This window comes from Megalops cyprinoides, chromosome 2 (assembly GCF_013368585.1).
Source record: "Megalops cyprinoides isolate fMegCyp1 chromosome 2, fMegCyp1.pri, whole genome shotgun sequence".
NCBI classification, from domain to species: domain Eukaryota; kingdom Metazoa; phylum Chordata; class Actinopteri; order Elopiformes; family Megalopidae; genus Megalops; species Megalops cyprinoides.
Genome location: NC_050584.1, coordinates 42,455,391 through 42,599,569, shown reverse-complemented (window position 1 = coordinate 42,599,569; position 144,179 = coordinate 42,455,391). Strand labels below are relative to the sequence as shown.

Below are 144,179 nucleotides of genomic sequence, written 5' to 3'. Positions count from 1 at the left end.
CCAAGGATCCTGCCTTGAATGCTGGTGTCTGTACTTCCGTGGTTGACAGTGTTGACTGTCCTGCAGTTTGATATTGGGTTTTAATAAGGGAAGCTACACGTAAATATGCACGTAAATATGCAACGTATCACCTGATTTTTTTTGTGCCTTCTGCTGTGTTGTAGGAGTACTTTAGCCTGCACCACATTGCGGTGGTTGTTACTACTCAGAAAGTGGGAGGTTAGCCAGTGCCAGGGAGTAGGTGGAAGCCTCTGCCCCAGCAGCCTGGCTTATAATGTGATTCCTTGACCTGTGAAAGGAGGGCAGTGGTCCCCTATCCGTCAGGAAGACGCATGGCCGTTGGAGCAGAGTTTAATACAGGGCAGCGGCTGATCACAGGAAACTGAAGACATAATGGAAGTTTCAAGGTTTCCGATAGCTGGCCGTCCTGAAAAAGCCCTGTGGGGGTCTTGGTGCGCGGGTTATTCTGGGATCAGGCTGACTTGTCCAGGCTTGCTGCTCTGGCTGCAGCACCATATGGCTGGAGAGTTGTATTCTGGGAGCTGCAGGAGATATTTTTGAATCTCAGATGCAGATGCATCTCTCAGAAGGTGTCCACTCCTCTCCAAAAAAGCCTTCCAGCGTGAAAGCTGAGGGCTCCTTTGCTGTTACTGAGGCTGTTGCCTCAGTGTGTAAACTCCACTTGGTTGAAGAACACATACACAGGGTAAGGTTGGTTGTAAAGAGTAGGTTTGGATATCTCAGCAGTGCCAGTACCACATAGTACTGTCATTCATCTATGTATAGGAGACATGAAGTTTGTGGTATTCAGCCCGTAAACACATGAAGCATAAATGTGTTCAAAGCATGGTCTATCAATTAGTAACCCCGTTTTATCCATAATCGATGTTGATTATTGAAGACGTTGGTGATGAGAGGGTGATTTGAGCAATATTACATGAACTCAGATGTTCATAGCCATGGATTTTTCTTTCTCATGCTTGCCCCATCTGCAGAATCCACAGTTGAGTCCTGTGTTCTCTGGGAATGTGCAGCCAGTAAATTGGTGAGAACTGAATGTTGTGAGAAAAGTTGTATCATAAAAGTGTCTTATTTTAATAAATAACTCAAAATCAACCTTGTACATGGAGGTCTTCCCTACATTTTGTGTGTGTTGCTCAGGCCTCTCCAGATGTGTGTGGTGCTGCGTGGATTTCATTGGATTGACTTTCATCCCTGCCCAGAAAGAGTGTCTCAGCTCTTTATCTATTTGTGCAGCACTTGAATTGATTGACCCCTGCACATTTTACAGCTAATTAGCTCTCATTTGTACACGCTGTGGCATACTTATGATAAAGGTGCTCATTAAATTTGCCTTTGCACCAAGTTGATGAATGAATGTGTCCTTTTAAGTCGTGCTCTCAACTTTGAACAAATGGATGTCTGGAGGGGTACATTTCCATGTTTCAGAGGTTAAAAATTAATATTTCTGGCACATGTTTAGGAAGCGGTGCCCTATGCATTTTCAGCCATAGTTAACTATCAGTATATTGCTTTTCTCTTTGTAATAACTTAGTCTGTATATTCAGTTTTATCCCTGGAGTTTAAATATTGAGAATGACTCAGTAGTTTGATCTATTGTGTTTTTTCCTAGCGTTTTTGCTTTTATAGCATGTTCACACAGATAATGTAATTAGGTATAGCTGTAGATCATCTATACCTGAGGCAAGACGTAGGCATTTCTCCAGGAAATTGACCCTAGCCAATAGTATGTTGACCAATCCCACATATGATAGTAGGCTTGCTTAGACCTCAAGCATCTAGACAGAATGCTTCACAGTCAACTGCACTTCAGCGTAGCTTGGATTTCTATCAGTTGAAGTACAAAAGGCATTGCATTGCATTAGAATGGCATACATACAGCTAAGGCAGGTCTGAGAACAGGTTATAATGACAAATGAAAGAGACTGCACTAAAGAATTGAATTACAGATTAGTCTGGAATTGCACATCTAATCAACTGGAGGCTGGTGTTGTTGGGGCAATCTATATCACTAAGGTAATATATAAGTCTATGGGAAAGTTAATTTTGTATGACAAAAATAATCCTTTATATACCATGACACATTTGAGGTGAGCCCACTTGGGTAAGTGAAATGAAATCAATTGAACCAGCATGACAGTAACACGAAGAAAGGATGTATTTCTGAGAAATATTCTGCAGGCAGGAGTGATGGAAAAATAATCCTTGATATACCCCTTTGGGGCAATAAATTGTCTCTTTTGGGGTCCCTGTCTAAAGTCCAAAGCAGTCTAAACATCAATGCCCTAATTATCAATGAAGAAAAATATATCCCAGTCCAAGCTCAATATCAGTACCATTGCTAGGTCTTCATCTGTTCTAAAGTTCAAATTGGCAATTGTCATCCTAAATTCTGTTGTGTCCAAAAATCATTAATCCATAATCCAATACTCCATATTCTGAACATTGTCCGTCATGCTTTTCCCTCAGCGGTACTTCCCCCTTCCTCTCTGTCAAACCAGGCTGCTTAACCCCAGTCTGATCACTGGCAGTGTGAGGCAGTTGCGTGTGTTTAGATACCAGAATTCCTTGTATGGATCAGGGGTGGAGCTAACAAGCAATGATATATCAGCCTCCTAGTACTGTTCCCTGGACCATTCCAAATCTGATGCCACCCCCTGTCCCCCATGACTGCCACCCAACAGGATTCCCTCCTGGATGGGGCATCTGTGTTGCCATGGGCCATTCCTGAACTGTGGAGTACAGAAATGGCAAATAGTTGTAATGGAGGAAACCAGAAGGCGACCCTAACATGGATGTCTGCTTTACTGGCTGCTGCTCTGTGGTTTGTTTATGCCAGTCCACTGTCAAGTGTCTTCCCAAGACTCTTGACAGTCTGGGAGGCTGACACCACTACCCCAAGGGGAAGCCAAAACTACAGACTAATTAGCAGCGAAATGCACCTCAGAAACTTAAGTGGAACCTGCCGCTAGGTCAGGAATTTATGTTCTGAAGTTGGTACTCTCCTGGACTGAACCTCCAAGGTTGCATACCTTGGTCGTACATTCTCTCCAACGGCCTTGGCCTGCTCCTTATGTTCCTGGATGCTGGGCTACATGTTACCAATCCCTCTCTTATCACAGCAACATGTTTGACCAGGGGCACATAGGAAGGAGGTTGAGCCTCCCTGGCTTCTCTTGCAATGTCCAGCAATTCCCAGAGCAGTCTTCCATAACTCAGACTTTGCAGGTGAAAACCCTGTGAAGCTCTTTGCAACAAATAGCACACATGGTAGCAATGGCACTCCAGAGTAGCTCAGTGGTTGCCTTGAGCACATGCTGACCTCTAAAGCCTGGGTTCGATCCCTGCTGTGTCATTAGCTGACAATGACTGGGTTCATACAGTGGCGGAACAAATTGGCTTCGTTCTGCCAGGGATAGGGGTGGGCAGGTCGACAGGCATTGCCTGTCTCTCTGCTCACCCTGCAATTCAATCAGGCACCTGTGAGATGCTCATATGATGTCAGCAGAGGAGTACCTATCCTCCAGACAGTACCCCCTCCACTGTAGTGCACCGTGTGACTTGCAGAAGGAAAAATAGCTGTTGGCTGTGCGCAAGTGTATTGTAGGTTTGTATTCACTTTGCTTCAAAACCCCTTCATGAATGCAGAGGTTGTTTCAGTGAGACAAGCCTACTATGATTGGCGATTCCAAGATAGGGTTGCATAAAAGGGAAAAGGCACAAAAAATAGAAGGAAATTGATCCCATTTCCTTCAGTAGGCTTCCATCATTCTACCCAGTATTGATTTCAGTGTGGGGATAAATCGTTCAACAAGCCCATCTGTCTGGATGGTATGCAGAGGACTGTAGCTGTTTAATATTCGTTAACTGACACAGGTCATTGATTACACAGGACGTGGATGCGGTATGTTTGTCCCTCAGTATCTCCCACCGTTTTCCCCACTCTGCTGAACAGAAGGAGGAGTTCATTGGAGTACCTTTGGAGGCCATTGTTCAGAGAGGAATAGCCTCTGGGCTGCATGTCACATAATCCAAGCTAAACAGAATGTACTAGTGTTGTTGTGCCGTTTACATGAATGGCCCCCCAAGCTCCATGGCAATTCTCTTAAATGATACAGTGACAATAGGCAGAAATGATCATGAGCAGGAAGAAGAGTGTTTTTGTAATTCACGTTAGGAGGCGCTCTCTGACACTCCGGACAGCTCCAATGATAATTCTCTTCTGCTGACTCAACACTGGGTCCGTAAAATCCTGTATGAATCCAGTCTAGGAGCTCAGTGTTCATACTCTGGACATGATGGGATGAGCTGTTTCACCAGGTTTTCTGTCTCACTGAGTTTGATTTTAGTTCCTCTTACTTTCCCTCAAGGCTTGCTCACTCAGGTAAGAGAAGTAAAATTAATCCAGCCATCACAACAACAATAGAAAAGAAAATTTTGTTTATTTCTTGAGAATATTCCACAGGAATCTGGCAGAAAAAGAAGTTAAGAAATACCCCCTTGGGGTAATAAATCAGCTCTTTTTGGTTCCCTGTCTACAATCTAAAACAGTCCAAGCATCAATGGCCTGGCCTTCAATCAAGAAGAGTATGTTCCAGTCCATGCTCAAGATCAATATAACCACTAGTTCCTTGTAAGTTCATCTTGCTAATCGTCATCATCAGTTCTGTTGTGTCAAAAAACGGTTGATGTATAATCAACTTCTCTTTCTATACTCTTCCATACACTGTTCTCCATGCTTGTCTGCAAAACCAGTCTGCCAGACCAGTCTACTATTCTCCAGGTTTATTACCAGTAGTGTAAAACAGCTGCCAGTCACGGAACTCCTTATATGGTCTGGAGGTGGAGTTAATGCATCGGGATGTATCAGCACTATTCCTGGGGCCATTTCATGTATTTTCCCACAATACAAAAATGACTCCTACCAAACTTATAAGCAAAAACATGATATACAATACATGCATATTGTTGTTTTCTAATACAGAGAAGTGCACTGTGTGAGCTTCTAGTCATTCTTACACATCACTGTTGTTTGTAAACATTAAAGATGTACACTGTACATTTATGTGTCTAGTATTTACCTGGTCTCTTTCAAGACCTTTACACAGTGTCTGCTATTTTGATATGGGGAGAATAGCAATGATAAGTAATAGAAACAGTAATGACTGTAAGAGAAAAAGCAGACATTTCTCTCTTTGGCAGAATGGGTGTCATAGCCAATCAGAGAGAGAAATAGATGTCACCAGACAGATTGGTAACCTGTTTCTCTTTATTAACTTGTGTGTTGATATCCTGTCTGCCTTCAGATTGTTCAAATTAAAATTTAGGTCTACCCAATCATTACTAATTATGCCTCCAAGTCATTTTAACCTTTTACTTATTAGCGGCTAAAATTGTAACCCAGATCAATAACCACTGTTTGCCTCAGTACTACATTTTAAATCTGAATCGGCAAATAGAATGAAGATGAACTATGGTTTGTGGGTTTTCATGTTTGTAACCTTAAATGTAACCTTAAATGTCAGTCTTTTCATTGTAATGAATGTGTCTTGTGTATTGTTTACCTTTAAGGGATGAGCCCTGTAAGTAAAAACAGTTTTCTTGCGTAAAATTTACATTCCTCTACAACACCCAACCAAGCATCTTCATTCCAGTGTCAGTTATCATATCCCTTAGACTAACAGTTTTCTTCTCCTTGTTTTCAATTTAAAAACTAACAGATCTGTGAAGCACCATAAATACACACCTAGAGGTCTTTGATGACTCTAGCTTGCTTTATTTCACCACAGGAGTAATAGAATGTCGATACAGATTTCCTTCAGACCTCCTCTATGCCATTTCCTAATTGGTGCAGGAAGTCTCCTAAACATGTCCATAAACCACAGGCATAAATAGCAGGCTCTGTCCAGTTCTTCCCTTTCAAGCCTCATATCTGTATATACAAAATGTACCATTGCAAGTAAGTGTATGTTTTTCAGTTAATTATTGTAGTTTCACAAAATGAACAGGTAGATCGCAGAAATGAATGAGGGTACTTCATCCAGGTCAACAGATTGTATTAACATGTGTTTTGGTTTTTCGTACATATGTTCATGCTGAAATATAGATGGCCAGTATTTCTGAACACTTATCTTTTCCCCAGATCAGACCGATTGGAAAACATTCACAACAAGAATGTGATTGAAACCTGTTTATGTTGGAGCTGTTGTCAGATCAACAGGGAAAAATTGACGCACAGGTCACAGAAAGCAAAATGAAACTAGTTTGGGGTACATTATTGCTATTTCCAGGCCTGCTATCAGCTGAGAGTGGAGAGTTGAATCTGTACTGGAAGGTGTTTTTCCTGCAAGGTGGCTCTCTGAAAGGGTAACATCATCTCTCTCTCCACCACAGACCTCTCCCTCTGTGATTTATGGGTAGTGGGATTGGTGGCCATGGTCAAAGGCACCCAGTGGCCTTTGTTTTTATCTTTTGACACTCACTGGTGAAGGATCAGCATTGACTTGGGGTGACCAATACATTTTGTAGCATTACGGCGCTGCTTTTTTAACAGTTTACTCGGCAGTGCAGGGTGGCTTGAAAGGAATGTGCTTCCTCCATAGACCCTTCTCACCTATGTGAGGGCAATGGATATGCATGTGGTCAGTTCTTAGGTTGCCAGGAACTCCCTCGCATAATCATCCATCAAAAACATGTATAGATTAGTATCATAATATCTGTTTCATGCCACAGAATAAAAAATAGGCTCCAAACTCAAAGTATTGGCTGTTGATCAAATACTATTCCTTCATAATATGAACATTACATTTTTTTAAAGTAAAACAAAATGTGCTTTATGTTGCAGACTCCTTTTGGATGTGTGTATCACCGTTTTCTGCCAGGTCCCTGTTTGTTTCACAAGTTATGTTCATCTCTTTGGATCTCAAGGGTGCCGACTGTTTGGGTGGTGTTGGAGATTTCAATCTTGTCCATTCTGCCAGTGTCATTAGCAGAAATAATTTTGTTTTCCTATTAGTGGATCTCAACAGAAGTCAATGCGTCTTTGATCTGAGGGCTGTGTGGGTTCTGATTGACTTTATACTGCTTCATTGTGAGGTGCCTGCATCTGTCCCTCACTCTAGCTCTGATGAGGGTACTCCAGCTTGGCTCTTATCACAAGGACTGCAGCTGGGATGAAAGCAGTCGACGAGCGATTTTGCACGTCCCAGGAGGAATGGAGTCACAGTCATTCTCCATTTCAGACTTCTTTAAGCACTATTTTCTCTGCCTCACCACCATCCAGTGTCTTTGGAGCTATTTAAAATCAGCTAGCCAACAAATGCTCTCAGAGGAGCACCATCTTCTTATCTGTCTTTTGTATGTTTGAGATTAGCATCCATGGGCTTTGGAAATAAATTTGAAACTGAGGCCATTCTGGGGCCATTCGATTTCAGTCTGGATCCATGAGGTGCTGGAGGACAAATTCAAGACATCAAAAGAAGATATTCTTCAGAATATTTACAAAAGGTGCCTTTATTAATCTGGCATGTCCGTATATAAAACTAAAAATGGCAAACATGTTTTGCCTGTAACAATACATTTACTTTAAGGCACTGATCCAAGGGGAAAAGTGATTCATATCACAACCTTTATCTCAATGATTTCAAAACTGCTAGCAAGAGGATTAATACATGCATCACTTCATAATTCAATGCCACACATAAGTCTTCAAGTGTTACTCCAGTATTGTTGGGTCAAGCTCTTGTATCCAGCTGGGTTGTGCGAAAAAAAAGAGGTGATGTTGCTGAAAGTTTAATTTCTTGGTTCTCTGCTTGCTCTTTCACCTTTCATCGCTGAGACTTTCCACACAGCCGGTTCTGACAGTGTGCTGTGTGCTGTGTAATAGGATTGTAGGGGAACACCTCCAAGAGGCCCGAATCCACAGCTTTGCCCCCAGGAGGCCCCAGTGGGTGCACAAGCAGATCAGGGTCGCAAGGATTAGGAAACACTGAGAGGTAAACACTGCCCTCTCACTATCTGGACAGGCTCAATGTCAAGCAACATGTAGTTTTATTTCATGTATTTTTTTCTTCACACTGTTTTTGATACATTGTTTGTTTTTGTGCTGCCAGTGTGAAGTAATTACATCATGCGTATGTTTCATCCATGTGTATGTATACCTTTGTAGTCTGCACATTTAGGCTCTGTTGCCAATAAAACAAATCGATCCCGATTATCATAATGAATTTTAAAAGCATTTCTGCCTCAAATATTTTGTTCTACATTGTCATTGTAGTGGAACACTCATTTCAGGGTAATCAGTTAGATAAATAAAATGAACAACCTGATAACAGGCAGTTTTGAAATGACAATAAAAAACCACAAACTATGAATTGGGGGTTTTTTGAGGCTAAGGTTTTTCTGTTTTTGTCTGGCTCATTAGAATGCTTTATGACCCTGTGGAACTGGTATGTCAAGGCTAAACACCCAGAAATAAACACAATGTGTTAGATTAGCCAACAGTCTGTCCAGTGTTTAAACTCATGGGGGAATTTTTGTTTTGTCTTGACATACAGTGTATGATTCTATCAGCCTTTTGTTGAGAGACAAACTAAGGGATTGGAAGATTAGTAATGCAATACTGACCTCAGTCACTAGGGGGAAACCAAAGAAATGATCTGGTTGTGTCACAGAGGCCAGGGAATGGCATTTTCAGACAGTCTTGCCTTTTATGACATACTCAAAACTCAAAGCCCACTGAGTACCAGCCAATTAGGTAAATTCCATCAGAGGGCTTATTTCCGATTAGTTTTCCAACAAAATGAAAGTAAAATATGAAATTGTAGTGATATTATAAAATTGCTGTACTGTGTTATCCACTATTGACTATTCTATCCTGACAGTTTGATCGCTATTGGCGAAAACAGCAGCAAAACATCTGGCCTCAAATTTAAATCAAGGTAGTAGCTGGTTTTCCAACTCTTCACTCCTGGCATGATGGCAGCCACTAATAGGGTGCTCGGCTCAACCATGCCAGGTTTGTGTGTCGGTAACTACTGGTAGAGCGTCCCTCCCTGTAGGGAGCCGAGGAGTCCCGGTGAATGATGGTCATACACAATCGTGGTGACATCTCGATACAATAGATCACTTAGCCCACTCTCTCAACCACGCAGCAAGGCCCCTTCTATTTATCTTCCATCTTTAGAGACCACCCCTTCTGCGCTTCAGTCCATAGACTCGCAGGACATCTCCTGCATGGAAGCTTCAGCCCCTGGTGTGCGAGTCAAAGGCAATTCCATTTGGCAACCCCCCCCCCCCACCTCCCCTGCCCTTTTCCTAGCAAAGGAATGTGCAGCCTGCAACTGGTCTCTCAATTGATGTGTATACTTTCAATCCTGCTGGGGTCTATGAAGCATCCAGGCATTAGCCATATACCAGGGCTAGTGGTTTGCAGAGGTCCCTCCTGAAGAGTAACACTGGAGTACAACCACTTGTCTTTTGGATCACTGACAGGCAAGCGTGTCCAGCAGAAACATTTTGCCCCTTCTGTACTTTGGCAAACACCAGGGTTAACTCCCAGTTTTCAGTTGAACCTCTCTACCAGCTCATCAGTATAGGGGTGGAGTAGCAAAGTCAGAGACTCTCCGCTGACATCACATCTCCACAAAGAGCTGGGACTCAAAGTTGTGACCCTGGTTAGACTGGCGTTCAGCTAGCACCTCAAACTGGACAAACACACCCTCAACTGGTACTTCACAGACTGTTGCAACTCTTCCTCTTAGGCTAGTACAGTGTATGCTTCTGGTCATTTAGTTTCATTAGTCTATATCCACAAATACATAGCAGTTACCCCAAGGCGTGAACGGGACTGCCCATTGACTGCCACCCAGTCCATAGGCATTTCTATTCTGTACTAATGGAGTGGCACCTGGTTGTCTGCAGGACTTTTTCCGATGGTGCATGGGTTACATCGCAATGATGTTCAATATTTCATTGACAACTGAACAAATAAAAGGACTGGAAAGACATTGTCTGTCACACCAAAATGACCGACCCATGGCTTAAAGCATTCACAAATATCTTTCAGGCATGGAGTGTAGAGGTGTACAAACTGACTGTGATGGCTCTTTGTCCACCGTCATACCCAGCCATATTCAATGTAGTCACAAACAATTATTTTTACATAACTCTCCACAGCATTATATTTACCAGCCTTTTTTATTGTCAGTATGGTTCATTGTATCTGCATGAGATAGTCTTTCATCTGTGCAGATACTAAGCTATGCCCACAAAACAGAAATTTCACATAGCAATCATACATTCATCTCACATTTGACACTCATGGCATGGTCGTCTCCATATCTCACCATCATAGCTCTTAGGTCTAACCATGCCGAACCACCCCAGTATCAAACATTTTGGCAGATTTATTGTTCAAAGTATGTGTGTGTGTGTGTGTGTGTGTGTGTGTGTGTGTGTGTGTCTGTGTGTGTGTGTGTGTGTGTCTGTGTGTGTGTGTGGGTGTGTGTGTCTGTGTGCATGTGTTCTTGTGCTACATTCTTTTCATTGCCAGAAGTAGGAGGTCATAAGCCATTTGGGCATTAAGTACACTTTTCACATAGATTCTTGGCTATGCCTAGCCAAGCCCGGTATAAGTAAATGTCATTGTTGTCTCTAGATTTGCGTTACCTTCGTTTTCAAGAATATTGTGTCAGTTGTATCAGCATTGACATCTCTCAAATCTCTCTTGATTTATAAGCTATTTGGCTTAAAAAACATTGCCTTTAGTTTTTGCTGTTTAAGGTTACCTGCTGAAAAATGTTGGATTACGCCTATATTGTTATGGCTGAGTACTGGCTTTCATTTGGCCATAAATGTTGGCGTCCTTCACATAACCTAAGCCGACATTGCTGTCGGCAGACGCAATAACAAGCCTGTCTGCCCTTTTACTTATATACGGTATTGATTTCCTCCCTGTATCTCTCAGTTTACAGGTCTGTGAGCACGTAGTGCAGGCTCATGCAGAGAGAGAGATTGTGGATGCGTGGCTGGGCTTTGCACCTCCTGTCTCAGAACACAGCTCCTCAAGCACATTAAGGGGCCTTGCACCGCACCTATCAGGCCGGGGGGTCGGCAGGGGGTCTCTCAGCCAAACAGGCAGACAGTGTCTGGACACCAGGTGTACAGGTCTGACCACACGCCAGAAACGTTCATTTAGGCCAAGTTTATTTATTGTGTTGTGTTCACACTCATGCAGCCTTAGTTTTTCCTCAGCTTTGGAGACAAGAGAGCAATATGCCTGTATATTTTTTGCCCGCTTTACATTCAGTGAAAGAGCTGTGTTGTCTCAGAGAAACATCCAGCGCAGTGCCTCAATAGGAGACTTTCCACAGTCCATACAGTAGCATTTTGTTTATTCACATTGACTGGTCTTTGTTTATTGATCTTTGGCCTTGGGTAACAGATTCACATGGATGGGAACTTGAAGAATAACTGCAAAAAAAGACTTCGAAGTAAGAGGTGGCATGGAGCCAGTGCAGTGTAAAGCTGGATTGTTAGATAAGCTCTTGATGCAGGTCTTTCAGGCAGTTCCACACAGAGCTGGCAGTGAACTTTCATAGATCTGGACAGGTTTCCCTAGCTACAGGCAGGAGGGTGAGTTCAGCTCAGGGCAGCATGCGCTGCTTCTGTTTCCCGTACAGCCTGGTGTGAAAATGTCAGTGTTCTGCAAAAATTGCACCTCTCAGAAAATGTCACGCTGCCCTCTAGCAGTTCAGAAGATGAGCTTCACTCTCACTTTCTTCCTTCATTTCTTTTTCCAGTTTTTCTCTTTTGCTCTTTCATAGCCATTATGAGAGGGATGAAATGTAAGAAAGTAAGAGGAGCAACATCAAGCAGACTTGCTTCTAAGATTTAATCATTGCAATTAACTGCTCTATAAGGGTGTAAAATTCACCCTTCATTCTCCTTCTGTCCTCTCGTCTGTCTGCAGATTTCATCAAGGTAGATCATTGTGTATTCCTGTGTAACTATAATTATCTCAGCAACACAGGCAGTGCAGTGAACTCCCTGACATACCAATCTGACCTCAATGGGTTCAATCTCTGGCACACCGATCCTTCAGGAGTGAGGTGTATCGGAAGTGACAGGCACCGATTCCTCCCTGAATCAAAACACAGTTAACCTTCTTGGTATTTTATTGTTTCAATCAGAAGAGGTGGTTTGGAGAAAACCCCCCTCCTGTGCTTCTTTGCAGTGGTGAACACTGCACAGGTGGATGATTGATGGATGGGGATGTGGTGCTAGAGTTCAGAAACGAGTAGCAAAACTACAAAAGCTATGCCCTGGAGCCTCAAAACCTCTCCAAGCCAAGGGTCCTAACAGCCATAGAAGGCTTCACTTACAAAATGATGATCAGTCGTATGAGAATCATATAGAAAACTAACCACTCATCTCCTTACCCAATCTGAAAATGCCATTGGCGTTCTCTCTTCCCCCAAGTCTCTGTGGAACATCAGGTTTACAGTTCCCTTCAGGAGGGTCCTACTGCTGCTGTGGGATGATGTGCATAGCCATTAAGGAACAGGACTCATGACCGAAAGGTTGCCAGTTCTATTCCCCACTAGGGCACTGCTGTTGTACCCTTGGGCAAGGTACTTAACCCACAATTGCCTCAGTAAATATCCAACTGTATAGTTGTAAAAAACTGACTAACCGATGTAAGTTGCTCTTGGATAAGAGTGTCTGCTAAATGCCAATAATTTAATGTAATGTTATGACACTTAATCACTCACTCCTTCCCTTTGTCTGACATGCAGGTTTGTTCATGGTCCCCTGTATTGCTGATATATCTGCGTGGATTTCCACCCAATAGATCAAACTCAAGCTCAGTCTTAACCTCTCCAAGTTAATATGCTTAAATTTAACCTTGCCAAGCTGCATTTCCTGGCATAGAGACTGGCAGTCCAGGATCTTACCATCTCCCTCCCAAAACACAAAATACCATGCAGGAATAATTGATAACACTAACATTCACCCTAGTGACTGACATACAACTGCCATTTTTCTTCATTTTTTTATCATCCACCTCTTCAACAACTAGAAACCACCCCACAAGTGCTCCACCCATTCACAGACCCAGCAGACCCAGAACCTGCAGCTCTCTGGTTTGGAGCACTACAGTTCCCTCCTGGCTGGCCTGCCTGCCAATGCTATTGGAATCTTCCAGATCATCCAGGTCATCATCCCATCTGGTCTCCTTTCTCCACTGACAAGCAGTTGCAGCCGGCATCTGCTTCGCAGCTCTGGTGTTGGCATGCTGCACTCTCAACTCCTTCTCTCTCCTTACACCTTTGTCTCTAGTTTCTGCTTTCTTTGTATCCCATAAATATTACATACTAGCTCATCTTGCCAACATATTTTGATAAGTCCTCTCCTCAGAACCTAGCTATTTCAAGAGAGGATTTTGAAGGGTTGTTAGTTTCTGACCCATTTTATCTATTCTTGTGTATTGGACTTTTGGGAGATTGGAGCCGTTTTTTCCTCTGTTAAGAAACTGTCCATCCATCTGGCAATGCTGGTGCCAATACCAATGTACCCTCACAAAAATGTCTTTTCAAATAGAACTGTTTAAAATTGGATCATTTAAGGACATTTTTGTATAGCACTGACAATTTTCCTGAGAAGAAAATACTCAACTGGCTCCTCTTAAAAATATTAACACACTATAGGAGAGACAGAAGAGTAGCAGTTGTATAGACTGTGGTTGTAAAGAAGGTAAATTCACTTAACATAATTAGATAACCCACAATAAATTCACTAAGGAGGTAGAGGAAATCCATATTACCGAAAAGAAAGGCTTGTATATTCTGAGAGGATGTTTACGTATTGCAAATGCACAGGGAAACATGGGAAAACAGGTTTTCCGGAAAATCCTGTTAGCAGCTATTATAGGACAAGGGGAGCACATCCCTCCCAATTAGTCCATGATGAACACTAACTGTTAACACATGCCTTGATACACTGCCCTCAAAAATAAGCTTTGCCTAGAGTTCCTCTTATCTAATGGAGACTTGTATATTTGTCATAAGTCAACTGTCATAACTAAAACAAGGCTATTTTCTTCTTGTGTTCTCAAAACAGTTTATTTATAGTCTGTTTTCCTTTGCTGCTGCTCGTAGTCCTGTCTTATTTCTGCCTTGAAACAGCAGTCACACAGCTGTCCTGTTAGACAAAAGAAAAGAGCAGCCATGGACAAGCACTTGTCTGTAGACTACAGACCCCTCTGTCATCTTGAAATTATTCAGCAGACTCAATATTTTATACCTTTGCTCTCCAGTATGAAAACAGAACTAAATACTTTTGTTTACCAATGTTGTCTGAAGAAAGCAGAGCCATGAGCTCCTCTCTATTTCAGCACATCGGTGTTGCAGCGGTAACCTCACGTGGTCAAGGGATAATAGAAGTAGCTAATGAATGGGTGAAGAAGGGGCTTTAGGAATTCACAGCAGTTCTGTTGACTGACGGAGCCATTGGCATGCAACCCTGGACTGAGGCAAAGAGGGAAGATAAAGGCCATTCACACATCCGTGCCCTTCTTGTGCCAAACAGGAGCGGAAGAGGAAATTAATCAACATTTGGCACATTGTTCTGTATTTTACTTGTGCTTGATTTTGTTTACAGGCACGCACGTACAGGAAAAGAACTGAGAAGGAAATAATTTTGTTGGCACTAGTCACCAGCAAAATCAATCCTAGTAATTACTGGTATAACCAAGAAAACAACACTTCTTTGATCAATGCTAAATGGCGTCCCTTACAAGAACACAGAACTTGTAATTATCACCCAGAGTTTGGCAGTCCCTCCAGGACGGTGGTAGAGCTTAGCTGTTTCCCCCTAACAATCACAAATACAGAGCTGTGCATGAGATTTGCTCAAGGAGCGGTTTGCTCTCCTGCTCTTTCGCTTGCGCTTTGCAGTTTGATTTTGTGCAGGCTGACCCTCTCTGAGGGCCAGATTATGGCCCCTGTCTTTTTCAGAGCACGCTGAGAGGGTGCTCCTCTGAGGAATGGATCAGGGCCCCTGAGAGGAGGACGGGAGATAGGCAGCTTGTCAGGGCACATCATCATCCTCCACACTGGGCCTGAGTGGGCAGTGGCTGTCATCACCATAACTCCCTGTGTTCTGTAAATTCTCAGGAAAATTAGGTATTACTCATGCGTTGTGTAGATGGGAAAACGTCAAGTGCTTTTGATTTGTTTTTGTTTTTTATGTCCCTTTTTCAGTCATCTCTAAAAATAGGCCTTTGATTGACAAAAGGAAGCACTGAAATCCTGGGAACACACAATTATTGTTAATGGACTGCAAATGTTAACATAGGCACGCTGGTAAGTGCCTTTTAATCCAAAGAGCAGCATCTTTGTCTGAAGAGGAAAAGAGTATTAACTGAGCTAATGTTACGTTGATTGAAGAAAAGGAAAATACAAATTAACATATAAATGTACCTAAATATACACTTCCATTAAATACATAAATGTATATGTATGCGTGTACATGGAAGAACGCAATAAAAACACCACCAGGTTATATTTACTCTATGTTGTTTCTTCCCATCGTGACAGGTCTGCTTTGATCTATGTAGCACACTTCCTGACACCTAGTCACACCGCCCCAGGCCAGCTGACTTTGACCTGACCTTGACTACTGTTGCTTAAAATGGAGTGACATTGACACATCCTCTAAGGCGTGGGACTCAACCACCTCTGGGAGTGGGCACCTTTCCTCGATGAGGCTAAGCCTTCAGATGGATGATGTAGGCATCTGTGTGAGAACGGGGAAAAACAAGCCTTGGAGTGTAATCGGTCTCCTGATAACGCCGCTGTTCTTTTTGTGTGGGAAAACAAGAAGCCCTTGCATGAAGATATGACTGAAGGCCATGTGTCTTGACCTGAGTGGAGAGCATAAAGGCAGCAGCTTGCCCTGAGTGGCTCGAGTGGCCCTCCTTGCAGCTGGCATGGCACTCTCAGGCAATTAGATCCCTGCTCTGCTGGAGCATATGCTGCCATCTACACTGCTGAATCAAGAAGTACAAGTAGTAGTGTCAAACTACCAGTAATGCTGACTGTGAGATTCATAGACACTATTATGAATTCACTCTAAACTGTTGGGAATCATCTTCACGATGTAACTGCTAGGTCCGAAGAAGAACAGGAACTCAGAGCTTGGTCTGATCAACAAGCACAGCAACATCGTGAACACATATTCTGAAAACCTCTGCTTAGCACTCCAGATAGCTGGCACCAGTGGGAACATCGTAACTTTGGTTACAAAACCTGTGAATGGTATGTTTGGAAGTGCCACCACCCTTGATCTGGACAGGATATACCTCAGATTTCAGAGTGCTAAAAACCACAGCTTCATAAAACACTTATGTATAATGATCCTCATATTTCCCAGCTCTGCAGTTCATGTGCAGTTCAGGATGGGATTTGACTTAGGTCCTGACCCATTCTCTTTGGCTCAAATGCCATAATATTTCTTTTAAAAATGTAATTGATTACTTATCTACTTAGCAGAGGCTCGTATATAGGGCGAGTGACAGTTTACACTTTGCATTCACCCTTTAAACAGAAGGGCTTTTTTTACTGAAGCTATTTCAATTAAGTACCTTACTCAAGAGTATGATAGCAATGCATTGCATGAGACTTGTTCGTGCAGCCCTTTTCTCACAGATCTAACAGCTATGAGTGCTGCCTCAGCTGCATAGCCATTGTCTCAGGACTCAGTCCCAGAGCCAAACCTGGTAGGACAGAGCCACACAAAGACAGACCATGAGAGCACACATACATACTCACAGCTTGCCTGTTAACCTATTCAGCATGTTGTATAATTGTGGAAGGTACAGTAGTACAGTACAGTACACTGAGAAAAAAAGAACAATAGTAAAGGCCAAATTGATTCAAATGAAGAGCTGAAATGTGCAAGTGAAAGGTCCGCTAAATATACTGCAAGTATATATATGTGTGTGTGTGTGTGTGTGTGTGTGTCTGTGTGTGTGTGTGTGTGTTACTAAACAATTGCAGGCAATTATATGTATGACAAAGACAAAGGAAAATACAGTGTGTGTTATAAAAGAAACAAAAGTAATATTAAAGAAGTACTAAAAGAAATGAAGAGAATATATTGTTAGAAGACAACTAACTGCATGAGAAGCTATTGTCTTGAAGTGATAATATAATTTTTCTTACCTTTAATTAAGATAATGGATATAACAACAGATTAATTAAAAATTTTTTCTCTGCATAGTATTTCTTTAACAGGACAGTAACCTTGAACAACTGCCACATTAGGCGTTTTTTGTCATTAATGTCTGATCTCAGATTTAGGTCTGTTCATGCTGGTTTTAGTCACAGAAGGAGTGAGTACCTGCAGCTTCCTTCAGACTAGACTCTAAAAACCAGACAGAGAATTCAGGATGTGGAAGGATAGTTTATGTACCAGTCATGCAATTTCATGACATTTTAGGACATTTAACTATGAAATGTGCTCCACCAACTTGGGGGATGGAGTAGAGAGCGAGGTCTACACAAGCTCTGGGTGACAACCTAAGTGACTCTGAGCCCTCTGCCTGTCACTTTGCATTTTGTTTTTAAGGCCCTGAACATAAAAGAGGAGCCATTACAGTTAAATGACCTTGGATTTTGTGACGTGGACCTCAGCACTTGGTTCCAGGAAAAAAGTTTTTTGTCTAGAACTTAACCCTGGTATGTAACAACAGCAGCGCACAAGGTAGCCATTCAGAGATGGCGTGAAATATAGTCTGAATGGGAGGAAGCAGCAAAAACACAAACCTGTGAACAGACATGGGAGACAATACAAAACACTGCCGTTTATACTTACGTCAGGAAGGTGACTAAATTGTCCCCATTGCAATTTCCATTTGTATGATGCTGTTTGATGGGAATAGAGGATGTAGTGAGTGATCAGGGAGCAAGTCAGGGAGAGCGAATAATCTTGGGCACGTTATTGTTCCCAAACACTTTGACAGATATGTGTCCGTTTTGTCATGTCCCTTTCCTTGTTATACAGGATATACATGGCATTTATTCCTTTCCAGCTGTTCGTCATTCAACAAAATTACCATGAGACCTCCTTTTATTTGGAAACTTACTGCAGTGTCTTTCCAGTTGTCTGTGGTACACTTTGCACGACATGCATAGAGTTTCAGTACGGGAGGCGCAATGGCACAGAGATGCTACACTCCACTTAATATGTTCTCAAGGCCCAGAACTGAAAAATTTGGCATCAAGTTAACATCTTCTAAAGCACAGTCCATGTGAAACAGTACTTTGCCCTGTGACAAAACTTTTCCCCATTTTTTTGCCTTCGTCCTCCACAATGGTGTGGGGTGAGGAGTGGTCCCTTTCCTGCCCCCACAGCCTGGCACAGACTAAGCGGCACACCTGATGCCAACACCAGTAACTGACACTGATAACCATCGCAGCACAGCCACCAGTCAGCTATGCAGCAGATGGGGCCTCCAGCGCGGTGCTGTCACACAGCTGCAGCCATACTGAGGGGTGCGAGCTGCCCGGGTTGGGGCTGTGGAAGTGGGGTATGGTTGTTGCGGGAACACATCTCTGACATCACAGATGTTCTCTGAGGTGTAGCATCAAAATGCCGCAGCACAATCTCTTATGTTTCCACACTTTAACTGGCAACCCTCAGCAAAGTTCAGCAACACATCAATGAAATGGCAAGACACAAACACACTGGCAATGTGATGAGTGAATGCTGTTAGTATGATGTGGAAGGCTATTCAAAGCCATAAACTGTTTGACAGATATGGTAGAGACAAAAATGAACCACATTTCATATCCCTCAAACATAAAAGCACTTGTTTTTGTGTGCAATAATTATTTAGGAAGAGTCAGATAGGAAACTGCAAGAGGGGTCACAATCCATTAAAAGAACGCCTTGACTTGTGTTTTATGTGAAGCACTGTTGGCCATCAAAGGTCGTTGGTGATGCATGTGAGCTGTAAGTGGGACATTGGATAGTACCTTTAGAGATTGTGGTGGCATTCCAAGACTGGGTAGGTAAACATTGTGCTGCCAGGAATCATTGTCACTGACTGTTGTGCTTTATGAATCAACAGCTATGAGTCAGATTCCGTTCACTGCACTTCCTATTTTGTATCTGACATCATAGGTGCGTCATTTATATCACATTGTTTGCTGTTAGGCTCCTTGCACCGTATTCTGTGCCAGAGTGCTGAACTGTACGAGTATATACTTCTTGTTTACTGTGGTGTGCAGCAGGTGGTATGCACAGCCATGTGTGAGTTACTGCGACCTGCTTGCTCTCTGTTGTGTAGGGTAGTAGGTGCTGCTAGTGCAGTACCCATGTAGATTGTGCTGTATTCTCTGATGGCTGTCTGCAGTGTGCTTTTTCATTAACCTAAGGGCTCCACTCAGTATTGTTTCTTATCATGTCTGCATCTGTGGAATTAAAGATGAGTCTCTCCTGAGTGGGGAATAAACATTTTTTTTCTCTCGTTCTGAAATGTGTTTTTGTCTGGTACAAGGAGACTTGGCTAAAATCAGGTTATACCTGCATGTTAACTTTGCATTGTTTTGTTCTTGGTTCCCTACCAACACTGCCCCAGTCTAACAGATATCTGGCCTGCAGCCAGCCTAACTATCAGCCTTGTGCCCTAGTGAAACTTGTGGTTGGTCCAGATGAATATCAACTGTAACAGATCTGATGCAGCTGATGTAAACCTGTCTAAATGTTTACTACGTGAATGTCTCACCCAGATGAGAGACATTCCATTCACATTTACTTTGTACTTCCTCCTTGTAATCCTCAGCCAGCCACATTAGCAGACTTTGTCCATTTGTAGTTAGATAGGGTGAGCCAAGTTCCTTTGCCCAGCAAATGATGTCAGCTTGACCAGATGATGCTTGATAATTGAAAACAGCAAAAATCTTTTCCTAAGTTACCATACCTATGAAATGCAATAGGAATCCTCTTTCTTTTGAAGCCTGTGGTAGATTTATTAGCGTCAACATTTATAGGCGCCGTAGCCACTCCCCGAAAGTGATGGAGGAGGAACCATAATTATATGCCCATTCATAAGGGGACACACTTCTAATGCCCACAAGCACTTGCATATACACACATGTACAACATCACATGGGATGTCTCATAGGATGGCCCTCCTGCAGCTGCAACAGGGGTGTGTTAAATGCTAAAAAGAACATCCCCAACCTAAGAGCAGGTTAAAGAGGATAATCCTAGAATGTTTTGTCTGCAAGCGTATTTTAGGGGATGACCTTCTGCTCCCCTGTGAAACACCCTGCAGCAAATTTGAACACAACGCTGAACAGGCATTGCACTTTCTGACTCCCACAGTGGGTAGGAACAGAACCAAAAAGTGTGACTGGGGGAGTGGCATTGTCATTCAAAAGTTTAATTCATCATCATCTTCAATAAGGAGAAAGCTGTAAACTGTGGTTTTCATTCACACATGAAGATTATCATTTGTGTGATCTGTTGTGAGTAAGCACAATTAACATAATGTATGAGGCTTGCACCGAGCTTAGCTCTGGAGAAAACTTTCAGCCAAAGATCTTGAACTGATGACAATCAATAACATAATCTTTGTTTCCATGGACATGGAAAATATACCGTCATTTGATCTGTTTCTCTTTCCTCAATGACAAAATGACTTAAAAGGAATGATGATCTTAAATGGATATATAAACGCACACGGAATGGCAAAGCTGTGTGCGCATTCCGAGTGGCAACAGTGTAGTGAGGTCAAGCAGAGTACTTCTTCTCTCTGCCTGTGATGCTGGGACCTTCCTCTTGACAGCTTTATGGCAGTGGACTGGTTGCTCAATCTTTTTCAGCAACCTACCCCCCCCGGAAAGAATCACATTTGGAAGAGAAACAGTGGGTGTGTGAGAGAATGCTCCTGGAAACGACAGCACAGACAACACCACGTTTCAGACGCGCCTGCTCCACTCGCTGTCTTCAAACCAAGGTCATCAGGAAAATAAATTACCAGGCAGAGGAGATTTTGTTTGTTTGTCTCAGTCAACCTTGGTTGGGTTTATTCTATTACCCCCCCAGCTCCATTTCTGCTATTTATTTAATGTTGGAAACAAAATAACCTGTCTGCTGCTCTCTCTGTGTTTGCCCTGCACAGATGAATGTTTTCTAGTGACATCTGTTGCTGGAAAGAGGTACCACAACACAGTAAGGGCTGCAGACCAGCAGATTGGTTGGTTACTAGGACAACCCAGGCAAAGTGTTATACAGAAGTTGCAGGAGCTGCGCTAATGTCTAAGACTTCTGATCTAAACTCCTGAACAGGCCAGGATAGGTTCACAGGGACACACAAATGTTTCTAAAATGGAGAAAAAGATCTTGAGAGGCATTCTTATTTCAGTTTTAGACTTGCACATACATACTGTTGCAGAGCCACCCAGACCTGGACTGGTGTCTCTTGTTATAATACTAAATCTCAACAACTGCAGTTAACGGTCAGATTTATTTTGACCCTTGCTATGCTTGCTCTGTAATGGCTGTTTACATATCTACATATCTTGAGAGGCATTCTTATTTCAGTTTTAGACTTGCACATACATACTGTTGCAGAGCCACCCAGACCTGAACTGGTGTCTCTTGTTATAATACTAAATCTCAACAACTGCAGTTAACGGTCAGATTTATTTTGACCCTTGCTATGCTTGCTCTGTAATGGCTGTTTACATATCTTCAAAAAAAAATCTCATGCAATGGTCAGATGGGCTCCCTTGTTCTCTGTCACTCCTCTGACCCTGTCCTGCACTTACTGGTAACTTAAGTAAGACTTCCTGCAAAGCAGTGATAGGGCCTTTCAGGTTAACAACTCTGGATGTCCCTCTGAAAATGGCTGATACCCTGCTGTCAGAATCCAAAGGCTAGACTGATGGGAACAAGAGCACAGAGAGCACCTTCTAAATGAAATAAAGTGGAGTGCATAAAAACCGGACCTTCATAAGGGATTAGAGCTTCCATTAAAAAGACAATCTGTAAAGGAGGGATAAGGGGGTTGCTCTGTACACATCTGGGTTCCGCGTGCTTCTGTGTGGGACATTTGTTGTATCAACTCTGACAAAGTTGTGAAGGTATGCCTGCGTGTCATTCTGATTATTTGGCAGGGATCAGTCCTTACATCCGTCACAATACTGATCCTATCGAATGGGTGTGTGTGTGCTTTTCACACAGAGCAGGTAGAACAGGAAGTTGCATTTGAGACAGTGGAGAATGTGTCCACTGGAATGCTGGTGGTGGTGGGAGGGGGGGTGTTGTAAAGTGTTACCCACGCCACACCCATTGGCTTTTTGCAGTTACCAGAGGAAGTGCCTTGAGGATGTATCGTGTTTTATAGCTTTGAGGCGTGTGAACATACTTTCAGATCCTGTCACAAAGTGACATTTGGCCAGATCCGAATAATCTGGAAAAAACAGACACTGGAAAAAACTGTGTAAATATACACCAGATCAGGAACAAAAGATTACAACACTGTTGTTACCACAGAAAGTAGAATACGAATTAAAGTTAGCTTTAAAAGTCAATGGCAAAATAAACAATGTTATGTCGTAGCATAATGCCAACCATAAGATTCCTTTCATACATTACTATTACACAACTTGCTATCTAAGTAAACAGTAGCATCTGCATTAGGTGATGATTTTGAGGTACTTTTGCTGTACCACTAACTATCCACTGTGTCATGCATTTTCTGTCTGTCTGTATTCTTTTTGGGTCAAGCCTAGTATTTGAATATATCATGCCTCCTTAAGATTTCTGTGTACTTGACAAAATTGCCATATTTTTAAGAGCAGAAGAATTATAATGTGTTTTGTTGTTCTATATTGGGAACATGAAGATAAATGAGAACTTGAACACAGAGATGCAGAATTTTTCTGCAAAAGATTGCTCGTACACTTATGACAACTTAAAAACCACATGCAAAGAAGGATTGACAAGGTTGTCTGGGATATTATCCTGCCTCTTTTTAAATATGTAGACTTAATGGAGTAAACCTACCTTTTTAGGTATGGTCTTGAAGGGTAGGACTGCATAATGCTCTTAAGCACAAATGTTTTTTTCACATTTGAAATAATGGGCTACAACATACAGTATATGGATCGTATAGACTGTAGAGAACTGTAGACAGACTTGCAGAATGATATTGGGGAGTAACACAAAAAAAAATTAATAGCATATGTCGATCACATATGAGTTGACTCAGTATTGCTCAGTTGCAACTGAACATTATGTTGCCTTAAGTCTAAACGGACTGCAACTTTAATTTTTATTCCAACATTTTACATACATATTCTCACTGCCCTGCATTTTAAAATCGACTTGCAAGTCAAATTAAACAAAAACTGTGATATTCAACAAGAAAGTATTTCTCTCTTGTTTTGAATCCTCTGATGGAAGCTGACCAAATACACTCACAGAATGCAATCAAATCTTTGATACTATCTGGGAAACTCGGAAGTGTGGGACATTCTAGACAACACTGACAAGATTCCTTTTTATCAGAAAAAGAAAACTTCTCTACATTCAATTTCCTGATTTGAAAGGAAACTTGTCCTAAATATGGTCCTTTGTAGTTATCAGAATAAAAATATTGTAAATCATACTATGTGTATGAACAAATCAAATGAGACATATTGTACACAGCAAATGGTAGTAATGAGCAGTACAGTCAAAGAAAAGGAACAAAAATAAAATCACTGGGGATACTGCTTTAGATTAACTGCATTAGATTTTGTTGAAAGGGGGGCAAGGATTGCATAAGGATTAGATTATATATAGTGCACACGTATGGTTTAGCATTATGTTGTAATGAGTCTCAGTTTTTTTTTTATTCTGTGAAGCAATATGTTCAATAATTACTTTCATTTACTCGTAATGTGATTTACAACCGATCTTTGCCTGAAATTCAACAAAGATGAAGTCAATGATCATTTTAACGATACTATCGATACTATCTTCTTGTCACTGTAACAAATGCAGCCAGCAATTTGTCACGCAGCCCACTGTAAGCGCCTTGATTAATTTGCCACTTGACAACAGACTTGGAGCAAGTGTGACGAAGAAGCTGATTAAAGCCCCTGTAATCAAAAATGTTTAGAAACGTGTTTTTTCAGTTCCGAGACTTAGAATTTAAACAAGCCTTGATTGTTCATCTTTTACGTACGATATCACCTTGCTCAAGCTACCAATGACTGGAAGACGCGCTCGTCGCTTTTTTATACGAAATTCTATTTATCTCCAATCCATGCGTTTCCATTAGCTCCACTTCACGATCCAGTCCAGACTTTCCATAATACTCTCCATCTGCCCCAGCTGACTGGCAGTACTTGTTTACTGGTGGAGAGAGACAGAAAGAGACGGAAAAGGGGGGAACCTGAGAGAGGTACCGCAGGCGGGGGGAGAGAAGTTTTTCGCTTTTAGCGGATTCTCATGCTGTTGAGCTTGTTTACCTTGCTGTCCTGTTTCTTGCAGACGAAATAATTATTTCTTTTACAACCCAAATAGAAGCCTCGACGGGTTATGATTACCTACCCAGATTTCTAATCCGAAAGAAATAGCCAGAGGATACGGCGTGGAGTTTTCACACTTCGGAGCCTTGTGGTGGAAGCAGCGGCTTTTATTTGTTTTGTTGAAAGAGTCTCGCGTTTCCTTTTTTGGCCGTTTTTTTCCTCCCAAATCACTTTGGAACAGTAGCGAGAGTTCAAAAGGAGACTGATTCGCCGAAAAGGAAAAGGAACCAGGACGATTTTTTTTAAAGCGAATCACGAGGAGCTCCTGGGATGTGTTTATTTTTCTATTGGACGTTTTAACAAAACGATCTTCCTGTAATACAGGAAAGAAGGGGAATACTTGGCAGTGTATAAAACGCAACGACCTGTGGAGTAAAACGTGCAAGATAGCGGGTTAGCTAGCTAGCTGAATGCTATCCGGGTCTCAGGTCGGCAGAAGTTCGGGAGAAGAACCCTGATTTGGTCAAAGACGAATAAAATATAGCTATATTAAAATCACAGTTTCCATCCAGAACGCGGTGATTAATTTGTCAAAATTATATAGCCTGCTTGTTTACCGAAACCGTGATTATTATTCAAGAATATTCAAATTGGTTGCTAGCTAATCAGGGTTTCAGCGAGTTACTACTACCCCTTCTGGTACCTCCTCTCTACCCAGCGGTGTGGGATTTCTTTTTCTCGACTCAAGAAGGATTTTGTCAAACAAACTTTAACAGATGAAAGTGGACGACAGTCCTGTATAACTGCAGATGAAATGAAGATGAAACTTTTTAGTCGCTTAAATGTTGCTAGAACCCAAGACCACATTATTTAGCGTCGATTTTGTCCGAGCAGAACAATAATTAATAGTTAATAAGACATTGTGAATTTTGAAACAACCACGTTGGACACCCCCCCCCCCCTTCGGCCCCTCTTTTTGGGGGCTGACTGAAGTTGTATTTTTTCCGATTGGATATAGTTTGTATGAATTAGATTTTTAATACAGAGAAATTGGAATCAAATTTTGGGTTGCTATTTTTAACAGCCTCCACATTTTTGGATATAGCTGGTATAAGAACATTACCGGAGTCAGAATGCGGCTGAAGACCTCCGCGGTTGTTTTGGTCACTTTTATCTACGCTGTCTGCAATTGCGGGATAACAAATGGAGAAAGTAAGTATCTAAGTTTAATTTCCTATGCACGCAGTTCAAATTTGCTCAAAAGTGTGGAGATCAATCTTTATTTTATTATTATTTTTATTATATCGCATTTGTTGCAGGGGTTTATATTTTAAAAAGTAACTAAATGACATTATGCAAGACAGCTTTCAGTATAGCACTGCAGCAAACTTTAACTGAAACAAGTTTACATATAGGCAATTATTTTTACGTACCAGTATTACACGGACGATTATTCCTCTCATTAGCTAATTATAAGAACCCCCCTACGCCCCCTCAAAATAAAAAAATGAGGCCTTGTGCACATACGTCAGCCCGAAGGCCAGATTAGCTCTAGTAACTGGAGTAGGGTGGTCTGATGCAGCTAAACTAAACTGGAAGTTGCGGGATTCGTTTGTACGCGTAGGCCTCTTCTCATGTTGGACTAGGAATGTAAACAGATTTACGAAGATTCCGATATCCCCTCAGTGTTCAATTGTACGGTACCACCATCGTAGCATATACTCGTTTTTCTTAAACGCAGGTGTATTTATTTGCACCGAAAACATTTTGTTTTGGGCAAGCGGTGGATGTTGTTGGAATAAGGAGGAAAACTGTGGACATGTTTGACATGTTACAAGCGCTAGCTACCTAGCTGTTAAAATACTCAGCAAATGCCGTTAGCTAATATTGGCTAGCTTGCTACAATTGAACATTTCACTGTGCGAAACGGCTGCATTTGTACCTTCTCTATGCAGAACGTGGCTGCATGCGAAATCAGGATTTATGAATGGTAGCTAAACATTATTACTACTAAAAGAAGAACAGAGTGTATAGTCTTGCAAACGTTAAGAGTGAAAAATACACCCATAGCTAGCCAGCTTTGAATTTTCATTTTGGTATGACATTTATGTTAACTGCACTGAGTCGAGTTTTGCTTTTAAAAATATTAAAAATATAGACTATACATCTTGATTAAAATTTTAGATCCATCATGTAGCAATCGAGCCTAGCTGGTATGACGTTCATTTGTTTAGGTTTAGGGTTGAGAGGCGCTACTTATCGATAACCAACGACTGGGATTGGCTTCCCAGATACAGCTAGGCTTACCTGAATAGTTCATGAAGGTGTGCAACTCCCGAAACATTATCGTAGAAATGTGAAAGTGAAATACCTTGAAATCGTGATTTAATAATAAACAAAATTCTTTAAATATTAAGTGTTTTAAGTGATTGATTTGATGTTTTGTGCTTTAGACACCGCAGTCAGTTATTTAAGCATATTGACCGAAAACGGCATTGAAATAACATCAGAGTATTAAGGAGTGGAAAGCCCACTTGGGCGACTGAATTAATTTCTTACCCGATCTAGATGCTTTTCATTGATAGTTGAAAGCATGTCGCCAGGTAAACGAAATCACTGACTTGGAAATGTATGATACGCAGCTGCTGATATTTCCTCGAATTGGTGAGTTTTCGCCACGGCCACTGAAGAGTCGGGACAGGTGCGAATAGTCGCATTACCATCAATGTCTACACACTATCTGTGATTTTGTGGTTTATGTAGGTAGACTATAATGTAAAAGCCCTGTGTGTGTGTGTGTGTGTGTGTGTGTGTGTGTGTGTGTGTGTGTGTGTGTGTGCATTGAGTCGAGTTGACCATTTCCCTACAGATGAAAGTACACCAAGTACAGTACATGAAGGTTCTGTGAGAATATTTGGGGGGGAAAAAACTTGTTGCTTGTACCAGCGACATATCAGTTCATATAAATGTCTATTAAACTGAGAAAACACGTGGTATTAATTGTATTGTGTGTGATGTTATCGCCATCAAATAGCGAAAATGAAACGGGATAGTCAAGGGGTCAGCTTTTATTTAATTTCGAGAATATTATACCAGTAACCTACATTCTTTTTTAAATCAACCGGCCCTTCTATGTTAAGAATAACTTATCTGAATTTACACAGCAGGGATTTGTCTTTCCTGGGATTTGGGCTCATTTCCTGCAGTCTTGTAGATGATGGCTTTGCTAACTACAAAACAGTTTATGGCATTGATGTACTAGGCCTACTAATTCCATCTCAATAGAGATGACGTCTTGGCTATATTTAATTTTAAAAGCATCACTGGCTTTTGGCATACATTTGTTGCTTTTACCAACCACATTTTACTTATTTTTAAAATCAGATCCAGGCATATCTTTTCTCTTTGCAAGCGTCACTTGCAAGTCATATATGTCTGTTTTTTCCCAATAAAACCCCATCTGATTCTGCTTGTATTAACTTTTGAGGTGTATCATAGTACAATACCCCTCAAGAGTAAATAAACTATCATAGCATACAGATAATAGGCACATTTGTTCCAGGTCTTACATTAGTTATTCAAAACATGTATATAAGTTGTGGGTAGTGTAGCTCTTCACTGTGTAATGTGTGGTGTTTTGTTTTTGGATTGTTAGACATGGGTGTCTTGACACTTTAAAATTGTTTTAGCATTGCAAAAGAATACTATGATTAAATCTAGAAGTGTCTTTGGAGTGCTGCTCTGGGAATGATTGTGTAGGTGCTTTCACACATGAAAGTAAAATGTACACACAATTGAATATTAGCTTCTTTGAAATAATGTGAGCTTAGTGTTAGGTAAACAGTAGAACTTTGTCATCTTGTGTTTTCATTCAGCGTAGAACACACTATATTTCTTGTGTGAGCTGCATGGGGAAAAATTACAAGTGGAGAATTGTGTGCTTAAAGATTTCATAATTCCTATGTTAGTTTATTTAGCTTAGCACCTCTGAGGCTTAAAATATACTTCAGCAATGCAATCTTATATGTAAGACAGGAATTCTGAAGAGTGGCATCATCAAATGCCAGCACACCTTATTGACCACCCAGTATATTTGTTTGCAACTCGGGATACTACAGATATTTTTATGTAGTTTTTTTGCTCTGTAACCAGAACAAAAGAAGCAAGTGCTAGGTTGTGACATACATAGCATCCTGTTCTTAAGATAGCAATTCAAGGCACCGTGTTTAATATGAAAGGCTGTGCTATGCCCCTGAATGTGTAGCTACTTATGTTAAAAAAGAAATGTTTGCAACACATTTTTATAATGAATAAAAGTGCTTTCAGTACGAATGAACATTTTCATGTCATCTTTGAACTGTTAAAGACTTTCAGCCTTCATTTCTGTGCAACTACTAATTGTGTTCTTGTTTGATTTTTGAAGGACAATATTCCTCCTAGAAAGTGCAGCTTCTTATTTCTGACCGTCTGTATTTAAATGGAGAACATGAAATAGACTTGTATTATCTTGTAGCGTGTGTATTTGTGTGCGCAAGCATGTGTGCGTGTATGTATTGGTTCCATTTAGTAGCAGAAAGAAAGTTGTAGAAAGAGGTTCATTAAAGGATGAGACTCATTATAAAGCTCATTGCAGAAAGATACTCTGGTCACTCATTCATTGGGAAAATTCCTGACAATGACAGCATTTAGAACATTGGCTCTCCTGCTCTTCTGTTTGGAAATTGAGTTATGATTTATCTTTGTATCGACATACTGACCGTAGCAGACCACTCAGTTAAATTTTTCTTCACTCAAATAAGATGAATTTCTTTCAAATATTCCTCTAAAAGTCAATGAGGTTGGTTAATATGTAGCCCTTTTGGTTCTGTGGAAGTGTTGAATTTGACGGTGGTAGCATTTCATTTTCTTCTCTCACAGAATGTTTATGTGGATTTTTCCGGTGAGACACAAACACAGAAATGAATGAAACATCCACCCAAGAAGACATGATGATTTGTAGACTGAAACACAGTGAACTGACTCAGTTATTCCATGTTAAATAATGAAATGGTTCCCTGATAAAAAGCAGAAAAGGTTTGTACCTGTGTGTAAATATTATTAGAATGACTCAGCAGAATGCAGCAATCTTAGTTAGGCTCTCTCAAGCAAGATAAGAAATGGGGTCTGGTACCATGGATATGATCAAAGAAATAATAGATATTCTTCTTTTTTTGGTAAATGTAATGCAGAAAAGTACAATGGACGGGACGATTTTGGAATTCAGTGGGTATTGAGAGCTGTTTTTGTGGCACTGCCTGGTTCTTGTGTTCTGAATCACACGTGTGGTAGGTTAGCCTTTCAGTTGATTTATATCATACACATATATATGACTAGTACATGCACACCCTCAGCTTGCCTGATAGGGGGGTCTGCCCCTGCAGGGTATCAGCGCAAGCATTCGGGATGCTGACACCTTAATTACGGAAAAGCATCACTAAGCCTCACTTGTCCTCCTGCTTTATGATGAAAGCATAACGGAGCATTAGCGGGACTCAGGCTTGATCCAAGGCATCAGACGATTAGCCGTGGCTTTCGCTTTTTTGCCGGCCGCCAAATTGGCTTTTTAAAAATTCCGCTTCCCGCTCATTTACCGCATTGTCTTACCGCCCTGTTTTTCTTCAGTGTTGTCCTTTTCACAGGCTCCCTCTGAGCAGCTTCTAGTGCGGGACCATAGGGAAGTCCCTGCTGATATTACACAAGGTCTGCATCCATTGACCTCAGAGGGAAAAACACATGAATATAGTGCTCTACTTTCAGACAAGGTGGCCCCAAAACCATAGATTCATTTTCAGGCTTCATTTTAGTAGTAATAAAATAAATAGGATTGACAGCACAAAAAGAGATTTACAGTACAAAATTGCCAGTGTTAACGTCCAAATGGGCTGTCAAGAGTAATCACAGCCTTTAAAAGTAGATTCCTTAGTGGATATTGTGTCAAAATGAATTGCATGTAGGTTTGTTTTTCACATGATCATCATTAATGTGATGAAAATAAAGTTTCCCAATTTGCATCTTAAAATGTGTTTTGAATGTCTAAAAAAAGCCACTTGTGCATTTAATGATGTGCACAAGTATTAAAATTGTAAATAAAAAGGCCATCCAGTCAAAATCAGTGCCCTTCTATACTCATTTTGCTGTCAGTGTTCGTTGGGTCCTTTTCCAGGGGAAAAAAATCGTAATATGTGTGTCTCTAATTTAAAAACAAATGTAGAGATTACTTAAGCAGAGCAAGGGTTAACAGCCTGAACCATGCATATTTGAAGTGTGCAGAAATCAGCCAGCGTGTTGACAACACTGTGCTTTTTTATTTGCTATAATGGAATGCTGTGAATTGGCTGATTTTTCCCCTCCTCCCCCCTTCATTGTTGCTACATTTTTTCAACCACATATTTCAGGTCGATGGCATAAAAGAGGGTTCTGGTCGCTCAGCTCTGCTGAAAGTTTTGTATGGTAAACTGAGGTAGGTCTTTGCAATTTACAAGCTGAATGAGCCGTTATTGACTTGCCATTGGTTTTCCTGATAGATCTTCGAAATGTCAGAAATAATTAGGCACCTGAGGGTGAGGCCTCCCTCTTACTGTGTAGTGACACAAAGGACAAAAGAGTGGGAGATAATGGAGGTTTCATAAAACCAGCAGATCTCTGCTGTCTGATTAGACAAAAACAAGTTGTGCAATTGGGCGGCTGGCCCCCTTCTCGTTCCTCTCAGGCCTGTGAGTGAAGCGCTGTAGGAAACAGTGAAAATATTTGAGGGCCTCTGAAGGCCTCTGGGTCTGACAGACGCACGCTGCAGCCACTCCACTTCAAATACAGAGGCGGCTTAAGTTATCCTTTCAGTAACGCAGCCAGTGAATCAGACGGCCGCTTGTAAAACAAGATTCATGGTACATTTGTTCATCTGATTACATTTAGCCTAGGTCTCCAGAGAGAAGAGAAGGGCCAGATTCTATTTTTAATCAAATAATGGGTGGGAATACTCGTGGCCTCTCTAGGGACAGCATTCCAAACACTGGAGCTAAAATACTGCGCCGAGTGTTTGAGCGCCCGGAATGGCGTTTCGGGTCTTTCGGCCGTGCAGCTTGTATGTGTGCTGCTTTTGGGGGGAGAGTTTGGCCCTCTGCAGCGCGCGGTGGTATTTTACATTTTCCCCCGCTGACGTCCGTGTGGAATGTGTTTGAAGTGGCCCACCCTGTAGGTGCTCCTGCAGTTGGCGGAAGGCGGTGGGGGGGAGAGAGAGAGCGCAGCCCACTGTCTAACAGCACAACCCTTAACTGACCTCTTCTCTCTCAGGTCGCGTATCTCTAAATTTGCGATTTGCCATGTGAACACCATGTCCTTGTTGGCCAGTATCGGGGTGGGCCTTTTTTCAGTTGCTAGTCAAGGTTCTTAGCCTATATGGGTGGTCTGTGAGTAGGCAATGTTCATGGCAAGTGTCATTATTGTTTTTTTGCGAATTTTGACTTGAACGCATTCCAGTGCCTTCAAGATTTTTTTTTAACTTTTAGTACTGTATAAATATTGCACTTTTGCCCATGTCAGACACAGATTAGATAAACTGTCAGATTATATTGCTTGTATGAATTACATATTTGTGAATATGAATGAAGCTGAAATAAATGCTTTCATATTGTGTGCAGAATTTTTTAAATCTGTTTATACATCTTCAAAGTGATGTGTAAATAGAGGGTCAGATTCTCATTACTGCAGAGGAAATGGGAGGTTTCAAGCAATCCTAATGCCGCCTGAAGCTGATTGTGTAAGACCGGGGTCTGACTGCTCTGCAAAACGTCCGCGTTAATGCGGCCGGAGCTCGGAGATGTCGGTGGAGGTAATGTGCGTAGTTTCTGGCCTTTAAGATAGGCCGATCGTAATCTCCCGGAGTCATGCGAGGTCTCCGGGAGGCAGCTTTCGCTGACGGTTCCCCGAAAGGCAGCGCGGAGCGGGCTGCTCCCGCTGAGTCTGTTTGACGCCGCTGCGGTGGGATTTGCTGAAAACATGCGCTCGCGCTCTCGGTGATTACATATACGTGTTTACATCCTCCGCTCTGCCCAGGCGGCCCGTTGGCGACGAGGGACTTTCTCCGGCCGCGCTCTTGCCTCGGCGTAAACATTTTCATTCAGCCCCACTTAATAAAAGGAGGGCATCTAATCCAAGGTCGTTTTACTGCGCATCTTGAAAGAAGGCCGCGTTCACGCCAGCCTGATGGCTGTATTTGAAGGGCAGGTTCTAGAATAGTTTCTGCAATGAAAACAAATAATTGAATCCTCTGCTGAGTCTTGGAGGCAGTAGAATTTTCAGAAAGTCCAAATAAGTGAGACGAGTATGTATTGATTCTGGTTTTCACCTTTGGTAAAATTCATTGAATTGCAACCCCGTCAGTTATCTCTGCTAAATGATTGTGCGTCAGGATCGTGGTGAGTTAAGTGAGAACGGAATAAGTTCTGAGAGGGGAAATGAATGGTAAGAGTCCCTTTCCTTAGTGTTTCATGAAGGGGTCTTATCTCCCAAAGTACCCTTTTCAACCTCTCCTCTCTCTCGTGGCCGTGATTTATAATCTTGTTTGCTTGTGAGTGTGTGTCGGGAGTCAGGGCGGCTTAATGGGTAAAAGCAGACCCCTTCCCTTCCCCTCTTCCCATGACCAGTTGTGATATGGCTGTGAGACGAAAAACACAGCCTGCTCTTTGACTCCTGCAATGCATCACCGCTTGATGGGGGGAAAAACAAAAACATCCTTATGTTCGCCTCAGCAAGAAGTATGGCTTTCCGTTCCTGGTAAAATGAAATCACCTATTGATTTTGTTGTAGGAATGGGTTCCCCTCTTTGTGGTTTGTTTAGATAGTTTTCTTTTGTGCTTTCCCTTAAATTACTCCTGACTGTGTTAGCCACTCGGTTGAGCTCAAACATAATACCTGTAATCCGATGATACTGAAAAGTGGAGGCAAAAACTTGAATGAATGAGTGAAATCAGTGAAGTTTTTGTTAGAGATATGAACTCTAGAGATGCAGTATGGGCCCTTCTGTGACATAGTAGGATGGCTTGATCAGAGCTGTTTGCTCTTTGGATCTGCCCCAGCGGACAGGTATCAGTGACCTGCTCTGCAGAATCCAACATAGCTTTCAGTGCTTGGGGTCACTCTGTGTCATGTTGGAAGACTTTGGCAGATGTAACGGAAGAAAAAAAAATTGCTATGACCTGTTCATTAATGTGTTTTGTGCAGAGCGACGTGGCCTTGTAACAGTACCTGATGGGTTAAATGTATTTTAAGGTCTGTCATATGACCGAAAAGTGGACCTTTGACTCATAGCCCATTTTCAGTTGTTAATCACTGCTTACTCGTGGGTCGTGCAGAGGAGAGGTCCTGAAGCTAGACAAGATTGATTGCAGCAATAAAACTTAGTAAAACTACAGGCATAAATGGATCAATTAAAGGGCAACCGTAAAAGTAAAATCATTTACATGTATACATTGTCTGAGCCCATGCGAAGTACGGCTTGGAATCAATGGCTGTGGAGCCGGTGGAGCAGGCGGATCCACGTTGATCTGTAATATCTGGGGTTTCTGTGTTGGTTCTCAGTGCCAGAATGAAGTCAGCGCAATTAGACAACACAGGCCTTCTTTCTTCTCCAATGGTGTGTCTTGCAATGATGTATATGCCAGTGTGGCGGCTCCCCCAGACCCTCAAGTACTCGGTCATAAAATCTGTATGATACTCAGGCTTATTCTGGCAATAAACCTTTCGACAGGGTTAAGAGGGTGATGGTAATTTGTTTTATTTTGCGGGTGAATTAAATTAGGTTTCTTTTTCTTTTTTTGCTACTTGGGAAAAAAAAAATAGCAGTATGTTGTCTGCAGCTGCTCCCGAGAGACGGGGCCGTTGCTAAGAATCGCCGTTTTCTCTACTGCTTCTTTATCTTCGGTTGCCCTAATATAAAAGATCATAAATAAATGAATCAATCTGGAAGGTGAGCAGCCCCCACCCCACCCTATGTTTAGAATACTGATGCATTGTTCCAAGAAGACGTTGTGAAGCTGTGAATTGGAGTCGCGCACATGGTCGCGTCTGTGAAACGGACCACAGCTGCTTGTCCACACCGCTTGAGCGTGTGTGAGGTTTTCGGACAAGGACAACGCTCTTGGGGCAGCGCTTGAAAGGACCCGCTCATTTTGGAGGACTGCATTTGCCTTTCAAGGGCTTCTCCCTGGAATTAACCTTGAGGTTTCAGAAATTTTTTTTTCCTGCTCTCAAATTGCCTTTTTCAGTCGTGCCAAAATATATTGATAGCCATCTCTGGAACACTTTTAATTCCTTCCTCCCTGGTTCCCTTCCTCTCTGTTAAAGTTATTTTAAAGAAGAAAAAATGTCCCAAAAAAGTAATACAAGAAATTATGTGACGTTCTTGGGCAGATTTTGAAGAAATTGGGGCTGATTGCATTGCAGTGTTTTGTACATAATTGAAACCCATTCTTCTGTTTAGGGATTATGCTACTGCAGCCCCTTTAGGGGAGCATGCTTATGTGATGGGAGTGCTAATAGGGCTTGTAATCAATACATCACAATTGGAATGGTTTTCAAATGAGTGAAAAATGGGTTCACAGTATATGCAGCATGTTTGCACCCAGGAGGCAATGTGAGGTTACATACTTCTCTGTGCTTTAGTTTAGATTGTTCAGTATTATTTTAGCTTCATGCATTTAGCTTTTTTCTGAAAATATTGTATGATATTGCAGGTGTTGTACAACATTTATATGCAATCTTACCTATAGAATCATGCAATGGTTTTCTTGAATATAGAATCACTGCAGCTTTATTTTTACTACTTTTGTAACACATTAGAGCACAGTTGTGATTTACTGTTTTGGCAGAAAAGCCATGAGTTACTACCTTGAAAACAGGTAAAAGGTTAGGTTTAGGTTATAAGTTATAAGTTTTTTTCTTTGGTAATAGTTTTACAACTACCTCCATGCTCCATGCTCCTTAAAAGATGTCCTCCTCAAAAGATGAGGTAGCCTTGAAAAAATATGTTTGAATGTGTGTCCGCTTATAATTACTGTAAATGAGACTCATTGATTTACTCATTTGCTTTTGTTTGACAATGAATCTTTCACTTCAGTTGTATCACTTTTATGGGAGAGGTTGGCTGGTGTTTTGTCAAAACATTCCCTACCCAAAAGCTTTTAAATGTTTGAACTCTTGCCTTACCTACTTTAACCTACTTTAACACTCATTTTCAGTTTTATTTTTTCCAAAACAGCCACAATCCTGCTACTTATACCATTCAAGTGTTTCTTATTGAAGACATGCTGTAGCACTCACTTGCATCGTTGCAAGTCATTTCAGGACTGTTACAAATGATATGCCACTCAGTCTCCAGTATTTCCTGTACATATAGTGTTTTCTTTCTCTCCATACTGTGGAAATGGAGTATTTTTTCTTGCCCTTTGGGTCTGTGGTGCTTCGCTTCTTTCTTCCTTCAGTGCAGTCAGCATGACCCAGTGTCAGGTGAAGGGTTTGGCCGAGGCCTGGACCCTCAGTGTCCCTATCAGGCTCCTTGGCAAAGAAGGATCAGGAGTCTCTTACAGACACACAGTCTGTGGCTCAGGAATCATTCTGTTTTCAGAAGGACTGCCTGGAGACTGGCAAAGTTCACTGTTGATTTAAATAGTGGAAGAAAAGCTTTTTTATGGCATCAACCTTACCTGCCACTTTTTAAGCCTCAGTGTTCACCTTTCAGCCACTCATCTCCATGGAAAGCATCATATTCCTTATGTTGAAACCAAGTCTGTTCTTTGAAAAATGGAAGAAATGGTTTAACGTAGTTATAATTCAATGCACATACAGAATTTGAACTGGGAAAAACTGTGTGAATTCAAAGGAACATGTTCGGTGGACATGACAAGCACACAATCAGTAAATGGCCCTTGCCAGACTGATTTATAAATGTTTGGTTCATTCAAACAAACACTCCTTGTGTTATAATTTCTTGTGGAACAACTGTCGTTGCTTTCTAAGCTTAGACGTTTGAAAAGGACATGAGAATGATCTAATGAAAAAGGCCGAGCCAGTGAGCACAAGAGGCACTCCATCTCCTTAGAACACGGTTTGTTTGTCCGGACCTTTTCTTAATGAAATAGCCATTATTGGAGAAAGCCCTGCACATCTGGGTTATGGTTGTTGGAGCCGTAAGCTTGGATATGGATCTGGAGCCTCCTGCTGTGCTCCTCCAGGAAAAGGGATCCGCAGTGTGGTGGCTGTGCCATCGGGGTCTTACGAAAAACCTAAAGGGTGACCCCACCCATTTTCTGTTTTCATAAGACTTGCATATGAAGACACACAGTGTAGACCTGTCCCATCTGAAAGCGTAAACACTGAAACCTTTGTATTGATAGCTGGTAAAAGTGTGTTGCGGTGATGTGTCTATTTTAAAGTGGAAAATGGGGGGGGGGGGGCGACAAAAGCGCAAGCGGCTGAATCGCTCATTTCAGCTCGTCAGCGTCAGGCCCGAGCGGCGAGCACTCGGGGGCGATTTGCGCCGGAGCCGCACGTAGGCTGGGATTCGTCCATTTCCCTTCCTTCTGGGAGGTGAGGGGGTTTGTTTCCATTGATTGATTTGTTTTTCACGCTAGCAGATGCACGCGGGGCTGCTAGGCTGTCGTCACTCCCAGTTGCACACGCTGCACAGATAGCCTGTTCGTGTGAACACTAAACTGTTGACCCTTTGATTATTATTTTTTTTTAACCTGCCTTTAAACAAAAAAAACAAAGACATGGCTTCATATCTCAGTCCTTCAGCAAGAGTCACATGTTACGGGTGGTCAGTGTGCCTGCAAATGTTGAGCTGAGGCTGTAATCTTGGTTGTGTATCTGTTGGGCAGGAAACGCATCCATATCTTCAGCATTTGTGTGGAACAAGGTGCAAGTTTGTCTGGCTGTGGACAGGCTTTTTTCTCTGTCAACGGATAGGTTGACATTTTGTGTTTGTGTTTGTGTTTTCTATGGTAGTTGTCACATCTCTAATAACAAGCTGTAGTTTTTCACCTGCACTTTCAAGATCTGTGATGTCTGTTGAATCAGTTAATTTGTTTTGCCATTTCAGTTTTCGGATGAAAGATTTTGTGTGGTTATTTCTTAGTAGCCTTGGTGCGTTTTATTATTTCATGAGACGAATGAATGAGAGCAGTACCAAACGACGCAGAATACTCAACATGGAGAAAATGCAGGGATTGGTTTCATTTATCCTTTATGCTAAACTGTTACACTTGGAATCTGTTGTAAATTAGACTGTGAATGTTCTCATATTTTACCTCAGGCATATGCAATTGATACCTTTTACACTGAAATCACAGACATGTCTGAGAAATGATGCGCTGTCTTTAGTCTTAACTGATCGGTCGTCCATTATATCATTTGAACAGAAGCATTACTGTTCAAAATCTGTGGTGTGTATGTGTGCTTGCTTCACCTTGAGATTTTCTCAAGTCCCATCTTTGCTATTGAGAGAACCACTGAGACAGTCGAATTTGTGTGTTGTGTAAATTTTTAGATAATTGATTTAAGGACAGTAGTGAGCGGTTTGCTTAACCTGGTTAAAGTAAGTTAAAGTAAAATGACTGAATTATGAGTGTATTATGTATAACATCCTGTAGTTTAGTGGTTGACATTCAGATAAAATGATGGAACATGAAAAATGAATGTTTGACAACTAGGGCTGTCAAGCGATTAAAAAAATTAATTTAATTAATTAATCACAAAGCCTGTAATTAAACGAAATTAATTGCATATATCAATATTTGCTGTGAGAGGCATTTTATGTTCAAATTTTGCTTTATACAACAGTTAGTTCCGACCAAGTAATTTGATTGGACAATAGGCATTCCATGAGTGCTGATATTCAGTATAACAGCACTGGCACTTTTAACTATACATGTATCACTCCATTTCACAGATGATCCGATGTAATCGTTGATTACACCAATGCGAACTTAATTCGCATTTACCAGCAACGCAAATGTGGATACGTTTCCGCGTATGATATAAAAGAACCTAGCTAGCCTGCAGTTGGATATGATAAATGCTCAAATGCACAGTGACGTATGGGGTCAAGGGGCATCATAGGATGCAGTTAATCCGAGTTAATTTTTTTGACGCGTCATTTTTTCCGTAATTAATTCATCGAAATTAACGCGTTATTTTGACAACCCTATTGACAACAGCACCTTTCTAAATGGTTAACTAGAACCAGACTTGTTTTGGGGAAAAGTGGGGGGGTGGGGAACCCCACCTGTTTGGTTCGACCCAACAGTCATGACACAGAACAACACTAAATGCAGAAGACTGAGACAGTGTCAGGCGCCCCCCCCCCCCCCCCCCCCAATCCCCGTGCGTGTTGTTCCTTGCACGTCAGACGTTTCTGCAAGGAGTCTGTTCAGTGGCAGTTTTCAGAAACGAGTCAAAATACTGCAGCACGCCAACTGCCAAATCCATGGCTCCTGCAGGGCCTGGCGGCTGGCCAGGGGGAGAATTTAACCATGCTTTACGGTACTGTTGCCTAAACAGTAAATCTATTGTTAATTATAAAAAGTACGCTTCTACGGCTTTATGTATTTATTTTGAATCCTGTGTGTCCTCTATCCCGTGTTCTTGAGAAAGCGGTAAAGTTTGAATTTGGCGTTTTTTTTTTTTTTTACGTCGGCGCAGCACGGGGGTGGGGCAGATGGAGGGGCACCTGGAGGGCTCTGTTACCCGCCGCCTGTGTGCCAGGGCCGCGAACCCCCCCCCCCCCCCCCCCCCCAAAAAAAAAAAAAATCAGCAGCAGCACTATGAATACTCAGCAAACACCAGTGGTGACGGCTGGTGATGAGAACATGGAACTGGAGTGATTTATTGACGTGAGCAGGAAATTGAAGTGATTTATATCTTTTGTGTAGCATAAACGGAACAAAAGCCTGCAGTTGATAAACAGCAACAGAAAAAAAATAAATAAATAAATAAAATAAAATCCCTCTCCTGCTCCATGTGCAGTTTGATAGCAGCGCTGTTCTCCGAGACCAGCGCATTTTGAAGAATCTGTTCCATGCCTTTTCAGGGCGCTCTTAAGTAATGTCTCCTGACGTTTCTGCAGTTCTCCGGCCCACTTACGCGATGTTACCTGTCAGAGATTTCGATATGTAGCTGCTTCAGCCACTCACTGTTCGAGGCTTTCATTAAATGGCACTTAAGTAGCATACTTCAATATAATAATTAATATTGCAACGCTGACAGTTAAGTCCGGTGCAGCCTGGTGTCTTTAGGAATGCATTTTCCGAAGTGTATTACATGATTTGTTGGTTTTAGGGCATCAAACACGTTATTTTGTGTACATATACATATGCATTGTTTTATTGATTAAAGTCAATAGATAGCATTATGCTTTGTTTTATAAATGCATCTATGTAATTATGGTGAACAAATAATAAAAAAAAAAAACAAGGTGGAAGGTACTGCATAAATCACACCAGTCAAATGCGTATATATGTATATTCTCATTCCTAGGGTTTAGAGTGAATTAATGTAATATCAGAGAGCTAGTGGCACAGTTGGAAACATTTATGAATGGAGAAGGAGTCCCCTCAGGGCTGAACATGCTGAGAACATTTGCTTCTTGCCTTATAACTTACCACTTACAACCTGCAGTGAGAGTGCTAGTCTTAAGTAGAAAAGAAAATGACAGCATGAATCACTCTGTAATAGGAGTTTATTTCCCTGTACTGTAGTTATTGTGAGAATTTATTTATGTCTTACTAGCTTACTAGTATTTATAACTAGTGGAGTCTGATTCCCCACCCACCCAGAAGAAAAAGAGAAAACATCAGCTGGGTCCTAATTCTTCATGTCCCTTATATTATGGCTCCTATAGAGTCTTGTATGGAGAAACCATGTGCTGTCCTATATGAAAATCATTGAAAATCTGTTTAGCAACAGGAGGGCTTTGATGGAAAAGTAAAGGCAGGAAGTGATTTTGAAGAATCTGCACATTAATGCACATTGCATTTGCCATTTACCCGTCTGTAAGCAGTGCACTATTCACATGTTTTAATATTGTTCTGTGTCTGTAAGCCATTGTTGCGGCTATTTAAAAAAAATGTAATGCAACTAAATTATACAGATTGACTGAGTTGTGTTCAGAACACAGAGCGCCAGAATCATTCCACAGAATGGCTTACGGAATGTGAAGTCCTTGTGGACAACATATAAGCTCTGGACTTCATTTCCCACCAGCCCCTCTGCCTGTATTTACAGTTGCATTTTTAAGTGTTTATTGTAGCCTGTTTACTTCACAGTGGTATGATGTATTTACATTATGGAAAATGCTCTGCTGTGCAGGTTGTGATAAAATCAACCATTTCCAAAGTTTGACATTTACCATTTCCTGGTTCCAGGTCTATTAGGCATGTATATGTTGCTTTCATTTAGAGATGTGTAATTGGCATTTAGTTTCAGCCAAATGAGTCTTGAGTGACGTGAGTGTCAAAGCATTAGAAATATACATTTCACATCATAGCCCAATCTTTGGACATTGTTTTTTGAGATTTAGGACAAAGGCTTAAATATTCTGGGATGGCTGGCCACCCTGTTATCTCCCTGCATAATTACGAGAGGTTGCTTGAAAAGGAATGTGTGCCAGAAATACTGAAGCAGAGATGAGTGACTGAGATGGAGAAGAGCAGGCAGACTGGGATGGGGTTGGGGGGAGGGGGGGGCAGTGGGCGGGGGCACTGACTGGGCATCTTCATCTGTGGGCAGACATAGGCTTTCCACCAGCAAGCAGTCTGAGCTGGTGGTCTGCAGCACAGACAAGCACCCCATTAAAGTGACCATTTTTTCTCCCTTTTTTTCCCCTGCGGTACTAGAGTGGACCCAGTCCAGACTCTGGGGTAGGGCACAAACTAATGCTGGTATTCATCTTCTGTAAACTCTCCCTCACACGCAAACACCCATATTAATGTGCAGAGATACTGCTGCTGTCATACGCATCTCATTGCAAAGTCATGGGATCCACTGCAGGTTTCAGCTGCCTTGGGTTCCTTTTGAGTTTGTGTCCTAGAACTGCATTCACAGCGGCTACACTGTTGGGTCGTTAATGTTCTTCCTGTGAATTTGAGTGCGATAGTGGGTCTGAAATAATCCATACTAATTCTTGAGTTTACTAAACTTATTTGACCAATCAAAGGCGCATGCGACTTTGCTTTTTAAACTCTGATTGGGAAAAAATAAAAACAGTTGGTCTTGAAAAGATGAAACGTCGTTGTTGTAAGTCTATACTCACAGCTACAGTTAATAACAGAAACACCGTGCAGACTATAGCTATTTTTTTCTAATTTAACAATCTCAAAACTTTAATTCCATGTTTTCAGCAGCCTCCCAGTTCGTAGTTGCACCTACATTGTACAAACCTTGTGGTGATACCTAGGTTTACAAATTAATTACGGTGTGACCCCTTAACCGTTATCACCATTTGCCCTGCTTTTGAAGAATGATAACGTTAAATAGTGTTCTAAAATTGGGGTAGGATGGACTTTGTTTGAACTAATGAGTAAGCGCTTTAACATTACTGTGTAAAAAAAAAAAAAAAAAAAAAAAAAAACGCAAAATTGCACTAGTCCCTTTTATGTGGTTTTATGTTTCCAGCCTGGATCAGGGATAAGGAAGTCAGTGGGAATGCATACCACAATCTTTACGTATTGTTGGCTCGTGTTTTATGACCATTGTGTCTGTACAGTAGGCGCGGCCAGTGGTTTAACGTGGTTTGAAGTCGTTTAACATCCATTTGTGCTCCAGAGGAAAATTCTACAGTACAGTAATAATCTTCCCTTTGACTTCACTAACGTGCCTTCCCTATGCAGCGTCAGGCGTCGGAGCCGCTAAGTAGTGCTGAGTGTACTCTGCAGCCAGGAGCGTCAGACCTGCGTCGTGTTTTATGCGGGCACATAATTAAGTGTAATGGTCTTCTGGGCTAGCCTGAGCTCTTTATTGCTGCGTGTGAGAGGAAAAGAGTGCCTTCAAGGTGCCATATTCTTCTTGCACTCAGCATCACAGTTTCCATGACACCGTTCTTGAGAGGCCATCAGATTGAATAGGAATAGTCTTGTGTAATAGGAAAGTGCTCTTTTCCGAAGTCCTTGTTTTCATTGAGGTCTTGCTAATTGATTTTGCCTTTTTTTTTTTTTTTTTGTAAACAGTGCTGCCCTCTCTCTGCCCTCTCCCCTGCTTTCGGCATTGTGGAAGTGGCCTTGAACACCATGAATATTGCACAATGTTATTGATTTCATACAGGTGTACATACATTATTTTATATTTCCTCCATTGTATGCAGTTTGCTCTCTGAGCAGGCCAGGCCACGTGCTATCAGAAAATGGCCCCCGGAAACATAGTATGAGCCAAGAGCATGTAGTCTTGAAACACCCAGTGGCCACTGTTACATTAACGCTGACATTTTCAATGCAGTGTCCTGTAAAGAAACCATGGCCTGGTCAGAGCTTTTTTTTATGCTCCCTGTGTAATTTTCTTGCTTTGCACCTAAAAAAAGTCCATTTCCTGCAAACTGTGGCTGGATGTAAATATCCTAATAGTCTCTTCTGAAAACCTTTTCAGTTTGAATTTATTTTGCCTTACATTTATTAAATGGCTCAAAATTCTGTAGGTTTTTTTTTCCATTTTTGCCTCACATAATTTATTCACCTCATTTTTCTCAGGAAAAGGCCTTTCTTAATGGAATTGTTTTTCCATTAAATGCGCAGCATAGTCTGTTGCAGTTCAAATCCTCAGAACTGACTGGATTCCCAGACTATGCTGCCCATCTCTAGGAAAACAGCATGTGCTTAGCTGTGTACCAGGAAACCAGCTTCTATTGTTCACCCCAGCAGATTCTGCCATGCTCAGACCCTGCTGTTAGCTAGAAAGATGGCTAATAAGATCCACCCTGTTTCTCTGCTGTCGAGTAAGTCTTTCAACCTCAGCTCATCTGCTGGTTTACTAGGCGTCTGCTGTTCGTTACCTGCTTCTGTGTCCTGTATTTTCTCTGTTTCAAAACTCTCTAGCTATTCCAGGAATGCTTTTTCCTGGAATCGTCTTTTTATATGATTGCAGCAGTACTTAGCGTACATTTAAAGGTTTTTTTTTAATTTGTCTTTTTTTCCTCTGGATCATATTTTACATGTGATATCGAAACATTTAAGAAAATCTGCACAATGCGATTTAACAAGAATAGTAGCAAGGGAACAAGTCACCTACAGTGACCTCACTCTCTGATCTGGCTTGTATGCACTTTAAATTATAGACCATGCTCAAAAACCTTAAGTCCTGCCCCTCATTTCCACATGAGGGCCAGCAAATTCCTGGGGAGGGCGGTTTTGTTTTCATCTTGATTTTTTTTCCTCTGTTCTCTTGCTAAATCATTTGGTACCAGCGCACCACGAAATTGTGAGACCAAAAAGCCACATTAGGGAAAATGTTTGACGAGAAATCCGCCCTCTGCTTTTGAAATGTGAAACAATGACTCGTGACCTTCCACACCTCTGCCACTGATGTCGAAAGGGAACCCAAAGTCATCGCTGTGCTTTAATTTTGGTTGTCCCTTGGCTAGGGATCTGACTGCATGGCCTTCGAATGTTGCCCTTTTTTCAGTGCTGCAATTGGCCATGCTTTGGCATCTGTCCTGTACAGTAACCAGATACTAATTATAAATAGGCTCTTTTGAATGGGAGGCTAAGTCAATTCCAGAACAGGTGCCTTATGTTAGATGGCCTTTTCCTCAAAAAGTATTGACTGAATGCATCTAAGGATGTCGGTAACTGCACGTCTTAGTTTAGTTGATTGGCCAGTCAGTGTTAACAAAGTTAACTTCTGGTATCAGCAGAGGTTCTGTTGGATGGGATGATACTACCAGTTCAGCAATAATTGTAGTTTATAACTTGTATAAATTATATATAATATATAATTCATAAACTGAAAATATTATTATATGCTGTGTCTTGTAAAATCATATTCACTGTATTAGCTTCCATTAATCTCCAGTGGGAGGAGATGTGTAGGCAGTCCTTGCACCTTGCTACCTCAAGCCCCCAGTACAGGGGAAAAGTGTTTCAGAAAGTGTACCTTTATGTTTCAGAGTTGATGTTCCGTATCTGACATTTCACTTAACACAGTGAGCATGTAAAAAAGGAAATTATTTAAAAAAACAACGGTTTATTGATTGCATTGAGATGTGAGTCAGCTGGTTGTGAAAGCTGGATTCTGCAGTATCCCTCTGTTTTTGTTTTGCTGCTTTTGTGCAGTTCATTACAGAAAGACAGGAAATTACTTTGTCCGCCTGCTAATTGAATGATCGCACTCCGAGCATGAATGGAAATGGCAATCTGGACTGTCTGAGCGAAGTCTGTTTCCAGCGCCATTCCAAGTTTGATCGGTGAATTCAAGCTGGTGTCTGTGGAACACGCTGGGAGTCATCTAAGGTAAAATCTTGTGTCTTTGCGTGAGCACACACAAGAGCGTCTTCGAGTCGAAATCAAAAGAAAATGCAAATCTGATGAAAGAAGTCTATTATTTGCACAGAATGTGTGTTTACAGCCAGGTTGAGTTTCATGTAGCGATAATACCAGGCTGGTGACCACGCAGCCGGGGCCAACCAGCCTCTCTCTTGGAGCACTCCGGAATTCCTGACATACGTTCCAGTGCCGCAGTGTTCCAATTTCTAAGTGCCAGTTACTATTGGTAGAAGCGTATTAAATTCTCAATTGGGAATGCGGCGCTAAAAATAAGGCTCCAGCTGCAAGTGCACGCTGTGGCGGGAGGCGGAGCCATGTGTGCAGGGGAGGGTCCAGCCTTTTTCTTTTCTCTGTTTTTTTTTTTTTGTTGTACTGCTTCTATGGGTTCCTCGCCCCTCCCACTCCGCCATCCCTCTCTGTGCACTTATCAGCCCGATTCATTAATTTCCCAGGGAGTGAGGGAGCTTTGTTGCAGGTGAGTCGCCTGCTTTTGGGGGGGGGGTTTGTAATCGATCTGTTGCTCGGGCTGAAGAATGGACCGTACAGTCCTGTCTCGTCCTTTCTCCTCCCGCTCGTGTTTTTCGGGCCCCATGTGGAAGTGTCAGACTTATGAAGCCATTGTGTGCGTGCGCTCAAGTAACAGTACGCCATTGGGATTGTCATTCATGCATGTGATTGCTAACTGTCCCGGAGGCTTTACGTCACCCGGGAGAGGGTCACGTTACTTCCGAAATGCCCCCCTAATTTACAGTCCTCTGTTCGGGAGGGTCATTGTTTTAAAGCTGCAGTGCCCCTCTGCCCCCCCCCCTGTCACTGTTAAATAAAGATGAGACTCCATTTCACTGTGTTCTCAGGAGCCTAATATTTCATGGTAGTTGTCATGGTGTTTTGCTGTGTTACTGTAGGATTGGAATAAGGGGTAGTCTGTGCGGTGACTAGAGCTGTGCGGTAGTAAATGTCCATCTATGCACCAGATGTAGGACTTCTAATGGGTTAAACTGGAACGTCATAGGATACCTCTGGCAGTGGTGCATGTTACACAGGAGGTGTCTTTCACAAAAAGCGAACATTTTACAGAGGTCTGTGGCCCAGGGTGGATGCCCTAGTATGATAAGGATTGCAGTTGCCTACCCATCAGTGAGCTGACACGTTGCTGTACTCTTGAATTATTGTTGATAGTAACAGTTGTCTTTTTTTGTCAAACAAAGTTTGTACGGGTATATAAACTGTAGGTTGTGAGAACATTTCCCAGTGCTTTGTATCTTGCTGCATTCCATCAAACTGTGTAGCTCATACTGTCTGTGTGATTATCAGGGCTACTGTGCCATTTTCTGTGAGACGGATTGTTTTTGTGGCCATTCTAAAGCCTCAAAGGAGATTCCTTTGTTTCAAAATATTTTTTGAACAATTCAACAGCCATGAATTTTTCCAAAAAAAATTCAAAATTTGAGGCAGTCTCTTATTGTTAACTGGTGAGTGAAGTTTTGTTGTGTTTATTCTGCGTTTTCCCTAAGAAACGAAATGATGTGGTAGGGGGGGAGAAAGAAAGGGAGAGAGTGACTGGTTTGCTTTTGCTTAATTAAGTTCAGAGGTTAAGCAGAGGGCAGCAGGTGCTTGCTTGGAAGCGTCATACCATTTGGATCACTTTGGTCATTTTATATATTATTTATTATTTATTTTTTTTTTTGAAACGAGCCGTGCATTTGCAGATGTTATCTGTGGAAACTTGCTTGTTTACAGTGCAGAACTAAACTGTAACAACAGGCTTTTAATTCAGATTTGCGTTGCGATTACTATCTGCAGAGGGAAATAAATGCTCAAAGCTCGGCTTCATCGTTTTCACAAGTTGCTTTTTTGCTAGTGCGCTGCTCTGAGATTCTGGCTGCAGTGAATAGCATTTGATTGAGAATGTAGTGGGAGCTTTGGGAGCGGTAGCCTTTTTTTCCCCCCTGCCTTCTTTTTAAAGAGGGGAAAATTCTCCTCTGAGGAGTAACATAAACAGAGTCCAAGTTCAGATATGACGTCATTATGCTGACAGCCGTAAATCAGGAGGGGGGGGGGGGTGATCACTTGGTGTCCCCTTACTTCCCAGTCAAGTCAGGTCCTCTTTCTGTCCGTCAAAGGTAACGGATTGGTGCTGGAGAGAAGGGGAAGTAGGCAGTGCTCAGCATGTGTGAGAACAGCTTGGTGCTGGACGTCCCACAGGCACTGATAACCTGTGTTGGCCATTAGCAACTCATTAGACCACCCTCATTGCCTGACAGTCATTGGATGGCTGCTTTTTATGTATGTGGAACAGTTAGTGATACTTCGTGTAGTTCTGTAAAAGTGTCAGAATTCCAAACTGTTGTGTGTTTTTTCCATCCAATTTATATGCTTACTTGAATTTCAGCAAAGTAAAAAAATATATTTTTAAAAGAGCTATGGAAAAATGAATTTGTTCAATACAGTTGGATTAAGCAAAATTTCTTTGGTTTTAGTTCAAATTAAATAGAAATAATTAGCAAGGACATTGAAGACCCTGGTGGTGCTTTTGGTCTGTGGTCACTGCACATGATTTCCTCAAATGTGACTCATTATCTGTTATCATTCACAGACACTAAGAAAACATGAATTCTGTATTAGCTATTTATACCTATTTCATTCAGAGTGTGTGAGAGCAAGAAGTACACTTTGTCATTGCACTTAAAACACACCAGTCTGGTTTAGCGCAAGGCCACCTCCTGAGGTGGTCAAAGGGTTAGCAGCCTAGTTTGGTAAAGTGAAAGGCATTTTCACCCAGTGCCTGACAGCAGCTCTATATTTCTGCTGTAGTCCGTCCCCTGTAGGCACAAATCTGTGTAAATATATAAGAAACCAGGTTCAGGTTGTGACTCTGGGTGTGTGAATGTTTACATTTTGCATTTTGTCACACAGCAGACAGTCCTATCCCAAACAACTTACAAAGAGTACAAAGTACATCTAATAAAGTCACTGGAATAAAGGAATTTGCAGAACACAACTGATCAGTTTGGGAAATATGTCAGTCCCTTACGCAGTAATGTATGACTGACTGACAGTGCAGATGTTATTTTTAGCCACTGGCCAACTTTTATATCCTCTGTTCCTGTGTTTATGAAGAACCTGTTTGTTTATTGTGAAGTAATTAGCCAGCTTCGTCACACACTTATAACCTGCATCATTGACTAAACTTCTGTAGATTATGGAAGGGATCCCTGATTTGGTTCTCATTTCGGATATTGTTTCAGCACAAAACTCTGGTAAAGAGTGCAGTGTATCCTTAAGCCAGTTCCCTAATGCTTGAAAACAAGAAGAAATATCTCAGAACAACAAATCAGGAAGCAGTCCTGTCACAGGATGAGATCCATCTCATTTTTGATGCTGTTAGAGGTGTTTATTTGTAATTCTGGCATGTTTAATAAAATTGAAAGACAAAAATTCATTTTTATTCACGTTTGTCACTTCGGTTGCCCACCAAGCATACTAATGATTAATTCTTCGAAGAACTGCCTTGTAAATGATTGATGCCTGAACTCCTCAGAGAAATGCGCCTGTTATTACTGTTAGAGTAATGTAATTTTATAACTGTAACGTGCAGCTTCTGTTGTATGAGGTTTTTAAAGAAAACGTATAGAGTCTTGTTTGTCAGATGCACCTTCAGTTTAAGTAATCAAAAATAAACCAGCTGTTTTTATCCATTGACATGACAATAGCAGTGACTATTGAGACTGCCTGCCTCTGTTTCCAGCAAACAAGTTGCTTTTGTTTTCATTTTAAGATTTGGCAAAATGAAGTTTAAATGTTCGTGCAATGAAGTTAGGAGATTACATCAGTGCTGATGATCTGCCTGCAGCTTTCCAAGTATTCCAGTTTTCAGTTGCATGACCTGTAATTCAATATATATGAATTCCTTAAGTTTACATTAGTAGTTGTTATTGCTAAGAGCTCATTGGGAAATCAGGGTTAGCTAGGAAACCTTTTAATTGGTAACATTCCAAAATTAATTGCATCTAAATTTAGTACATTAAAGGTTTTGGTGAGCTGAAGAAGATGCTATTACCTTGAAAAGGCTATTTTAAAATGCACATATAAATGCAGCATTAGCTGTTTATTCAGTCATTTTGGTTTATTTAAAAATCTTTAAAAATGATAACATTTGAACTGTAACTGCAAAGCACAGAATCCTGGATTTATTTGCTTTACTTCTCCACACTTTCCATCCAATATGAATTTGCTGGGAAAGGGTTTTTTTCACCATTTTGGCTTTCTGAAATTTAAGAGTTAAGGAAGATCCCGTGAGATGCATGTAAGCGCAACAAAATATGCATGTTCCATCTCTGCAAAACTTTAAGTTAGCAGGCCTGGTCCTTTGAAATACTGTGCTTAACTTGAAGATGAAGAGAGACTCCCTCCCAAAAAAGATGAGCAAAGCTGAATGGAAATAGTCCCATATTTTAACATTTTCTTGCCAGATGTGCTAATGCCCTTTCACTTCAGCCTGCTTAGCTTAGCTTAGGTGATGATGACAAATGTTGTGAACCTGGAGTCAAAGAAAATGAGCTGTCAGACACGTTTGGTTTTTCAAAGGAATTTTTTTTTGCGTATGAGTTGTGGGCAATACTGTTAAAGACATGATGCAGTGACATCCATTTTTACACTATGAAATTTAGTTCCTGTTGCCGTTTTAAAAGCTGAGCATGTAGCAAAAAGTGCATATTGTTTGTCTTTGAGCAGGTAGTATGGTGACTTACAAAATCATTCGGGTATAGATGGATACCTGGCCAGAAAACCTTTTCTCAGGACATTGTACAATGTTAATGAGCAGACCATCAGTGTCGTTAGAGACTCTGGTCTACTGGCTGCGACTTGTTGCTATGGAGAGATGGTGCCTTTTTTATTGTGTTTGTCCAATTAAGTCTTGAGGGACCTGATGTAACAGTTTTTTCATATGTCTGTATTGTTTTTGCTCAGGGCTGTGTAATCGCAAGTAATATTGTCGAAGTGCTTGCGACATTCTGCATGCTCCAACTGCTGGTATTGCCACACAGTGACCCGTCTAGTTTAAACAAAGGCAGACACAACCAATTAGTAATGACCACTTTCGCTATCTGTAGGGTAGGTTCTTTGTTGCTGTGGGTTAATACTGTGTCAGCCAAGGGGGGTTAATAGCCTGGCGAATACCCATTATTTAGCTGTAATAGTTTCGTGGAAATGGGATAGTGTCCATATTCCACATTCTACTAGGTAGATATCAGTGGTGGAGCTACACCTGTATTCATTCCAAAAATAAAAACCATCTCCAAATAAAAATAATGTTCTGCCAAGTTATCATGGACAACGTAATGTTGTCCACATGCCTGTTAAAATTTGCTGTCAGTTCTGGTACTAAGTATTCTGGGATGATATCAGTGAGGCGCACACAATCAGATTGCATAGTTATTTGTATTCATGTAAAGCAGTCCTCTTCGCATCTGTGTGACCATGTGTGGAAGGCCCTTCCTTGTGGGGCTCTTTGTGTCGCTTTGCCATTCCAAGAAAAAAGTGGTGACCAGCCAACCAGACCCGTAGACCAGCCTTTATGTGATGACTGTTCCCTCTTTTTACCTGCAGAGATCACATCTCTCATCCTCCCGCATGCATGTAACCACACCCTGTAAACACTCATAGACACATGCACACCTGATCATTTTCTGTTGTTGTTTCCCTGTAGTAATGTATACTGTGTATTCACTTTAAAGCTAAGTTTGTGTTGGTCCTGAAAACTAAAACATGCAGACTGACCTACGCAGTGTGGACATTGAGTGGATATTAGAAAGCTCCCTGCAGTAGGCTGCAGGAGTACTGCATTGACGTCTGCTTTTTCAATCCTGCACATGGCATTTCAAAGCTCAGTGCAACAGAGGAGCTTTCTCTGCAGCGGCAGCAGCGATGTGTTGGATATGATGTTTACATTTTTTTTTTTAACAAGAGAAACGCAGGAGCACATTCTCACGTAAATGTCTTTCTGGGAACACAAGTGCTGACGTCAGTCACTGTCCAGATTTTTCGATAACGGACGGGCATGCAGGATAATAAATAAGACGAAGACTTGGGAAGATGCTCAAAAGGCATTTCAGAAATCCCTGTTGTAATGATTGAATCATGATGCTGGAGTGAATGAAGTGCTGCTTTTTATTATCCTCCAGCAGATGCTCCTGCTCTGTGTGGATGTCATAAGTATCTCCAGCCTAATGAATTCTCCCTTCCTCTTCTTGTTGCGTACACAGTTAGATTGTGAATGAAGCTGGGCAACCAGGAAGGATGTCAGCACCGTTTAACTCTTTGTTGCCTGTTAACCCCGCTGAAGCTGTATTATTCTCTCATTGGAAGTCCGGTGCGGACCAGATAAGACCATATGATGCATCCTGAAAGAATGTTTTAAAGAATTCTTTAAATCAGCAGAACCTCTCAGTCCCTGTGTGAATTATGCGCTGTAATTCTGTTTTCATATTTTCTTCTGTACTGTCTACCTCTCTTGAGATGATGTTGTCCTTTTGGGCTCCCGCTAATTTTTCAGCGCTTGTATCAAGTTGTGTTTTTGTTAAGTTAACTTAGTTAGATGATGTTCAGGTAGACCTGAACCCGACCTGATCCTGAATTATTTTGATTCTTCTAATCTGAATTCTTCTTTGAATGGTTATCTTTGATGAGTGAATGCATAACACATGCTGCGTAACTTAGAGATGCTAACTGTCATTTCCAATCCTCTCTCCTTTCTCTCAGTTTGCCAGAGCAAGGACATCCGGAACAACGTGACCAACCTGCAGACGCTGGAGAACTGCACGGTCATCGAGGGCCACCTGAAGATCCTGCTGATGTTCAAGACCAAGCCGGAAGACTTCCGCGACCTGAGCTTCCCGCGGCTTACGGTCGTCACCGACTACCTCCTGCTCTTCCGCGTCTACGGCCTGGAGAGCCTGCGCGACCTCTTCCCCAACCTCACGGTCATCCGGGGGAACAACCTCTTCTTCAACTACGCCCTGGTGCTCTTCGAGATGCTGCAGCTGAAGGACATCGGCCTGCACAGCCTGATGAACATCACCCGCGGCGCCGTGCGCATTGAGAAGAACCCCGACCTCTGCTACCTGTCCACCCTCGACTGGTCCAAGATCCTGGACTCGGTGGAGGACAACTACATCGTCGCCAACAAGAACGACCGGGAGTGCGGTGACGTCTGCCCCGGCACAGCCAAGGGCAAGACCACCTGCAACCAGACCACCCTCAACGGCCACTTCAGCGACCGCTGCTGGACACAAGACCACTGCCAGAGAAGTAAGTGGCCCCGATTGTTCTGCAGTCTATGTGATGAAAATGAAAACACTGTCAGTTGCTACAAAATGAAAATTAGTCTTTTCCCATGAAATATCAAAGGAGCAATGTTTATTCAACCTGGTAATTCCTTGATTTTGGCAGGTAGGAGTGTTGCTGATGAGGGAAAAAAGCAACATGTAGATCATTGACATTGCTCAAGATATATTGCATACAGGTCTTATCATTCTTGTTGTTTTTCCTTTTTGTCAGTTAGCCAATATTATCAGTAGGTTTAAGTTTTTTCAATGGTACCAATGTACATATTTGGACAATAGCTAGGTTCTAAGCTTATGTGATCATTGAGATTGTTTGGATCATAAATGTTTCACAGTATGATTTTTATGATTATCCCTGGGAGTCTCCAAGTGGCTCAGCTGGCAGGGCATTTTTGTTAAGGACAGCCTAAGACCGACAGCCTGGGTTTGAAACCAGCCATGACATTTGCAGAGAGTGGCTGGGGTTTCATAGCAGCAGAACCAATGGGTTTCATTCTGCAGGGGATACGCATGCATAGGTCGACCAGAGCGTGTTCATCTCACCACTCTCAGGTGCCTTTGAGTTGCTAGAATGACTTCAGAGCCTGTCCCCCATTGAGCGCCCACTACACTGTAGTATGCTGCGTGGCTTCCAAATAGCTATTGTGTGCGAAAAACAGCCGTTAACTGCATGGGAGTGTAGCAGAGGATTGCATTTGTCTTGCATCAGTGCTCCTGCGGTTGTTGCAGTAAGACAAGCTTAATATATACAGTTGCCGATTCCAAAAATAGAGTTGCATAGAAAAGAGGAAAAAACACATATTTTTGTATCCTGCTGACATTTGGTCAATGATGCATTGTGTTTTTCAGTTGTGCCTTTCTCCTGTGGTTCCATGGTTCTGTTACATAAGTGGCTTTAAGGCTCTGATGTGCTGTCCTTACCGTTTCCTAGAAACTTACTGATTTTTCAGGTCACGTGACGGAGAGTTTTTCAGATATCTCTGACTTTTGCCAACTATTCATGGATTTTGATTAAACTAGCGGCAAATGTTGTCCTTCCTGGTTCCTGGAAGCACATCAATTCTTAGGCCAATGTGAAAAGTTTGCAAAGGCTTCTGATTGGTTTTTGATTTTTTTTAATTTCTAAAGAGGCATTTGACACACGTCATCCTTCATGAGAACCTTGTTAGAGTTCCGATATTTAGGTGAATGGTCAAGTCTACATTGGCTCCACATGTATTTTTATTATATGGTGTCTAAGCTGTAATGTGTTTTTTTATGAACTGTCATACTATTCCTTCAGAACATAAATGATTTTTAGGTACGCTGTCAAAGGTCAAGGTCACAATGGCTCCTGATTTTTTTTGATCTTTAGTATTTAACATTGCCACTGGTCTCTGCATTGTAATGGACTTGGTCACCATCTCATTGATTGTAAGTGTCTAGGTACCGTACTTATAACTTACATTTCTGTTTTCCATTACCTATAGTGTGTGTGTATATATATATATATATATATATATATATATATATATATTAAAAAATATATATATATATATATATATATAATTTCACAGTCCTTTTTCCTCTTCTATTTCATACAGATGGGTATGCACACACCCACCAAGAATATTTCCAGTCAAGCAGGCCATCATGATTCAGGTTGAATTATGGTTGAATTATGTCTTAAACAACATATTAAAACAGACAAAACAAGTGCTCAGAATTTAATCTGTGGTGAAGGTTTGTTTTGTCAGTTAGAATCGGATCTGTTAAAATTTTTTACTGTCTCTACTTATGTGGTCTTGAATTTCACAAATAATATTTATTAACTGGATAGCGTTAGAACAGCTCATAGGACTGCCTTCTATATAGTACAGATCTGGGCATTATCAGTATTTTATCCTCAGCCTCAGTCATTACACGTTTGAAGGTGAACCATAAACAAAGTGAGATGTACCTTGCACACATCAAGTAAGTGGCCCAAACAAAGCTGCTTAATAAGTATTTTATCCATCTAGTCAAATGCTTTCCCTGTTTGTTTTTTTCTTTTTCATAGAACAGCCATAGGTCCTTTTTTAATATGAAGATTTTTCTTTGACGTCTCACATCATAAACCTCAAGAAAAACTGCATGTGCTCTGGTAGGACCTTTGACAGCTTTTATTGAATGTCTGGTACTTTATTGAAAAGTATCTTTCTGTATTTGCATATGCGCACAACAGCTAAAAGAAATGGTGATCTAGAAGACTGACTAGACTTTTTTAAAGGAACAAATTTATATTTGACTGCATGGAAAAATCTATATCATCACCAATGTATAAATCATGTCTGTACTTAATAATGCATGTTAGAAGGTGATACACCCAGTACATTTAAGTTCAATACACTTTCATAGAGCTCCCGCCAGTAGCAGTGTGTCCACCTAAGAAATTAATTGCCTGTACCTGATCTGCAGTTCAAAACTGTCTGTCAACCAGGTAGGCTATGTCTGTATGAAAGAGAAAAACTTGCTGCAGGAAAGCAAGGGTAATACATAGAAGGGTATTCTTCTGCCAGTACAGTTTTTACATCTTAACTCCTGCTGTCACAATCTCTCACAATCGCTCCTCTGTCAGATAGATCATTGCATTATTAGTGTTTTGTATTCCCCCTTTTCCTGATGAAGTCCAGTATTTGCTCACATTGTACTCTATTCACCCAAACTGCAAAGTAAGAAGCCATAGCATGACTCCTAAGACAGTCATTAAAATCTTTAAAGAAGCTTTACTTTTTGTAATAGTCCATGTGTTTTTTCATCTTCCAGGCTATAATGAAGCTTTCAGAAGTTTGGAAATTTATACCTGATTTTTTTGGTACAATATATTTTATGGTGTGCAGTTCAAGTCAGTTTACAAGCATATTCTTAAAGATGTTATAGAAGAAACAAATTGTCCAATGTCAGTATTACAGGTAAAGAATAAGTCTGGGGCTGAAATTTGTAAATATGTATCTTCCTTTTTGGACGTGGTTAATAGTATCACTGCCATTTTTCATTATTCCATTTGAAGTGTACATGTATAGCTACATTTTACATTTCTGACAGGATACCACCTGTTGTTCTCCTTCAAACCCTGTTTTCGAGTCATAGACAACACTAAATATTAGGATCACCAGAAATCCGCTTTATTCTTCTGGGTGGACTTAATGACAGTGAAGTGTTTTGTTTGGACATTTACACCGTGACTTCATGGATACGAGAAACGCACTCTGAATGATCTGGCTTAAATGTGGTGAACACAGGTCTGAGCCACGGGGATAGCTTTCCATAAAAGACCAAAAAAGGAGTAGGAAAAGCGAGGAAAATATGTGCAGAGTGAACGGCTGTCAGGGGGAGAAGGCTGTAGTACTCGGCAGCAGTGTCTGATGTCCTTTACTCTGGAAAGGGCAGCAGGCAGGTCTGACGCCCCTCTCTGAGTCATGTGATAAGCACTAGTTTAGTCAAGTGTTGTGTCAAAGCAGGAGCCATTTCCAGAATATGATGCAATGCTTCTCTGTTAGGGGAGTGAGCGTGTGTGTGTGTGTGTGTGTGAGTGTGTGTGTGTGTGTGTGTGCGCGCGCGTGTGTGTGTACGCGCATGAGTCCTCCAGTCGAGGTGAGGCCGTGGAGGGAGGGCAGCTCCCGTTCCCCAGCCGACACATGTCCTCCCTGATCTCTCCGCACAGCTCCTGACGCACGCGGAGCTCTCCTTAATCTCGGTCAGAACACCTACCCAGAGCACTGCGCTCACGCCCCAGACAAGCGCTGGCTTCAGCAGCCGGAAAGCACTTACACATGCAGGCTAGATGGTAAAAATGTATTTGCTTGGTTGATTGCGCAACGCAGTACACACGTAACCCTGAACTATGTGTTGAAACAGAAGCGTGGCACCATTTTTTTTTTTTTTTTTCCGCCCCTAAAAGACAAACAGGTCGTGTTGTGCACATCAAAGGTGTTCAGCTGCCTATCAGCTTTGTTCAATTAAAAGAATAGTGTTGAAATTGTGCTTGGAGATAAAATATTTCCACTTCTGTTTTATCTGCCTGTTTTTGACCCGCACAAGACTGAACAACTAAGAATTCCCCATACATTTTGTTTCCTTTGCTGTTTCTCCTCTGTATGGTGTTTAATCAACACTTACAGCTTAATCTTTGACGAGTGTTTAAAAAACACTTCCTTTTTACACGCGCGCACACGCACACGCACGCGCACACACACACTCTCATTTGCTCACAATCACAGTTTGTTGAGGAAATGAAATGTTTTCTGTTTTCGCTGTCTGTTTATGGGTTTTTGACCTAATGTTAAGGTACCTCACCGCACAGATCAGCCCAAATTAGTGGCTGGCTGAATGAAGGCAAACAGACGCGCGTTGTGCTTGTCGGTGCGTTAAGCTGCAGGTCCCATCCCAGCAGAAACGTGTGAGGATCTGGTCACATCGTGTTTGGCGCTTGAAATAACAGCGTAGCAGCGGCAGAATGGTGTCATTTTGCATGTCTTCAGGATCATTTATAACACCACGGGGTGGCCACACCTGTTGAGCGAAAAAAGCAGGAACCTAAACGGCGAAAGGCGACAGACAGGCTGAAATAACCACCTTTCTATTGTGACATTTCCTGTTCGGGTCAGATTCAAGTTGTAAATGGAACGTTTGCAGGTAGCGGGTTGTGGAAGGGTGTTTTGGTTGTAGATTTTGTAAACCGTTGGCAAGCTGCAATTTCCCCTGCTTTTACAAGCTGTCAGAAGTCTTTGTGGGTTCCCTTGTTGATTGGATGGTGTAGCGCAGGTTATTTTTTCATATGAAAGTGCATACTTATAGAGTGACAAAGTGTATTCAGATGTGGAGTGGCAAGACAACAAACACTGTAACTGAAAAAAAAATGTTAAATGAAGTTGATGTGTTGTACGGTAAGGTATGGAAGATCAGCATTAGGCGGCCATAAGAAATTCTGATCTTATGGACATGATTTTGATTCTTTCAGTCTTTAAAAGTACAGTGATTTGGTTTGGGTTGGTACAGCTTTCAGCTTGGTCTTTTGGGATGTGTAGTCCGTGGCTCTTGCCCAATGGCGTCTCTCTTGCATATGGAATTTAAGCCTTTCTGTTTTCTACGTAAATATACTTACACAAACATGTACTTTCCATAAACGCTGTGTGTTGTAGTTTTAAGCAGCATCTCTGTCAGGAGCGATGACAGGGAAAACCCAGGGAAGACGCTGCGCAGATTAGACCGCTTGCATTTTCCTGGAAATGTTGCAAAAAGGAAAGGGAAGGAGAAAGAAGAAAGCAGCGAGATGCTGATTTAAAAAAAAAAAGAATTGCGTCTCTGCCTTGAGTAATGGGTGCCAGATGGCTGCGGACAAGTGGATAATCTCGGCAGGGCACTCATGCCGGCTTTTGCCAAGTTGGGGGCTTTGCAAGGCACATGTGGGGCTCGTGGTCAGGGGCCCGGTGATGTCCGCTCTCGATAAGGGCCGCGGGGTAGATCGACACACGCGCTCCTCCTCCTCCTCCTCCACCCTTCCTTCCCCTCTCTGCCCCTCTGTCTCCTTGCATGGTGCCTCGGCGCGTGTGCACAGGGCCCGAGGACAGCGGCACACTACGCCAGCGGAAGAAGTATTCCCGCTCCCTCGTCCTCCACCGCTCTCTACTCCCACTTCACTACCTTGCTGGAGAGGTTTGCTTTTTTCTAATTGAAAATGGCTTTTGCAGTCAAATGTGTGACAGTTATGTTTCTGTATGCTACAATTAACATACTCATACTCAAAAGCTGTACTACTTCCATTTGGCTGGAAAAAGCAGTGCCACCCCTTCAAACAATATTCAGGAGCCTGCACAAAGGTTGTCATGTGATCAAATGATATAATAATATAAAAATAATAATAAGTAATCATGCACACAGGCAAGCATACACAGATCAAATACACTTAAAATTTGCCCCTCCAAAACATTTTTGACATGAATAGGCCTATTTAAAATGATTTAGCACCTGGTTGGTTATTTATGGCCTTTAGGCTGTCGCAATCCAATACTTTTAGCGTATACTTTTCTCTGACAAACACACCTAACTGCTGTTATTATTCTTTATTAAACCTCTGTTTGAATGCAGTGTTAAAGTATTTCCTAACACAAACATTGCCTTTGTTAGGTGAAAACAAGTTGCACTTGCACCGTGGCTAATCAAATTTTCAGCCGCATTGTTATCGTCATGCCTGTGATTGATCCCGAGAGTGATTGATTCACTCTCTTTATTGTCGCATTATTTCCTGTTGAATTTGTCGTAGCTGTTCCGTGGTATTTTCAGCTCTTATAGTTCACACTGTTATTGCTATTACTAATTTTTGAATGAATCTTTGAATTGATAGTCATTGTAGCAGCTCTCTAGAGTCTTTTCTTTATCCCCTTCTGCTTTAGAAGGCTCCTCTCTCTGTCCCTGTAAACTGAAAGGGCACAGGAGTGAATAGAACAGTGAAAGAGAGGGGGCTCGGAGCACAAACAGCAGATCTCCTGCCTAGATAAGTGATATCTTTTCCTCTGGCACACAGTGTACTGTTATTGTGAAGTGTTGTTCAGCAGCGTAGACATCAGCTCTTGCGCAACCGGGAGTTTTCCAGGTCAAAGTTCAGCTACGGAGGGCTGTGCTCTTTTGTCGGCTTTAACTCTCTCCCTTCCGCCGCGGTCGCGTTTGCCAAATTTGTGCCTTGGCTTCCTGAATTGAGAGCGGTTAGTCTTTGTGGCATGTGCAAGTAGCCAAGGCAGCGTCTTTGCCATTTTGAGAGCGCACCATTGGGGGGGAATTTAGCAGCTTGGCATCCAAATGGGACAGAACTGCTGCCGTTTTGAAACTGTACTGAAACCTGTCTCACAGAACGAATGTTCAAGAACATACAGATGTCTCTGGACTCAGCTGAAAGTGCCAAGTCAGTCTCGTTTTGTGCTCCAGAGCTTTGTAATTGTATAGGCCATTCACAGCACACAGGACGGCAGCAGAAGAGGCGTCCTATCTGCGTGAGTTGTCTGAATACACGGTTCTGCCCCAGTTCCTGTTCTCCATACAGCGTTCTGCTCCAGTAAAATGGTTCACCTGACCACTTAAGAACAGAGCTGCTTCGCTGCCCCGGTCAGCCTTCCTTCCTCATTCCTCCTTTCAAGTGTCTGTCTGCGAACAAGTGGCGGGTCTCTTCAGAGTTACCCTGCTTCACCGACCCCTTTTCCCCTGAGTTCTGGCCACCTCACCTTCGCTCGCTGAAATTGGTGCCACGACGCGGTTTCTTTTTTTAAAAAAAAAAAAACGTTCTTTTGAACTGCGGAGCTGCGGAGGAGAAAAAGGTGCGAAAGAGAGAGAGAGAGAGAGAGAGAGAGAGAGAGACGGGCCACGCCACGGAGCATCTCTCCGAGCGGCGAGGTCCCAAAAGAGAGCGGATAACAAAACACACAGAGGAAGACAAACAGGCCCAGCTTCTCTAGCAGCGGCTCCCAGGTACACACAGTATTCTTGTTGGTACGTGCTGCCTGAGCCAAGAAAACGGGCTTTCCAGCTGCACATTCATCTTGGGAAGAATACATGGTCTGGCTCTGGAGAGCAGACGGCTCACATTTTTCCCGGGTTCCCACAGGACTCCGCATTCTAGTACCCCTCTGAGATGGAACTCGCACGGACATGCAGGGTGACAGGGCATACCTGAGGGCTCGGCCGAAGGCGCTCGGTTTAGAACGGACCCTCTCTTCCTATGCAGAGTTCAGGAGCGAGACAAAGGGGCCTTATGTTGCCCGAAGGACCACAGCTTGGACATTCGATATGGCGCTCTGCAATGAGAGGCTGTGGTTTCCAGTGGAGAGGATAGTTCAGTCCACCCCTGTTGTTTGAAAGTGCCTCTGGGGTCGCCCACGTTCCAAACAATTTAGGAAGGCGAAGCTGAAGCGTTTTGACACAGATTGATACCCTCTGTCTGGCCGCTGTGCCTCTTCGTCTTACAGTGCAGCTGAAAGTCAGACAGAGTTAATGCACCAGAGTCAAAAGGGGAGGAATAACACTTCCATTGTCACTCTCATATGGTGAGCAGCTTCTGGGTGAATCTCCAGGCTGTACCCTGGATATCCCGGGGCAAGGTTGCTTTGATCTGCCCCTTTGCATCTAATTCAACATAACGTCCTCCCACAAATATCCTTCAAGCACAGAGGAAAATGCACAAATTAACCGTGAAAATATCAAGTACTGTCAAACCCCAGGAACACGGAGGTGCTGCAAAGCTAACAAGGACAGATAGATGCCATTAGCATGCTTTTACTAACCTGTGTGCCAATGAAGCTTGACATTACATTGGTGGTTTGAGGATGAAAAATAATTCTTCAATCTTGAGGAGATGTCAGACTTTAGAAGTGACAACGAACACAGTGAGCACTGACAATTCTCACCCCCTCGTCCTCAGCAGGGTGGAGAGTTGTCGCTGTCACAGACATTCTTACTACCGACAGGAAAAATGCATAACGCGCTAATCACACAGGCGGGAATGCCGTCACTTCACCCCTGCCCAAATGCCCAGGTTACCAGAGTTTACTCGGTAACCTTGCTGCATTGGAGTAGCGCTTAGTTAAAGGTTAAAGGCACAAGGATGTGAGAGCAAACACAATAGCAAGTGCACACACACACACACACACACACACACACACACACACACACACACACACACACTGGAGCAGCAGTCATTTGCACTCCAAAGGAAAACGGACGTCATGCGGGACTGCGGAAGGGCGGGAGAGAGGCTGCCGCAGAGCTCTGCACCGCCATGTCGGGAAGGGCTGCTCCCCCGCTCGTCTGACAGGTAGCACCGCCGCGGTCCTGACTCATAATTTCCCCACGGCACCCGATGCTGAGAAGCGCCACGCTGCTCCTCTGTCCCAGGCTCATAGGCTAATAGCGCCCTGCTAAATCCTCATTAACTTCACATTTGACGCGAAGGCCTCACGTCGAGAGCGCGTGCGGTTGGCCTCTCTTTGCGCACGCCTCTCCTTTCCTCTCATATATCTGCTGTCTTTGGCTGAGGTCCTCGATCTGCTGCCCTTCTGCCTGTGGTGCTCTGCTAAAGTGATATGCACAGGTCCTTCTCATGCTCTGTTTTTCCAGGGGATTGTCGGTTTGTTACCTTGGAAACATAGTTTTATGGACTGTTCACACAAGCGCGTGTATAAACATTTTTTGTCATGCATTTTTAGTCACTTTCAGGATTCATTACGTTACATTATTGGCATTTAGCAGATGCTCTTATCCAGAGCACCTTACATAGGTTACAGTTTTTACACGTTATGCATTTATGCGGCTGGATATTTACTGAGGAACTTCAGGGTTAAGCACCTTACCCAAGGGCAGCAGTGCCTCCAATGCGTTATCGAACTGGCAACCTTTTGGTTACGGGCCCTGCTCCTCAACGCTACGCCGCACTTCCGCCCCCTTGCCGCCAAGGTGAATTCATGTCCATGTTTTCTCAAGGCTTGCTTTGTTTTTGGCTGCCTGAGGGGTATGTTTTTGCCACCTTTATCACCTCTCTTTACAAGCACCAGGGGTGAGCAGGTAGGTGTATGATATGACAGTGGTGACCAATGCCGAGGTGATAGTAGACAGGGCACCAAGCAGGCATTCGGCAGGTGCTTGGTTCTTTTCACATTTTGTCATGAAAAATTTGAATCCTGTTAGCACACGATGAAATAGCTGACTGAACAGATGATGATGGAACAGCAGATGACAAACTCAGAGGTGGCTACCCATCTGGCCAACAACCAAAATGGTAATGCCTCTGACATGCAGCCTGATTAAAGAATACTCTATTCAAAATGTATAGTTTGTTTCCAGCACAACAGAGAGAACTGAGACTGTTTGGCATACATAGGTCCTTTTCTAGACGAAAATATACAAAGCCCAGATGCATACAGAGCTCCCTTGTTTATGAGATTGCTTTAGATCTGGTTCATTTCTGTTTGTTGTCCAATCACTGACAGCACTTCCCAAAGGAACTGTACTTTTGATACTCTGAAAGACACAGCATTGTACGCTCGGCATTGAGGCGTACCATTTGAATATCTGTTCTCTGCCGGCTGGAGAAGCTCTTATAACTCCAAAGGCCTTAGATTTGAGTGCTGGAGGAGTTTTGTTGTCCTGGTGTTAATTGTGAAGTTGCACTTGGAAAAAAAATGGGTTGAACAACAAAAAGCCGTTTGATGTGTGCAGAGTTTTTGCAAATGACATGTAAAAAGAAGGGAAATGCTGTGTTTGCGTGCTTTGAGTTTATTTGTGAAATATCAGACTTCTTTTTTTTTTCTCCTGGTTCTGTTCCTGGCCGTGTTCTGGGGAACGTTTAGGCTCTCCCTGTGCAAGCGTCAGCAATGCGTGCCGGGCTCCGCCCCTCCTCCGCACGCTCCCTCCAATCCCCTCAGGACCCCTGGCTAGGTGGCCGCCACGGCCGCCCGCCACGCGCCTGCTCTCTGTTTCAGGACACAGCTCGGTCTCCAGGCGCCCAGGGGCCTTGGGCCTGACTGCGCTGCTTTGCTGCTGCCTCTCATTGCAGGGGATAGCGGAGCCCAGTCGGTAGTCACAGGAGGTCATGAGCTTGGTATGCGGTTGGAACAAAATAGAAAAACCACAAACTCTTGGCTCCGCTCGCTCTTTCTAAATCATGTCTGTGTTAAACTCTTTTTCTTCCTTTTTTGAGCTAACCCTCTCTAATGGGAAGCAAATTAAACTCTGTTCCTGGAGCTGCTGTTACCAATTAGCCATTTACTAATAAATTACACATAGTGGAGCGTGGAGTAAAGTGGCTCTCCCTCGCGCTTTTCCACCAGTGGATAATTACGCGTTCTCCATGTGAACGCACGGTCAAGCCAGTGAGGATGCTCGCTAGCAGAGGCTGATTAAATTTCGCCTCACTTTAACTCAGGATGCCAGGTGCTTTATTGGGTCCTGCTTTCTCACACACCTCTGAAGGGGGAGGAGGACAGTGCCCAGACTCCACAGCAGAGATTGCCATTTAGGCTGATGGCTGAAGTGACGGGTAAAGGCTGCTTTCCGCCCCAAGTAAATGAGGAGGTTTGATCAGATGGATGTCAGGCCGTTGTGTAAGACGAGGCTTCCCCCGTTGCCGTGATGGCTGAGGTACGCCAGGCGGGGAGTGTGCTTACCCTTCATATTGCCAGAGCTCTGGAAAGAGACAGCGCATAGGCTGTGGACGTCTCTCCTCCGGCCCAGCTGCCAGAGCCATGAGAGAGAACAGCACAGGAGCCAGATCCTCTTTTCTGAATCCGAGTCTGGCTCCGTCCAAGCAGAGATTGTTCCACTGGCAAGTGGCAGGCAGGGGGGAGGGGGGGTGGGGGGGAAGAAGTCCCTTGCGTGGGCCTGAGCATGCGAGATCCACACTCTCGCTCCTGTGCATTTGCCAGAGGGGATTAAGCCAACGGGAAAGAGGTGCTGAGGAATGCCAAACCAAGACCAGGAGTGCGGCACGGTGCAGTCCAGGGGCTTACAGGCCCTGGGGAGGGAGGCTTCCAAAGGGAGAAGCCTGTGCCCTTTTGTGAAAGGTGCGTGGACAGACTGTCGTGGCCACGCCCCGCAGTCGTGCTACTGCCGCTGCGGTTCCTGGCAACTCTCTGTACATCCCAAGCAGACGTGGGTGTACGTCTGATATTTTTTTTTCCAGAATATATTTAGAATCGCTGTTGCTGTCCAATTAAATCCTTCTCAAATCAATATTGATAAACATTTTCCGTATAAGCCCGCGGCTGCCTTTTAAGTGAACATTGTCGGTAGCTCTGTTTACTTGCAGTTGATGTTAGGCTTTAACGAAGACACCTGCCGAGGGGTCTACGCAGGGAGTCTTTTCTGTACACCGCCATCAGTGGTGCAGCAGGAAAATGATCTCTGAAGTGCAACCAAGCCATCAAAGAAGGTGAAAAAAGCCCTCTCAAAGTATCAAAGCGCCACTAATACCAGTTGGGTAGATGCCAGGGGATGATGACTACCCCCCCAGCCCTGCAGCTCAAAGTGTCCCCATAAGCTGGAATGCCCATGTGTGTGGGGGAAGGGGGGGTTTTGGTTTCTGTTGCCACTTGCACTTTGACACACATCCCTTTTTTTCTGGGGAGTTTGGAGGTGTCCTGTGCCTCAGTATAATTAGAGTCGGTGGGAGGCGTTGCACGCGTGTGGCCCGGAACACGTGTGTTCGGGACCCCTGGTAGAGACATGCGGCCGGGAACGGAAGGACTCGGTTGCCTGCTAGTTTGGACGGCATAACACTGCTCCGCGCTTGGAAACGGAGGAAGAGAATTACCCTCTCGCTTTCTGACAGGGCTGCGCTCTTTGTAATTTGGTTTTGATTTAGGTCCGTGCGCGTGTGTACGTACGTGCGTGTGTGTGTGAGTGTACGTGTGTGTGTGTGTGAGTGTACGTGTGTGTGTGTGTGAGTGTACGTGTGAGTGTACGTGTGAGTGTACGTGTGTGCGTGCGTGTGTGCGTGCGTGTGTGCGTGCGTGTGAGTGTGCGTGCGTGTGTGCGTGCGTGTGTGTGTGCGTGCGTGTGTGTGTGTGTGTGTGTGTGTGTGTGTGCGTACATGTGTGTATGCGTGCGTGTATGAGTGTATGTGCGTACGTGTGTGTATGTGTGCGTGTATGTGTGCGCGCGCGTGCTGGGCTGCGGCTCCCGTAGGCCCCCGGCATGTTTTTCCTGTTATGAAAGAGACGCCGCTTTCCAGGCAGAGCGCATTCTATCCACGTTTTTAAATTCTCATCATTATGGGGGGACTCTGAGGAGATTAGAAACGCAGCCCTGAGAGGGAGAGAGAGAGAGAGAGGGAGGGAGGGAGCTTCCTCTCCCAGTTGCCATTAGTATTTGGGTTAGAGAATATGGATCATATTTGATTAGCATGAACAGCATGGTTTTTAAGAATGGATTTAGCAGCTGCGGTTCCCTTCCGATTTGCTGCGCACTGCGCCCGGAGCAGATCCACTGCTGGCTTGATTGTACTCTTTCAGTAGCTCCCATTCATTAGCAGCAGGAAGCCCCGGGGGATCTGGAAGAGGCTCTGTCCTCCACATTCTCAGTGGCAGCTCTCTGAAATGTTTATTTGCATAGCACAACTTGTGCAGCATTTCCCTATTCTAATGCGAGCCGCTCCCCACAGTTAGGCTGGGGAAAAAGAGAAGCTTCTGAGGACTGAACAAAACGCTACATTTCAGGCCGTCTCCGTCCCATCAAACGGGACATGTTTATTAGTGTTTTTTGTGAATTTGTATGCAGAGCTTTCTCCTTTATGATTTTTTTTTTTTCTGTCTATCTGATCCTGGTTGTATCGGGCAGATTCCAGTCAGATTATGATCAGTTCATAACACATTGCACAACTAAAACTCCTTTTCTCTCCTCATTTTTGATCATATTTTATCTCATTATTTCTGTTAGTTTTGAAGGCTTGTGTCAGCCAGAACAAAACCAATGAATCTGCAGATGCCGTGTTTTTAAACTAGTCTATCTTAAGAGAAAAAAATGGGAGCGCAAAATTATTGCAGCCACGTCGTGAATGATTCATCTGTGAAAGACGATATGAGCCTATTCACATTCCAGGTCCCCCTGTTTCCAGAACGAAGGTCAGACCACTGCCATCTTCAAAACCTAGTGGAAAAAGAACCCGGTGTTTGGCTGCATGGGAAGGCTTTGTAGGAAAGGATGGGGCTGGAGGAAGCTGGCGCATGGTATTTGTTCACAGCTTAATTATTCGTCTGGGTTCAGGAGGCCGCTTGGAAGTTGGCCGTCGGCGACCAGACTATGCGCAGGTAGCCCCTGCCGCGCGGCACGTCAGCTCTTAATTGACGCGTCTCCTTTTAGCCTCCGAAGCCCGTTCCTGCCCGCCGCCGCCTGTGTCCATATTGAGAGGCCCGTGTTCCGCTAGGCAGGATGTCGGCAGACAGCGCCGTGCGGCTGACCACTTGCCAAAGAGAGACATATTGCAGACGAGGGACCGCTGACATTCTCCCGGTGAAGCACAGCTCTGGTGGTACCCAGACTGAAATAATATTTTGTCCGTGAGAGGTCCAGCAAACTGGGCGTGAAAGTACTGACTTTGAGTGTCCTGCCAAGTCTTGAACTCGGGGGCTTCCTGAAATGCGGCTTTTTTTTTTTCTCCCCCTCCCTCAAAGGCGTTGTAGACTGATTTATGAGCACACCCTCCCCCCCCCGCTTCCATCCGCTGTTCACTCGGAGCGACTCCCCCTGTTATTGTTGTGGTAGTAAAGTCCTGTCAGTGTGATAGGGGCTTGGTTGCGACAGCAAAACAAATAGGCAGTAATAATAGTTTCCTTAGAAACTAAACCTCTCAAATGCCCGGCGACCTCAGTGGTGTACAGAATTCTTCATTATATTGAAAAGCTTTGACAGTTATATTAATAAGATAATTAAAATGAATGTTGTCATTGTCACAAGCACGTTTCTGTTGCAGTCAGAGATTTATTTAAGATGTTTGAAGAAAGTAATGTGGCAGAGTGTCTCTGAGCTTAAGTCCCTTTGCCTTCTCAGAGTGTTCACCAAATAAATTTAGAGGACTTAGTGGATTTGAATCATTCACATTTGCCAGAAAATTTGTCAGTGTGTACTGTTCTAAACTAGATTATAAGTATGTGGGACCTTGGTTGTGTACCAGTTCATTTGAGAACTGGGTGTAATTTTTTTCTGTACATTAAATCGAACAGAACTGAGTGAGGTCTTCTGTGGCAAACTGCCACCTTCCTGCTTGCGTGGCACGTCGAACTGATGTGGGTATGCAAGGCAGGCCTTTAAGCACACAGATTATTCCAAACAGGTCCTCCGCAGTGGATCAGAAAACCCACCCTGCAGGGCCTCTAGATGTTGAGAGGAAACTGTACCTTGAGAGAACCTGTAATGTAGTGAAAACTGAAAAAATAAACGGTGACACCAGAAACTGAACCTAAGACCCTGAAGCCTCAGGGCACGGTTGCTGTTCCCTATGCTGCCACTCTTTCAACAGAATGCTTTGTTTTCAGACTGGCGTGATAAGCCCCCCCCCCGTACAATCTTAATATTAATGTGCCTCACGGTAGGGTTAGCATAGTGGAAGCATTGTTAATATTGTAGATGGGGAAGATGTGGTATCGCACAGGCTGTGAAATCACTGTTCACACAGTTCCCTATTAATGACTTATGAGAAGAGCTGAACAGGCCTGTTCAGCACTGCTTAAGTCAGGCTTTAGTTCTGTTTACAGCTGTATTTATGTATCTATATGAAACCTCATTTCTGGGTTATGGTTGGGTTTCTGTGTGGACAGTGGAGGGTTCAAGTGCAGCAGAGCTGCAGCAACACGGAATTACTAAAGGAGTGACAGTGTAGCATAGTGGTTAAGGAGCAGGACTCATGACCGAAAGGTTGCCGGTTCGATCCCCGTTGAGACACTGCTGCTGTACCCTTGGGCAAGGTAGTTAACCCGTACTTGCCTCAGTAAATATCCAGCTGTATAAATGGATAACATTGTAAAGAACTGTAACCTATGTAAGTCGCTTTGGATAAAAGCATCTGCCAAATGAATAAATGTAAATGTAAATGTAAACGGGAGCATGATGTTAAGCCAGCGCTCTGCGTTCAGGTCACTGAACCCGTGTGCTGGAAGCGGTAGTACAGACGGGGATACAAATGTGGCCCTTGTGCAGTTTTGATGGCCCCCCATTTCCCTTGTAAACTTCACCCATCCGTTCCCAAGGATCAGGAGCTAGGGCGGTGGGGAGGGGCTGGGCTTTTCGGGTCTGGCTCACACACAGCCAGAGGTGAGTATTAATAACTGAAGGGAGGCCGGTGGATCTTGTTTGTCCGTGCTGCTAGGCAACAGGGGAGCAACTGTGATGTAAGAGTTGGGCGTGTGCGCAGGTCGCTCCCAGCAGAAAGGGCAGGCCGCCGTGGGGGGACGTTCCGCGGCCGAAGCCCCCACAACCTCCGGCACGGACCTCAGCGGCTCCGTGCTGGAGGAAACGCTGGCGCCAAGTCAATCTTGGCGCGGCACAATAGTTGTTTAAAAAGTTCACAGAATGTGCTTCCCGATTATTTCCTCCTTTTGTGGACCGCTTCCTACTCGAGGGTTATGAATGGACCCATGGGGAGTGCTCAGGGGAGTCTGGGAGCATGGTGGCTGTCACGGAGCGTGAGCGGGTGCGAGGGCTCTAACCCCGGGATATCGGAGAGGGGCCGATGAGACGAGGTCCATCGCGTGAAGGAGGGAAGGATTGCGTAACGAGCCGGCGAGCCGAGCGCATCCTGCTTCATCGTGGGGGGGGGGGGGGGGGGGGGGGGGGACCTGGATTGTTTTCAAGTGTTTTTGAAGTATCGGGTGACCTGTGCTGCCAATAAAGCAGGCCCTCACCCGCCGCATCCCCAACCTGATCTGACGATGGAAGCCCGAGGTTAATGCCTCTTCAAAGCAAGCTCCGTCGCTCCCTCTGCCATCAGGGCCGGCAGATAGCGCTGGAAGATTACAGGGAATGAGGGGAGACTGTCGCTTTAATCATGGGTGGATATAAATACCAGCACTGTTCCCCCGGTGTTGTGTCAACGAGGGGTTGTATTAATCCATAAACAGGGTTTGTGGCCCTCGTCTGCCGCCGCTGTTTGCACCAGAAACACAACAAGGTCCTCTTTTAACCCCTACGACAATTAGAAATGTCAGTGCGTTCCCTTTCTTGTCAGAACAGAATTCTTAACTCGGGCTTGTATTAAGCAGGGTGAAGAGATTTCCCCTGTCTCTTGCTGGCATTTAGTACCTATTTCCAATTCACCAATGTCCACACTTCTAACGTTTTTAAAGCAACTGATTTTTTTTTGGCCATCTTCCTGTTTAAAGCGTATAACACAGAGTAATTTAGCTCCACTTTAGCTGTTACAAGTTTGCTGTGAGTTATTGATTGTTTGAAACCACCACATGCAGTCTGGTAAGGTCCGGTTATTGACAGATTGTGTGGTGCATGCACCCGAGCAAAGTAGCAAGACAATAGCGTGCTTGGTAATACTTATAGTCACAATCATAGCTGCATTCTGAGATGGTGATTCATATTACCTCTCCCGGATCTCGAAATGCATGTGCTGTGTCAACCCAAACCCCACTCTGGATTGTGCAATAGCCAATTCATGTTGTGTGACAGGTGTATTGACAGTACGCCTGCTTGGGGTTTCTAAAACTCACCCAGTGTGCTCCGGGCTTAAAACTTAGCTTATCCCTGCCGCCATCGCCACCACTTTTGCGCCAAAATGCCTTACACTTCAACAGCAGAACTACGGCTGAAACATGACATTTTGGCTAGGGAAGCTGTTCTAGTATTTGAATGCCTTCCATCTCCTCCCCTTTTTTGCATGCCTATCTGATAAAACCTTTCACATGCAAAAGTGGGCATTATTAAAATGGTTATGACTTTGATTAGGAAACCCATTTGATCAACACCAGTGGATCTCAGGGATGACAGAAGGTAGCCTGGTTGAACTCTGCAGTCTTTTTGATGGTGCAGCATACGTGTCTGCAGTCAGTGTGTGGCACTGATATGCCAGGCAAAGTTGTGAGGTTTTGAACAGATCTGCGCAGCCTGGCTACCGGCTAGATAAACTGTGCAGTGGAGACGCTATAGCAGGCTTGAATTTTGTTTTGCTTTTGTTTTTTTTTTTTTCTCCAAAGAAATAGGATACCTGAAATGCAGGTAGCAGTGCTGGAGGTCCTTTCCATTCAGTCAGTCTGATAGCCGTATCAGAACCGGGACTTTCCAATACGCCAGTGGTGTGCCAGCTCCAACCTGGGTCGTTCTGCGCAGTCATACCGGTCTTCCTAGCTTGATTATAAAGTCCAGCAGCCCTCGAATGACTTGACATAAACACCTGGCCACTGCTGTTCAGCCCTGGCAGTGCTCTTTGATGCCTCTTTGACATGTCAAGCTTAAACATAAGCCTTTTCCAACAGCCCTGTGAGGCCTATGTACTCATAGTAGTGGAGTAAACACTTCCTTAATCTAACATGCTTTTGAAGGCTGAGCATGAGATCTTGTCCCCAAGATTTTCCCTGTAATGTTGCAGTCATTTTTAAGCCACAAGTCCAGTTAAAATGTCCTATTACTTTGCAAGCTTTTATGACCAAGATATTAGTCAATTTGGGTGAAGATGTATTGCAAATATTTGAAAGTGTACTTAAAAAGTCTTATGTGGGATAGTCCTGACACTCGATACATGTACTTTTGTGAGAGGGGGGAACAAGAAATACCAGAAAGTTCATTTTTTCACTTTGAGGTGGTGCAATTTGGGTGCTGGTGAGCAGGAGTCATTGGAGAGACACTCCAGGGAATTAGAGTGAACTCATCAGGCAGAACCCTCTTTTAAGGCAGGGCAAGTTTATTTATATAGCACATTTCGTGCACAAGGCCATTCAATATGCTTCACACAAGGCATATAAAACATTGGATAAGAATGGACAGAACAAGATAAATAAAAACAAACAAAAAGAGGTAATGCAGCTTATAAGGGAGAATAAACAAGAATTTAGCAAACATAAACAAAGAATTAAAATTGAAAGTAAGACCGTACATAAAAGGAAGTAAGCAAAAGTAAGGGAGTAAGTAAAAGAAGCTCACTCAGTTTCCCCTGTAGATATTATTCATTTGACTGTGTAACAGGAATTGAGGATGTCTTTTTTTTTTTTTTTTTAAATGCTTTTTAACGTTTAGGCACCCCTGTTTTTTTAAATCAGCAATTGTACAGTTGGTTCCTCTCACCACGACAACCTCCTCCTCATACAGGAGCACTGAAGTGAAACAAATGTAGTACTCTGATACACTCGCAGACAGACACCAGATACTTCTTTGAACTGCATGCACACGTCACAGTGCACCACAGTGAAGTAGGCACTCATTGGAGGGTAGGTGCTAGTCCACAGATGTTATCTGAGGAGTGAAACGGCCCAATTGAGGAGAGAAGCCAATATGGAGCCGCTTCCTCACCTACAGCAGAGCACACTGGGAAAATGTGAAAGCTGAAGCAGTGTTGGATGCATGGATAAAATGAATGACAGTTACAGGGATAGAACCAGCAAACCTGCAACCCTGAACAAAAACTTAATGTTTAACATTAAACGATACTGGGTGATATTGAATGATATTCCAGGACCAGTGGGGCTTTCTCTTTCCCCATTCCATGCTTTCCAGTTCAAGAGGTGGCCATCTTGGACAGAAGTAGCCTACTGTATGGAACACATTTTACATGCAGCTGCATATAATTGCAGAGAAATGAGTGCTTTGACACACAAATAACTTGGTTTCAGACATTGCTATCAGATGTTTAAGTTCTGTGTCATAATGTACCTCTAAAGTCAGTGAACACCAGTCAATACATCCATGGGAGAAAAATGCAGTGCGGCTGTTCGCAGAGAGATTGCAGTATGGTTTAACTTATGTAAGTGGGCAAAATTATTTTAGCTCGACTAGCTTGCTAAATAGAGATCCTGAAGAAGTTTAAAGCATCTAGCTAGCAGCATAAATATAAATCACCTTATGTGATTTATACAGTCGTGTGTGCAGAGGTTTTTCCCATGAGCCAGCTGGCAGCAGCAGGCTTAGATAAGATCACTAATGTAGCTAAGCAGGCTTGCTCATTGATCTCTTGCTAGCTGTCACATTGAAATAGCTCAAAGGCTAGCTTTGTTGGCTAAAATGCAACCAAGCTAATGTTAGCTGACTAGGCAGGTTAGTTAAATTGAATTTGCTGTGAATAAATGTCATTATCCTTTTCACATAACATCTGATTCTCCTGCATGCACATCACATTCAGCCATGTCAGCTACGTAAACATATAACAATATATATATATAAACAATATAATGTAGTGTTCATTATATATGCATAAGGAGGGTGTTTGTTCGTGTTTTCCTCTTTTTTGTTTATTTTGTGATCTGTGTCGATGAAGTTAATTGGTGCTTTTTTATCAGGGAAATCCTATCAAAATGGAAAAAACCACTTGTTACCACGAACATATTTCATATTCATAGTAACAATGATTAATCGATAATCACCCTTTCCAGCCATCAACTGATAGACAGTCATAAGTGTTTCTTTTACATCACTAGCTTTTACTTTACATTTACTCACGCTACAGTAGATTTGAGGGACTTCAATTCAGGTCTAAATGGTAGTCTCTTGTCTTGTCCACCTGTCCACTGTATTGCTGAGCTGTAAGCACCCCAGGTTAAGCTGCAGAAACTCCTTTCTTTGACGGTTTGACAAAAACCTACAATGTTTCATATTCAGACATCCAACCCCTTCTCAGCTTTACCCATTTGAGGGGGGTTATAGTTTCTGGCTCCTGAAATGTACACTGCTCTGTTTTTTGGTTTTTTAACAGTGTATTAAATTGCTCAAGGGTACTTAAATGTTGACTGAGCAGAACTCCCTTTTTGTATTTTCTAGTGTTGTAGGAGGTGTGAGGCTCTTAGCCTTCCCTAATAGCAATAGTTAGAGGGCTGTTGAATTGAGAGGGTGACACAATGACACTTGTAGGGTTTTCTCATGTATTAAGAGAAGCAATACTGAAAGGCTACATGATGGGTTATTTCAGCAGCCCAGCTGACTTAACCTGCCAGCATCTCTGCTGTGTTGGGACTAAAAGCAGTCCCATATTAGATGCTGTGAATCACTTTATCTACCTATCCTATTAAAATCAGACAAGGTGGTGAACCACAATGCCTGGTTCCACAGTATTGAGGTTCACTAGTTTTGAACATTCACATATCTAAATGCTCAATGCACTGGAGCTGATTTTGACTTTCACATGCAGACGCTTCTGAGGGTAGTTTCTATCTGTATCCCCGAGCAGCTGGTGTTGTCTGGTCTTGGATCTTGCGTCTGCAAAACGTGCCCCTAACTGCATTGATGAGGTGGAGGCACTGCTTATTGCCCCGCTGTTGTTCAGAGAATGTGACCCCAAGGCGACCTTGGGGTCCCGGGCTTAGGGCACCAAGCAGTTTACCATCCGGTGCTATGGCGTCTACACAGAAAGACATTCCAGGGAAATGTCACCGGCGGTAGAGGGGGGCGGAGGTTTCGGGGGTGGTTCACGGGGAGCTGAATTGCTATAGGTCCGTGCAATGGCAACAAAACCTTACACTTAACATCCTGGAAATGCCTATTTATTTGACCTTAAGCAGTAGCGGCTAAACAAAACCCATTGTCTTCTATGGCTGATTCGTCACTGTTAGAGTCATAAACACATTTCCTGTAGCCCTTCTGCTACCTAGAATTTATTGTTTTGTTGGTTCTTTTTTATAAAACGTAAGCACTTCTATTCTGCCACTGTTGTGTAAGTAATTTAAGGAAATTGTTGGTTCAGCCCTCATTCTCTCATAGATGTGCCTGTGTATTTTACTGTATTATTGGCTTGGGAGGAGAAAAGACCAAACAAGGATGTGCCACTTTGCTTCCTCTTAGTAGTATTTCCTTTCTCAGGGCTTGCAGTATAGCCTGATAAAGAGGAGGAAAATTACTAAAAGTATTGCCCTCTCCAAAAGAAAATGAAGGCTGTGCAAAGAAAAGCGAGGGAGAAAATGACAAATAAATTCACACCAAATAAAAGCTGATACATGTATCATTTTTCAACCCTTACCCCATGCATATTCTTTGAAGCCACCAGCTGTTTTGATAGCGTCGTGCAACGCTCCCTGGTGTGAGCAACATGGACAAAATTCCTGTCACTGAGGTGCTGAGTGGCACCACTGGAGTGTTTGTAGGTTAATGATATTCTCTCCAGAGCTCACAGTGCTGTTCCATCACAGTATTTCACACTCCTTCTGGGGGATGGGCCTGACCAAGTAGCAGAGATGCTGGATACTTGAATATTAATGAGAAAAACAATAATTGCATGCCAGTTGTATGACTACTGATGGCACAGGTGTCCAAGTAACAAAGCTCAGACGCACCAGACTCCTCAGAGGAGTGGCCTCCAAGCACCCCGACTTCCACGTAGAGTCCAGCACTTTCTAAAGTCCAAAAGGCAGGGCTCGTATAATTTAAACAGCAGGGTATGTTCACAACCACTGTTTTTCCTCCTGTGCTCTCAGCCTGCCTGTCTTAACGATGTCAGTCAGTTCCATTACTATGATTCTATTCCTATGTAGTGAACAAGATCATTGAAGAGACACACACACACACACACACACACACACACACACACACACACACACACACACAAACAAAAACTTCAGACACATCGAGGAGTGATGCCTCCATAGTAAAGTCAATTGTTTATCAATAATTGTGTAATTGTACATTGATTATGTATTAAATTGTACTGTGTAGTGTGTGCAGTTGGCAGTAGTTAATCTGAGGTCTGATTTTGCTGCTCCTGGATTTGTTCTTAGCTCGGGTAATTTATAGGCTTCTGGACAGAACACTACTCAGTGTGTGGGAATCAGGTATTTATTTATTATTTGAGGACCTAGCAGGACTTTAAACCCACAAATCATAAAACCTTTGCAGGACCCAAGTCCCACCCAAGTCCCTGGCCTATAGAAAACTAAGCAACAAGGTTGCGTGCCTTCTCAGGACAAACACAGCTACTATGAGGGTCATAAAAAGGGAAAATGCCATCAGCAGGTTTGTTATTCGCTCACATTATGAAGTGGAGTTAGTGTCTAATCTCAGGCATGCACAGTGGAAAGCCTCTCTAGATATTGCAGCCGAAGAAGGAATCTTACAGAATCTTATGGATTTTCTGTTTTTGAGCTTTTTGTCTCTGCTTCTCAACCCCCCCCCCCCCCCCCCCCCCAAAAAAAAAACAAATCTCTCTTGGACTAAGTCTTCTGTCTCTCTTTCGCTCCCTCTTTTTCTCCCCTCCTTACTTGCGCGCGCTCACTGCGGTATGCAGACACGCTGGAATTTCTGGGCCTCAAAATGACAGACCAAACTTGTCAGCCCTGGCTCATGTTACTGGGAAAGATGGCCGCTGCGTGTGTGGGAGGGGCGTGCACGCGCGTGTGGGTGTATCTGTGAATCATGGCCGAGCAGATGCACACGAAACTCCACCTTCTCCCCCCCTCCACCCCTTCCCCAATCACGCTGCTCTCACCAGGTGTGACAGAGCTGCTTTCAAGGTGCTAATTACACCTACCCATGCATTCCTGTGTTTGGGAAGAAGGAGGTAGCTAAGGACAGGGGCCTGTTTTCTTTTTAAATGGGGCAACAATACTTTGCCTCAGCCCTCGGACTCCTGCCGTTTTATTTCCAGTGAGACCGATGTCAGAAGACTGACACGGCGAGGCTGTTCCATCCATCCTTAGATGTTGAATCAGCTGGTAGGCAACCGGGCGGTGTACGCGAGTCTGACGTACCGATTGGACAGCCTTGTCTCTGTGACATCTGCCGCGTCTCTGTGAACGTGCGTGTGTTTGTGTGTTTAAGTGGTCTGGAGTCGACGTTCCGCCTGGGTTTAGTCTCAGGATGCACATTTGCGGGGGCGGTATGCTCAGGGAGGCGAGCCAAGGCCAGAGCGCGGCAGAGCGGCGGCACGTGAAGGCTGTGTGTAATTCAGCAGGATTAAACCGCGCGCTTATCAGCTCCGGAGCTGGGGATGCGCGCCCCGGCTCGTAGGCCGCATTCGCCCCGGCTGACTTCAGGATGCGTTTTGAAGGGGATCATTTATCATTGCATACTTGGAATTTTCTATATTAGTAAGAGGAGGGCTGCTCTCTCTTTCAGCTTTCTCTCTTTTTCTCTCTTGTTTTTTTTTTTCTGGGACTAATCATTTATTCACAGCCGACTAAATGCTCCCCTTGTCATAAGCTTGGAATTTTAATTGCTAACCAGTGCACCACGACATTCCGTTTGGCATTTGCAAGAGTCTTATGTGATCTTAACACACACAAAAAAAAAAAAAACGCCTGTGAGTAACTTTTATCAGGCTTTGCCAACAAGCTACACTCATGAACATCCCACAAAATATACAAGAGGGACTCTGGTAAATGCTAAGTACAGGGCACGGTATTAGGTAGCTTTAGTTTTGTGCTTTTTTTGATCTTGCGCGAGTGGATAAGCAGTGCTTCCGTAACCAAGTATTAAGCTTGTGAATGGCTCATTACTTAGCTGTGTGTGTCAACAGCCATCGTGACGTCTGCCTTTCTTAATATTTGGAATACTTGCACAGTTCCCTCCCTGTGCAAATGTGTTTAGGTATTCTGGTGACGACATTGTTGGGCTGTAACTAAAAAAGGCTCAGTTTCACAAACTGCCACAGAGTGCCATACAGTGCCATCCTTCGGAGTCTGCTGTGTACAACTGCGCATTTCAACACGCACACGTTGCAGACAGGCAATTGTCTGACAAAAAAAAAATCTTTTATGCTTTGCATTTGTCACAAACAACTTAGGTCTCACGTGGTGTTTGTTGTCATGTGCTGTGCATTTTTGGGATTTCTTTCCTCTGTGTATGCATCCGTCTGTGAGCCCTCAGAAATTCAGCTAATAAGATAAAGAGCCTGGCATTCCTCGTGCATTCCCCTGTCCTTCATGTGATCCTGTGTAATTTACATAAATCACATGAGAGAAGATCAGGGTGGAATTACCAGGGTGGAAGCATGGGCAGCAGTGAATCTTTGAAGATCTCTCTTTGTACATTTTAGAGCTATCTGTTTTTCGGGGCCTTTTACAGGAAGATACATCAAGGCAGCAAAAACGGCCATGTTTCCATTTCCGCTGTCAAAAGGCCCATTTTCTCCCTTGCTTTTTATACTGTTTGGTCATTTGGCGCTGGGCGCTCAGACCGAGGGAGATTATTGTCACAGATAGTGACAAATGACATTCCCAGCCTGGCTTTAAGCATCTCAGGTTCAGCCCGAGTGCCCCCCCCCCCCCCCCCCCCCCCCCACGCCCCAGGGGAGGAGCCTGGAGGACTTCATTTCTGCAGCTCCGCGGCGAATCAGAAATCAAGACGGGACACGCAGAACTGCGGCGGAGGAATGGCCGGCTGGATTTGCATGTTTTAGGAAACGCGCGCACGTACTCGCTCTCTCTCGGAATTCCTGATGCCTGAGAGATTCCGAGGGGCTCCCTGTGCCTGGGGCTTTGACCCTCCGGAAGGGTTAAAATTAGAAAGGTGCTGGGGGGGGGGGGGGGGGGGGGGGGGCGGGCGTTCTGAATCCGCCATGACCTTAATGGCGCTGGCCTCCATCAGGAGCCCCGCTGTCCAGTAGAGAAGCGAAAAGCTGAAGGCTTTTTAAAATGGGAAACAACTAACTTTATTGTGTGAATTAAAAAAAAAATATATATATATATATATATATATATATATATGTATATGTATGCATGTGTGTGATAGATATATATAATATACTGTAATTCTGCAACAGAACATCTGGAGAATGGAACAGGGACAGTGCTTCGCTCTTACTAAGTAGGAAAAAAAATCAGTCTTGTAAAGTCATCTACTTCGTGCATTCTTGATACATTTTTTCCCTTTCAACACTTTTCCCTTTCTTTTCTTTGTCAGATTCTTTGCAAATTTTCTGAGGAATTTATTAGAAATAATAACTATTAACTATTACAAATAATAAATATTGTAGATGTGTAAAATATTTGAAATGATAATAGCAGGGTGAAGTAGGAATATTTATAATTACCCAAGGAAAACTTTAAGATATGTGCAGTAGGTAGATGGAGAAAGATGTTCTCATTGATACGCATTGTTCTCAGTGATTGTTTTTGTCCACGTTCTCTTTTTTATCTATATGCGTATACTTGAAGTATGAGGCGGGCATGAGCTCTACAGAACTTGAAATGGAACAAGCACAGAAACAGGAAAGCTGCTTGATTTCTCCACGTATTCTAATTAAGTAGGTCAGAAAACAAGTTGAATTCATATGAACAATCCACTTAAATGAGCATTCACACTTGAAAACTGGTGTCACATCTGGGTAAGTAATACTATGTCTTGATAAGAGGAAGTGCTTTTGAATTGCACCTTTTTACAAGCGAACTACATTAACGGTTCAGAAAAATCAGGGGAGTGAAACCACAGTGTGTTCAGCTGCACTTCTCCTGCTTCATTGAAAAGAAACATCATATGGAAATATTATGAAACTGTGGTGGTCAACAAGATTTTCAATGCAAAGTTGGTGTACCACAAACCATCACCTCAACTGCAGCATGCGTACCAGGCAAAGCAAATATCTTATGGCTACCCTTGCTAGCATAGCCCCACCTTGTTGCAACCCTGCCTTCGAGGACAAAACTCGCTGCTCGTCGTCAAAATGGTTACCAAGAACATGCTGCCACTAAATTTTGTTTAAAGCAAAGTCGAATTTTGTCAAAAGCAAAAAGCAAATTTTTGCAAAGTCATTTAGTATGACCTTGTTCAGTTGTGTTCAAATGTTTGTAGAGGTAAGTATTCATTGAGATGGCCTCCTCAAGCTTATACTTTTTTTTACGTGACTACTGCTCATACTGAACCGCTGTGCTTAAGTGTCCCTGAAAGTAGAGGACAGTGAGTGCACGTTTTACACATGGCTTACTGCTGCCTTACTTTTTTTGTGTGTGTGTGTGTGTGTGTGTGTGTGTGTGCGTGTCAAGAGGGAGGCTTTCTTTTCTCATTTTGGCAGGGACCCAGATGACTTCACACTTGTGGTTGGGTACATTCACACGGGATTAAAATCATTCGTGTCAGTCATCTTTACAGATGTCGGTTTCGAAAAAAGTCAGACATCCTTAGGGAATACCGGTCCCATCCCAATAGTTCAAAAGGAAGTGAGGTGACACGCCTTAAGGTAGCATATTGTTTTTTTTTTTTATTGCCATTTTATGATGTGATATATATATTTATTTTTATTAAACAAAGAACATGGAAACCATCTGTAATTTAAAATGACGCAATATATAAAGGTTCGTGTAACTTAAGATGCAAATAAGTAAAGCACAATGTATACTAGTGAATGTTGATTGTAATTCTCTATGTTGAATTTTTTGCAGTAGGCCTCTAATATGTTTTGTTGGTATAATATTATTTTAGGGACTTAATTGTTTATATATTTTTTAAGCGCAATCACTGGAACACTGCTGTTCTACCGTGTGCAGTGTGTCCCTGACGTGCTGCCGTCTGGTAGATGGACGACTCCTTATTCCTGGCAGTGTCCATTCAACTGATGAACAAGTTGTAAACAATTTAACATAAAAATAAAACAGCTTAATAAGGGATTATATAGATGTATAATATGAAGTAGATTGCTTTTGTAGCAAGACTTTTGTACAAGAAACACAGTGACAGCTAGCAACTTTGCATCTTACAGCTTAATACAAGTAGGTAAGCTGATAATGTAACTGAACCTTGTCTTGTAACCTTTCTCGAACCTTTATCGTGTACTCATGTTAAGCAATCCTGAATGTATATTTAAATATCTTCCGTCTTCCATAATAATACCAAACACGATATTGAATTGTCAGAGCAAAATAGCATAAAACAGTTGACTCATTTTAAGTTAGTATTATGGTGAGTAACATAAAGCATGTACATGTACGTGCATATACATGTAACATAGACAGTTGCAATTACTGAGGTTGTTAAACTAAAATAGAATCATAAAGATGATGTCACAAATATTGTTAAATTAACAAGTAAACTTACAGGCAATGCTTAGCAGAACATTCAACACAATAGATGGGCGTTGATAGAAATGGACAAGTTTACACACTGAAGTTTGTTTTAGATGTGTTGTAAATGGTGATAAATGGTGGTACTGAAACTTTAAACTGTGTAGCACTCATTTGGACAGTGTAGCATTTTTTCACATCAGTTCTACAAACAGGAAGGGAAGGCAGAATAACTACAAATACTCAGTGTCCACTACTTTGAATCAATCTGTGGGTACACATTTGTTGTTTTTAAAAGTAGTACATGCTTTATTGTAGAAGAAAATTCTATATAAATGAATGCCCCACTGAGATTGTCTTGCATTGTTATAGCTTCACAGTTTTGTCTTTTCAGACTGTCAAAGGAATGAAATTAGTGGCACGTTGTCTTTAGTTTTTGTGTGTGAGCTTAGTGTGCTGATGTCTGTTGCTCTTTTAAGACCAAATCTCAAACTAAGTGTGGCAGTGTTGGGAATTGACAGCGCCGTTAATTCCATGTTATAATCACCCTGTTATACCACATCATTAATGATGAAATGGCCAATCAGAAGTCCTTTCCTCAAAGGAAAACATGCAAGGCTCTCTAAACTGATGATTAAGAGCAATAATATTGGATTTAACTGTGGGTGAGCTCAAATACAGTGCAACAGAAATGTGACAGAAAGAAACTCCAAATATAGTCCATTCCCCTCATAACAGGATTCAGGAAAGCAGGTTTTAATAAAAATGGACCAGGTAATGAATATAAATGTTTAAACATTTTAAAAGTGTGATTTATAAGTAGGTGTACATAAAAAGGCTGAAATGAGCCTTTGGAAGGTCTTGACTTCTTGGGCCCCATATAGGCATAGTGTATAAGTTTAAAGCTTCTCATAAATGTAGTTACATTTTTGTGTGAGAATGTAGAATGTCATAGATGATAAAATGGTGTGCTCATTTACATTAAAATGGACTCATCCAGTACATAGAAGTGCATTGCGATGGAGGGACATCCTTGATTTCATAACAGCCTCATAGGATGTCAGTGTTTCCTGGTAAATGTATGTCTGTAATTGAATTGTTTTACAGTTTGGAATATTTCATGCTTGCTTACTCAGGCTGAATTTATTTGCTTTCTGCACTGTATGTCGAGGCTACACATTGTGAAGTCTAATGAGAAAAAAGACACACTGGTTTGATTTACAGGCGACGGTGTCCAGCAGGCTCAGGAGAGGCCACATTTATTTCCATTATGGTGCTTGTTCCTCGGGGTAGCAAACAAACAGAATGGAACATCAGCTACTTCTGTTGTTGTTTCTTTCTCTGTCTCTTGGCAGAGGCCCGCGGCGTCCGCCAGCTTGGGTGGTTAGTGGGGGGTCTCCCTGAGGTGGGGGGGGCTCTGGGGGGTGGGTCAGTCCTGTTTTCTTGACCCGCCCTGGAGCTTTTCCAAAGAGCAGTTCTTCATTTGATTTGCTGCTGCCTCTGCACACTGCAACCTGCTTTGTCCTCAGAACCTGAGCCTCGCTAAAAGGACGAAAATGAGGGAGATGGTTCGATGGGCAAGGATAGCACACACGCCAGGGGCTTTGGCACGGTGCGCCTCGCGCTCTTACTAAAACCAAATCAGGCAATTAATTAAGCAACAGTCCGTGCGAGTTGTAGATCGAGCCTCGCCCTGCCTTCGTTAAAATGACTTGGCTCAACGGTAGCGAAAGTTTTCCCTGCCATTACTACTGAGCAGCTGACCGGTCTGTGTCATTGGCCTGGCTGCCTGTGTAAACCAGTGCAAAACTGGAGTTTTGGCAGCGCGGTGCTTTGGCTGCTGTACTGCAGTTTGCATCCCCTTCCTCCTTGTGTTCAGGAAAAAACTGGAGAAAATGAGCACAGTGCAGGAAATAGACAAACATGTAAAATGCAAATGACTCCTCCGAGCCCTTTGAATTCTGCCAGCACCCTGCACTTTGTACCACTGTCAGTGCTTCAGTCATGATGCCATTACACGGGGAGGAACAGGAGGCAGGAGCACTGGGGCCCAGGCTCCCTCATTTGGTTTCTAGTCACTTATTGATCCAAGGTCCTGACTGAGCTGCTATTCAAAGATCCCCATGAATCATCCTCACAGACCCGGTCAAAGGGGAGCTCTGGTCAAGGCTCCAATTTCCTATGCTGGTGATTATGTGTCCAATATCAACAATCTACAACTGAGAGGTGGTTCCAATATACTGTAAGCTCCGGAACCACACGTGACCAGAAATTCCCATTTGCTTAGAATGTCCTATAGAGAATTATTCTGATGAAATGCAGACTCCCAGAGTCTGAAACAAGTGCGTTTCACTCTGTTATGCTGTAACTGCATTAGTAACCTGACAGTCCAAATCAAATACATCTGCTCTTTCATTCAGTGCACAGCAGTGTTACAGCGGTGCTGCTTTTCATTGATTAAAACGTGATGAACTGCAAACAAAGCGGAGGGAGAGTGAGACCCAAATTTAATGCTCTTTGCATTTCTTAAACATTGAATTAGGGATCAGTATAGGTTCTGTAGCCTCTCTTTGAGACTGTGCTGAGTACAGTCACTATTACAAACTGTGCTCCTCCATCACCGCTCGCAGCAGTGCGCAGGTCAGGAGGTATTGCCCCCCATGGAGCCATGTCACAAGGGCGAAATTGTGTTTGATTTCGTAGACAACAGTATTTGCTGTTCTCTCTCTTTGTTGGAGGTCCACAGAGGCACAAGACCATTTCATAAAAGGCTGGGAGATAAGGTTCCAGGCAGCGCATCCCACATTCCCCCTCTGGCTGGGAAACAACAGTGATTAATTGGCGATTAATGTCCAGTGCTGTCGAGAAAACGGCTTTCCTGTGAATCCAAACAGAGCTTTCTGATTGTGTAAATACTGGTGGGTTGTAAGTGGCTGGTCAGTACAGTGCTTTGTGACTCCTGATAGCATCAGCCAAGCTGCCGTTTCCCCATCATGGATAGGACCACTCACTTCCACTCTGATTTGATTTGGCTACTTTCCCCCCTGTGGGGTTTCATGATTTTATTGTATCTTTCTGTACTGTTGTGTTTATGATATACGCCACATACAATATGTGTACATTGTACTAGCAAAAAAAAAAATGAAACTGCATCCTGTTGGAAGCTTTTCATTGTAAATGTTTGCCATTGTTGGATGTAGATAAGAATGCATAAGGGGATTGTCTAAGAAGTGTTCTGTCCATCTGACACGTGCAGAAGTATCACAGGCAGATTGCTAAAAATAACAAAGAAGTTTTGCCAGTCGGATGATGGATTTGTGCTAACATCGTCAGAGTGAGGGAAATATCCTTCCTGTCTCTTCTCGAGTTCTTTCCCACAGTTGATTAAGGCAAAAATGAAATCTAAAGGCACAGAGACAGGAATAGGAAAATACAGTGTGGTATCTTGAGACTTTTCATAGACCACATGCTTGCCTATCCCTGCCTACACCTGTGGGGTCATTGTAATGCAGCTCCAGACCTTAGCTCCTCACTCCCAGTTACAGTCCCAGAGCTTAGCTCCTCACTCCCAGTTACAGTCCCAGAGCTTAGCTCCTCACTCCCAGTTACAGTTCCAGAGCTTAGCTCCTCACTCCCAGTTACAGTCCCAGAGCTTAGCTCCTCACTCCCAGTTACAGTCCCAGAGCTTAGCTCCTCACTCCCAGTTACAGTCCCAGAGCTTAGCTCCTCACTCCCAGTTACAGTCCCAGACCTTAGCTCCTCACTCCTCAGTTCTCTGACCCTGACAGTTGTTTCTCTGCTAACCCATTACAGAATCCCACAGAAACAACATGGATCAGTCTTCCTTGTTTAACAGCTAGAGTCTTGTTATTTCACGGGGCCAACCAGTGTATATTGTCCTAAGGCTGTTGTAGACCACCTGCCCTTACATTGTATCAGGGCTCCATTTCAATTACATCATACAGTCAGAACCTCTTAAATCCTCATTGTACTACCCAGACCGGTGCACGTAGGTGCATTGTCCCCCTCCGCAGCCCCCTAGAACCCTCCCACTCATCCCCCCCCCCGCTGTGAAAATCCTGGGAGACGCAGTTTGTTTTGCCACTGGCCCTGAAATAACTCCTATGAGCCGGGTCGAGAGAGACGCACACATGCGCCCTAGTTCGTCCTGACCAAAATAAGAAAAAAAAAATCTCTGTCCTAATGGGGTGTGAATGTGTTTTGATTAAACCCCGCCAGCATGGCACGTCCCGGTCAGGACAATGCAGCCTCCTGCCAGTGGACTAATTGGTATAAGTGGGGGGAGATTGGTGCCAAGCGAGGCGGAACGCCACGCTAAACCACTGGCCATTATCAAGATGCGCAACTTGTCCAGTACTTTCAAATTGGGTTTGCCATCTCGAATTAGATGGCACATCTTTGTAATTTGTGGAAGAGAAGGAAAAACAATCATGCTCATATTATTTCTAAGACAGGTGCTGTGTATAATTTTGTTTTGTATTTCCTTGCAAGGTGCATAGTTCCCAGAGTTTTTTTGTGTTGAATGTATGTTTTATTATTGTAAAATAGAAGAAAAGCAGTTGCATAAACATCCTGTTTATTGATTATTTAAGAGCCTGCTGTTTCCTCAGATGTGGAAGAAAGAAGGGGGAGGGGTGGTGTTATGTGCTGTTTGTCTACGTGCTGTTTGGCAGCCCTGGAAGCCCACTTCTGTGAACGCGTGCACCCGCACATGTATGCACCATAAACGTGTGTGTGTGCGCGCGCACGTTCACTGGGGCAGTTTATCTTCGTAAAAAAACAGTTGGTTGTGAATGGCTTGTTAAATTGTTGTTTTCTGCAAGGCTATGATCACACACAGTCTCTCTTTTCTTTCCCTGTCTCCCTCACAGCCCTTACCCCTCCTCCTTTCTCTCTTTTGCTCCAACCCCCAGCCTCCCCCCCCGCCTGTTTGCCCTCTCCCTGTTTGTGTCTCTTTTCTTTTTAACACGGCCCCCTGGCCCCAGACCCCCCCCCCCCCCCCCGCTCTCTGAGAGGGCAGGGTTTTGGCTGGTCAGGTGACTGGAAGAAGCACTTGTTTATCGTCGTTCTGTACGTAGCTGGGGCCACTGTTAAAGATTAACATTTAGAGCCAGGAGCTGCTGTCTGTCCATATAGCAGTGATTTCGGCCTCTAGGAGTCATGGGAAATAGACACATGCCGATTGCCTGCATTCAGGCATCTCCCGCCACCAGTCGATCAGAAGCACAAATACGCTCCGCCAGGCCTTCCTCTTGTGAATTAATAGGGACCGTCTGGATGGTAAATCTCTTTAGTGCAGCAGTTATTGGAACTAACATTTTAATTAGAGAACGTTTTAGAACTAAAGCACTAAATTACCGTTACAAGGGTGACATGTTGGGAGAGGCGGATGGGCAGACGATGCTTCTTTAACCTCTGTGCGCAACAAGGCTGCACCAGGGAAAAATGGCAGGGAGCAGGCAGCAGGGAGCAGGGAGCCTGTGCAGAGGTGTGTGGGTAGTGTGCTTCGTTATTCTTGCATTCCTTTACCACAGGTGCAGTGTAGGGTTAGTTCATGAGTACATTTTCTGGCCTGTATTATTGCATGCACCGTTATGAACCAGGAGAATATGGCATGGAAAGTATCTCTGTTTTCTTCTATTCAGGAGAACAGCGGATGTGAGGCCTGCCAGTGACTTGCCACTGCCCATATTCTTTCCACTTGTTGCACATTATGGGTTCTGGGTAAACTCCATGCACTGCACCACAATGAAGGTAGCCCATGCCAGCTGGTCCTGCTGCAGATGACACACTCATGGAAAAGTTTATCTAACTCCCTGTATCCCCTCTCCAAAGTAACAAAAAAAAAAAAAAGTAGCACCCAGGAGTATGGGTGAAGCTGACTTCGTCCCCATGACTTAGAATGTGAGAGAGAGGCGAACTGGGCCTTAATTCCTCCTGTGAGTCTGTGTTTCAGGTCCAAACCCCCTCTTACCGACTCCTAAAAGTTGACACACTTCAGCGTCCACAGTCTCTGTGGTATCCTGACTAACACTGATTACAGTTCACGTTGTACTTTAACCCGCAGCCATCAACACCTGCGGTTCACCATTTTTACGTCCAAAAACAACTTGAGCAAATAGTCAAGAATCAGGTTTTTATGGGGGGGGGGGTTCTGCCTCTTATGGTGCAACGAAAAAGATACTGAAATAAGGGAATGAACAAAAACATGGTTACGTGTTACCTGATCTGCTCTGGATAGTCTGATGCCATATTCTGGTTTTGGCAAAATAAACAAAGGATTAACTGCAAAAAACGGCACCATTTGTACCTATTGCAGGAATTTTATTGTTGTGTGTGCACCAAAGTGACTAACACTCTCTGCGGAGCTTAGCGTTTCTCTGTTTTTTCTGTCCTTTTAATGTTCCTTTTCTGCTTTCAGCAGAGAAACGCTTAACTTCCAGCATGTGCTATGTGGAGAAGAAAGGGACTGATTCTGAAGGACAGTTGCAAGAGTGGTAAAGTCCGGTTCTCAAGACCAGGAAAATATCTCTCTCAAAGAGCACAAACAAATCAGGCAAAGCCTTTTGACTGTGCTTATAATGGCATAAATTCTACTGTAAAAATCCTTTTCGGACCCGCCAGTGTCCCTAGGGATCAGGGTCGAGGGTGATGCCCTGGTCTGCCCTGCGCTCGGTACAGGAAGGCAGGCCGCTTTGAGAAAGGGTGCGGCACAGGCAGTCCTGGTGGCGCTGAGGATGAGCGGGGCCTTTCCGTTGCGTAGTTGCCCTTCTCCTGGTGCCAGATAGCCCTGGAAACGTGCTGGAGCCGTGGAGAAAGATGGCACTCTCGGCCTCTCTCCAGGACGGGCCTCTTTCCTGTCTCCAGATGCGTATGCGTCCTGCAGGGCCGGACGGGGGCAGGGGGGCCGCGGACAGACACGCACGCTTTGACGCAGTGGGTTAGGCTGCCCCGGTGCCTCCCTCCCGGCTGAGAAACTGGCCGCTCCTCAAAATAATCTTTGCTATCGATCAAGCGGAGGGGAGGAGGTGGAGGAGGAAAGGGTGGAACTTCTACACTTTTTTTTTCCCCTGGAAGTGCGGCAGGACATTGATTTATGGAGATCAGGGTTGACACCAGTGTCCTAGTGTTTCCTGCCCATGAAGAAAATGGCACTGTCACGAGCTGGTTAAATAAACGCCACAAATCGCTGTATTACTGCGCAATTCAATCTGGACCCCCTCCCAAACAGGCTCCACCTTACAGCAGTCACTAAAACTGAAATGAAATTAAAGAGGGGCACCAGGAGGTCAGTGTAACCTTGTTGAACCTTTCTGATCTTCGTGAGGTCAGGTTGGGGTGGGACAAGACGAGGCCATTTCTAGCAGGCTGACATGCCTTGGTGGTGAGAGCAACAGCGCAGACAGTCCAGCGCGCGCACACACACACACACACACACACACACACACACACACACACCCCTGACAGAGCCCGGTTCCCTGAGGAGACAGTGGAACCATTGGCAGGCTGCAGGCTGTGGTCTCTCACGCCTCCGCCAGCTCTCTGTGCCCTGAATATGAAGCAGTCTCGCGTCTGCAGCAGTGCTGTCTCCCAGCTCCTCCTCTCCCAGCAGGGCCGGCCTGCGCCCTGCGCCTCGAAGCCTGACCCACGTCTCGCTGAGAGGAGAGGAGAGCTTTGTGCCAGCGCCAGCATCGCAAACAATACGCGGCCCATTAGGATCAAAGAGTTTCTCCTCAGATCTGTGGCGACTCCGGGCGAAAAGTGGACACGATCCGTTGCACACCCAAACGCACTTGCTAGCTGATACCTCAGTGACTCAGTCTGCTCTTTTCGCTTTTGTTTACGGCTGGACTGAATGGTACTGAAGTGATTCCACATTTCTGCCGTTTGCAGAGGGATGCGCCCGATGTGTCCGCGTGTATGAAAGGGACCTCTGACTGTGTAGAAGAGACGGGCTGAGTGGGATTAGATATTTACCAAGCACACATTGTGCCACGTGAGCCGGGTTCGAAGTCTCATGGTATCTCGTCCTAATGGGTCTTCTGGCAATCAGTGAGGACATGTCTGTTTTGCCATTTCCTTTTTCCTCCTAACCCCCCCCCCCCCCCTTTCTGTTGTTTTTGTTCTGAAGAGGGTCTGTGTTGCTGTAATTGCCAGTTGACCTGAAAAAGCAGTAAGCTAAGTGAATTTCTCTCCACTGAGGGTCACTTGTTTTTTGGAGGCCTAGCGATGGGGCCCATGGGCAGTTCGTGCTAAAATAGACTTTCATCTGACACGATGGGCCGGCAAGGGCTGGTCATTTTAGGAATAGCCTCTCTTGGCTAAATGTGTCTATTTCTGGTGACACAAACGTTTGTTTTGAGGCCATTGCTGCGGGAGTGGAGGAGCGGCGCGGTGCAAGAGAAGCAGCGTGAGGTGCTGACTCACCCACTCGCTGATTTGGCTCTTTTTCGCTCCTCCTGGGCCCGGCGACAGCTGCGGATGAAAGTGCCTGTAAAGGGACCTCAAGAAATGAATATAAAACGCAGCTGAATTAGTGTCTGCAAGAAGCGACCTGCAAACAGTTGAAACGAAACAAAAAAAAAAACAATCTGTTCCTTTCATTTGCAAGTAAAAGATGATAATGGACTATTTCATCTTAAGGGTGAAGTGAAAAACTGGGGGGAAAAAATCACTACCGGGCCCTTCCTTCAGCGCACTCATTTTCATCCAATATACAGCAATCCATAAACTTTGTTCCTGTAGATTATGTTAAGGAATTTAGCCATTAAAATTGCTGTCTTGGTTTCCCAGAGGAAGAGAGAGAGACTTTGGAAATGGATCCACACAGGAATTCTAGAATGAAGTCTCTTATGGAAAAAGAACAATCTGTACAAAGTGCCGTTTCCCATGAGCGAGGCTGTGTCTCTTGCCCTCTTTCTGCTGTATGTTTGTAGAAAATGGGGTTTATGAAGAAAAAAAAAATTGTCAGGTTACATTTGGACAGTTTCCTCTCACAGACCCAGTAGATTACTTTGCCTGTAAACAGGTTTTTTTTTTTTTTTGCGCAACAGCCTCCGAAATGAAGATTGATGCCTCGTGCCGGAGAGGATTTCTATTTTTGAGCGCGGTGGAAGTGTGTTTCCCCTCTTGACTCGCGGAGCTTGTTCCCCGCACTTGGTTTGTGACAATTAGGACCCGGGTGGGTGCAGTTTGACTCGCAGGTGGGGGGGTGGTCGTTTTCCCCAGCATGGCGGAGCCATTCTCCACGGCTGGTGCATCTGCCATCACGGTGGAAATGTTCAGAGCCCGGCCCCCTCGGTGGCTCCATCACCCGCTTTCTGTCACTGTTGCGTCCAGTCAGCACCCTGAGTGCTGGAGTGTGTCCCCGGGTCAGGGTGAAAAAGTGCAGCAGGCAGCAGTTGTTGTGGTCAGTGGCAATGGCACGGGGAGGGGAGGGGGGGGGTGCGTGCGCATTACTGAGGTGTATTGATTTTTTTTTTTAGAATGTCTGTAATGAGATCTAGTGGCTGTGGTTTTATGGAAGAGCTGAGGAGTAAATAATTCACTGGGCTTGGGTCTGAAAAGGGGATCAGGTGGGCGGGTTGTGGCAAGGCCGCGTGTGTGTTTCAGGGCAAGCAGAGTGGTGTGCGTGTGTGTGTATGTGTGTGTGCGTGTTACATGTATGTGTGTTGGGGGGGGGGGGGGGGGGGGGGGGGCGGAGGACATCTCCGCTTGCATGACGTTAAAAATGCACTTCCTGAAAATAAATGGTCTACAAACAAATGACAGCGTCTTCCCTTCCCTTCCCGTGGGCCGCTGGGGGAATATGGCTGCCCTGCCCGGTGCTGGATGCGATGCACAGCACACAGAAGGCTGAGGAAGGGGAAAATCAATGGGCGGATGCAGGGCGCACGCTTATTTACGCCCTGGATGTGCACTGAAACGTGCCAGCGATGAAGGCAGTAGGCCTTCAGACAGCCAAACGGTTACCTAATGTGAGTAATCACTCCCAGGGCCAGCAATTTGTTGACGTCTGGTAAATGCAAAAAAAAAAAAAAGGGCATTATTTTTTATTTTTCGTTGGACAGGTGACAGTAGAAACCACCTTAATCCGCTGTGGTTTTGGGAAGCACCTTTCCATTGTGAGTAACAGCTGAAAGGCCTTACAATCACCCCTGCTTTCAGTGAAGGCAAATTGCCTGAGAAATCCTTTCTGCACCAGGGCCAAGAAACAGTAGAACAGAGGGATGAAAAACACCCGAGGGCCTTCTTTACCTTTTGTCTCATAGTATCGAGAGCATGCACAAGTCTCTGCATGACACTTCATATTAGCTTAGAGAAGATCATAAACAAATAGGATTGGATAAGGTTTAAGCTCTGACTGCCCTGTCCAACAGGCCCCAGTGCTGCCTTCCTCTTCTCGTTTAATGGGATTTCTCTCGCTGTGCCCTGACAGAGAGCTGGGAGCAGACAGATTCCGTGCAGTTCGTCCGGTGGAAACAAGGCTGTCAGTATCTGGCACACGGTTAAGTGCACATACATTGGAGCGCTGTGTGAACGCCAGGTGATACCGCACCTCTCAATGGAGAAGAATCGCACCCGGACGCGGACGCACAGCACCCACGAGCGGCGCTGGATTCTATCACACGGCAGAACAGCAAACAAGACGTTTGCGGTTTGCTCTCATAGGCCATAAATCGGTTGTAGTTCAGGAGCTGCGCCGGGCCTCCTGCTACAGCTGGCAGGAGGCGCTCTGCAGGAGCAGCCCCGCAGGAAAAAACCGCAAGGAGGTGGCAGTCAGGGGGACGTGAGTCACCCGCTCAGCCAGATAAAGAGATTGGCGTGAGTAACCCCAGAGGCAGGTGTACGACCAGGAAGCAGGCGCCAGATCGCAGGTGATTCACAATCTCTCCCTGGGAACCCGTAATTAAATCATCATCTGGGCTTGGAACGTCCTGGCTCTGCGCGCTGATGGTTTGTTTGTTCCACTCGTACGCGCACGCCTCCTAATCCGGTTTTGTCACAAGCCAGAGGTACTGGACAGGGGCCGGGTCCGCCGGATCCGTCCAAGTGGAGCAGATGACGAGGACTCTGGCCCTCGCTCTTCTGGCCCCGGGGGCAGAGGGAAAAAGGAAGCAGGCGGTCAGATTGCCTTAAGAAAGCCTCTCGTTTGACTAGCAAATTCACTGTCTACCTCACATGAGGAACCGAGCGCTGTTAGGTCTGACTCCCACACCCTCTGTAGTGATACCAAAGAGATACGACCCAGAGCGCCTCTCCCGAACACCTTGCCTGTTGTACCCTGCCCTCAGTTGTCACTCAGTGGGTCAGATTTTTTGAGCTGACAGAGCTGGCCTTAACCGGCGGGAGGTATTACCAAGCTCTATAATGTTGCCCATATCTGGAGCTGGAGGACCCTCGAGGACTGAGAATCGTTTTTAGAGCCCTTTTACTGTACATCAGCACAGGACTTCTATATTTATCATAGCTGCTGACATTTGCTTATCGGACCAATCCAGATTAATCATAACACTAAACCACGGAGAGCTGTCATCACGGGTTTAATAAGTGGGTTATAACTCGATTATAGCTACTTCGCCTGGGCCCCCCGTACATGTTGTATCTGATCTGCGCGAGTTCACATGCGCATTGTCCCAGTTGTCTGTGTGTGAAGCACTTTCCCGATCTCAACAGCTTTCTTACTTTGGCTTCTCATGTTGTTACATCGTGTTACCCTAACTAAATAGGAGCAGTCCCAGTGGAGGTTTTGAGTGTAAACATATAGGCTAAGCAGTAGCATGTGGTTGAAGCATGACACTAAGTGGTTCAGAAGGAAGACGTTGCACAATCTGAGGAGCAAAACAAGATTTTAAAATTGTTTGCGTAGCGCTGCGGTTTTAAAACACTCCAAGGGCACCAGACAACGAATCCCTGTGTACAAATATACATATTTCAGAGGAGTTCATGTCTAGTGGCTTGCGCTTGCAGTTATTGCCAAGGCGTGTTACAAAAGAAAGCAGGGGGGGAAAGCCATGCCCAGGCTGTATGGCATCTAAATACAGGACTTTCTTGGGCTGCTGGGCTGGGCTGAACTGAAGATCGCGGGTGTCCACCACCGTAGATAAAGGAAAGCCACGTCGCACTGGTAATTAAAACCAACTTTGGTGGGCTCGCCGGCTCCTGGAACACCATGAAACGGCACAGAACCGAAAAGAATATGGGCTATTGTGTCACGGCGTTATTACTGATGTAGCCGGGCCGTGCTGTTCCCTGTTAATCCCTTTAATTTACTCTGCTTTACCATGTACATTGTATGCTGAGCCGCTCGGCGGATCAGAGCGGGGTTCACGCGGAGACCGCTCTGACTGAGCCACTTCTGCAACCTGCCTGAGCAAGTCCTGATCCTGCCTTCAGGCCTGTGCGCCTCTGCAGGGAGCCGGGACCGTGGGCCAGGGTCACACACGCGCATACACACACACACACACTCACACTCGTACGCATACACAAACACGTACACAAACTCATATACTTCCGCATACACAGACATGTAAACATGCTCATACTTCCGCATATACAAACATGTACAGACTCAGACTTCTGTGTATGCAGACATGTAAACACATACACGTATTCACACATATCCACCCTCCCATGCTTACATACACACATACTACACATATGTACAAATATATGCACACACATTTTCATACATATACTCACAAATAGTTATACATACACATATACATACATACACTCACACACAGAGCTGTGCTCTCTGGTCAAGTGCTTCACAAGAGCCACAACTGGCAGCACAAGTTACTTTTTTTGGACTGAGGAAAAAATGTGCCCCTGACTGTCTGTGTCCGGAGTGTATGCTCGTGTTTTCCCTGATCTGTAGCCAGTGTTTTTGGCATTCCGTATTGATGAGAGGAGTTTTAGTAATGGTCCAAAAATAAGCGACAGAGAATGACTCACGCCAAACGCACGCAGATACTTTACAGCATCTGAAATTTAAGAAGCGGGTAGCGGGATCTGGACGCGGCCTCCCCTTTGAAACTTGTCATCATCAACACAATCATGTCAAACTCCACCATGATGTCATACCGAGTGCCTGGGGAGGCCTTGTTTTGCCACCTTCACAACTTCTTAGAGGTTAGAATAGTGAAAGGAGAACTCACATTGCTGTACGTACACCCCACTCTCTCTCTCTGTTACGCTGTTTTTGTAGGACTTTTGACAACCCCGTGTTCCACATAATGACCCCAGATTAATGACTGGGGCGCTTTTCTCGTTCTCTACTCGTATTTTCCCTCGTCGTTAATAAGGACAATCAGTGAGGCTGGATGGGGTGAGCAGAGGGTCACAGCAGTTTGGTTGTTGAAAGGCTGAGTCATATGGGGATTTTGGACTCAAGCCCTTCTGGGCCTAAAGCTTGTGTGTGCACATTTGTGCGCGCATGCCTGCGCAACTCTTTGGCCTCATCTGGGTCCGGAGACTATATGCAAAACCGCAGAGATCAGACCTGAACAGAACAGTTTAAAGTAAGAATGCTGCGTGACTCGACGCCTCTCCGGGGCAGGGCCCAGAGGAGCAGGTAGCAGGGCCGGTTTGTGGGGATTCTTCTCCTCCAGTGAGTCCCGGCAGTAATGCAGGAAGGAGACGATAAGACAGTAAGGGACTGTGGAGAGAGCGAGGGGGATGCTCCCGTATCGGGGGGTGGGGGCGCCTCCCCCAAACGCCAGCAATCCCGAAGGACGTGTCGCTCGGCGCAGGGGCACACTGGCTTCCCTCTCAGCCTCCTGTCATAATCCGCAATCCCCTCATCTTATTAGCGTGAATAATCTTCATACATCCGAGCCGGCTTGCGATAACTTTGCTCGGAGGGGTTGATCTGGCGAATGCCGTTCTCAAGCAGCTGAGCTCTGGGCTCAGACAGGCCCGCTGCTGCAGCCGCCACCGCTGCTGTGGGATCTCCTCGCGAACGCGTCTCCCGAGTCGCCTGTAAACTACAGATTCCTCGGCACAGAAAAGTATGCACCTGATATGAGGGCTTTGCTCACCCTCCAGGATTTCAGCATTTGCCTTTTTTTTTTTTTTTGCTTGTTGTTTTGTTTTTCCAAGCTTGCATAATCGGACCTGCTTATCTGTGTGTCAATAAGCCTTGCGGTTGTTGTTGTTTTTGCAGAGTACCCGGGGAGACGGAAAGCCTTGAGAGGCGTGGCGGTCTTATTGCATTGTTTTTGTCACACTTATCAGCGCTGTCAGAGGGGGCCTTTGCGTAAACAGACCTTTGCCGTCTTTCGCCGTGGAAAGATCCGGTTCTGAGCCCCATGCTGAGAGCAGCCCGGTCCTCAGAGCCCCGGTCACACACCGCTCTTACACACTTGAACGCTGCTCTCATTCGCCTCTATGCTGTCTGTTTTGAACCAGTTCACTGCTTGTTCTGCTTCTGCCTCAAGTCAGTAAATGTGCTGCCAGCTCTGTGTGTGTGTGTGTGTGTGTGTGTGTTTGTGTTTCTGTTTCTGTGTGTGTGTTTGTGTACTCCTGTACGTGTGTGTGTGTGTGTGTGTGTGTGTGTGTGTGCGCACGCACCTGTACGTGTGTGTGCTCCCGATTTACTGCCTTCCGGGTAAAATAGGGTAGCGATTGCATATTGATCTGAAAAACGTTACGTGCTCCTTCAGAGAGGTTGTTGTGGTTAAGGAGCAGGAAGCGTTTTCCCTGTGTAGCTGCAGTGATGCAGCGTGCCAGGAGCAACCTGCAGCTGTCGTGGCAGTGTGGCGCCGCTCAAACACAGTCTAAAAGAGCGCGGCAGTCATCGTGCGCGCAGATACGGCACGCACCGCGGCGGACCCCGCGGGGGTGAAGTCTCCGGGAGGTTGCGTTTGTCTGAGCGGCGCGGCCGTCCGAGCAGAGAGCGCAACAATGGGCATGAATGAAAAGTGGGAGTTGCCTTTTTGCGAGGATAAATAAATATTAGCCGAGGCTTCTTGGTCGGGGATGAATGAATGAGGCACTGTCGCGCGGCGGCGAGCTGAGCGTGTCTGGGGTGGGAATGCTGCAGGCAGTGCGGATCCTTGGCTGCAGAAACGCAGAGCTCAGCCTGCCCCTCTCTCTCTCTCTCTCTCCCTCTCTCTCTCTCTCTCTTGCTCCCCCTCTCTCTACCCCCCCCCCCCCCACCCCCCCACCCATTCTGGCCCGCGCCTGCCTTCATGTATTCCTGCAGAGTGCTGCTGCTGCCACTGTCTGCTCTCTGTCTGCCTCCCAGAGCCCCGTCCACGTCACGAAGGGTTAACGCGGGGCGGCTTTTTCGCTGAGATGGAAGAGGCCATTGAATGGCTGCCTTCCACAGCTAGAAACACATTGGTTAAGGGTGAGGGCGGATCTGGTGTCAGCGCTGTACTCTGGCATGGATTCGCCTACGGGGGGGATCGGGAGTGATTGCGAGAGTGCGGCCACAGCATATATGTATAGCCGTGCCTGGAGAGAGGGAGGGAGGGACAGAGGGGAGGGAGAGCTGGAGGAGAAGCACGTTGCGTTTTGTAAGTGTGCTTTGGGGAAGAAAAGAACACCAGACTCCTTGCACAGACCCTTTTTTGAACTCTCGGATATTGCTTGGATTTAGCGTCTTTATTTTTTTCCCCTAAACAATTTTTTTTTTTTTTTGCCCCCTCTGGTCATCCCTCCTTATTTCATTTTCTTTATCCACCGTCCAAAAGCACCCCCCCCCCCCCCCCCCCCCCCAACCACCTCCCACATTCTGCATCGCACACCCCCATCTGTCCCAGCCAATTTCAGACAGGCAGTGTGATGGCCTTCCCTGACTCGCTGAAAGGGAGAGGGGTCTGTGTTGTTTTGCTCCTACGGGGCCGACCTCGTGTCACATGACCCAGGGGTTTTATGACACCAATGAAGTCGAACAGATTTGTCACTGAACTGTGAGAGGTCTCTCCTGCAAGAACGCCCAGCACATCCCCATCCTCACAGTGTCCTGGCTGCTCTTTGCGCATGTTTTATGTACTAGCTAATGTAAAGCTCCCCAAACAGACTTCAGACAGCCTCGTATTAATGTCCATATATATTTTATTTTAGCTCAGCCCAGTCCAGCTGTGAGAGATTTGCCCAACTTTGAGCTTCTCTGTGTAAATCACTCCCTGAAGGAAGCTTTTCTGCCTCTAGTCTGTCGTCTGCTTTTTGGCTAAGGATGACTCCTACAATGTGGAAAACAGTAAACCTGTCCCGATGTAACTGATTGTTAAGCTTGCTCCTGATTGAGTTCGGCTTTGATATTTCTTAAATCTCTCTCCAGGGTGCCCTATTTTTTTTTTGTTTTCTTATGCAGAACAGTGAGCTCAGCAGTTGTTTGAAAATGTTTTAGTGGTAACATCACCAGGAATGCTTGGGGCTTTTTTCCTTCTTCTGAAGCCACGTTGCCAGCCATGTATGAAATGAAAAGTGTTCCTGGAACGTCTCTGCGTGTTGAGTGCCGAGGATTCTGTTAAAATGTTCAGTTTTATTTTAGGAAGCAGAAGTGGGCATTTTTAGCCCGCGATCTCACAAGGAGGAATGTGATTTGCAGTGCAAATAAAATTTCACTTTCATTAATATTAACACAAATTACTTTATTTGTTCAGCAGATGCCTTTATCTAGGGTGACTTCAAGCTAAGCATTTGCCCAAGGCAGGCACAACAACAGTGCCCCACCTGGGATTTGAACCCCCAGACCTACTGGTTACGAGTTCATGTCCTTAAGCAGTACGGCCCACATCTGCCTTTCTTCACATTTCCTGTCCAGGAAATGCGGAGCCCGGTTGCATTGCATTAGAGTAAGCAGCCCGTTGGGTAGGAGAGGCAGCTCAGGCCTGCTCTCAGAGCAGACCCACAATGCAGTACGTTCCCTCCTTGCCTTATCGCAGGTGGCCCACAGGTGGCTCTATCTGTTCAGGCAGAGAGAGAGAGGGAGGCCATTAACCTGAGAGCTCTCCATCACAGTGCGGGTGACCACCTTGTCTTGTGGACATGAAGCGCATATGACGTACTGACATACTGCTGGAGTGTGAAGCCTGTGCCTTATTAGCCTTTGTTTCCAGAGGCAGGCTCCGGCAAATCCACCCTTGCAGAGGGACAGCAGATGCCGAGACTGTTAGTATTCCCGCAGTACCCAGGATGCATGGCGTTATTCTGCGTCCAGGTCTCCGCTTGTGTTACACCTCGGTTGGGAGGAATTGGCCTACCGCTTGTCCTTACTCCGAGATGAGCTAATCTGGTCACGGGCTTTAGAAAAAAAAATGCTTCACTACATTTCCCTCCCCTAACACCTGAAGCTTGCCAAAGGGGCTTTGGTTATATAACGGAGGGAGAGAATGCGAGCCTATCCGGTGACCGGGCCCTTCCACTGTACCACTGGCAGGTTTAACAGCCTGCTTATCTGGCCGCGTTTGTTTACTAGATTTCTGCCGTGGTTTATTTTTAACAGCCGCACTGAAAGGAGCTTGTACATGCAAATGAGGTCTTGCTGTAAGAAAGAGGCCGTCGAGCGGGTCACCCTTAGTGACTCTTCGGCCTTGTTCTGCGGTGATTTCATAGGGGTCCCTGGTTTCGCAGATGAGAGTTCTGCCGATTTCTCATCTCCCTCTTCAGACGTCCCAGTCTGCGGCAGGAGAGGACTGATATGGCCAGTTGTGCTGCATTCTTGTTTTTTGAATGAAACGGATGCAGATTAGTGTTTCGTGCTCATTTTTTTGAAGCTTATGATTCATCGGCGCGGATTGGCACGTATTGTGTTCCTGCTGACAATGTAAATGACAGACCATAAAATTGTCTGTCTACGGCTCTTAGCAGATCGCAGCAGTTTACGGTATCTTCAGCCTCCGGCTGGGTAAACGGCAGATCGCTGAAAGACCCGGTTACCTAACGTGTAGACGTGCTGAACCCTGGCCATGTTTGCTCTGTTTTTATCGTCTTCAGCTGACTTTTGACAAGAGCACCTACCTTTAGCCCAGATGTGTATCCGTAGCCCACAGCGTGGGTGCACCTCAACCTGCACCTCAGTCCTGTAGGCCCCAGCCCAGCTCCTCGTTCCCGTAATGTTTTGTGAGGCATTAAGAACCAGTGTAATTTAAAAAAAAAAAAAATGAAAGTCAAACCGTGACAGCCTCAAGCCAGCAACCTCCACAGTGCTTCTCCATTTTTGGGTCATTTAAAAAAAAAAAAAAAAAAAAAAGTGTGGTGTTTAGGTTGGACCGAGCAGGGGACCGTTCTCCAAACACTCGGGAGCTTTTCCGCTGCCTTCGCCATCCCTGCAGTTTTCCTGCTCTTATTTTTCCGCCTGTAATCTCACCAACGCGAGCCCCTCACTCCGCCGGGGACTCCCAGGCGCGCTGCCGCTGCAGGTGCGGTTGCAGCGAGCGCTGGAAGCCGCTTCCACGGGGCTCCTCGGATTCCTCTGCGTGTGCGCCTGGCAGAGACCGGCGAAGAAATCTGGATGAGCGGTGTGGGAAGCTGAGCTCTGTCTGTGGAAATGGGGTGGGCGTTTTCATTAACACCAGACAGTCGGCGCAGATTTATTCTTTGCAGACGGTGCCTGTCACAGATTATTAAACCCGCATAGCTATATGACTGTGCATGAAGCAGATTAGGGAGCTCACTCGCTTGTCTCTCTCAGGCGAGGAATGTGGGTCAGATTGAATAGCTCTGGGTGCGTAGCGGGATGGTACCGACCTGGCGAGGGATGCTAATGTTTGCGCTTTTTGTGTCGGCCCCTGTGAGCGATGGTCACTCACCCACTCCCTTGTGGCTTTCTCTCCCGCAGTGTGCCTGTCCACGTGCAAACACCGCGCCTGCACCAAAGACAACCAGTGCTGCCACGACCAGTGCCTGGGCGGCTGCCTGGAGCCCTCCTCCCCCAGCAAGTGTGTGGCCTGCCGCAACCTAATGCACCAGGGCACCTGCGTGGAGAAGTGCCCGCCCGGCTATTACACCTTCAAGGGCTGGCGCTGCGTCAGTTTCGCCTTCTGCCAGGAGCTCCACAACCAGTGCAAGCAAAGCAAGAGCAGCGACTGCAGCGAGTACGTCATCCACAACGGCGCCTGCATCCCCGAGTGCCCCTCCGGGTACACCACCATGAACGCCACCACGTAAGCACTCCGCCGCCAAAACCCAGAGAGGGGCACGCGAGAACCGCCCCGTCACCTGTGTCAGTCTGCGCTGAATGCAGAAAGTTCTTTCACAGCACATTTCAAGGATTATATATTACGTTACGTTACATTATTGTCATTTAGTAGGTGCTCTTATCCAGAGCAACTTACATAGGTTGCATTTTTTACATGTTATAAAGCTGGATATTTACAATTGTGGGGGGCGGTTGTGGGTTAAGTACCTTGCCCAAGGGTTACAACTGCAGTGCCCCAGCGGGGTATCAAACAGACAACCTTTCGGTTACAAACCCTGCTCCTTTCTACTGTGCAGCTCCTTACCACTGCCACACTATCCTTTATCCTTTATTTATCATTGCAGAACGTCCTGAAAGTAACTCTGCTCACACGTAATGTTGCAGTACTGTCTTTCGGGTTGTGGTGATATGTTTAGCATATGTAATTTCAGGTGTGTGTACATGTGGGAGAGGATGAGAAGGAGCACATTTCAATCCATGCCACAACCTGCTTGTCAAGTCTGAAAGATCATCCAGCCCATTGATGTAATACAAGTATGCAAGCGTGCTGTACATCGAATCAGAGGGCATTTGTGTGCAAGCGTTTGTTTGAAACAGAGTTTTGCTCTCAAAGCCAGAAGTGTGAAGGTACAGGGAACTGGGTAATTAATTGTGCTGTTTTTTGAAGGACTTGCGTTATACTCTTCGGAGACATGTTTCGGCTCGACCCTTTGATGGGGAGGAGGGAGGTAGGTGAAGTTCAGAAAAGAAATTTTGCTGTTGGCAAAATATCACATGCAACCAGTCTCTTGACATGCATCTTTAGTAAACAATGGGATACACGTCATGGGAGCCTCGCCTCTAATTGGCTGGAAACGTGTGCAAACACAGGCCGTCTCCGGGTTGCCGGTGGTGGCCTGCAGGAGTTATGAGGGTAAACACAGGGGCCCAGTCAGAAGGGGAGAGTGTGTGATAATGAGAGGGAGATCAGGACTACAGAGGGGAGGAAAGCCGAGTTATGCAAGCCCCACTTTGGCAGCCAGAGCTCAATCTCCTGACAGAACCCACACAGTGCGTTGTTACAGTTATGCGCAGGGACAGGAAAACACTGCGTCTCTGCTTTCTCTCAAATAGTAGGGAGTCTGCGCTCGTGATGGAGGGCTGTACCTTTTGGGGGGGTGGGGGGGTCACCTAGGCCTGGAAGTGTGTGCAGTGCGTGCCTCTCTGTTTATTTCGGCATTGCCTGCTCTTCCCAGACTTTTCAGTTCACCTGGTTTTATCACAGTTTTTCTCAGTTTTATTCACTCACTGGTCATGATGGGACTGTGTCCTTTTTTTTTGCTACCGTTTTGTGTTATCGTTTGTCCCTTCTGCCCATAAAATCCAGTTACTGTAAAGAAATGGCCTGTTTTCCTGTGGGTGTCAAACCCCAGTCCTTTTTGGCCGAGCGAAATAATTCGATCGCATACCAACGCAGCAGTACATGGATCAACGGATCCTCCGGCTGCAGCGGATTCAGAGGCGATGGAGAGTTCTCAGCCGAAATGCGTTCGCGGAGCATCCGGTGCAGAAACCGGAGCGGCTCCTTCAACGTCACGGCGCCACCGCTGACCTTCGCTTTTCGACATCTGCTAGCGCTACTTGCGGCGCAGGCCCTCGCTAATTGGGAGCTGTGGTGGGAGCGCAGATTACCAGACACACAAATCATCCGGGCAGACGGAGATGCTGGAGGGGCGGGGCACAGGAGAGAGAGGCTCGCGCCGCGTTACCTGTTACTGCAGCGGCTGCCGGTTAATGAGATGTCCTTTCCCAACCCTGCCACGCTCCCTGCTCCCTTCCCCTTCTCCGCCGGCTGCCGGGAGAATGGCTTGGCAGCCCGCAGCGGCTCTGCTTTCTAAACATTTCTGTGGCTTCCTGCCTCTCCTTAATATCCATGACGGCAACGAAGAATTCACTCATCTCTCCGCCCAGACACTTACTACTGCCATACCGTCCAGCCATCTTTCTTGAGGGCCAAATCCCCAGGCAATGATAGTTTTTCTTCCAAAGCAAGCTGCGGATCCACTTACAGTTCAGCTTACTTCCAAAAAATGCCTCTCTGTTAGCTTCCATGAATTGATTGCCCCACCAAGTGTAGTATAAGCAAGCCGCTTGTTTGAGTTACCTATGACCCACATTTACGATTCAGGATGTCTCATGATTGAAATTATTTGACTTTGAAATTTGAGTTGAGGTGGCTTGTCTTTAATAATACCTTGCAGGTATGCAGGCCTGCTGCATTATGTCGAAATATATTTTGTGTGAGTCACACCTATGTGAACAGATCACGACAGCTGTGTAAGTATGACATTCGGAGCGTTGCACAAGAGCTTGAAAAGATGAATGCGCCAGTAATCCAAATTTGTCAGCGGGAATCGGTTGTGGCTGCTTGAAAGGAACTTTGTCATGGCTTAGAAAAACGAAGAGACAAAGACGGCTTTGGGAACAAAAACCCAGGCCACAATGACACGTGTCAAGGAGGGCATCAAAAATTGGGGCAACGAGTCCTGAAGGCCTGCGCGCACGGTGGCTCGCACGTACGACTTCACGCGTGGGTATTATTAACGCGCTCATAAACAGAGAATTAAACCGCAACCGGGAGTCTGCACTGGTAAACCACAGCCACAGGGGAACAATAGCTGCCTTTGTCTGAATGTGGTCGGGTTTGGTCTCCTTTAAATAGGTGGCTGAAAAGAGGGCCTTTGATGCCATTGTCTTCCCCCCAACGAGAGGTTATAGCAGTCGAAGCCTGATTGGACTTCTTCTGAGCCTGTGTTTTTCCAGGAATCAGTAATTCGGACACAATTCACTGTTCCCGCCCACCCCCATACATCCACCTCTGACTGGCCCTGGGGAAGGCAGTCATGCAGTATTAATTCCCGGCCCCTCCCCCCCTTCCCTCCATGTTTCGCTCATTAGTTTGCCACATGACCACCTAATGGGGACAGAGTTTTTAACACATCGCTTGAAAAAATAGGGAGAGGGAGAAAAAGGGGGTTAAAGTAGCAGATGGTGGGGGGGGGTGAAGGAGCAGCGGAGTGGTGGAGATTGTGGGCAGCTGGATGAGGGCCGTTTCGTTTATGTTTTAAACAGATACGCGCGGTCAGGGATGCCAAGACTGGAAACGGAGTTAAAGAGCGGGATTATGTTCTTGTGAGGGGATAAAAAAAAAAAGAAAAAACACCCTCGTTTGTGAATGAACTGGCTGGTCCCTTTTCACTGTCCCTGGCTGCGCTGGCACTTTTGTGAATGAATCACTGAAAGGCGAAGCTATCGGACCGCCGTAGCCCTCTCTCAGCGTGCAGGCAGAGGAAGATGCCCCGACCGAGCGCAACCCCACCTACCCACTTCCTCCGAGCAGCACTCTAGCCCCCCTCGCCGTTTTGCACACTGTCTCTCACTCGCTCTTGCTCTTTCTCTCTCACAAACACACACACACACACTGTCTCTCACTCGCTCTTGCTCTTTCTCTGTCACAAACACACACACACACACACACACTGTCTCTCTCTCTCACTCTCTCTCGCTGTGACTCTTACTAAGCTGTTGTCTGTGTAGCATAGTGGTAAAGAGCAGGACTTATAACTGAAAAGTTGCCAGTTCGATTCCCTGCTGGGGAACTGCTGCTGTGCCCTTGGGCAAGGTACTTAACCTAGAATTACCTCAGTAAATATCCAGCTATATCAGTGGATAACATGTAAAGTTTGTAATCTTTATAAGTCACTCTGGATAAGAGTGTCTGCTAAATGCCAATAATGTAATGTAATGTGTCTCAGCAATGTTATTTAACATGAAAACATTATCAGTATCAGCCACCATCAGTTTCTTAATGTAATGAGTTACAGGGTACTGTTTACGTAACAACAAGGGAGTTTTGAATGGAATTATTTATATATATGAATCCCACAATTTGTTGTGGGTCATTCTGCCATTGCTCTGGAAGCAGTTACGTTTAGGTGTTATTCAGAGATAATGTTGGACATGAATATGAAACGTGTTTGACATCAGTAGTGGTCTCCCCACTTTGGGAGGAAGTGTGGGAAGAGCTGTGTGAATACAGTTTTGGCTATAATCTGATGCCCTCAGTTGTTGCAAAAAAAAAAAAAATCATTATCAAGCAAACTGTTACATTTTTAATATACAATACTACATAAATGGATGGAGGGGGAGTGATTAGTTTGGAAAACATCAGTTCATCCTCAGCTGGATAATCTGTGGAGCTTTTGATTTTAGATTATTTGAGTGTTACTTGTTAAGACTTCTCTTTGTAGAGGGGCGTTACAGGAATGGAAACATCTGCTGTCAGTGTAGACTGTTCTTACAGCGGGCCATTTGTGACTGCAAACAGCCACTGCTACAATAGCAGGGTAGACAGTGCAGGCTTCGGTAAAAGGGGAAAGCCTGGTGTGATACAGGTGACTCGTTCTTTGCTGTTATACGGGGGTTGCATATTTCAACCCCTTTTCAAGAATTCCAGCCGCTCCTTCTGTAAAATTCCATGTCAGTGGATGAGCACAAGTGGGTCTGCTTGTTACAGCAGCCATTCCATTCCACTGAGATAGGGCAGAGAGAAATATTCTTGGCATTTGTTTTATCACGCTGAACCCTACAAAACATTTTTTGTTGTTTGCTTTCCTCAAACCCGGCCGCAAGTCAAACCATTATTTTTCCATTTTTAACCGAGTAGGAGTCTCTGACTCTGACGCGCACCTTGTCACGTAAGAATGCATTGTATTGTTTCAGAGGAAATAAAAGTTAGCGGGGGGGGGGGGTGTCGAAGACATTGTCTCCTTCCCAAGGTTATGATCCTGTGAGGGAACAATGAGTGATAAAGTTGTGTGTTTTTTGGCACATCTTGAGGAATGTGTCAGCTTGACAGGATTATCCTCAATTATACACTCCACCCACAATAGTCATTTCTTCTTCTTTCCCTCCCTTGAAGCAGTCTTCTTCAAGAGCTTGAAGCAACTCTCTTGGCCTCCTGTCGTGATTCCTTTCATCAAAACAAATTATGAAAAATTAATTACGGGCCAAAAAAAGGTTAACGCCGCAGTTGAACATTTGCAGAGTTTGCTGCCCGAGTGACATTCCTTTCGGGCACGATGGAGAGTTGGGCACTGCGTGTTGAATCTTGGTGATACTCCCTTTGCTACCAGCCTGTGAAACTAGTTCTGTGGCAGCGTGCAGAGGGGAGTGACTGACCCCCCCGGCTGTGCCCCCGCAGGTTGAACTGCACGCCCTGCGCAGGCCTCTGTCCGAAGGTGTGCATGGGGCTGAAGACGGTGGACTCGGTCACCGCTGCCCAGGCCCTGCGCGGCTGCACCGTGCTCAACGGCAGCATGATCATCAACATTCGCGGCGGCAGTAAGTACAGCACCCCACGGCCGGCACCGTCACCTTTACTTCAGCTTCCGGAGCCGTTTCTGCGTTTCTGTAATGTGAGCAGCGAAACCAAAGAGAGCTGACCGGTATGGAGCGCAGCCAACACCACTCCAGTCCTGGGGGATAATTGTTTTTTTTCTTCCTCAGATAACATTGCGGCCGAGCTGGAGGCCAACCTGGGCCAGCTGGAGGAGATCACGGGCTACCTGATGGTCCGCCGCTCTTACGCGCTGGTGTCCCTGTCCTTCCTCCGCAAGCTCAGACTCATCCGTGGGGAAACGCAGGAAGTCGGGTGAGTAGCTCCCCCCCTCGACATTAATCCGTTCGATCCAGCTGGAGTGCCAAGAAATTTCATTTTACTCATGACCCTTGGGTCTGTTGTTTGTATGATGTTGGTGGAGAAGGATGTTTAGTGACATCCGTAAGCAGTCTAACGCTGATCTGATCCTGTTTTTCTGTGTATTTCTCAGGAACTACTCATTCTATGCTCTGGACAACCAGAACCTGCGTCAGCTGTGGGACTGGTCCAAGCACAACCTGACCATCCTGCAAGGCAGAATGTTCTTCCACTACAACTCCAAGCTCTGCATGTCCGAGATCCGGAAGATGGAGGAGGTGACGGGGACGAAAGAGCGACACACCAAGAATGACATTGCCGTCAAGACCAACGGAGACCAGGCCTCATGTAAGGCTGCGTGATCCGGGCCCCTGCCTGCCATAATCCACAGAGGTTCCACTGAGGTGGTCCTCACCTACCGAGAGGGACTGCAATGACACTCCCCCTCCCTCCTCTCTTCTCCCCAGGTGAAAACCAAGTGCTGAAGTTCACCCAGGTCCGCACGCTGTCCGACAAGATCATCATTAAGTGGGAACCCTTCTGGCCTTCCGATTTCAGAGATTTGCTGGGATTTATGGTCCTTTACAAGGAGGCGTAAGTGTGGGAATGAGAGCAGTGATGTGGATGCATCTGAGGGGTGTCTACTGCAACCATGAATGAGTCTGTTCTCTTCAGTGCATTAGTGTTACACAGCAGAGCACCCTGTAGCTTTTAATTGATGGAAGTGCTGTTTTTTTTTTTTTTCCTCTCTTCTTCAGACCGTACAGGAACGTGACAGAATTTGACGGGCAGGACGCGTGTGGCTCCAACAGTTGGGTGATAGCGGATGTGGACCCGCCGCCCCGGGCCACCGAGGGCAAAGAGCAGCAGGAGCCCGGACACCTCATCCACCCGCTGAAGCCGTGGACGCAGTACGCCATCTTCGTCAAGACGCTGCTCTCCGCCTCCGACGAGCGCGAGGTCCACGGCGCCAAGAGCGAGATCATCTACGTCCGCACCAACGCTACCAGTGAGTCCAACCCTTCACCGTAACGCACCTGACGGATTCTTCAGACCAATTGCTCCCACTTTCTGCCCATGACTGCATGCGACTAACCGTGGCCATAATGGGCATTATTTCATTATTTCGTGAAGTTTGGTTCTTTGCATCCTTACTACTGAATTTTACACTCTTGCTGTCAACACTAGTCAGAAAACTAGCTCTGATGTAAGGGTGGTAGGTGCACTAGTCAGGACATGATAACTTGGGCTTTGTATGGGGGTATACAAAGCCCACATATGTCTATTGAAGTGAGATGGAGATTTCAGGTGACTTATCCTTTTAAAAGTTCAGTCACGTTTTACAGTTCCAGTGTATGGCTGGACCGGGGCGATAATGAGTCCTCGTTACACGCAGGTCCGTGGATCAGCTCTGTTTCAGTCAGCGAGAGAGAGGTGCAGCAGAGGAATGTGTTCGGTGACTCTGCGAAAGCAAATAATGGCCTGCCCAGCGCAGGGCCGGTTTCACATCTTATTAACCCGCCTTGTGTGGCGCGCACGTGACAGAGCTGTCTGACAGTCTTCCTGCCGCGCGGTGTTGTCTTTCCTTCCTGCCGCGCGTCTGATCTTACCGCACGCGCTTCACCTTTTGCACCGGCAAGCTACATGCCAGGGCCCTCCTTTTCGGCGGCTGACAGAGCGGGCCGGCGCTGATGCATTACGCAACACCGCGGCGGCGGGTTACGTGGCGGGGCGTTTCGAGGAGACGCTTATTGTCAGATGAGTGAATCACTGGCGTGGCTCAATGGCATTTGCATTCTTCTCAGGGGGGAGGCTGTCATTAATCTGTACTTGTTGTTTTTTGTCCGGAACCGCGTCTGACAATGCTGTCCATCCAGTACTGTGAGGTTTCAGCAGGCACGTACTGCTGTGTGTAATTGCTATGTACAGGTCAGTCCTGAAGCTGTGTGGAGCCGGTCGCTCTCTGTAATGCTAACCATGTCTTTGCACACTGCCTTTTCACAGAGCCGTCGGTGCCCCTGGACCCCATCTCCTCCTCCAACTCCTCCTCTCAGATCATCCTGAAGTGGAAGCCCCCCACAGACCCCAACGGCAACATCACCCACTACCTGGTGTTCTGCCAGAAGCAGCCGGAGGACAACGAGCTCTACAAGTTCGACTACTGTCAGAAAGGTGGGCGCCGAACGTCCCGTCTCTGGGGCAGTCTGAGCAGCCTGGCTGCCTCCAGTGCGCATTCCTGAAGGAGCTCGCTTTCACAAACGGCTCCGACAAGTTCCTTTTGTAAATTTCCCCTCATTGTCCCCGCCTCGCTGCGCGTAAACCCTAAGCGAGTGGCCTTTGTAGTTGAGCTGTGGCAGGGGCGCGAGAGATGTAAATGAGCTTGCTTTCTCTCATGCGGGCGCAGGGATGAAGCTGCCGTCGCGGGCGCCCACCCACCTGGACAACGACGAGGAGCAGAAGTGGAACCAGACGGACGAGCCGGGCCACGGCAGCCGCTGCTGCGCCTGCCCCAAGACCGACACGCAGCTGAAGAAGGAGGCCGAGGAGTCGGAGTACCGCAAGACCTTCGAGAACTACCTCCACAATGAGGTCTTTGAGATCAGGTGCGCCCCTCCGGTTGCTATGGTCATGGTATCGCCCGGTGCTGGGGGCAGCTTTCACTCTCTGCCGACCAAAATTCACATCACAAAAGGTTTTGAATGGTTCAGTAGGCGTACCTCATAGGCGTTGTCGATGCCACTACCCTCCCCCATCGATTTTGATTGACAGTTTAGTCTTGCATCAGTGGGGGGCTGGCAGATAGTGTTCTAATAATAAAGCCTTGCGTCTTGTACCACTTAAGACCAAATCAAACAAAAATGCACTCCACTCCCAGTTTTAAAGTGGTTTTGTCAGCAAATTTGTCTTGGTTTTCCCTTAAGGCACCACGTTCTTGAGAGTGGAACAGGATGCACTTCTAGTGAGGGTCCTAGAGGAAAATAAGACTCCTGGAAGCCCCAAAAAATGGATTTCATGGAAAAAAGTTAGTTACAGAGAGGTACAGAGAGTGCTTTTCACTGTCTGAAGCCTGACGTTGTTTCCCCTCCTTTCAGCCACGCCGCTCTCCATTTGTGAGAGTGGAGGTTACCCAAAGGAACCCCAGATGTCTCTGGCATTCTTAAAGAATAGATGACTCTGCCAGAAAGAAGGAAACATTGCTTACGTAGTTCTGGTTTTAATAACAGTGGAGTCAGTGACTTGGGGGCTAATGGTTTCGAATCCCTTTAGGGAGGCTGCTTGTTGTACCCTGTAGCAGAAGAACACTAGCATCATAGGATGTAAAATTCTAACCCAGTGTCTGTAACGGAGTTCATTGCCCTCAACGTCTTTATGTAATAAACCAACCTGCCCTGCCCGGCCTTGTCCTGCCCTGCCCGGCCTTGTCCTGCCCTGCCCTGCCCTGCCCTGCCCTCTGCATCCCAGTAACAGTGAACAGTACAGAGTGAAGGGACATATATGCCCAGAGAAATCAGCGCTGGTTTTTAGTCTAAACTGGCAAGGCTTGTTGTGAGTGTGGCTGATTGAATGCCCTCTGAGAGGTGGTAGTCAGTGCCACCCTGCACTCTGCAAAATGAATCTGTGTTCATAAATCTGTGGCCCAGGGGAAGTTTTCGGTCAGCCCCCGTCTGGTCTCGTAGTGCTGTGCAGCGCTTCGCTGCCCGTTTCACGTCACCGCGGTCATTGAGGGGGCAGGAGCGAGGCGCTCTGAAAGTGGTTCATTTCTTGTTTTTGCAGAACCTCTCCTGCAGTAAGCGAAGCGTCTGACAGTAGGTAAGAACTGGTGCTCTGTGTTAATGCACAGCCTTCACCAAGTGGGTCAATGAGAACAAATAACCAACCACGTCAGGTGCTGGAAACAGTAATTTGACGCACTAATTATTCAGTTTGCTTCATCATCCACCGCAGCTTTATTCTGGAAAATTCCCACCCCCAAAAAACTGCTTGCAGTTTCAGAGAATCAAGGTTTTAGTAGCCCAAAAAAAAAAAACCCACATCCTCGTCTCACGTGTGGTGTGTCTCAGAGCTGAAAGGGAAGAGAGGACGTGAACTTTAATTATAAATCTCTGCACATTCCGCTTTGATTGTGACACCAGTAAAAACGTGTGAAATTCAGCACCATCCCAGAGGCTCTGTTGGCAGGTGGAATCACACGCGTGGCTGGTTGGAGATGTACAGCTGACTGACACGGCGCAGTGCCCCACGGGCTTCGGTCTCCTAAACGCAGGAACGGTATTCGTATTAGCCATTCGAGCCAGTCGTGGGAATCGCAAGGTGAATCGGAGTGCGAACTGCGCGCTTCCGCCCTGCCGTCGTATCGAAAAACGGGCTTAAGTCGTTGCCCTTTCTGTTTTAGCTACAGATTCATAAGCAGAAAGATCTTATCCAACCGGGAATGCATTTGTGCGCGTTTAATTATTCTAATTGTTCCGCTCGGACGGGAGATTACGGAGCTGCCCGGTCCTTGGCAGCCGTTCACAGGGAGAACAGCAGGGCAGTCTGGCCGGGGCGGTGTTTTGCCGTTGTTGTTGTCACCCGCTTTAGCGCGCCGCCGGGCAACCCGTCAGTGGCGCGGGCCTTGTTTGTGCGCGCATTCCGGAACCCAGCTGCAGCGGCGGGGTCGTCTGGTGACACGGAGGCTCCAGCCCTGCCTCCCACGGGGGTGATTACTGCGCCCATTATCGCATATGCCAGTCTGGACCCCCCCCCCCCCCCCCCCCCCCCCAAGTTTAGTCTCCTGCTAAGGTTTAACCTTGTGCTGCACCAAAACACAAGGTCACCCCCGGATGAGGGAGGCCGAGTTTAGAGAGTCGGAAGGAGCATCCTGCCAGGCAGCCCTGCTCTCCACTGGTGCCATGAGTCCAGCATCTGCACCCCCTCCCTCTCGTGAAAAGCACCGGCTGGGAGCACCACGCCATCTTTTCTCAGCTTTTTTCTCTCAATGTCAAGTATAACAGCGAGGCTTGGAAAATGGCATCCCCCTGAATATCATTTCCATGTTTTTCTTGAACAGGGATGGGTCGAAAGCTGCAAGCCTCACAGTTATTTAACATTTCATCGCTCCTGGCTCTCTGGCACCCGTCGCTGGTGCCATGCCTGATTAGATTTGTGTTTGCAAACCTGTTTGCACTGTAATTCCCTCATGATCCAACATGAGGAGGAATTCAAGAAAGGGTGGAATGGCTGGAAGCAACCTGAGGTGAACAATCCCGTTTCCCTGGAACCAGGTTAGCGCAACCTGGAGCCAAAGCTCACTGACCCAGGGCAGCACAGTTTCTGTTCCCTCATATTAGCCATAGCCATAACTGTGGCGCGCTGTATCACGCTGAGAGGCAGCGGCAGTTCATATTAAGACAACTGCCTGGACTTCATCTGCAGTCCAAAGGCTGAGGTTTTCTTGACAAGCTAGACCTCATTTTAAGTTCCATCTACCTCTGGTTGTTTGGCTATCGCCGATGGCAGCTTGTCCGGCGCCGGTAAGGCTAGCAGGCTGAACTGATACGGGTCCGAGCAGCAGGAAAGAACGGAGAACCCTGAACCTGAACTCGGGAGAGCCAGCCTGGTTCCAGCTCTGCAGCAGAAAAAAAGAGGCAGAGAACATCATCCTGTGGTTTCTCCTCTCCTGAATTGTGGCGTATTGCCTCCATTCTTCCCGCCCTCTCTGCTTGTTTGTCAGCAACCAAAGAACATGACCCGCTTCCTTAAAGAGCGGCCGTGCATCAAGGACACTTGTCACAGAACCCTTGTAATTACTGCCAGGGTCCCCGCCATCACTCAAGGGCACATGCTCTTTAGCACTTGATTAAACTCCCTCGCCTCCAGTCTTGACAGCTTTAAGGTTCAGTACAATCGCACTCCCTCTGCATTCAGTCGCCTGGGATTGTTGTGGGAACACATAGCTCTGCGGTTCATAGTTGTGCACTACCCCCTCTGCCTCTTCCACTGCAGGCAAATGCAAACATCGCCATGTAAAAAGCTCTAGGGCCCCACCTAGTGGTGAGCAGCCTCACCCGCCACTTGGGAGAGAAACCGAGGTGTGAAATGTCATCTAGCTGACTTCTCTGGAGTAAAGGTCACCACAGCTACAGGGCGCACATTTAATACCGGCTGTGATTTGGAGGTGTAATTATTCTGTAATTGGATACCATAAATTTGCATGGCAAGTAATTGCGGGGAGATACAAAAAAGGCAACATTTGGCAAAAATTATGGGTTGTGTTTGTTGCGGTATTGTTTATGGTGGTGTGTGTCTGGGTAGGAGGTGAGTCTGTCCGGGTCTGTTACGAGCGCACATTAATCCTGGGGTCGGCGTAGCGTCCCGGTGGCTCACTCCGCTCGCTCTCGCCGTGCAGGCCCTCGCGGCGGCGCAGATCGGCGGTGGGCGTGGCCAATGGGACCCTCCCCCGCTTCTTGACCACGCCCCCCAGCCTGCCCAACGCCTCGACCACCCGCAACCCGGACGAGGAGGAGAACAGCAAGGTGGTCCTGAAGGTCAGCTCCAAGGAGTCGACAGTCATCTCCAACCTGCGCCACTTCACCAGCTACCAGATCGAGATCCACGCCTGCAACCACCCGACGGACCCCTCGCGCTGCAGCATGGCCACTTACGTCAGCGCGCGCACCATGCCGGAGGGTACGCATTCACTCCTCTCTCTGTCTGACGTTAGCCTACAGGGGCTACTCTCCCCCTCTCCCTCTACCCCTCTCTCTCTCTCTCTCTCTCTCTCTCTCTCTCTCCCTCTCCCCCTCTCCCTCTACCCCTCTCTCTCTCTCTCCCCCTCTCCCTCTACCCCTCTCCCTCTCTCCCCCTCTCCCTCTACCCCTCTCTCTCTCTCTCTCTCTCTCTCTCTCCCCCTCTCCCTCTACCCCCCTCTCTCTCTCTCTCTCTCTCTCTCCCCCTCTCCCTCTACCCCTCTCCCTCTCTCCCCCTCTCCCTCTACCCCTCTCTCTCTCTCTCTCTCTCTCTCTCTCTCTCCCTCCCCCTCTCCCTCTACCCCCCTCTCTCTCTCTCTCTCTCTCTCTCCCTCTCTCCCTCTCTCTCTCTCTCTCTCTCTCTCTCTCTCTCATGGACAGTGTTGCTGTATACTTACTTGGATTTGATGGCTTCTGTTCTCTGGCCTTCCACAGAGAAAGCTGACGACATCGTGTACCCGGTTATCTGCGAGATGACCGATTCCCCAGAAATAGTGCACGTCAAGTGGCAGGAGCCCAAAGCCCCCAACGGCATGATCATCCTGTATGAGGTCAACTACAAGAAACTGGGAGACCAAGAGGTTGGTGCACACGTGCGTGAAAACGCACTCACTTGCGTGCAGGATCCCCCCTCTTAAAGCATGAAAGGGGAGCTCTGAGGCCTTTTCGCATGGATGATAGGTCTGGAAGTGGCGCATGCAAATAATAATGGTCTGTCCTTATCAGAGAAACGCTCCCACTGCCGTGCTCCCCTCTCCTGTGTAATCCATTATAACCTCTCTTGGACTGATAAGTGTTGCCACCTTAGGTTTTGCGTTTTGCACAGTGGGAAAACAAAGCACAAACATGAACTCGAGGGACCGATGTCGACCCGTGTGTGTATCGACATTTCTCGTTCGCTGCCTCTGTTTTGAATCGGCATGAATGTGTGGGCCAGCGACGCTGCTCTTTGCTCCTGTGCTGTTTTCGCCGAAGAGCTCGTAGTATTTCCGTTGCCATGGCGACCCCGCTAATTGGCTAGAATCTGCCAGCACCAAGAATAGCTCGGTTTTTCTCCGTAGACCAGGTGCTTGGAGCTGTCTGTGCCTCTTCTGTTTGTCTAGAGCAAGCCATGAACCCTCTTAAAGCCATTTCATCCACCCAAGGTTAAAATGGACGATGTTTGTGCAAATGTTCCGGTGCAGACACAGTACAAATGGAGATACATGATAGTGTAATAGTTTTTTTTTGTATTCAGAATGCTTTTTGGTGGATGGGGAAATACTGGGTATATGTGCAGATTTCTTGCTCTTTTCATGGTTTACTTCTGCAGTGAAGTTACCCTGAGAGAATGTGGTATTGTAGAATATTGTAGAATATTGTAGAATGTGGGAAAAGGGATATTATCTGTCAAAATCTGTAAGACAAAGAATCCATCAAAGCAAGAACCTAACATCAAAGAAATTCTTTTGATCGTTCTAGCTTTCGGTTGTCGGGTGGTTCCAGGGATGAGAGCTTTAGCGTCTTTGTCGGTTAAAAGGTACGCTCTTCTCACCTACCTGAAGCTGAAGGCTGCTACACTGTGCCTCACTCTGCAGGAGCTGCACCAGTGCGTCTCCAGGAAGAGCTACGCCTCTCACGGCGGATGCAAGCTGCGAGTGGTGCACCCGGGGAACTACACCGTGAGGATCCGCGCCACGTCGCTGGCCGGAAACGGCTCCTGGACCGAACCGGTTTACTTCAGCGTCCCGGACAGTAAGTGGCGGCCCCGCCTGGCTGCGCAGGCTCGCCTTAGCGCCCCTCACGCAAAGCCATCTCGGCCGCACTAAGAAAGGCATGAGAATTTCACGCCGTATGTTAGCAGGGGTGGAAGTTCGCTGTTGGCTGAGATCTGTGTTCAGGGTTTGGCTTTATGGGGTGGGGAGGACGCCTCTCTCACTGGTGCGTGTCCTTTAGGATCGGACCCGGACGGCATGGTGAAGATTGTGATTGCTCCAGTCATCTGCATCATTCTTCTCCTCTTCGTGGGAGGCGGCGTTTTCATGGTCCTCAAGAAAAAGTAAGTGTTTATCGGCCGTGTCCTCCTCCTCCTCCTCTGTGCAGACCCGGGGAGCCCAGTACACACGTGATTTTCACATGTGAGGCTGTTCTGACAGCTTTGCATTACATTGCATTACATTCATTTGGGAGACGCTCTTATCCAGAGCTACTTCCAGCACAATAAAACATGTTTCCATTCAAGTTGAATGAGCAACAGTGTCAGACCAGGCTAACAACACTCCCAGACCAGTGAGTGTGAACATAACACTATTTAAGCCCTACCCTAAGTTGACTTGTGCAACCTGACTAGACAAGGGAAACTCTTTTTTAAATCTCCTTTAAACTCCTTTTTAAACTCCTTTACTCCAACAGACAGACCGAGGGGCCCACCGGACCACTCTACGCCTCCTCGAACCCGGAGTATCTCAGCGCCAACGACGGTAAGGACGCCGGTCCGCATAGCTCAGGGCTCTGTCCATGTCGTAAGGCCGGTGTGTGTGACAGAGGCTGTGTTTGTCGCGTGCGCAGTGTATGTGCCGGATGACTGGGAGGTGGCCCGGGAGAAGATCACCGTGCTGCGAGAGCTGGGCCAGGGCTCCTTCGGCATGGTCTACGAGGGCATCGCCAAGGACATCGTCAAGGGCGAGCCAGAGACGCGCGTCGCTGTGAAGACGGTCAATGAGTCGGCCAGCCTGCGGGAGAGGATTGAGTTCCTCAACGAGGCCTCGGTGATGAAGGCCTTCAGCTGCCACCATGTGGTAAGAGACGCTGAGCCCAGCGGGATGGGCCTTGGAGGTTCTTATAGTAACCAGAGCTGATGTCATAACACCCGTTACTCTTCGGTGTGGTTCTCACAAGCTGCGGCAGGGCCTCAGAAAGTTTGCAAGCCTGCCCATCAGCATAATCACTGTTCACAGTTAACCGTGTTTTCCGCAGATGTAAATGAAGAGTTGTACAGGGCTGGAGTACAGCACCAGTCAAAAGTTTTGACACACCTACTCATAGAAGGGTTTTTTCTTTATTTTTACTATTTTCCCCATTTTGCAGTAATAGTAAAGACATCAAAATTATGAAAATTTTTTAAATCAATTTTTTAAAAGAAAGTCATATATAGGCATCAACTTCACTATTCATATTAAGCAACAAATTTCAAGAATTTAAGCATAAGTCTTACCATGTTCCCAGTCTCAACATGTCTTTGAACATGTTTGCTATGATCTTAATCAGGTGTGTCACTTTTGACTGGTACTGTATGTGTTGGTTTTGGCAGAGGCAGCCACTCACTAATCTTCCTGTCTGACTGCGCAGGTGCGGCTCCTCGGCGTGGTGTCGAAGGGTCAGCCCACGCTGGTGGTGATGGAGCTGATGACCCACGGGGACCTGAAGAGCTACCTGCGCTGCCTGAGGCCCGACGCCGAGGTGAGACTTTCCCTCGACTCTGTGGCTGCTCTCGCTGCTGGAATGCTCTGTCCTGCCGACAGGAAGCTGTCGGGTGTTTACCTCAGGCGTAACACGGCCTCTCTCCTGTGGTCTGCGCAGAACAACCCCGGCCGCCCTCCACCCACCCTGAAGGAGATGATTCAGATGGCAGCGGAGATCGCCGACGGCATGGCGTACCTCAACGCCAAGAAGTTTGTCCACAGAGACCTGGCCGCCAGGAACTGCATGGTCGCTGAGGATTTCACTGTTAAAATTGGAGGTGCGACAGAAATGTGTACCACTAGCTTGCCTCAAACATTTAATCTTTTTCTCCAGGCGATTTTGGTTTGTGTGGGGGGTGGCAGTGTAGCATAGTGGTAAGGAACAGGGCTCATAACCGGGAGATTGCCGGTTTGATTCTCCATGTTGGGCCCTGCTGTTGTACCCTTGGACAACATGCTTAAGCCACAATTGCCTCAGTAAATATCCAGCTATATAAATGGATAACGTGAAAATTGTAATCTGTGGAAGTCGCTCTGGATGAGAGTGTCTACTAAATGACAATAATGTAATGTAATGCGTCAGGGCCAGTCAGGAACAGAGGAAGCTCTGTGTGAAACATGGTTAATGGATGGTCTATGAAAGGATCATCAGCGTTTAGCTTCTCTCATGCCTGGCCTGCCTGATCTGTAATCAGTGTTAATGTATGTTGGCCCCCCTCAGACTTTGGCATGACGAGAGACATCTACGAGACTGATTACTACCGGAAGGGCGGGAAGGGGCTGCTGCCTGTCAGATGGATGGCTCCTGAATCACTGAAGGATGGTGTCTTCACCGCTCACTCAGACTGCTGGTACGTCTTCCCACGAGTCACATGATGAAGCTCCTCCCCTGCACCCTTGTATTTGTATCTCTTTATAAAGAAATCCTCTTTGTAAACGGGGGGGGGGTGTCTTTACAGATATTCAAGGCAATGTTCACTTCACAACTTCACATGTCACTTTACATCTGTCAACTACTGTTTGTTTTATGTAATCATAGGACCGTATTAAGCCACTGGTTAATTTGTGTTCCTTTTATTCTCATTTTAAAAGCCCTCGTTCAGTGGATGAACAGGGATTACGGGGCTGGACAGAGATGTCTGTGAGGTGCTCGTTCTCAGTGTGGATTTGCTGTTCACGTTTCAGGTCATTTGGAGTGGTGCTGTGGGAGATCAGCACACTAGCAGAGCAGCCTTACCAAGGACTGTCCAATGAGCAGGTCCTCAAATTTGTCATGGACGGAGGATACCTGGACCGCCCAGACAACTGTGCCGAGAGGATGTAAGTGTAAAATAATTTTATCAGCGGTATTAGTCCTCCAACCTTGGGTCAAAAAATGCATACACAATGACATGTAATGCTTTTGTTTATTGAAAGAACACTGATATAGAATTATTACTAAATAATAATTAGGCTAGACCTAAGTACTGTCTCAAGAACAGCACACATATTCAGAATGATACTTATAGATACAGTAGCTTTCTCACATATTGCAGGTTTCTATATGTATATATTCCGTACTTTCAGTATATGTCTGGAAAGTGATGTCGTAGTTTGCTATGCTGTTGTCAGTCCTGATAAACAGCTGCCGTACTTAGAGTATCCATAAGAATATAAAAAGTTGGAAGGAGATTAGAAAGCACGTGGGCAGTGGCTCAGAGACCTGTTGCTGCTTTTTTACTGTGGGAGATGGGCTTGGGTGAGGTCTTTCTCCAGCTGCAGAGTCCCCAGGATCGGCGAGTCTTTATTTGGGGCATCTCCCCTCTTTCCCAGGCACAACCTGATGCAGATGTGCTGGCAGTACAACCCCAAGATGAGGCCCACCTTCCACGAGATCATCGAGATGCTGAAGGACGAGCTGCACCCCAGCTTCCAGGACGTGTCCTTCTTCTACAGCGAGGAGAACAAACCCCCCGAGAACGAGGAGTTCGACATGGACTTCGAGAACATGGAGAGCATCCCCCTGGACCCCTCGTCGTACTCCCAGCGCGAGGAGAGCCTGGGCAGAGACAATGGGCCCACCATGGGCCTGCGAGGAAACTACGAAGAACACGTGCCCTACACACACATGAACGGTGGCAAGAAAAACGGCCGAATCCTATCCTTACCTAGATCCAGCCCTTCCTAACATTTCCTCCTCCTCTCTTTGGTTTTTTTCCTGTTTTGTAATTATTATTTTATTTTATTATTGTTCTCGCAGAGGCCCTTCAATGACAGATCTCAGGACTTTTTTTTTTTCTTCTTCACAGCTGCCACAGCGCGATGACACAGGATGCAAGCCCTTTTTGTATTCATAAAAAACTTTCACAGTGTCATCCTGTTCATCTACTACTTCTCCTCTATCTTTATTTTATTTTTTTACAAATGCCAAGTTTCCAAGACTGGTCAATGGAAAAAAACTGTGAACACAAACCCTCGACAACCAGAAGGCTGCTTAACCTCCACCTCTTCAGACTGTCTCATCTCTCCCCTAAGATGCGTTTGTCTGTGTTTTTAATGACTCTTCTTTTCTCTTTTTCTTTTTTTTATTTTTTAGAGAAAGTGGCCTTTTTATATGTGGCCTATAAACAAAGAGAAGTGTCTATGCTTGCATTCATTTCCTCTGAACAATGGAACAACCGTTCAGAACTGTGGGATGGCATAAACTCTCTTAGAACAAACGTCTATCCATAGAGGAAACTTTTTTTTTTTCTGTTCTGCAGAATTCCAAACTTCATACATATTCAGTAGATGTTTGGTGTTTAGTTTTAATTTATTTGCGTTTTTTTCCTTTTTCCTTTCTTTCAGTTATCTGTCTGTTCTCACATCACGGCTGAAGGATATTTAAACAGTTGTAAAATTGGATAAAAGAGTTCCTCAGATTGACCAATAGCTGCTGCTTTGATATATATTTTTAGTGGGTATAGAATACTGCATATGTGTGTGTATGTGTATGTATATGTACGTATATGTGCACACACACATACATACGTGTTTTTGTACATAGCGGATATTTTGTAATGTTTTCATCAGAGGCTTTGCTGGTTATAGAGATGTTTTTACATTGTCATTTATCTTTTTTATTTTTTCTAATCCAAAAATCACACTAATTCTCCTTAAATCTTTGGTGTTTTCTGCCCACCACGCTTGTCCATACTTGAAGTGTTTTAGATGCTTTCGGCCTCAAATATCAGCCCAAAACTTTAAGACCAAATAAAATCGCGTTATAAAGAAGAGAGCTCAGTGCTGCAATCTTGAACAGCAGTTGGAGTTGGTTTCCACTGATTATTCTACCAACGCTGCTGTCTGAAACATAATGTTGCTCCAAAATGCACATTGTACGTCACAATGTGGTACAAACAAGAGATGATTTATTTGATCAAATCTCACTTCTTATTGTTGGTGTGAAGATTTTGTTTGGTCTTAGAGCGTTGGGGCGATGCCTTTGACTTCCATGTGTTGTCTTGTTATGTATTGTTATCAAGGCTGTTAATCATATCATTGGAGCCTTAGGTTATGGTTTTGGAGAAGTGTTTGGCTGAATGATTGTAACATAATGTCTATGCTTACTCTGGTGGTGGTGTTTGTGGGTGTGAGGCAGGGGGTACAGATGAGAGATAGACCTATAAACAAGCTCACTGCTTGTCTGCTGCCCTAAGGATGTCCGAGGAAGTGCTTTTTTGAGGGGGGCGCCATCTCTGAAAGTATGGGTTGTCTTCCTGCTGATTTCTGTATGGCTTTGGGTATTCTTCATCTTAAGCACGAAAAGCTTCTAGAACACTCCTTTTTGGAGATTTCATGATATTGGCCCTAATGCAACTAAAAAAAAAACTCGCCCAAAGTTTCCGTATTGCTGGTTGACAAAGGCCCAGGTAATGAGCTTCAGATTAGGTTGATGGAGTCTCCGCATGGCACAGGTCCCCCGAGGTCCCGTTGGTAGCGCTTGATCCCCCGTGGCTGGTCTGTGAGGCGAGTCGCAGCAGGGGAATCAGCCGGTCACTGCTGCCAGCTGCCTGCACCAGGACACACTGTACAAGAGTTTCTTTCTCGGAGGTCTGACATTCCAGCACTATCACTGTCGTCTCGGTTTCAGCTTCGGTGCCTGCCTCCTGTTAGGCTGGCTGCCACGGCACCTGGTAGAGGAAGGTAGCATTTTTCAGTTTGTTTGCCTGTTGTCTTATACCATATGCTCCTCTCAACTCTCCAACTGTAGAAAGATTTCCTCTCCTGCCTCTTTCAAACTGCTGCTGCTGCTTACATTTTGTTTTTAAGCCTTTGAGAGCTTTTTTTTGTTGGTAAGCCGGTTTTTGTTGAGTGCCACTATTTCTTTCCGTAGGAGGAAGTATCATACAACAGTTACATGTCATGCTGTGCTGACGGAAATCTTTGCCCCTGAGTGTGTGTTATCATCTGACTTGCTCCTTCCCTCAGCTTCAGCTCGTGACTTTGGTACTCTCAGACATCGGAGGGGACACCCTTTGGGGTAGAGCAGCAGGTGTATCCCAGACTCTGCGCTGCCTCCCTCCAGACATTAAAGCAGTCATGTGCTGATGCGTGTGCTTTCAAGTGGAAACCAGCAGATGTAAATCCAGACTTTTAAAAGGAGGGGATACAGACATGAAGACATTCCTGTGTGCTTTTGCCAAGATTTATTCAGTGTGTGAGTGTGGGTCCCGAGTCCCGACGCAGACATCACAAATCTATACATGTAAAACGTCATGTAGAAAGTACTGTAATCCCGAGCTGTGGCGATGACTGGTACAGTTTGGAGAGTAAGTGACGTTTATGTGATATTTTCACTGAGAAGCACAGACAGTCCTTGGAGGAAATGTCAGCATTATAATCACATAGATTTGATTAATTTCTCATTCCTCCTGAAAGCAGGATCAAGCCACTCGTCGTCCTCAGCGCGTATAAGGCATAGTCTCAGAGGGTAGCGAAGCAGTTTCCTGCGCACAATAGCACTAGCACCATTAGTGTACTTTGTCCATTTCTGACAAAGCTTCTACAGGTGGTTGTGTTCAGCAGACCTCATTTTTTGACATTTTCCCCTCTGATGGGAATCATGTCACTACAGCAGTCTGCATTTATTAAGAGGTTGAGGCAGTTGTTGAGGGATACACCTGCTGCATACTTTTCCCTGCGTTAGCACGCACACTTGTATTCATGTGACTGCATATCGATGCGTGCATTCACACAAGGAGTTGTGGATGATACGGTGCGATCCTTGCTTTTAGCTCTTGCTAATGACAAAACCTTACTAAACGTTAACATGCCGTGCTTTCTGCAGTTGAATTGCGAGTCAGAGGTCAGGCAGCTGTCTGTGTTGTAGCTTGCAGGTGCATATCTTTATCCCTGTTGATGCACACTCACTCAATCAAACCTGTATTCAAAAGTATGTAACCCGTTGCCATGGTGAATCTCAGCATGAAAGCCGGTGTACTAGCAGATGTTTGGTCACGGAAGAAGTCTTGAAAGGTCTTGAAAGTCTTGAAATCTTTGAGTCCATGTAACAGGGCTGTTTTTGTTCTGCTTTGGTGTATCAGTCAGATATCTGAGACGAGCATACCCAGCTTCGTAGCATTTAAACTGTGGTTTCACAACTTTGGGTTGATTTTAGAGAATCTGATGAGACGAGAAAAAGAGAAGACTCCGCTTTGGGAGCAGTGTGTAATTCTAACAGGCCACAACTACAGCATTACTACACTCTTGGATTATTTCTATTCTGCCATGTAAATACTGTAAAGAATTGATCTTATGTGGTGCCTAGGTCTGTTTTTTCAAAAGATCAAGACAAGTTCATTCTAAAGGAATACCCTCACAGTTCTACATACACTACAGTAGCAGAAATGTAAAAAATATATATATTTGAAAATACAAAAAATCTCAATTTTGTAATTCAAAGGATTATCTTATATTTGGAAAGACAGATATTAATATTTTATTTATTTTAATATGATAGTAATCATTGTACAAAAAAAAACAATTAGCATTTTTGAAAAGTTTTTTTTTTTTAAAGAAAAATCAGTAGGTTTGGAAATTAAAAAATATTTGGAGTGGAGGAGAAGTACAGCTACAGGTAATAATGATGGAGGTGGAGCAATGGTTGTTTTTTTTTTCTTGGGCACAGTCTACCTCATTGTGTTGTGAAATTTCAGTAAGAGCCCAATGCATCTCTGCACATCTCACAGTATTCAGGTTGTGGTGTTCAGTCAGTGCAGAGAGGTCGCGGAGTCCAGCGCTGTCCAGCCCTGTCAGTCTATACACTGATACCAGTGCCTCTGGCGTGGGTCTATCTCGGTGTCTAAATCACCCAAAAGGAGAACACATCTCCGCTCACTGTATTCTGACCCCACAGTCTAAGGGAAAAAAAACTATAAATACGCCAAATTGGTCACGCTTGTTTAGTTCGCACATACAGTAGGTGTTCTAGCAGTAATTGCCTGAATTTTTCTCCCCCAAGAGAATTGTGCTCCTTAGATCACTAGGCATTACACGCAGTATTTACTCATGTTCATATTGTAAATTTGTAGGAGCAATGCTAAGGTTTTAAATGATAATGACCATAAGCTGTGCTGTAAATTAGTACCACATTAGCTCTGAAAACATTTTCACTTAATTAGAAAACTACAATAAACCGATGTGTAGTCTGATAGAGGTACTGGTGTCAGTGTCTACATGACATTGCGTGATGTTGTTTTACTTAATGTATCCTGTACTCCTGCTTTGTCACCTGCTCCCCTCCACATAGATACTCAGCTTCAGGCAAGCTTGTGAACTGATTTATGTATAGTACAGAGAGTGCGTAGAGCTTCTTAAGGGTCAGCTGTTTCAGTTACCAATCGGTTTTTATCTTTCCCTGCAAGTTGAATTCAGTGTGACATCTTTTTGTTCGAGGCCTGTTTGTGGTTTCTGAGCTTGGAGTTTCTTGGCAGTCTCTGCCTCAGTCCATACATAGAAATGTGTTATAGCGAGCCCAGGAGACATCTGCCATTTGTTTGGACTCGCTGTAGAAAGTTTACTGAAAGACTTCTGCAACAAATGCCTCTGTAATTTCTTTTGGGGGGAAAAAACAGCAGCACACAGCAATATCAAGACGAGCCGAAGGAGCTCCAGGGCAGCAGACCTGTGGGGAAATCACCAAACAGTATATCGGTTCTCTTTGTGAGCAGTCAGTTCTGTGCTAAGCTGAGGTTCAGAAGTGCATTGTCTTGCAGCAGGACTTTACCTCCCCATCAACAAGACTTTAGAGTTTGACTTTTTTGACCAGCGCTGACCCCCCCTGACCAACTTTCCGAGCTGCTCAGCAGACCTGGAGAAGGTGTCCGTTCCCTGCTTTGTAAATATTTGTGTCGATGAGTTAAAAAGAGATGTGTGCCGTGAAAATATTGAAATATGGTAATTAGCTTTTTCACTTGATGGAAGGGCTAGGGCAGTCCGTGTTTAAGCATATCCCATGATTAGTGGCGTGTCGGAGACATGGCTAAGATTTTACTAGCAAGGCTATGTTCTCACACTAACTTGTAAATAAGGGCGCTTCAAACCTACCATGAACATCCACAGTCACCGGCTAAGTCTGTCACTTTAACCTCAAAAGAACAGCAAGCTCCAACACTGCAGTACACTTCAGTCTCTTATTCTGACCCATTCAGTCGAGCATATATAACAACAATCATCCCCAAAAATGTGGGCTTTTTTTTTTAAGCAAAATAAACAGAAATCTGAGTCTCAAGGTGAGGCCTTTAATGTGTGGTCCAAAAAAACTGTCATTGTTCATTTGTTTTATTTGTCTTTTATTTTAATATTGTGCTTTTATTTTAATTTTTCTACTGTGAATAACAATAATCACCTGACAGCAATGCCAAGGTTGGAGGATGTGGATACTGCATGTCTCCCTAAGCGAAGTCTGAAAACAGAATATTCCCAAAGAGAGCTGTACTAGGACAATCTTGTGTGCCATAAAAAATTGAAAATTGACATTTTGATTGAAAATGCTCAGGGAGGCATGTGCTGGGAGGGGCTAAGAGAACAGAACCTTTCTTTATCTGAGGGTCAACCTAGTAAAGTCCCTGGTGGGGGAGTAACCCCCACACCCCCCCACATTTTTTTCCTGCCCTTCAGGTCATTTTAGATGATCAATTTCTCGTCATTATCATTACTCTGATTTTGTGTTTGCCACCTGCGGGTGGATGGGATAAAAAAAAACAAGAATGAGTGCGTCCGAGCAGATATGTGCAGCCCGGGAGGGGACCCACAGTGCCTTGTGCAGTTTGACACGCCCCTCTCAACCACACCCTGCCCTTAAATCCCCAGGATTGGATAGTCTTCACCCTCCTCTGGAATAAAATAAACATTTTTGTCAAAGAACATACTGGAATATTACCATATTGTGCTTTTTAAGACAGAAGATAGATTTCTTTATTTGTATTTACAGAAAAAGGCCAATTTTAGGTTAGCACATCTTTCTGCTTGGCTCAATATTACTGTATTTAGATATGTGAATGATTTTCAAGGTGAAAAAAAGCTGAACTTGTCTCTACTTGGCTAAGCCTGGCTTGCTTTGTGCATGGACTGAACCATCCTTAAACTGGTAATGGTACATTTTTTTTCATGGCTGAATTTTCTCAGATTGATGATAATCTGATGTTTTGCCCCCCCCACCCCCTCACCCCACCCTACATAAGTCTTAATTTACAAGATTGACAACCTTTGATTACATGACTTTCCATGAATGCACGCTGTACTGCATTTTTAACTGTAAATAGCAAAAGATTTCCCCCAAAAACAAGAAGCACTTACCATCTGTGCCCTGGGTTCAGTTTGACCCAGAAGGCCTAAAAAGTGGTTTTACAGAGCAAGCTAGAAACGCAGCACAGGTTGAGATCAAGGCATTATATGTATTGTATTGTTTTTAAAGTAAGGAAGAAAAAAGTATTACATTTAGAGATGTTAATTTCTATTTTTTTAGCCAAAATAGGGAGGGCAAAATACAATGACTTTTCTGACTGTAAACTTTTACTACTCTTGTACATTATTAAATTTAACATTTAAATTTGTTATCAATGTATATAACTTTTACTAAATAAACCGAGTTTGATGTCCTTGCTGATGACACTAGCCGAATTAGAAGAGAGCAGAAAAAAAAAGCCAATGGAATTTTACTGGAGTAGTACCACACAACGTGTTACCTGTCTGTATGAGATATGTAGCCTGACATTTTAATTTTGTCACCTTTCCATCCCCATTCATTTGCTCTCTTTTTTTTTTTTTTGAAACTACTATTCAAGCATTTTCCGTGCAAGAGTAAAAGTGCAAACGAAATGCAATTCTGTATCCCTTGTAAAGTCTGTATGTCTCCCACTGCAAGTAAAAAAGAACTATTGCTCAGTCTTTAAATGGCCTACATTAAGTGACAGATTCTGTTTACGTTTGCTTTTCAATGTGACAAACTGGAAAAGACCACTGCTTGCTCCCTCAGGGAAATGTGAATGAATCTGTGATAACGTTAGGTACACAAACGTGGCCAATACGTAAACGCCATGCAGAACCTGTATTACCAATCTGTAAAGGACAGCTTGTCTGTAATGTGGTGAAATGTTTGTGTGTGTTTAGCTGGTATATAAAAACATAAAAGTGTTCATCTGCATCAGGCTGGAACATGACACCAGAGCACTGATTGTTTTTGTATTCCTGTATTAAATGTCTGGTCAGTGTTTCTGAAACGACAAAATCATTCGGCTGCATGTTGGGTGGTTAAAGCAGAGCTGATTTGAGGGTTTGGGGGGGGGGAGGCAGTTAGGGGGGGGCTCTCAGTGGTCTGTTCCAGTTGACACAGCTACAGCTAAGGTCTTTAGCCCTTGTGCGTCTCTTTATAAATGGAGTTCTGTATTGTTATTTGTTATGTCTCGCCATAGTTTTATTTGTGTTCTATAATTGCTGCTCCTTTTCTCTCTGTGCACATAGTTGGTCCCAGAATGCTGTGTGTAGTGTTGCAGGATACCTCTTCATTTAATGTATGTCATATATAAGATATATATTGATATACTATTTATACTTCATATATACCTTGTTTGTCATATATATACACACATACATGAATAAACATGTAAATGTGTATATGTATTTCCCATACACACAAACATAAACACAAACATCCCCACACTGGATCAAAATGTGCCATTATCCATGTGTATATCATATGTATCATTCACAATCTCTCTCTCTCCCTCTCACACACACACACACACACACACACACACACACACACACACACAGCCACACACACAGAAAACACATTATGTACAGGATCAAAATGTGCCATGATTAAAATACCGCTTGACGATTTATTTTTTCTATGTTTTCAAGTAGAGCCAAGCAGTGACATGTACAGAAAATGTTGGAATGATATGAAAATAAATCTTGCTGTGTGTAAATTATTCAACAATTAACTGTTTATATTAAAATTATGAATAAAATTATTGGAGAGTATGTGAGTATGTTTCTTGTGGTGCTCCTTCACAATCTTCCCCATGTTGTTTCCCCAAAGAGATCAGTTGGGAGCACGGAGCTTCTCTGAAATGCCTTTGGGTGAAACCGTTGTTGTACAGTGTGGTGTTTCTTTTGAGCCACTTGAGGGCGCTGTTGTCATACTAAAGGTCCCACAGAAAACCAGTGAGTTTTTCCCCTGTGTATTCATCAAAACAACTGACAATTGTATGATTTAAGTGGTCAAAGGAAAACATCTCTGTAGTAAGCCCTTAGAACTCTCTGGTTCTTTGACCTTCTTCACATTTCTGTGTTTGCATATTACAGCTTACACACTGAATTTTTTTTTTCATTCTGCCATATTGAAAGTTTTCTTCCGTTAGGTCTTCACTTAGCAGAGAGTCTTGAGACCAGAGTGGCCTGTCAACATGGTTGTTTGCGCCACAGCCTGAGTGCAAAACATTGTGAAATGAAACTCAGTCTCACCTCAGATAAACGACCAGCACTGTCTGGAAGTGTGATCTCAGCACCATGCTTACTGCTCTGAAATATGGCCTGCACCACTGCTTATTCCTGTGAAAAGAACTCCCCATGCCAATACAATATATGTGCAAACATGAGATGATTCCACATGCTATATTACGTGTTATACAATAAAAATATAAAGAGAGGTTAAGTTCTTATGTATAATCTGGTATTTCAGACATTCATCCGATCAACTGTAAGTGTCCAGTAATTAAAACCACTACTAAAATTGCCATTAGGTCTTTACAAAAATAAGACAGAGAGAGAGAGAGATAGAGACTAAAGAAGCCCAGGTTCCTCTGGCTCTCTTTCCCTACAGGTTTTGCAGCCTTCCGAAAGTCCCCTTATCATCCCATCTGTCCCCCTCACTGGTGTTCATCTCCAGATACATCCTGCTTCACTGTGACAGTCTCTCCCCTCACTATGACCGCTTTGCTGGCTGTCTGGATTATTTCTCTGTCCTTCCTTGGAGGTGGTCTGGCTCTTCCTGTCTCCACAGTTTGACTACCCCTGTTGCTTGTCTGGTACTCCATGATGTTTTGTGACAGCAAAGCCCCCCCCCCAAAAAAAAAAAAAAGCTGTAGCCAGGCTCAGCAGCCTCACTTTACTGGTTCCTGCTTTCCTCTGAAGGCACCCACTCTCTTTATGTTGTAATGTTCGTGGTGCATCTCATGATTCTCAGCATCCAGTCACTGATAGGTTTTGTCATGTGTGTCTCCTGACCAGGTTCTTGTGACTGGAGACTGCCCAGTCTGAACACTGTCATTCTGCCGACCTGGTACTTACTGAGCAATAGTTCAGGAACTTTTCTGAAAAGATCTGAGTCACTCAGATAGTAAAGTTTCATTATCGTTTTAAAAGACATCCGATTTACTTTATTTGTAGGATTTTTCAACAGTACAGAGGTATCACATTAAATGATCAAATCACTCTATGAATTGTTAAGGACCTCTGCACTACAATACTCAATCACATACGAACACAGTAACAGCAGGTCAATGCTGTGGCATACTTAGTAAAAAAAATTAGTTATCGGTGTATATACGTGTAATTACAAAGAGCCAGTTGCTGTTTCCAAAGAATTGCAAAGAGGTAGCTAGATTACGAAGTATAGGCGTTTTGTAATGCTGTATCTAAATCTAAGTAAAATATCTTTGCCATATACATACAACAAATAAACTTTCTAAGCTAGAAGTAGGCAGGACAGGGCATGTTGCACTAGCACGGCGTTACACCACGACGAAACCACCAAGACGAGCGCAAGTTCCGCTCAAGTGTCGCTTCAGAGCATCACTGCACAGAGGCCTTCAAAGAAACAACTGTTTATTAACGAGATTGGTTGTCTTCGGTTGATGGCAGCATCGCTTTTATCCTATTCATTTGCACGACGACCGTTACCATTTGATTTAACAGAGAGCTCACCCTTCATGTCCAGCTATATGAACGGAAACATGCAATTGTCTGCTTCCTCGCTTATTTGCTTTGAGAATTATATTCACAAACATGTGCCAGCATCAAACCGGTGACTCGAGACATCAGAGAGAAGCTGAAAAGAGGAAGTTGTGGCAAGATCCTGTGTAAAAACTTGCGGTCAGTTTTGCACCCTGCCCCATTCTTGTTCTTAGTACCGCTGGAACTCTCTCGACGCTCACAGATCTTCAGGACAGTTGGAAACGGTTAGAGTGAGAAATCTGTGTACTCCACAGAGTACCGTTAAGAGTTTTTTTTTTTATTTTATTTTTGTGGATGTATGTTGTAAAAAATATCCTTCAAGTACTTCTGCTGGTGAGTATTTAATCTTCTACCTTTGGTGGTCTGAACGCATGCTTATTTTGTGGTTTAATTTAGTGTATCACATTTCACATCAGTTCAGGAGATGGACAGGTGGTGTGTGATATTGTAAAATTCGAGCTCTGCGTTTCGTTAATGCAATTGTCGTCTTTGCTCAAATTAGTAATGTGTCGTTATTCATTGAACAGAGCAACAGAAATGCATGCCTTTTCTCCGCGATTTTTATGTCGTGGGAAAACGAGCGATTTCTTCAACCTTGAGCACACATTCACCGCATTACACTCAGTCAAACAGATGAAAGATACGGACGAAAGGGTGACCTACATTCTCTCGCGACTGCCTGCGAGTATCAATCATACATCGTCTTTCATTGACCTCACGTCGTTTGGTGACAGTGAACAGATTTTCAAACGGATATACCGTTAATTAGGTCTCACTAAAATAACTGCGTAGATGCAGTTTGAAACGTGTGCTTCCAGAAAGTAAAGACACAGCCTCTGTGTTATGCGCTCTGTCTTCATACTCTTCACTCAATCTTACCTAAATAGTTATACAGAAGTTTCTGGGTCCTTTCTTCGCTCACCCTTGTCTTTCCGTCTCCCTGCTTCATGGTCTCTTCATGGCTCTTTCATCCTTCCTCTCCCCATCATCGTAGGACCGGCTCAGCATCTTCCTCCTTCTCCCCTACTCCTCCCTCATTTCTCTTTTCCCTCCCTCTCTCCACCAGAATCCTCCCACTCTCTGCCATGTCCTTTCATCGCTTTTCTCCCACCTCTCATCCCTCCCTCTCTCCGTCTGCTTCGGCCATTTCCTCCCGCCCCTGTTCTGGAGCCCCTGGTTCTGTATCATATGTTAGATAATCCCCAGTCCTTGATCCAGCTCAGGGCTTCTTGTTCTCCTCATTTGCTCATAACCCCGGTGAGGTCCCCAGTTAGCTCCTTGTGCTTCCCATGGCGGACTCCCCTTTGAACAACTCCTGGCCTTCTTTTTCAAAACTGTGGATGAAACGATGGTCCTTCAAAAGAGGTACAGCCACCCCAATTTTCTGTGGTTCTCTGTAGTACTTACTAATTTTTCCTACTCTTTTCTTCTCTTTCCTTTTCTGTTGTACAAATTCATCCTACAGTTGTAACCCAAAATCAGCAGATGTGGTCTTTTAATTGTGTATTTTATATAAGGTACTGTCACTATCTAATTCTCTTACAGTTTTAGCTCACAATTTGCTTGAGTTTGATCTGTTTGCCTAGGTCACTTAATAAGTGGAGAAACTCTAAATGAATAATTTTGGAGTTTTGAACATGAACTACATCTGCAGCTGTGGTGAATATCGTTTTGTCTTCCTGCAGAGACTTTGTGGTATGGTGGCTCCTACTATGTAGAAAAGTGTTCTTTCAAGCCGTAGGTAGGAAGGACTAACTGACAGTGTTCTTCATCCACGAAACACATCTTAAGTTGCGGTTCACTAACTGGAGATACTGTATATGAACAGAGACCATATTGTGGCAACAGTTGGCGTTGTAGTATCTTTTACCAATATGCTAAAGTAGAATCATTATATGCAGTATTGTGATGCCATGTGTGGCACAAAAATACATTGTAGCAATTGATGCATTGTCCAAAATTTCGCTGCGATTTTAGTTGGACTGGATTTACTGAACATGCTAAATGCTTTGAAATACATGAGCTCTGTTAAATCTAATGATCAAAGGACAATTAGCAGCTCATGGAAGTGGGTTGTTGTCAGATGTGTTCTGACCAGGTGCCAGAAAGAGAAGAAACCAATGTATTTTGTATGAAACATCTGCCTCACACCTTGTGTGATTGCTCCTCAGGGCTGTTAAAAAATGCAATATGAACTCCAGCAGGCACAGCAGGGTCAGTACAACATTTGACTAAGCAGTCTGTCTGCTGAGCAAAGCATGCAGTTGTTGTGACTTTAACAGCAAAAAGGACTGATATTACCCGCTTGCTTCAAGAATACAGATGCTGCCCAGATGGGCCTTTCTGTGAGGTCATCTGGCACCTGTATAACCATGTGTCCATGTGACCGTACTTGTTGCGATGTGTCCTTTGAAATGTGTTTGGTTTTGACATTGGAACAAATGTCCAACTTAGTGTCTCATGCTGAATGTAGCCTATGGTCTGAATGTGTTATTTTTCAGCCTACAACAGGTTTCACAGAGTACAGTCAGAGCAAATGCGCCTCTGAATGTTGTGAAAATATGGCATGTGTGCATGCTTGTATACTTTATTTGTTCAACACCCTCGATTGCGGTGATATACTGTACATTCTCATTTGATTCGCTGTCATGCTCATATGCCATATCCACATGTCCTCTGTGGTCTGATATCATTTGGTCGAGTGGTTGCTTTGTGGCTGTACAGTCATCTGATATGCAGGGTGAAAAATTAAACCTGAGATTGCCAAAAGGATCATGAGACTACGTCTTGTCACATTGATTGCTGTTTTGGAAGCCTTGTGTATTTGCAAAATGGCAAAGCCACAGGAGTGCTGCCGGGCACATGGTTGACCTCACATTTTACACTCTGCCTTTTGAGTGCGGTGAGCCACAATACATTGCATTTGCTGAGTAGATGTACTTAGAGCAAAGTACATGACTTGCTATTTTTACATGCTGTTCATTTATACTGCTGCGTATTTACAGAGGCAATTTTGGGTTAAGCGCCTTTACCAGGAGTGCAACAACCGTGCCCCACCTGGGAATCAAACCAGCAAGACTTGGGTTACAAGCCCTGCTCGTTACCGCTACGCCGCACTGCTGCCTGCTGATATCCCATATGACTTGTTTGCAAATGGACTGGAGCTTTTTTTGCGAGGTGCAAATAATACCTTGTAGGGTTCCCTCTCCCGGCTTGTGCCAGACCTCCCGAGTTGAGCGCAGCATCTGTGTACACTGCCAGGGCTGGGCGGCAGTGCAGACGGCTCCCTTCGCTCTCGGCTTCCACCCTCAGATCCCCGGCCTGTCGTCTCCGAGTCCTGGGGCTGCATGCGGTGGTAATGGCTGTCATCTGGCGGAGTGCTCATGCCGCATGGTTGTGGGGAAAGGGGAGGAGTCAAACACCAAGCTCAAAATGACAGAAAACTTTAAATAGCATGAAAATGAACGCCAGCTACCACCCCCCTCTTCCTTTCATAATCCAAAGAGCAGTATAAAAGATGTTTGGCTCAGGAGTAGTGATAAAATGTGAAATTGTGTTTTGCGATGCAATTGTGCAGCTTGGATCATGATTCTGAGAGGGTGGATCGCCATAGAGCTGACAAAACTGCGGCTGGATTTTTTTCAGGACTATGTGTACGTCGGTTGATTTAAATATCAAGTTTTTTTTTTGCTAACTACACTTTTATTGGATGTCTTGTGTCTCAGTTAAAATCAAATGGTCTGTGTTGTGCATGTAGGAAAGGGAAAGCCAAGCTACAGCATATGTGGACAGTCCTCTTCTTAAATTAAAATCGTACGTATGGAAATACTTTGGCTTTCCTTTAAATTACAGGGTGAATGTTGAATATAAAGTAATACAAGGATAGTGTACAAACAAAATGCCATGTGCAAGACTTGCAAATAGGAAATTCCATAAACTGTAGAGACAACAAAATATTGCTGACTATTAGTAATTTCGAGCCTGAACAAGCAAAACTTTCATCACTATATCCAGTATTTATTGTGTCCTGGGCCTGGTATTGTGATGTGGATTATATCATGTGGGAGGTCTATGGTCTCATCTCTACCAAGCATTAAACATGTGCAGTGCAGATTGACAATCACAGTCACCATGGCACGAGTATCACTGCCATAATCCATCTGGATAAACTCAGTTCTGACATAACATCGACTTATACTGCTAACTGTGCAAGCTATAAGTATAGAGAAAGGCATAGACCTCAGCAGTTTCAGAAGACTTAGCGGAGAAAGGAGGCCGACTGTAATCAAGCTAAAGGACTCAAGGAGCCTGGTAGGCCCTCTGTTTAATCCACAGCCGTGCAATATCAGATCTGTGCGGGTGGCCATAAAAGGATATCGCAGCTTTTTAAGTATCACGGTGTGAGACGGTTCACGCACAGCGTGAGCTGAACTTGTATGCAAACAAAGTCTGTCTTCTTGGAAAATTGACAGTCATTCTGTGCTTTACATTTCAAAACATCTGCATTGTGCACATTTATTGTTTAAAGAACAGCATCTTCGTCTGCGCTGTCAGATGAGAGAAGTGTGCGTGTTGGTTTATAACAGATTTGCACGGCTCCGCTCCTGGCCGTCCTCTGTGTCGTCTGGTTTTCATCTCACCTGAGCTCTACCAAATGAAAATAATCCCTTTCTTAAACTGTGGAGCTTTCTGCCAGGTCTTAAATGTCTCTTATGCAACAAAGGCCCTCAATTATTACCCTTTGCACATCTCTGACACAGAACATGTACGGCTGAAAGCTGTTAGTAATTATCTAATAGCTGCGCACAATACTGTCTTTTTCTGTCAAATATTAAAAGCTCATTAGCATTGAACTGAGTAGGAAAATATTAGAACACATAGAATAGAATGGATTGGAAGCAAATATATGGCAGAACTGCATCTTGAAGTTATATCAGCTGAAATGTGTTTCACAAAACTGTAGCCGTTCAGTCACTTGCTTTCCCAGGTCGATTTAAGGCAGCAAGCAGATGGAATCACAGCACCGTGGAGTCACAGTTTGGCCTAATGCGGAATCACAAGGGTAACCAGTGGCAACGCAAGTTTATGATGCCATGTGATCGTCAGAATCTGTTTATGCATGTAAAGCAGCTTTATGTGAGGGGCGTGATTGCGCTGCACGCATGTAAAAGCACTCTCTAACGTCCAGAGTCCAGTGCTACAGCGTGGTGGATCAGGCAGGTCCTGCTTCCAATAACAAACCCAAGAAAGAGAGGTTGCTAAAATAAACTCGAGTCTGCAGTTGCAGCGGAGTGAAGAAAGTGTTTATGCTGTGTGCCCCCAGACTCGCTTGGTCCTAGCCTCATTAGTCCCAGCTTTGCAGGGCTGTGCCTGTACTGCTGAACTGTCTACCAGTGGTCAGGGGGGTAACATTGTCAGCATATGTCAGCAAGCTCTCTCTCTGGTATTACTGCTTTGAGCACCCTTGCTCTGTTAGTTGGGAGCTTGAATGATTGCCATGTGGGCAGAGGTGGACACCCCCCGGCTTCAGAAAGTAAAAGTCCTACCATGTATTTGTTCTAGCCATTCACCAAACAAGGTGATTTCACTAATTAGCTCCTCTACCTGGCTGAAGAGCTGTGCTACTTAACTTCAGCTTGTGTAGCGCATGGGTGGGACAAATACGTGGCAGGACCTTTACTTTCTGAAGCCGGGGTGTCCACCTCTGCACGTGGGCAATAATGAAATGGGATGATACGGGAGAAAAGCGGCATGTACTTTCTCCTCATAACTCTGTCTGGATTAGAGCATCTGCTAAATGAGAAACTGTAAAATGTAATGTGAATGAAAACTCAGTGATACTGCGAGGTGGGAAAGGGGTTAAGGAATAGTGGCGTCAGCTCATCAGCAGTCTTTTCAGGTGAAAATGAACTCATATTAGTTATGCATTAATAAAACTTCCTGTTGGGTCTTCAAAGTGGATATTTTCATGAGCACCACCAAAGGATGGCATATCAGGCAAAAACCTGGATCACAGTGTATACTGCAGTTTGCTTCATTTGGGTGAAATGTGGATATGTGCACATATGTCACTGCATTAAACATTGAGGGTTTTCATACGCTAATTACTGTGTAACAATAGGTGCTTATTTAGGACTTATAAACAGGTGCATAGCTGCTGTAATATAGTGTGAGCAGCAGTTACGATGATGCTCTGCTTGAGTGGTCGTGTTGCCGCTGAAGTGTCTGCTTTGTTTCGGCAGCCTCCGAGTGCAAGCCATGTGTCAAGCAGTGTGCGAGTGTCGCAGGGCCAGGGTCTGCCTCGTCCCTGTCCCCTCCATCCATTACAGAGGACATCTTTTTCAGCAGCATGACTGAGGAAAAGGTTAGGATGCTCTGTCTTTTTCTCTCCCTCCCTCTCTCTCTTTCTCTCTCACACTCTCACATGTCATGTATTTAGTGACTCACTGTTGAGTACAGCCTTGAGCTGGATTTATAATTATATTGCGTAGTGCATGCACTTATCCAGAAGGCCTTAAAATACTTCGAATTGTACAGTACGTCGAAGTAACTCTGTATCTCAGTCATACGTCTGGTTCATTCCAGGTCAAATGATCAAAATCTTTGTTCAAAGTATAATAATAATAATAATAATAATAATATCCCCTCTATGTCCAGAGTTCTGTGCTGTACCTCACAGAACTGCTGTAGCTGTGGTATTTTAAATAGCTAATTATAGAACAGTTTGAAGGTACTCAACACACATTACCCACACCAAGGAGAAAAAGTAACCTCAGTGCTGTACTGTACTTTTCCCGTCAGGACGAGGCCTCTTCCGAAAGCGACTACGAGGACCCGGGACTAGAGGTGGACAGCAGTGCGGACGACATCTTGGGCCTGGACTCCTCCCTTAGAGGCACAGAGTTTTTCAAAGACCTGCAGGAGGGAGACACTCTGCGTACGAAGAGCTACACCGTACTAAGTGGCCCCCGCTCAGCACACAGCTCCCCCGTCAGCACGCACCACCTGAGCCCAGGGCCACACCGCCACATGGCCGACAGCAGCTCCTGCCCTGGCTCTCTGGCCTACCGGGAAAGCCCAGTCCCTCCGCAGCCAGACACAGCCGTGAGCATCCAGTGCCACGAAGCAGCAGGGCCCGTCATCACCGTCAGCACCACGGTGTACCTGAGGGACCTGGGGGGAGGGGGGGACACGGACGCGGACACGAAGGGAGGAGGCGACCTAGAAACGGACATCGGGGGTGGGGAGGAGGGCATGGACAGCGGCGCAGAGACTTTTCCCATCCTGGTGAGGTCCATGTCTACGTCACGGAGACACAGCTGGGAGGTGCCTTTGTCGCCTTTCGACCCGGGAAGGAGGTGAGAGACAGACAGCTATAGTTGTGATGTCTTTGCAACTGCTGTGTTTTAATGCAGAAGAATGGCTGCATCACAGGTGTTCCGTCTGTTTGTTTGTATCTTCATTTAGTTTGCCTACAGTTTCTGGGGGTTATCTTCACATCCACATTGCTTTTTCGTTTTGGAACACAGTTGTGTGATGTTGCTGCAACATCCAGACCATGAAGGTGCAATAGTGCTGTCTACCGTGCAGGAAGTGCAGGGTGTGTTATTCACTATTTAATCCTCTTGGGCATTTACAGACACGTCATGCTGATCTGTACTTTGTCGCAAATGGATGTGGGTTGTGTTTAAGTGAGAACATTGTTCACACCCTCAATGAATGTATTGCATAATTCAGCATTCTGAAGCCTTAGTTTTATTTCAAGGTACATGGGAGGGTATGAATATCACTGTGGATGTGTTGTTTTGAAGGGTGCACTAAATGCAAAAGAGGCCCTGTGCTATTATTAGACCAGTCACGACAGAGCGCATTTCAGAGAGTAGACTTCCCCATTTTTCTGAAGCGAAATGAAAGTCTACATTGCTGTGATGTGCTGCTTTTTGTCAGCTCAAGCCAAGACATGGTGTGGGCTGTTGAAATGGTCAGAATGAAACTTGGAAACGTGGAAATTTCATTTCTAAAATTCCCAAACAAAGAAGCCCAACAGAAATGTATACAGGCTGTGGAGGTTTATGCAATCTATCTTCAAGTAAGTAAAACTGACTATCTAATGTAGCAGGGTAAAAACCAAAAGAGAGGTTGGAGACTCTCTCCAGAAAGGTTTTTGCTTTATTGTCTAACTTCCAGTGTTGACAGCCAGCAAACTTGACATAACCCTTACCCAGAATCCTCCTGTGGCCAGCACTAGAGATGTGATTCAGTGTTACTTATGGATGAATGCTTGTCCTTATTAGGCTCAGCTTGGACACCTCAGCCATGGACAGTGACGGGGAGAGGGAAGAAGACAGCCCATTGCAATCCTCACACCAGTCCTTTGTGTATCCGGAATGCATTGGTGACTCAGGGGATGGGCCCACTGGGCCGGTGGAGACAGACTCCACCAGCTGTAAACCAAAGGAAGCAGAGTTGGTAATGCAGCCTTTGGTGTTTTTGTCACGCTAACACCATTGAGCAATTGACAGGAAACTCGTCATGTTATCATACTTTGCTTCAAGCCCTGCCGCTGTCCTTAAACATTGTTTTTGCAATATCACACCTATTTCAAAAAGCTTTACACAGCAAAAGCCTGCCATAGCAACATTCTGCTGCGTGTGAAACCGTGTGATGAATATGACCTAAATGTACTATTATTTTGATGTTATGATTATCTTAAGTAGCAGTAATATTAGTAGTAGCAGTAGCAGTATCAAACAACATCAGCAAATGACACTCCAATGAACATGTGCAGAAACGTTGAATGTTACAGTGGAGGGAATAAACAATAACGCAATAGTGTGGACCAAGCAGCGCTGATGTTGCCAAGAAAATGCGAACATAGTCTCTGTATCATAGACATGCCTGCCTGTTTACTGGATTGTGACTGTGTTTTGAGTTGAAGCTGCTGAATGAAGTGTTGAGGTGGTGGGACAGGAATGCCTGAGGTGCAAAAGCACTGGACAGCAGAGTAGGGGCACTTTCAAAGACCCAAAACGTGCCAGGGGATGTGTTCGGTGCCAAGTCAGATGTGTTCTGCTGTAAAGATCTGATCTTATGTTTAACATTTTATGCAGTTCCTCTGCGATTGTCCCTTCTGCTTCGCTCTTTGTAGGAGTTGGATGGTTCCGGGAAGAGCTTGTACTCGAGGTCTGACATCTTGGCGTCAGAGGAGTCCCGAGCTGCCCGCTTGTCCCGGGTGCTGGAAACTTCTGAGCAGGCTGCCAGAGCAGCAGGAGGTCAGTGCTCATGGAGCGTGCTGCCTTTGGCCCCTCAGCCCCCATGGTGGACCTTAAAACAACACGCCATTCAAAACGTTTCCTCACACGCCAGGGCCCAGACAGGCGCCAAGACACTCACCAAGCTAATGGCTTCATTAGCTGGTCGGCAGGCTTTCAGGAGGATTGTCTGAAACACTACCCCATTTTCCCCTCAGTTTTACTGATATTTGCGTTGGATTTGAACTATACTCACAGCCCCACAGTCTCACTGGTTCCCTCTAGTGAGACATAGAGGGTCCACATTATGATACCGCTGTTTATCTGACTGCGGCGGGGGTCTGTATTACTCTTTGTGTTGTAGAGGGGCCACACCTGGAGAACCTGCAGACTGCAGAGGGACAGTGTCACATGTAAGTTTACAGAGTTCTGCTCAACAGCCTCTTTCTCTCACTTTCCTCGGTTTCAGGCAAATGCGTGTGAAATTGTTGACCCAAACATATCCTCACATGGTTATTTGTCAGATCAATAACAAGGTTCACCACCCAGCTGAGATTCATTTTGGTTTTTGGTTGGATTGTAGTGGACTTTTGTGGACAATTGATGTTCATTGATGATAATGATTCTTCAGTATTTTAGAAAGAGACAGATTTTTGTTACTTTCTCCGTTTATTTCATCAAGATGCATAAGGTATGGTACGAAAGAGCAATGTAAGCCAGCTTGTAATTACAAAAAGAATGACAGAATGACATGCTGGTCATTAAGTTCAGTATAAGCATACAAATCCATAAAAAGATAAGTAAGCATTTTTTTGAAGCGCATTCCCATATACTTTGTTGAGACGCATCAGCAGTAATCTTCCAGAGACATTTATGAAAGGCTTTCTTCACCTTAAGTAAGCAGCCAGCTCCCAGTCCTTCAAGGCTTGCCCAGATTTTTCCACTGACACCCAAGACTTGGACCCAAACCCCTCTCAGTCCCTTCTCCCAAATACTAAATGGGTCCCTTGGAGAGTGTGGGGAGTGTGTGGTTGGGCAGCACTCAGAACTGTCTCTGTGTGTGGGGCAGCAGGCTGGGGATGGCACACTAAATCACTGCCCTTGTTGTCTGCCAGCGTGGCGGCGCTGCCCACCCCAACCCAGTGCTCAGTCTCAGTGTATTGTTTGTCTTAGGCTGATGGTACAGAAAGTGCTACAAGAGCTAAAGCAGTACCACGGGTAAGTAAACAAGTGAACCACCCTCCCCCCCATGCCTGCTTTCCCAAATGCCTCCCTCCTCCCCTCCTGGCTAACAGAGCTGGTCTGGATATTAGCATGGAGAACATTCACCTAATGCTCCAGGCTGCATGCTTAATGCTTGTGATGCGGTGGCGTACAGAAATAACGGAGGAATGCTTGGCAAAGCTGGGCTTGGTGTCTGTCCACACAACACGGGCCTTGCCAAAGATGGTTGGGGAGCATGGGCACCACAGTCTCAGCTCTCCATTCCATTCTTATCCATGGGCGAACACTAAAAGTCAACTCCCACTGGATCAAAGCATCAGGCACCCTCCAAAGAATAAGGAGAGTTTGCAGAAGCAGTTAGTTTGAACTGTGCTGTTGTGTTCTTAGCCATGAGTGGACACTAACCATCAACTCCCACTGGATCAAAGCATCAGACACCCTCCAAAGACTAAGGAGAGCTTGCAGAAGCAGTCAGTTTAAACTGTGCTGTTGTATTCTGTATTTTAGTTAGGAACTGCCACAAAAACGGTGAGGTGTTTGTGCCACTCTACAGCTGACATCGTCTCTTCCATAGAGCCAAACAGAAAACGGGACACAGGGAGGAAAAAGCGTCACCAGAGAATGTCACCTGGTATGAGTTCCTCTCCAACGAGTAAGTGACCCCATCACTGTGGGCCCTCATAACAATACCTTACAGGTCAGGCCAGTTAACTGCTAGATTTCAGATATTTTTATATGGTACATTGATATATTGGCCTAACCAATCAGACATTTTAAGGAGAATCTTTACTTAAAACAAGGCTGGCAAGATCTGATTAATTGATTGTGTGTGTATTAATATACATATGTATCTTATATAATATATGGATTTGTTGTCTTGTGTATCTGTGTGTTTGTATAATGCCTGTATAAGCGCTGATCACACTGTTCTGACAGAAATGACGATGAAGATGACCACACAGAGAAAGTGGAGCGGGGCACAAAGGTGAAACGCACCCTGAGCTCCCTGAAGAACAGGATGACTGGCTCTTTCAACAAAGACAAGGTGAAGCCCCAAAACCTGCATGCATTTTCACCATTCACAGACTGCTTCCCAAATCTGACCCTGAATCCACCCACGGGCTGGTTTTCAATTAAACATAAATTACAATGATCCAGGTGTTGACCCCTAGTTTGAATTATCTGTTTATAATGATCCCTCTAAAGCCATGTATTGAATGTAAATGTCAGGTATAAATGAATTCACCATGAAGAATAAATATCATATATTTTCCAAAGACTTGCTAATCTATTAGGAAGTCCCTGAAAAAATATAATTAGATAATATTCATTGATGAGGGATCAAAAGCATAAATCTTGGCAAGACCTGCACAAACATCAGCAGCACTGGTGTAGCTCAAGACCAATTTGCAGGGACAAGGAAAATGCCCTGGAGTGAAATTACAGCACACAGAGATTGCATCTGTATTTCTGTATGTGCACCTGTTTATTGAAACTAAACAACTGCCTCTGGAAAATTAAGACATCAAACAAGCAAAGTGAGCCCCATTGGCATATGGATAACCAGGTCCAGGACAAAATCATATTAGCACTTAAATGCATATGCTTAGCATGCACATGGGCATCAAGTGTGTGAAGCCCTGGTGTAATTAATATGACTAGTCACTGTTCCCCATCCCAGTATTTAGAACTTCATTCCTTTAAACCAGGATATCTGTTGTAGCTGCATGCCCTTGCAAAACTCATTTTCATCCCAATAGTTTTTAAAAGTTATTTTAGGGAACGTCAAAATGAGCAGTGCTCTACCAGCAGGGGTCAAATATTCTGTTTTGAAGTACATTTCTGTGACTCACTGATGTGGATGTTGTTTTGTTCTTTTACACCCCAATTTCCCCTTGTTAGTGTGAAATAAGATTATGTCCATTGAAACCTAACCTACTAATCTTATTATGTACATGCAAGTCTTGTTATATTTCTCATTACATGTGTTATATAACTGTCTGTTCTCTCCTGTCAAAAAACTCAACATTGCGTCTTAGTGTTTGAAGTGAGTGGACAAGCGATGTAAAAATAACAGACTGTTTCTTCCTCTTGTGCAGGGTAAGAATAAAGACAGAGAGCCGCCGAAAGAAAGGGGGAAGGAGAGAGAACCCAGGGAGAAAGAGAAGCTGCGTAGAAGCAGCACCAGTAGCACTGGCCACCAGCTGGTCCCAGGCACCTTCTCCAGCTGTGCCACTTGTTCGCTGTGCAGCAAGACCCTGCAGAGAAAGCATGGGCTGCAGTGTCTGAGTGAGTACCACAGCTGCACGCTTGTCTCACGCGCCTGACGACAAAGCTCACACAACCATCCTCTGACCCTTACTGGAGTCTGCATGAGCTGATGCCCCTGTCCACGACCACTAACCGCTCTTACATCTTAACCCTCACCACCTTATCTGTCTTAAGCACGCACTGAACGGGGAAACGATTCGAGCATTTTGTCTCCACTAACCACACTTTCACAGTCATGGGGTCAGTGTATTCACCAAGTTTGATGTTGTTTTGATGGCTTATTGTCTGCAGTGATTAATTAGGGCTTATAAACAAAACTCCTAATTTCTGTTATGGTTAGCACTGTGCTCAGTGCGGGTCATCTGGTACTTCTTGTATTTTCTGACTCACTTGCTACGGACTGGCAAGTTACTTCCCAGTGAATCTTACATTAGTTTCAGTGGCTTTTCTGTTTAAAATGACCCTTAAGTATGCAGAAGGCTGCATAGGCAGCACAGAGAGGTCACAGAACAGCAGATGCGCATGTACTGGTGCACCATCAGGGCTAAAGGGAACATTTGCCCACACCACTGCTCTTCTTGGTGGCTCTTTCTCCATGCCTGTGAAACATGAACTGATGAAATGTGCTATATTCTGGGGTAAAACCCTCCTTGGTTTACCGCATTGATTTTTCAGGGGTGAAAAAACAAGAGGTTGGGGCTTATTGTGCATCAGCATTGTTCAGTAAACAACAGCAACTTTGTTTGATCTCATGGCACGCTGTTACACATACCTCCTTCCAATACTTCATTTGCAATCTTTGGGTGGATTTACAATGCACTAGATGGTTGTTTGACTCATGTTATTTTGGAGGAAGTGGTGAGGGCAGTGAAGAATCAGTCATGTATAATATTTTCCATTATGGTTCCTAGCAGTTAAGGAGGGTCTTGTCAAAATAAAATGGATGCCCAATAAAATAGCCAAATGAATTAAGCTGAGTCACTAATTATCGACTCCGACCATTCTCATCTCCCTGCCTGTAGCATGCTCTCACATGTACCTACATGGTGCTCACATGACTGCATGGCTGCTCAGAGAGGAATAGGCCTTTTTAAAGATTTGATTTGAGTTGTGGAGTTTATTCCCAAACACACACCAAAAAACTCTCACATAACATGCTGCAGGGATTTAAGAGATTTGCTGCTTTGATCATTTGTTCTGTTCGACATCCCAAGAGTTCATAAAGAAAGGTCAGACATTTTCATTTCAGTGGAATGTTTTCCTGTGTTACTCCTTTGCTAACTGTGGATAGACTGACGGCTGCATTCAGTTTATCTGCAATGTGTATTGCCTTTTATTTTAAGTAAAAGACTTAAGCATGTGTCGCTTTTATTGTTGTTTAAAAATGGAAAATGTAAAACTTGTTATAATGCAGTTTTTACTCAAAGTGAAAGCACATTGAGGTAAGATTGAATATTAAATAATATTAATAGACAGGGAAATTTAAAGTTTCACTTTTATAAATTCTATCTGCCCAGTGCTGGCCAGAAGCAGATGGGCTCCCCTTCTGAGCCGGGTTCTGCTCAAGGTTTCTTCCTGCTAATTAGGGAGTTTTTCCTTGCCATAGGCTTGCCTTAGGCTTGCTCTCAGCGGGTCTCAGGCCTGGGAACAATGTAAAGCTGCTTTGCGACAACTTGTGTTGTGAAAAGCGCTATACAAATAAAATTGAATTGAATTGAATATATTGTGTATTTAGGTTTTTTATTTTGGTCAAAAAACAGTTTTCATTTAATTTAAAATTTAAATTTATTCAAAAAGGTTTACTGACTTGTTTTGTAGACACATTCCTGCAGTCACAGACCATTTTCTGCAAATCACATGGTCTGCCCATAGGGGATACTGGGATAGTTCAACAAAATGTGACTGTGAACAGTCAAAGGGAAAGCCGTTATTTCTCTTCCTGATTTTTCTTCCTTTTTGTTTGTTTGTTTTTTGTCATTACTTTTGTCATTACTCTTACTTTTGTAAGTGGCTAAATAGTTATTGCATGCTTGTATGATACTGTGCCCATTTCTCATTATTTATCGTTATGTACAGGAATGGGGACATAGGTACTTTTCTTTGAATTCTTGGGATTAATTTCTTCTTGACAGTGAGGTTGTGTGATTGTATTTTCACTGAGAAATGTTTTCCCCTGTCTTTCTAGAATATATGTCTTCACAGAATTTTCTAAAGAAAATGTCCTCTTTTGCTTTTATGACTTAAGCATAATTTAGCAAGAGAGCACTTTAGATCTGGACTGTCAGCACAAACAAATAGAAACGAAATGATTAATAATATATATGAGAAGTTGGGAATCTGGGGAAATATCTTGTTTCAGTTATTACAAAGTACTCCCCCTTGTCGTCAGAAACTTGCATTACAGTTTTTTTCCACGAAAACAAGGATATTTGTGTTTCCTGTTGCATCCTTCCCTACACCATGTGCTTTGATGGGGGGCATTCAACTGCACAAAATGTTTTTCTGGTTACAGGTGGGAAGGCTAAATTGGAGATAATAATACATATAACCGAACTTGAATTTTACATGTGAAAAATATTTGTAACCCTGGTGACTTTTACTTACAGAGTTTGAATTTGAATATTGTAGTTCCTACATTTAACTCCCCATCCATAAATGGCTTTTATTTGTTTATACAGAGCCAACCCAGGAGACAAAACCCAGGATCACCCAGACATACACATAAATCCAAGATCATGACAGGGCTGTTTGGGAATATTATTTATGGCTGTTTAGATTCAGTTGCTTATTAAACAAGTCGAGCTGATGTATTTCACAAGGCTCAACACATTCACCACTGTTGCAATCGAATATGATTTAACATTAACCAGCCCTTACAGAACTTGAATTGTTGACAGGGAAGCAGAGACAGCAAGGGTAGTGTGTAGGACTGCTTAGATTGGGAAACACTGCAAGTTGTATGTTTGCCTGCTCAAAACCGAAAATTTAGCTTTTTAATAGTTTATTAAAACCATTCTCTAGCATGCCACTCTGAGCTGTAATATATACCTAGTCTAGCTGCATTAAATGTATGACCCTGTATGGACCAGAAGACGTATTGACTTTACCTCATACAATGGACACAGAAGATCGGGTAGACTTTTATTTACAGTCTAAATTTATACAGAGACAGAACCTGAACAAGAGTATCAAAGAAGCATTTAGAATAGAATTGGAAATAAAAAGCATTGAATCTGCTCAGTTCAAACAGAAAGTGAACTGAAAGATGTACCAAAAAAGCAAGTGTTAAAAAGTTGCAGCTGAAAGAAGTAATAAGAAAGGAAATTGATAATTTTTTATTTTACTAATCCTTTGAATTAAATAATTATACTGTTTATCAAAGGTTCAGCAACAGACTTTATAGACTTTATAATATCAGGTGGGTCAGAGTTAGGATGTATTTTGAGTGTCTTGGCTGTAATTGAAGTTCTACAGTAACCAGGAGCCAACAATAATGTGATGCTGAAAATGTCTCTTCGAATATACAGTCATGACCATTTATCAGCCAGCCATCTATCATGTGCAGTACAGACAGTAGTTTTTCATCTGTTTCAGAATCAGCACTGTCTGAATTAGCCCCTCACAGCTGTTTAATCACACCTTCAATTTACAGTATCAGTTTGTTTTGCGATGAGCTGCTAGTACAGGCATTTGTGAATGTCCTGTGATACCATACTGTGAGTCACTGAAGTGGGTAGTATTAGCTCCTCTTTCACACTCTTATCACATGTTTCTTCAGGCGTACACTTAG

The 144,179-nt window shown here is 44.6% G+C and overlaps 3 protein-coding genes across 5 annotated transcripts in view; all 3 read left to right on the top strand.

The window, feature by feature from the left end:
• The window catches only part of use1 (unconventional SNARE in the ER 1 homolog (S. cerevisiae)), an 8,951-nt gene extending 7,677 nt beyond the window's left edge, over nt 1-1,274 (top strand). For both annotated transcript variants that reach the window (XM_036522895.1, XM_036522894.1), the window contains exon 8: nt 1-1,274. This exon is cut by the window's left edge and continues 725 nt beyond it. The gene's annotated coding sequence lies outside the window, so the exon portion shown is untranslated.
• A 23,195-nt stretch (nt 1,275-24,469) lies between these two features.
• insrb (insulin receptor b) lies at nt 24,470-118,093 on the top strand. Of its 2 annotated transcripts, XM_036522729.1 has the most exons (22): nt 24,470-25,766; nt 51,878-52,426; nt 98,899-99,223; nt 104,501-104,640; nt 104,806-104,950; nt 105,129-105,343; nt 105,463-105,589; nt 105,754-106,004; nt 107,000-107,167; nt 107,400-107,598; nt 108,770-108,805; nt 111,384-111,664; nt 112,159-112,304; nt 113,301-113,457; nt 113,659-113,761; nt 114,115-114,182; nt 114,271-114,500; nt 115,051-115,161; nt 115,282-115,441; nt 115,885-116,014; nt 116,349-116,483; nt 116,976-118,093. In XM_036522729.1, exons 1-22 carry the CDS (start codon nt 25,688-25,690, stop codon nt 117,328-117,330), a joined length of 4,110 nt encoding a protein of 1,369 aa, XP_036378622.1. In that variant the 5' UTR covers nt 24,470-25,687; the 3' UTR covers nt 117,331-118,093. The 2 variants fall into 2 exon arrangements, with proteins under 2 accessions (XP_036378622.1, XP_036378621.1); XM_036522728.1 differs by lacking the exon at nt 108,770-108,805.
• A 644-nt stretch (nt 118,094-118,737) lies between these two features.
• LOC118771255 lies at nt 118,738-135,005 on the top strand. The gene is made up of 4 exons (XM_036519200.1): nt 118,738-118,785; nt 127,898-127,976; nt 133,886-134,007; nt 134,445-135,005. The coding sequence occupies exons 1-4, from the start codon at nt 118,738-118,740 to the stop codon at nt 135,003-135,005; spliced, it is 810 nt and encodes a 269-aa protein (XP_036375093.1).
• Nucleotides 135,006-144,179: the final 9,174 nt, after the last annotated feature.

Excerpts from the sequence above, each read along its gene's own strand:
- insrb (XM_036522729.1), top strand. The coding sequence starts at position 25,688 with ATGCGGCTGAAGACCTCCGCGGTTGTTTTGGTCACTTTTATCTACGCT. Across the intron at positions 104,951-105,128 it reads GGGGAAACGCAGGAAGTCGG|GAACTACTCATTCTATGCTC; the intron begins GTGAGTAGCTCC and ends TGTATTTCTCAG. Across the intron at positions 107,168-107,399 it reads GTTCGACTACTGTCAGAAAG|GGATGAAGCTGCCGTCGCGG; the intron begins GTGGGCGCCGAA and ends ATGCGGGCGCAG.
- LOC118771255 (XM_036519200.1), top strand. The coding sequence starts at position 118,738 with ATGTCTATGCTTACTCTGGTGGTGGTGTTTGTGGGTGTGAGGCAGGGG. Across the intron at positions 127,977-133,885 it reads TCCTTCAAGTACTTCTGCTG|CCTCCGAGTGCAAGCCATGT; the intron begins GTGAGTATTTAA and ends TTGTTTCGGCAG. Across the intron at positions 134,008-134,444 it reads GCAGCATGACTGAGGAAAAG|GACGAGGCCTCTTCCGAAAG; the intron begins GTTAGGATGCTC and ends TTTTCCCGTCAG.